The 144,179-nt window shown below is 35.4% G+C and overlaps 1 long non-coding RNA gene and 1 pseudogene across 2 annotated transcripts; both read left to right on the forward strand.

The window, feature by feature from the left end:
- Window positions 1-29,321: 29,321 nt before the first annotated feature.
- On the forward strand, window positions 29,322-78,148 carry LOC143666093 (uncharacterized). 2 transcript variants are annotated; one of them, XR_013167377.1, is made up of 4 exons: window positions 29,322-29,405; window positions 38,798-38,857; window positions 45,268-45,362; window positions 77,975-78,148. It is a non-coding gene; the product is annotated as an uncharacterized LOC143666093 (long non-coding RNA). The 2 variants fall into 2 exon arrangements; XR_013167378.1 differs by lacking the exons at window positions 45,268-45,362; window positions 77,975-78,148 and adding an exon at window positions 61,727-62,126.
- A 12,600-nt stretch (window positions 78,149-90,748) lies between these two features.
- Window positions 90,749-91,341, forward strand: LOC143666131 (transforming protein RhoA pseudogene; annotated as a pseudogene).
- The last annotated feature ends 52,838 nt before the right edge of the window (window positions 91,342-144,179 follow it).

Here is a 144,179-nt window from a genome sequence, read left to right on the forward strand (position 1 = left end):
TAGAGATAACTAAGAATTCAATTAGGAACATACTGAATGTTTTTCGGTTTTTAATGCTGATGCGCTAAATAGGACTTTGTCGTGCTAACAGCACTAATAACAGGGTTAAAACACTCTTGAAAGAGCATAAATTCTAAGATGAGATGATAGAACATTGAGAGGATACAAATCATTTGGAAGCATAAGAATAAGTAGAAAAACAGGTTATGCGATCAAGGTCGAATTCTTCAAAAGTTATTTTCTCATTCAGGTTGTGATATATAAAAGAGTTTTGTTTTTAGTTCCTCTTTCTTTTCCATCCCTTTCAATGTTCCCTGCTCTTTTCCTTACTACTTATTAGTCCTTTTACTTGCTTAGAAGAGGCATAGAACTGTTAACCCAACTGAATTGTTTACTCCAAAAAATAATTTAATAAATGGATAAAAAATGGGGCTTGGAAAAGATTAATTAGGTACCATATAATTCATAATTTAGGATATTCATTAAATAGCTATTTAGTTCAATGTACTGTGCTAGGCTCTAACAGGAAAGAAGAATGCATGATATGTGGGGCTCCTTCAAGGCAGTCTATTAAGCATACGTGAAATTTTGTACCTCTAAATTCATTTAGCTTTGTTGGTATTTCCCTGACCCCCTTTCTGATTATCTTGAGGAAAATGTCCAAAATTATAACCTTGTTAAAATATATAAATGTTCCTTTACTATAACTAAAAGCAATTTTTAAAATAATGATTTTATATTGGATGTAACAAATTAAGTGAATATAAACTGAGCAGGCAATTATTTAAATGTAGCTGTAAATAATTCAAAATGAGGTTTAAAATGTGTAATAAATAAATTAACTAGGCTTTGTTAAATGTTAATTTAATATTTAATATTTTAATTTTGTATTAAATGTTAATTTAATATTTTAATTTTTAATAATTTTTAATTTTAGTATTTCAATAATTAAATAAATATTATTTTAATATTAAATATTTAATAATTTAATATTTTAAATATTAAAATTACCAAAATTAGTGTTCATGAATTTTGAAATCCAGTCTGTGTATGAATAATGAAATAAGATAACTAGATGTATTATTATGTGTAATAAAAAAGTAAAAAATATTATCTCCCATAGTATCTTTGAGCTAGCATATGCACACTCAAGCTTTTTCTGTTTGTTTGTTTAGTTTGGTTTGGTTTGGCTTTGTCTATCAAAATGTTATCTCTTTTTATCTTACTTATAAGGTGAAATAATGCCAACGATAAAAGCAAGCTAATTATACTCTATCAACTCAGTATCTCTGGTGTAAAAAATGTAGAAGAGTAAAATAGTGCTTTAACTTATATTCAAGTGATCTTAGGGCTCCATATTACAAAAACATTCATTTGGAATAAAAACAAGACCTAAGATCATATTATTGGAAAAATAATGATGTAATAAAATTGTTCTAGCTTGTTAGCTGCCAGAATGCAATATACCGGAAATGGAATGGCTTTTAAAAAGGAAAATTTAATTAGTTGCTAGTGTACAGTTCTAAGGCTGAGAAAATGTCCCAACTACAACAAGTCTATAGAAATGTCCAATCAAAGGCCTCCAGGAAAAGATACCTTGGTTCAAGGAAGCCAATGAAGTTCAGGGTTTCTCTCTCATCTGAGAAGGTGCACGGTGAACACAGTCTGGTTTCCTCTCTCATCTGGAAGGGCACGTGGCGAGCACAGTGTCATCTGCTAGCTTCTCCTGGCTTCCTGTTTCATGAAGCTCCCTGGGAGACATTTTCCTTCTTCATCTCCAAAGGTCCCTGACTGGTGGACTCTGCTTCTCGTGGCCGTGTCATTCTACTCTGCTCTCTCTGAATCGCTCTCTTTCTCCAAAATGTTTCCTCTTTTATAGGACTTCAGAAACTGATCAGGACCCACCTGAATGGGTGAACACACGTTGTCACCTAATCCAGTTTAACAACCACTCTTGATTAAATCACATCTCCAGGATCTAATTACAGACTCAAACATACAGTATTGAATAGAGATTATTCTGCCTTTACAAAATGAGATTTTGATTAAAACATGGCTTTTCTAGGGGACATATATTCTTTCAAACCAGCACAAAAATATTTTGGGAAATCTTAATAAACCAATTGAGAAATGGTATGATGGACAATTCTTTTAATCCACTTATAGCTTATCCCCTAATCTTAAAATATGTTTTCTAGAGTAAAATCATGATTGTTAATTAATCTATTTCACTAAAAGGAATCTTCTTTTTCAAATTAAATGTTGAACAGAAACCTAATATATGAACAGAAAATCCCATGACTCTATTCCTACAAAAACAAATCTTCCTTTCCTGTCTGAGTGGATTATCTTTTCAAACCATACAACCATACTATGCCCTTGCTTAAGGCAATGTCCTTGTAAGAAGATAACAATATCCTCGGAACTCACTCTTACTAACTTTGGGACATTTAAATTGACCAGGGAAGCTAACTGCAAGTTTTCCTGGAAGGAGTCACCTTGTGCACAAAAAAAAGTGCAAGATTTTGTCTATTTATTTAAGGAGAAACCTGAGGAACATGGATTCCATGTGCTAAATTAAGGTTTTATTAGATTTAATTTATTGGTATGGTTGCACTGCCTAAATTCTGGATTCAATATGTTGATTCAGACAACTGAGATTGTCTCTGAGAGCTTTTGTGACTAGTTGATAAAAACCCAGAATGAATGGTGTCTACTTTGAAAAAATTGAGATGTCCAAACTTTTTTGGACTACTGCAGAGGAGGCAAATCATGATTTAGAAAGAAATGTATAATGAAGCAGATTTATTAAGAATGAAATGCTTATCCTCCTTCTAATTACGCCCCTATGAGTGTCCTTAGGACATCTCATCACCAAGTGCTAAGAAATACATTGCTGAAGGTAGCGCCATTATCCTTATAAAGCTCTCGGGTATTTCTCTGAAGCGCAGGGTGACATTGGGAGAGATCGCTGTCCTTCTTCATTTCTTTGTAGACAATGAGAATCTCAAAATGGAGGAAGCCAAAGTGCCTGCACATTTAGAGATAAGATATTTTTCCATAATGAATAGCTTGACTAGAACAGTAATCACACTTTGACAACGAGAAAAAACTTAGCAAAATGGCTAAGTAATAGTGGTGTCTCTAAGACTGGATTAGATGGGCAGTCTACAAACTGCAAACAGTTTTATGACAGAAAACCAAACTCTAGAATAGGAAACCAAATTTTGATTTGGTTCACTAAAATAGAGAGTCATGGTCTTTCAATGAATTTCCATAAATCAGCCAGTTAGACAGAATTTCCATAATTCAGCCAGTTAAGGGCCCTTTGAATGAAGATGAAATCTTTGAGGAAGGACTGTGGCATTGATACAAATATGCACAACAGACTATATTGTGGTATATGGACAGCACATCCAATATATAATGTGTGTCTGTACACACCACTTTGTATGTACATTAGTTTTCCTCAAACTGACTTGAGGTGTTCATAAGCACGTGCATCAGCATAACTCTGCAATGGGAATAAGAAATATAAATAGTCATACACTGAGGAAAAAGAATTAAAAATAACTGGGCGCTGGGTAAAAATTGATTATAATTCATGGACACAAAATGCCATCTTAATTCATCAATAAGAGGAGGGACTTTGAAGATCAAGTGAAAAATAAAAATTTAACCTGGGTTTCTTTCACAATGGGCTTGGTGGATTGTCATGCATATTGTATGGTTCATTCCTTATCTACGAATGAATGATTGGGTAAATATGTTCAGTATTTAACAAATGTTAAGATAAGTTCAGTTTGAAATAGTGGTAAATGAAAGCAAGGGGTAAGGAGTATGGTATGTATAGTCTTTTTTTTCTCTATTATCATTTTATTTCCTTTTCTGCTGTCTTTTTATTTCTTTTTCTAAATCGATGCAAATGTACTAAGAAATGATGAATATGCAACTATGTGATGATATTAAGAATTACTGATTGTATATGTAGAATGGAATGATATCTAAATGTTTTGTTTGTTAATTTTTTTTAATTAATAAAATAAAGTTTAAAAAAAATATGATCAGCAGCAGGCAGAAACCTCAACTGGTCACCTGACTTGTGCCGTGAGAATGTCATGGTAGGAGAAGGCAAATGGAGACTCTGAAACTGCTCTTCCTTATCAAACTAATAAACCAAAAGCAAAAATGTCTTGAAAGCACAGAAGAAATCAAGGCCCCTACAGTAAACTTGTGAGATGCACAGTTGATTATTCATGTTGCATCTACATTTAACTTGTCTATTTAAGTGTCAAAAGTAGATCTTGTACATTGTTAGCAGATGACCAAAAATGATTAGCATATGCTAACTAAGGCTACTACTCCACGATATGCAATTATTAAAACAGTGAGTGCCTTTGTCTCTGTCTCTTTTCTGGGACCCATTGTGATGCATCACTCAGATCTCTCTTTTAGAGAACCCCCTGCAAAAATGTAGCTGGCTAACACCCTCCAGCTGCCCCAACTTACTTAGGATGCTCTAAAGCATTCACTTCAAGACCAAGTTACTGCAAGTTGCTACTCCCAACAGATGACCAAACATAGTGGAGGATATTTGAGGACTAGTACTGCCCTATGCAAAATTTCTCTAATGGACAGTTATGTGCTATTGATCTGGATGAGACTTCTCAGAACTGCACTGGAGTCTGGGTCTCTTCCTACTCAATTGTTTTGCTATACAATTTCATGCCTACATGAACATTACTTTGCACATTAATCATATATATTATCATCATCTCTGTTCTATGCATGTATGCATGTGTGTGTGTGTGTGTGTGTGTGTGTGTGTGTGTGCGTGTATCTTATGTCCTGGTGTAACAACAACAAATCATGGCATGAGATCCCAGGATTTTAGAGCCAAGACACTCCTTTTATATAAATATCATCTTGTTGAGAATCAGCTCCAGGTTTGCTATTACAGCATAACATATAAACACTTGAAAATGAAATGAAATTTATCATGTAACCTGAGCTACCCCCACCATGAATTTAATGCTATTTTACCCACTAAATCACAAATATGGGCCTCCACAGCCACGCTACAACCTCAAGTGGAGGTGCTTAACATGGATTCAGGCCTTAGAAGTGTTGAAAGCAAACTAAGTATAATGGGCAAATGCTGCAGACACCTGCTCCTCATACTACACTCTCAACACACAACTATGGCTTCAATTTATACCTATGGGTATTTCCTTCTACTTGTTGATTAAATGAAAGGGATGTGCATAGTTTCTACATGCTTTCATATAATATTCTCTCACTAAACTACAATTGCTGGCCGCAGCATTAAAACCTTCCTTTCCCTAGTTTCTTGTGTTAAATCTACAGATTAGTTGGTGAAGATTGGATATCTTAACAATACAGAGTCTGCTAATCCATAAATGTGCCATATAAAAAATGTTTTGTTTCCATTACAGAATGTATAATTTTTATTGCAGTCCAGCCGCAGGCTTCATCTCAGAGGCCACAGTGACACCCATAAGGTAGGCACTGAAGGGACATTGCTCAGTGTTCAGGAGAGCACAAGAAAGCATGAATGCTTGGTGATGTTTCCAAGGGCCTGGCCTACCGTCTAGAGTCCTAAGATTACATGAGCCACATATAACCTCTCCCTCAAGGCCAGAGAGATGAAAGGTGGCACTGAAACTGCAATGTGTCACAGAGATTAGAAAAATATCACATTTAATACAAATGTGACTGTGATTTGATTATACTTCAAAGCAGATTAGATATTTAGAGTATTTTTGCTTGCTTAGTATTTTAGCTTTTTAAAAACATGTGCATGTTTTCTTCCATTTACTAATCAGATGAAGGGTCAGGAGGAAAGCAAGATTATACTACAGGATACATTCAAAAAGTATCAATAGTTCCAATTTCAATACTGGAGGATTGAATAGCATACACAATTAACAAACCTCTCTACTAAAACTGGAATAAGACAAGTCATGTGGCAGTCATGGCCTCCAACCTGTAGGATGAAACATTTTCAGATGTGAGAAGATTTGATCAGAGAATGTTGTCCTTACTATCCCTTTATAGCCTCTGTGTTTTTAAAATTACTGAATATTTTTACAAAGAGCAGAGAATAATTCCAGCAGTAGCAACTCATGCCACTGGTGAAGTCTTCTAGGATTTATTTGCAACACTTTGCTTTTTAATAAATGATTGTATTTCATAGTCAGATTTTAGAAGACGTATGTAGCCAACAAAGCAGAATCTAAAGTCAATTCAATAAGGATGCCAGAGAGGGAAGTTACATTGATTTTGCAAGAAGTGGCTCAGTTGGCACCTGGTTCTCTCTGAAGACAAAACTAAGGCCAGAGATTAGATTACAGCTTTGGAAAACATGAAGGAAGATTGTGTGCTGGTGCTAGCCCAGGCTTCTCACAACGGAGACTAAATGCTGAACCATTTGCTATTTCACTTAGCTGAATTCCATTTCATTGTGCTGGGGTAGATGGGCCAACACTGAGAAGTTGTTTCCTTGAATACCTGGTAGCTACACCTAATGATTAGAATTATTATTTCTACCTGTCAGGTCAAATTGAAGTAAAACAGCTTGATTTATTTGGTTCAAATTAGATGATTTAAGTGATAGAGAAACATTTTAAAGATACCTAATTTTCATTTTATTGGAAAAGAAGTGAAGATCTGTCTAAATCTGAAAACACCCAGCATAGATTTGTTTGACTTGCCCAGCACTCTTTTGTACTTACTGGGCCTTGTTTCAATTTGTTCCACAATGTGATGTGAAATACATGATGTGAAAATTATTCTAGCCTTAACACAGAAATTTAGGATATTTCATATATTCTTTGCCTTAGGTACACAGTTTAGGAAACCCATCCATGCAATTTTTCATTCAAATAACTCCTTTATCTTCTCCTCGCTCCAGCAGTATTAAGATGCATGAAAGAGGGGTGGAACAGATAAAGGTTTGGGAAGGGCATAAAGTAGAAGTTTGTGTTGAAGACATGGTAAAGGAGCCAAGTAGAAACGCATATGAGGTCATAACAAAATTTGAAATAGGATATCATGGTTGAAAAACTAAGAATCTCTTATCTGTAAAGAGTTGGAGTCAGTACTCTCTCTTATTGGGGATAATGACCTCAAAACATAGAAAAATATATTAAGTGCAATGTTTCATTTTCAGTTGGAAACTATGTTTATGTGAAAGGAAAGATTTTAATCTGACATTTTACATCAGAACAATAAAATAGAAAAAGAATCATAAAAAATATGCCATTACCTGTTCTTACCTCTATCACTGAATATCTATTTAAAATTTACCAATTTAATCCTGCAAATACTGTTTAAAATAAGTTTATAATCTATAAATTGTATTAATTTCAGATTTTGTTATTTTCTGATGAGACAAAAATGTAAATAAAAACATAATGAAAAAAGGTTTATAAAAAAAAAGACAAGAAAAATCTGTGGTACTTTGTCAGCTTGGCATTCAATAATCCTTAGGGAAAACGTGACTTCTGAATTCAACTTAATAGAAAAGCCCTTATGAACCCTGTCATGGGAATAACTAGTACAGAGTATGACACAAGTGTAGACAAGCAAGGATCATTGTAGCAGAAAATCTTATAGCGATGAACCACATTTTTTCTCGACATGAGATATCTAAGCTTAGTGATTCTCAGCTAGGCAGCTAGAGAAAGCTGATGGGAGAGTAGGCTTGAAACATAATTCTACCTAGGGTGGCAGAGATGGAAAATGCTTTCCATTCATGGTGCACAATTTGAATTATATATAAAATCAATTATTATGAGATGATTCAAATCACTATTTCAGCTCACTGGAATAATCATTTGTATGATAAAACAGATAATGATTTGGAAAAGTAACCAGTACAGTTATTTTTAAATATCCAGAAGGCATGAAGTTATCTCTGTATAATGGATCATAAAACAGTAAGCAAAGAGATGATTGTTTTCAATAGTTTTAGGCAGTGTGATAGATAAAATAACAAAGAGAACTCTAAGTTAACTAAAATAAATCTCTTAAATATGAGGAAATTCTTGGTCTAAGTGATGCACTTAGGCAGTGAGCAAGCTATCAATTCCTCTAACACCTAAAACAGTGGAAAACATTATCATGCTGAAATATATATTTGACAAAGTGAATCGATTACATGTATGAAAGAAAGTCTACTGAATTTCTCACAATATGCACAACTAGAAAGTACATTTCTACATTTAGAGTCTTACATTTGTTAAGGATTAAGGGTTTAGGGGTGCAAGGGTAGTTTAGTGGTAGAATTCTCACCTGTCATGAGGGAGACCTGGGTTCGATTCCTGCTCCATATATTATCACCCCCCAAATAAAAGTATTACTGCCCCCCCCAAAAAAAACAACAAAAAACAAACAGAAATTCAGCAGCTGGTGCTGCAATAATGGGATACTCACATGGAAACATAATGAAACATGACCCCGCCATACAGTATACAAAAAAAAAAGAACTAACGGGTTTGAAATTTTCCCTGTGTTCTAGTTTGCTAGCTGCTGGAATGCAATATACCAGAAACAGAATGGCTTTTTAAAAGGGCAGTTCAATAAGTTGCTAGTTTACAGTTCTAAGGCCAAGAAAATATCCCAACTAAAACAAGTCTATAGAAATGTCCAATCTAAGGCATCCAGGGAAAGATACCTTGGTTCAAGAAGGTCGATGAAGTTCAGGGTTTCTCTCTCAAGTGAGAAGGCACATGGCGAACACAGTCAGGGCTTCTCTCTCAGCTGGAAGGGCACATGGTGAACACGGTGTCATCTGCTAGCTTTCTCTCCTGGCTTATGGTTTCATGAAGCTCCCTGAGAGGCATTTTCCTTCTTCATCTCCAAAGGTTGCTGGCTAGTAGACTCTCTGCTTCATGGTGCTGAAGCATTCTCTGCCTTCTCTGAATCTCCCATTCTCCAAAATGTTTCCTCATTTATAGGACTCCAATAAACCAATCAAGATCCACCCAAATGGGTGGAGACATGTTGTCCCCTAATCCAGGGAGATGATCTGATTATAGTTTCAAGCATACAGTATTGAATTGGGATTATTCTACCTTTTTGAAATGGGATTTTGATTAAAACATGCCTTTTCTATGGGGCATACTTCCTTTCAAACAGCACACCCTGGATGCAACCTAGCAAGTTGGTTTACCCTAGATTCATGCATGCTAGCAGAAGATGTAATGCTCCTGGGTCAGAGAAAATGGGACTTTTATTACTTATAGCCAAAGCCAAAGCCAGAAAGACAGCAGTACCTTGTGCCAGATTCCTATGGCTCACTAAAAGTTCCAGGTGACACCTACACATATAGTCAATTGCAGTACAAGAGAGGAGCCCTGAGTTTAAGGAACTGAAAAGTTTTATACTTGACAACAAAAAGTGTGCCCTTTGACATGAAGGGAGATACTGTCTCTGTATTCCAAGTCTGTTGAGCTTTGAAAACATAATCCAGAAAAAAATCAGTCTGACTGCTCACAAGATGTGCAAAACTGTGAGGAACATGTTGAGAACTGTTTACCAATAACACTTACATTTGATATACTATTTAGTGTATTGTTTCTGTCTGTGGCAAACAAATACTAAATGCAGATATTTTGTTTTTCTCTTTACATTTCTAAAAAGGTATTCTTTCTTTACTTTGCCTTGTGTTATATGAGCGGTTTTCAACCTCTTTTCCATTATTAGCCCCTAAAGTGATTTTTTATGCATTTTTTTCTTAATCCACTATCATGAAATTTTAATACAACAGCAAAGTGCATATCTGTTTATGTAGGGTAGGTGTAACTGTGCCTTATATATAAGCAGAGTACAATTTGCTTTGCATCTCAAGAACAAATTTTTCCCTCTTAGGAGGCAATATCATTCCTAATGAGGTGCGTTATATTAATAAAAATTGCCGATGATGTTGTGTTACACTAATAAAAAAAATGATGACCATTTTAGTTAACTCTATTCAAATTTTTGTAAATTCCTATCCTTAACCAAATATTCTTATAATGATGTTCATTAGGCACTTCTATTAAAAACAATAAAGAAATGTGTTATTTTAATGACTTCTGATTTAAGTTAGAGATTATTATTATTATAATTATTGCTGATTTTTAACTGATAAAATAACAGGTTCAAAGAAAATCCATTATGGCCAATTCCATACCTTAATAAGACGTTAAGAGCTGAAAGTTTAATTCAGATAGCATAGTTCCTAAAGTATATAACTGATAGTGACAAACATAATCTTCAAATAGGTTTTCATACTCCCTCAAAGTCTCAAGTTGACATAGCTGCCAAGACATAATTTATTTTTTCCCATAATTTTATACCTCACAACATCTATTTTAGAGAATGTAAAAAGATAAATACAAATTCACAAAGAGTATTAGTGAAAAGTAGGGTAAGAAGCTAAAAGAAAATCAAGAATTAAGCTTTATTAGCTTTAGTTTCCAATTATTTAACATAGTGTATCATATCTGATTTCTCTTTCTCCTTACCAGAAGGACTTTTGACAAAATTTTCTCTAGCTCTCTTTTTGCCATTGGAACATCCTTCCCAAAAGAATTTCTCTCTCTTTGCGAATATTGGCATTATTTCTTAAACAATGTTCAAATACTGTGTGTTTCTTAACTTCAAAATACTGTCAAGACCAAACTTCTGAATAAATCATGCTATAGACCATGGGAAAGAGAAATATCTATTTAAAACTTTCACAATATTTCACAACGCTTTCCTAAGCCCTTCAATACCCCTGTTAAGAGAGAGATATTAAAAAAACTAGACATACCAAGATGAAGATTTATGAATAGGAATAGTTTTCCCTCCATAATTATTTGAACACCAAAAAAAATTGAGATCCATGTTATTGAAACATTATTTTAAGGGGGTGGGGAGTGCCTATAAGCTTTTTGCCTCCCCACTTCCGAGATATGCATAGGTATTTTCCACGTCTCTGATAATGGCTGTTTGCCTTTCCCTCCAGCTTGATTTTGATGAGTTGTTTCCAAAGGAATAAGAGCAGAGGCATAAAAGAAACAGTTTAAACAAAGAATCAGCACAGAAAAAAGATGAAAAAGTCATAGAGAAAAATTTGACAGGAACTACAGTTAAAAAGTGTCTCAGCTGTCAGAGCTGACAGTGTGGAGACTCCCTACCGAGTACTGTATCTCAGGAATGTCTAATAAGGGAACAGTGCCGGGTTTATCAAGATTGTTGGGCTTTTCCCCCAAGGCAATGAGCCATGTTAATGCACCAAAGTGAGCATTATTTTTATTTTATTTAAATTGTGAATAAAATTATTATACTTACACACTTACTGAAGTGGGCACGAAATGCATATGCGTAGTTTAAGAATGTGAATAAAATAAGTACTAAGGTGCTCACCTTACAGCTTAAGAAATAGGAAGCCATCAATATATTCAAAATCCCTGATAGATATTCCATACTCTGTAATATATCAGGAAGACTACTGAAGAAAAGAGTTCTGGTCTTTGTCAATCTAAGTCTGTTTAATTCTATAACTTGCATAAACATACCAAAGTTTAGAAGCTATAGAATTGGTTTAAAATAGAATTGAGCTAGTATGAGATAATTCAAAAGATATATTAGATACCCTCATCTGATGGAAAATAATCTTCTAAAACATGAGATGATGACTATCAGACAAAAGAGACTGATTGATTTACTGGGCCATATTTTGTGTGTTAAATGGAGATCTTGATTAAGCAAAAGGGATACAGATATTATATTCCACAGGCATAGCTTTTATGAGACCAAAATTTAGTAAAAGAGCAGAAAATACCTGCCATTGCCTTCAGAATAAAGAGTACAGATCACAGCCTGAGGTTAACTGTTGAGTTTGCTCTCAAGAAATTTTGATTACAGGAATTCTAAACCTGTTGTCCATTGGATAAAAAGAAATGCTTCAACTCCAGAGATTACTTAGGCGCTAACTTAGAGTTGAACAAAGAATATAAATACCAGAATTATGCCAGTTTTGTCAACTCCATAGGCAGTGATAAATTCTGCTCTATGAAAGGTTGAGAGCATGCCTAATTCATTAAGTGAAATGTAGAAGAGTACAGTATATGATTGAAATTGAGTTTTTCTGGCTCAACATGTAGAAGGATGGCAGAAAACAGTGTTGCCTCCAGCAGATACATTCAGAAAACAAAACACTGCTTGGTGGAGGACCTGGTTAGACACAATTGTTTTCTCTAATAAAATATGTATTATAATGCTCTATGGAAACCAAGAATCAAAAATCTAGCAAGCACTTTGATGGTAACTGAGCATCACATTGATTATGAAAGGCATATCTTATCAGAGATGAGAAGGATTCTGCAGAGACAGTGGTTTTGTGAGTAAAATTTGCCAGATCAAAACCATAGCTTGGTTGCTATGGGAAGTTTCACTGACGAGTGAAAAAGAGACAAGTATTCTTATCATTCTCAATGATACTTCAAATAGGTGAGAGTTAATAAAACATGGGTGAAATTGATGGCAGAGGAGGAATAATTTAGCTGGGAAGCAATTAACATCATCAAGTGAAAAGATTGCTTGTCCTGTGTTTTGTCTGGGTTGAATAATGTGATAATTCCAAACAGACATGCAAATACATGGACTTGAGAGGTAAAGTTTGGAAACAACATGTACTAGAGAACAGGTAAACTCAGAGTAATTTAAGCTGAGTAAATTCTAGAGTAAGAGGAAGGACGATGAGTGGAAAAGGGAAAAGACAGAGATATTTAGGAGAGAACAAATTCTGAGTAGGACTATAAGGTATGCAGAACCAATTGAAAACCCACCCATTAAGAACAATAAATTAGTGTTTGTCCTATCCTGCAGATCTTGGTAATGGACAAGTAAAATTTCATTGTTAAAAAAAAATGTCACTGTAATTTTCAATAGGCTAAGCCTGTTTGCCTTCCAGAAAATTGGGCATAAAGAAGAGCTTACAGGCATATCTGAGGTCAACATATCTTGGTATAGTCTCACATACATCCTTAATTTTCAAGATCACCATATCCATATATTACTTCTTGTTCCAAATTTGTATTTTAATAGTGAGATTTCTATAATTTGTAAAGCAGTGAACTTATTTTAAAAGAGTAGTATACATTAATTAATTGTGTCAGTTATTCATTTAACAGATATTTAATGAATGATGTAGTCAACAAGTCTAGGTGCCGGATATAAAACAGCAAACAAAACAAAGTCCCTATGTTCATGGAGCTAATTTTACCATGTGTTTCAGAAAGAGATGATATATAAAATACAGATCACATACGTATAAATATACCAGGTAAGGATACGTGCTATGGGAAAACAGAGAGTAGATAAGAGATATGATGTGTGCAGGGGAGTGGGGCTGGATTGCTCTCTTAAGTAAGGTGCCAAGAAAAGTTCTCCCAGAAGAGTGTGTTTTAGTTTCCTGTGCTGCTCCAACAAATACAATGAAATGCATTAGTCTAGAAAATGGGAATTTATAAGCTTATGATTTTGGGGATAAAAGAAAGTCCAAATTAAGCATCATCAAGGTGATATTTTCTTCCCAAAGTCTGGCTTCTCTGCCACGTGGCAAGGCGCGTGGCAGCATCTTCCAGTCTCTCCTTTGTCTTCTGGGTTTCACTGACTTCAGCCTCTTGCACCTGTGGATTGTTCTCTACATATATTCATTCTGTTTATAAAAGACTCCAGTAAGAGGAGTAGGGCCCACCCTGAATGAGGTGGGTCACATCTTAACTTAAGCAGTGTCATCAAAACTCCTACTTCAAATGTGTTTATACCTACAGGAACAGATTAACTTTAAGAATATGTTTTTCTGGGGTACATACAGCTGCAAATCATCACAAGCCTCCATGTAAATCCAATCCTGAAGGAAGTGAGTTGGTAACTAAGGCAGCTCCCTGGGGAAGAGCATTCAGGTCAGGAAGGTTCAAAGGGTGCTTGTGGGAAATTGCTGGGCTTGAAGGAACTGCAGGAAGGTAGGGATGGCTGGGATGGAGTAAGTGGGGAGAGGCAGTGTTAAGGACGCAGGAGGGCTCAGGCTCAGAGCACAGGTAACAACTGGTTTTCTTTTATATTGTGATTTGTGCTTATTTTTACTTTATGAGTGAATATGAAATCCATATTTTATTTCAGATGTTGAAACTTCTTATCCCTTCAATATAATGGGACTACGGCAATGTATTTTGACACTATCATTTCAATGTAGAAATAGGATTTTTATACCATCTCACAGTAATTCACTTTTATAGCCGAGTTGAAATTGTCAGTACAATTGTTTGTCATTAGGTGATACCTAAACACTAAATATATTTAAATTTTCTTTGACTTTCAGGCACTACGAACTCAAAATCTTCCTTACAGATTTGCTACTTATATAACAAAATAAAAATAAAGAGGAAAAGGGACTCAATACCTTGTTGATGAATACTCCTCTATCACTCTATCAACTTTTGAGGTAGTATCGTGTGTTGATATAAACAAAGGGCTAGCCAAAGAATTAGATACATAGGAGCCTCTAATTAATATGATTGATGAGGTATCATGTTTTTTTTCAAAAGGAGCAATTATGAGATCAGGCAGTTGCTATTTAAGATTTTTGGTTTTATTTTTCATAGAAATCAACTTGTTTCAAGTTCTGATTCATTCTCATAGTCTATAAGTCAAGTTTTCTATTACAACCAATCTCCAGGCCACAGTAAAACCTGGTTCTCACTTGTCAGGAAAATATCCATTCCTATGAGAAAAAGTGCTGAATTTTCAATGTGCTTGATTGTACTATTTTCAGATCAAACATTGACAAGCATTGTGCCCTGAAGATGGTATGGTCAAGCCTGTTTAAAATTCATAGATATTTTTTTCCTTACCAAGATGAAGAGCTCAGCACTGACGTTTATGCAGGTTAGAACACCCCCCCCCCCAAAACTTTAAATGTTCCTGGCACCTTTCTTATCAGACAGCTTGAACAACTTTGACAACTATTATGCTCCTTACGAGAATTTCATTACTACTGACCAAGCCACACCATTTAATTTAAGGTTTTGCAAGCAGTGCTGTTCTCCTACACATGAATCTTCAATTTCTCTGAAAACTTGTGGAGAAGAATTCATTAATATGAAGTTAATCCTTTATACTTGCCTGTAAATGCTTACAAAATTATAAAATATTGGCTATGGAATTAATCTTTAAATTTTCAAATTGGAAATATTATAAAGCATAAGCCTTTCATAATAGAGTTATTGATACTTTCTAACTTACTAGCGTGCATTCTTATTTTAAAGCTTAAAATGGAAAATCCTGCATAAGTACTATTGTTTGCATCACCCTTTGGAAACAGAAATTTACAGATCATAAAGATTTTAATACTAATTAATATACATCTACTAAAACGGTAATACAATGGATTCATGATTCTGTCTGTAAAGGAATAAGTGAGAATCCCTGGCCACTGTGGTTTAGAGCAGAGATCAAAACTCCAATCTTTACATGTTTAATCTAAATGAATTCAGTGTTCTGGGTGAAAATTAGCAAATTGCAGTGCCTGGATTTCACCTAAAGTAGACAGCCTCTTGTGCTATAGAAATCCAGAATTTGTAGATTTTTGATTCTTCAAGTGAAGCCCAAACTCCTATTTTAAAACCAAATAAAATTATGGTATTGGTTTTCTGTGTAAAAAGTGACTGAAAAACTTAGTTACTTAAAGGAACTCTCATTTATTAGCTCACAATTCTGTAAGTTAGACATTCAGGTGGGCTGACCCTTATCTGGTTTCTTTGCTTAAAATCTCACAAGGCTGAAATCAGGTGGTCAGCCAAATAGGCTCCTGACTGCTTCCAAATGCATTCAAACTGGTTTAAGAATTTAGTTCATTGTGGCCACGGGACTGAGGTCCTGTTTCCTTGCTGGCTGTGAGCTGGAGGCTGCACTCAGGACGTGAGTTCCTTACATTCCTCATTACATGGTTCCTTCTATCTTTAAGCCAGCAAAAACAGGTCAAATCCTTCTCATACTTGGAATTACTCTGGTTTCCTCTTCTGCTCAAATTATAGATACTTTTTAGCTGTTAAAGTGTTCATGCGATTATAATATGCCCATTCAGATAAGCTCCCTATTAATTAACTCAAAGTCAACTTACTAGCAGACTTAATTACATCCAAAAGTTCCATTTTTCCATTTAAGATGACATAAAAAGCATGGTTGTATATCCATGCTCTTTTAGAATGCTGCCTAGAACAATTTCCTGACATATTTTAGACCAAACAAAACAAATTTTTCTAGAATATACAGTTACAATGTAGACCTCTGGGAGCACAATTTGTGTTCTGGTCTAAACTAGATCTCACTCATTCTAGGGATACCCTAATATCTGCGACTATTCTTCTTGGATCTGATAATACTTTTGCACCACTTCATTTTCTTGATAGAACAGTGCTTCTTTGCCTTAATAGTTCATTTATTAGTTTACCATCTTTGAATCTGAAAATGTTCAATGACCACAATATAACACTGGAAAGAAAAACATATATTAAGTATTACCCTGTGACATGCTGTGCTGAGAGTTGACTGTGTGGAGATTTGGAAGTTTGGGGAAGCAATGTAGCCTGTTTCCTTGGTTTCTCAATGTTCTGTTAACAAAAGCAACAATTACTTTAAGTGTTTTTTACCCTATTGGTTCTTCTCCTGAGGCAACAGTTTTTCATTGTACTTGCACATCGCCTAAAGGGTCAGTTCTGATTTAAGACCTAAATGAGGATGGATTCCTTTCTCTCCAAACCTCCCACAGCTTTCACCACTAGCAGTTGTCCTTATCTACTACTTCAAAAAAAAAAAATAAAGAAAAGAAAAGAAAAGTGAGAATATATCAGATGAAAAACTCCTCAACTTGCCATCAGCAAGTCTCCCTCCCTCTCTCCTTATATTCTCCACTTATAATGACTGACTACTGTGTACCAGGTTGCTACCTTCTAGGTCACAGGTTATACAAATATATTCAGATGACATCCTCCACTCATTACTTCAGGGGTTTCAGAAGAGAGCAGACAATCAATACACTCTGTTTGAATAATGTAGTGTTGCTTAAATTTATATCGGAAAAAATAATAAAGCAGGAAGAGGCAGTGAACTTCTTATCACATTAGTGGGATGGATTTGGAAGGAGCTCTTTTATATATGGTGTGCAGAAAAGACCTCCCTTAGATAATGACAATTTAGAAAAACCTCAAAGAGATGAGGGAATGAATGTTCAGACAGGATGCCAGTCAGAGAACAGTGAATCAAAAGATCTGAAGCTGGAGCATGACTAATGTATTTGAGGTACATTAAGGAGTCCTAATAAATTGTGAGGAGGGTAAGATAATCACAGAAGCCGGGATTGTACAGGAACATGTATGCTGCAATAAGGAATTTAGATTTTAATTCTGAATGAGACAGGAAGATACTGGTGGATTCTGGGCTGAAGGTAATAAGATGGCTCCATTTTGAAAGGATTCTCTGGGTTCTCTGTTGAAACAACATTGTAAGATGCTAAATTCAGAAATAGGGAGGCCAGTTGGGCTCTATGGCAATTATCCAGGCAATGTGCGGGTCCATGATGCTGACGTGTTTAAAGGGTGAAGTCTGAAGGAGAACTTATTATAATGGGTTTAAACATTTCACCCAAAAGAGAAGACTGGAAAATGTATACAAATCTGTATTATTTTTGTAGTTTGGTGTTAAATTCTATATTTCTCAGTTGAATGATAAGAAATGGCAGATAGCTGCAACTTAAAAACTTTGAAAAATTTTTGCTGTCTTTAAGTAGAAAGCCACAGATATAGTTAATCCTTATAGAAATAGATAAGTCAATGCAAGTATTATGTAGGATAAGAATCGTTTTCATGGCTGAACATTGATTTGACTCTCCACTTTTATCTAATTGTTCTGACTATATTTCAAATATGAATATTATCTCCATGCCTAATTCCAATTACTTAATGTAGATCAATGACCATTCTTTGCTGGGTTACAACTGAGCATGTATTTTAACTGGTCTTGCTGACATCCATTCTGTCTTCTGAAAAGCAAAGAGAAAGATACTTCTAACCCCCAACTACTGGGGGTTAGAAACTGACAGTTCCTCATCATATAATGTCTGAAATCCTTAAAATGATGTATATAATCTTTCATTATCTGGCCAGTTTACTTCTTCATGTATAACTTCACAATGCTTTATACCTTCCTGGTTGCTCCCATTATAATAAAATAGATCAGTTTATACAACAGCTATTACTTATGTTAAAAATAAAGCCTGTGACTAAATTATATTAGGCATTTAAAATTATTTTGGACAGACCAAATGAAAGTGTATATTTATAATTTCATGTAGATAGTCTAATTCATTAGGTTTAAAATTTTTATTTGTTTTAATGTCACCTAGAATTCCTAGCACAGTTCTTTTATATTATAAAAGTTAGGTGCATACTTGGTTCAAACTGAATACTAAGCATGTTAAAATAAGAGTAGATTGGAATAAGTTGCATTTTCCAGCATGCAGGGTTGAAAAATATGTACACAGGATTCTAATATTATTCACTATAAAATGAACAAAATGCATTGTTCCCTCTTAGATCACATTTAGGAAGGTAGGACACTGAAATGACGAATTGTCATCATTATGGGCTGGCTTCATCTGTGAAGCGGTTCCATGCAGGGTTTTGGAAGACAGCTGTAAAATCAGGGTTGGATGTACTTTCTAATGCACTGAGAACCACTGTGGGATTTATTTTTTCTGTGGCGTCATTCATTTGTACATAGGGCAAGTCCAGCTGAGCTTATTCTAACCCAGAGTCTTGAAATAAATTGTTGTGACCCACATAACTTGCATTCTTTTCAGAAATTATATAATTCCTCAAGGGATCTTGTGAAATGCTGCAAAGGGCCAATAGTATTATATGTTTGGGAGATAAAATCTATAAATTCATACAGAAAAAAATGATAGGAAGAAGAAATAGGACATTCAAAGCCATTTTAGGGTGACAAGCATATGAGTTGAACAGCTATGTAGTTTATGTCTTATGTCTTTATGCATACTTCTTTATCTTCATCTAAAATGAAGAAGTTAGCCTGATTATCTTGGAATAAACAGAGCATCAAAAAGCTAGATACACAGGATTAAACTTTGAAATCAGACACATACTTCTTTGTCACTATTTGATGTTGTATATATGGTGATCAAACATATTTTTTCTCAAACCCATATTTAATATGCCAGTTTAAGAGAAACACATGAAGAGATATTTAATCATTTGGATCCATTATTTTGAGTTGTAGCTTTGTCCTAAATGATATCTTCTCTTTTTCTCTCTCTGAAAGCATCGTTTCCTTTTAATGTGGCACATGGAAAAGCATTCTTTCCTTTTTACCTTTATCATCTGATTTAAGATAAGAACACATATTTTGTACTATATACCATGATAGGATATCGATCAATCATACATATATCATCTTCTATCATGTGTCTATGCACACCTATTCATAATGCATATGTTTTTACAGCTTCAAATTTTATGTTTTTTTTTTAAATTCTGTGTCTTTTACAAGACTTTTTTTTTTATTTAAATGACCTCTATATGGCTATTGTACAATGAAAATCTTTCCTTTCTGAAATTCAGCCCTGAATTATGATTTCATCAAAATGACTAGGAAACAGTAATAAAGACGATGGAAAGATTTGAGTGTGTTGTTTGAAACTGTCAATGGCAGAGACTCCACCCCCGCTCTTGAACCTGACGACCAATACACTGAAAGTGCTTTTGAAGATTACTGATTACCTAAGGCTGATATTGAAATCAGTCAGTCAAATTGTGCACACACACACACACACACACACACACACACACACACACACACTATATGAATTGTTTAAAGGACAACTTCAAATCACAGTAATATACCCATGTCAAACTCTTTCCACAATCCAAGATTATTCGCCACAATATTTACATTCCAGATAGCCAGGAGAAGAAAGCAGAGAATGTGAAGTGAACTCTTCTTCCCTTTAACAACAAGCTCTTCTAGAGTCTGAATTGGTCCCCTTTGTAAAAGAAATGGTTCTATGGTACGGGGATCTGGGAGACTCAGGCCTTACTCTTTATAATAATGTAGCCAGCTAACTCCAGAGTTCTATTGCTAAGGACAAACGTGAGAATGGGTGGATATTTAGGACTAATTTGCAGTCTCCGCCACCGACTATATGCACAGACTGATGAGGCAGGTGTGCCAAATTATAATAATTATGGTAAAATATCAAATATAGAACTGAATTAATTTAAGTTGAACGGTCTGTGACCTGGAATCATTCAAGTATATGGTTTGATAATCAATTCCCTCAATTATTTTTCTTCCATTTTTTGAAAACTTCAGTTAAGATGATACTGAGATTTCTGGATAATTCATCAGTGACTCTTAATAATTCAATCATGGTCTTGTTTTTATTTCTCCTTTTATACTGCATTTTGGGAAAACTCCTGCTAGCTAGCCAAGTGAAATACTTTAATCTTCAGCCAATGATGGTTCTCTTATTTAATTCCTTTCCAAGTGCAGTTTAAAAATTAGTATGATACATTTAAACTACCAATTTTTATAGCATACATTTTGATTTGTTTATTTTAGTGAGCATATTTTCATTCCTTCCCCAAATAGCCATCATATTCATTTTTTAATTTTAATTGTGATTTTTACTTTATTTATTTTAGCTAATATTAAAATTTATTCTTAAGGAGATTAATTTTGTTGACTTCAGCGTCTCTCAAAGTCTTTATTTTCCTCAAATGATTACTTACCAGACTTTGCAAAGGATCTAGTTCGACCAGATTTGGATATTAGAGTTTGAAATCTCAGTTCAATTAAGAAATCCTGTTTGCATAGTTGTCAGTTCTGAGTCTTATGACAGGCACCTTGCCTCCAGGGTGTGTATAAGTTCTAGAAAGATAAGTGAAGTCTGGAAACAAGACTGAAGTATGACATTTTGAGCCCTATCAAACATCTGTGGTGTCAGCCTCCACTCTGCATCTGTGGGAGCTCCCATTCAATAGAGCTCTCTGTGGTGCTTGCCTCAAGTCTGGAGGTTCACACTGGATTCTAGTCCTCCATAATCAAGGAGATGATTCTGATATGTTTTAATCCTATGATTAATGTCCTACTCCAAGACCACGTAATTGATTGAGTTTCTTACTTTGGGGAAGGGTTTCTCAACTTCAGCAGTGTTAACATTTTGGTCCAGATAACTCTTTCCTGTGAAGGGTTGTCCTACGTACTGCAGGATGTTTAGCAGTGTCCCTCACCTCTACTGTACGGATGTCAGTAGCTCCTGCACCTCTACCCCCACACCCAGTTATGACAGTGAAAATTGTGCCCTATTTTCTGTGCCCTATTTTCCCTAGAGAGCAAAATCTCCCCAATGGAAAACTTGGAAAGTTTGTATTATAAAACATACTTTGTGGCAAGATACTTTGGGGTGGTACGTGTTTCTTCTCTAGTTTTGTGTCATTGTTATTTCTACTCAGTTAGTTGTGATACATCTTGCAACTGAGAACCACTGCTGCAGAATTTTCCAAGTATCTGCATGTACTTATCTTCACTTCTCTATTTTACCATATTGCCCACATATTCCTTTTGGAATTCTCTTTTCCATTGGATTCTAGAGCAGCATTATGTAATCTTTTTTTTTTTTTTCCTACCTTGGTTCTTCTTGGTTCCCCAGTGTTTCCCTTTCCCAACAATCCAGGAACTTTCCCTCAATTTTTAGTTCAATTTTGATACTCCTCTGCTATCATAGCACTCTTTGTCTATATATTGGGAATGTAGGTTCTGAAATGAAATTCCTGAGTGCAAAATGTACAGCCTAGAAGCAAGGCAAAACTATCTACAGCATATTTTAAAATTTATACAATGAGTTGGAAAAAACACATTGCCTCAAAAAGATTTTTCTAAAAAGTGATGTATGCAATTCACTTAGCACAATTCCTGGCACATTGTAAATACTTGGTAACAGATTCTCAGTTCTTTGAGGACCAACATCTCAATATTTTAGATGCAGTATTCCAAATTGCTATCATAGTGTTTTGTCCATGATAGATATTAAATAATATTGTTGTAGGTATGATGAGCAAGATTACCTAAACTTGAATTGAAAATAACTGGAATCTGAGAATGGAGGAATTACTTTATATTATTAGTATATTAACTTTTTCAGAACTCTTTTGATAAAATACATTAATATGTGTATAATATGCCAATGTAAATCAATGTTTTTGTCTTTCTTTGGACGATTGTATTTCTCATATTTTGCAAAAAAAAGGCCTAATATTTATTCTTATAGAAAAGTATTTAAATATAAAATAGTAAATCTTGAAATCCTGAAAACATAGTAAGAAAGCTTTTGAATGTGAAGTGACAAAATAATAATACTAATAACCACAAAAGTAAATTATTTCCTTTTCTCTTCTGCAGTAATTAATTGCAAGAGATATCCCTAGCCTATGGGATATATACATATAAATCAGATATGCCTCCTCTTCTAAGTAGCTCAAAATTTAGGGAAAAAGTAAGTTATTGAAAAAATGTCCAATAATCCAAGGAAAAGGGATTGAAAAATATTTCTTTAGAACACAGAGAAAAGAGATATTAGTTTAACCACAGAGAACTGGAGACCTCATGTAAACTCCATAATGTCAACTGAACTTTGTTCAATGCTAAGATATATGCTGAAACTGATCCAGCAAGAATGGATTAAGACCTAAGCAGGAAGGTACTCTGGAACAAGAGAACAATAAGGTAAGTTGGGACATATAACAATTTACATGTTGCATGTACCTGCTGAAAAAGTGGTGGTCATTCTAGATGGCTGCAAGGGTAACATTAAGGAATGAAAGAAAATACCAATGCATTAATAAGAATAATTCTATTAATGTATATATATCAATAATGCATATATATATTAATAATATTAATATATAAATATATATGTTATAGAATATATAATATTCTATAAAAATCCCTTTACATGAATATTTTGAAAGACCTTTCTAATCCAGTAAAGAAAAAGAAAAAGGCATGGTCTCAGGAAGAAATGATTATACTTAGATGAAAAAAATATTTGCAATGGCATCAAAAAGTTTTAATCATGGTATCTTGTGATAGTAAGAACTAAGGCAGAAGAAATATGCTTTAAAATCTCAATGTTTCCTTAATTTTACCCAATTCTGCATGCTTGTTTATTTATTAACAATTTTAAGCAAACTGTATTAGAAAATAATGAAGATATCCCAAATCATTCTAAAAAGCTTAAAATGATTTTCATTGACGATTGTTTTATTCAACACCATATCATGATGCTTGTATTAATATTAGTGATGCCAAATTCTTGCAGAGAGATGAGGTAGCATTATGCAATTAATGATATCTTTACAGCATGTTGATGACTGCATTGCAACATTTACATGGGGAGATAAGTATTTTTAATCTGCTCTCACATTAAAGCAGTTGGGGAAACTGTGCTTGAATGTTGCATGCAGTATTACTTTGTATGTCTTTGACATCAAGCTTTGGAAGCAGACTTTAGAGTGACTGCAACCTGCTATGTTTTAGATATTTAAAAGGAATGTATGACTTAATTAAGTTTTCTAAAGCTTGTTTCTGCAGCCAAAAAAATAATTATTAATTGCTGGATATTGCGTGACAAAAAAAAAAAGAAATCGGATTTAAGTTCAGTACTTATTTATACACAAAATAACTGATTTTTCATATAGCAGTGGTACAAAAATAAGAATGGTAAAATGGATAAAGTGAAGTAAGAAAACTAAGACCACTCTTATGGAAGGGATAGATTATTGTATCTTATTTGACAATTGTAAATTAACTATAATTTATAATCATATATTTATAATTATTTCAATTTTTTATTAAAAGGGAAGTTCTAAAATTATAACTCCATGTGATGATATTTGCTTCAGACAATAAATATAAAAAAATCATGCTTTTACCTTTTTAACAACAGTGCTAAAATTCCAGATATTCTATTTTGTGAGTGAATGAGCAAATTATTTGAAACGTCAGATTGGTTCATTCAATTGCATGTAGTGTTGACATTTATTTTAACATTGGAAATGAATACTTATTTTAATTTGTATTAGAACTAATTTTCTTTTCAGTTTTATTCATCTCTAAACTCATGTATGAAATATAGTTAAAAAAAAAGACCAAGCCAAATAATTTAATGTCATATCATCTGTCTCAAACAGATGCTATTTATTTAAACATATTTTCTTTAACATTGCCATTGGAAAATAAATCTGTCAAAACAGAATTTTCTTTTAAGCACCAAAGTTGATAATAACTGATTTTTATTTTATTCATTTATGCCTCGATGAATTCCATGAAATTTCTCATATAGCTTATCATAGGAACTATAACAAAATATAGAGAATATAATACTATATACAAACAAAAGCATCATAGATAAAATAATTAAATTCAAGAAAAAATAGGGGAAATTTAGCTCAGAGCCCTATAAAATGTAATAACAACATCTTCTATTCTGTTCTTCCAAGATTTTTAAAGTAAAATATGAACCACATCAATTTATGTGATTCAGACTGAGCAAGAATAATGAAAGAGCATACCAAACTCCCAATAGAATCTTCAAAACATATTTTGGTTCCAAACAATTGCATGCATTTTCACTTATTTCACCCTAGCACATGCCACCATCAGCTTTCTAATTGGTGATCTACTTCCGCTTTTAAGTACCCTTCCATGCAAAGATAATCTATTCTCCATACAGAAGAGCAATTTTTTAAAAATAGGCATATAGTTTGTCATTCCTTCTTCAGCAACCTCAAAACACTGCTTAAGTGCTTACCGAAACGCTTAAAACAGAAACTTCTTAGTCTAGCCTGCGTGTCCATAGTACAGGCTATTGAATATAACATTGGCTCATTTGCTTACAGTTTTGCCAAGATTTGTTTCATCCACTCCCACTGGCCCTTCTACCGTTCTAGAAGACATCACAAAAGCTCTCAAATCAAGGATTCAACACTTACTTTTCTGGAAATATGAAACATTCTTCATTCTGGTATATTAGTGTCTAGTTCTTTTGTTTCATTTCTGAGAGGTCAGGAAACTTTTCTGAACAAATCTATTGGTAAAAACACAAGCTCAGTCTCTCTATATTCTATTGTCTTGTTCTCCTTAATTTTTCTACATAGCATTTAGTGCTGTCTGTCGTTGCTTTTACTATCTCCCCACTGGAATTTAAACACTATAAAATAAGGAATATATTTGTCCACCCTGTTATGTGCCCTGGACTTAAAGTCGTATCCAACTTTAAGTTGTAAACTTGTAAGAGGTCAATAAAATTTTACTTCAATAAATAAAAGAATGAATAAGTTAAGTAAAGTTTTTCCTGGTATTAATATTTTAGAGTAATTTCTTGAATAGGTGTGTATTCATATGGAAAAATGCAATGACAGTAATATCTCTAACAATTTGCCTAAATAATACAGCAACATGATTTATAGAACAGTTTAATTTGTGGTCTAAAAAGGTAATCAAAGTGACAAATTTGAAACATGGTTGAAGGAGTATAAAACTTTTGGGTGAAGTTGTGAGAACAGAACCTGCAAAGCACCAAGATCAAAGTGGGATTAGTGAAATTGTAGCTTGATCCCAGCATATTAAATACATTAGGAAAATGCATGACGATGCCATTCACGCAGTGTGCATAAATTTCTCAAAAGGGATTTTGATGAATGTTTGGCAATAAAAAAACTGAGGGTACAATTTGTGCAAGCGCTTGGGTGCTTTAAATATAGTATGAAACCCACACCAAGAAGAAAAAGAATTATAGATTGCATAAAGATATATTATTTAAAATAGTTCTGTTTTGAAGTTTTAAATTCAAACTAAAAATGACTGCTATCATTTTAATTGTCTATAGGGTTGATAGAATTCCCTATAGACCTTAGCTGGCTTTCCAACTGCAAAGACAGCTTTCCTTGAAAGTTTAATATTAGAAATGATGCAGAAGATTGGAGGCATTTTAAGATTCCTTTATTCCATGTTAGAACTATTTTTGAATTTTTAATCTATTCTTAAAAGTCCTCAATGTTTTTCTCTAAAAGTAGAACCCTTAACTATTTTAAGGTGTATATTTTTTCTAAAGCTCAAAATTTGATATTTGAAAATAAATATAAATAAAATATACATATCTTATGAAAAATTATCAAATGCTCTCTGATTTTGCACTTTCATGCTTATCCCTGATATTTTAATATACTGAAATTCTGAAAGTTGGCATCACAATTATTATTTCCTAACTTTAATTTTTTTGCTGTTGGACTAAACAGGAAACGTTATTTTACAAAAATTGTCCCATCTATGGATTGGCCAAAAGTGAGAAGAAAAAGTTTTGGAGTTTATTCTAATAGTTAAAATGGTTATTTGTATTTGGTTTAGGAAGAAAATCCAAGTATTCTTACCAGGAAATTGATACTACCAATTAACATTTATTAGTGAATCCCAATGATGGAAAGAAACATAATGATGATATATGATAAAAATATCATGCACGATTGATAAAAAAATATGCCTGTATACCAACTTACATTTTACAAGTTTGTCAGTTTCAAGTACTCCTATTTTAATAGTTAACAATATTAAAAATGATCATATTGTATGATCAGATTTTGTTATGATCAGATATTGTTATGATCCAATTAACTTTTATGTTTGTTTAGATATTTTAACTACTTGTATTCCATTAGATGAGGAATTTCTTATAAAAATGGCAATAACTGGGTGGGCAGTGGTGGCTCAGTGGCAGAATTTTCACCTGCCATGCCAGAGATCCAGGTTCGAATCCCAGAGCGTGCCCATGTTAAAAAAAAAACAAAAAACACAATGAGTATACTATATTCCTAATTTTGGAGGTTTGTAATACCTGTTACCATGTTTAATGATATCAGAAGTTATGCAGCAATTCATAAACCAATCTTGGACAACTTGCTTACATTTCACAGAAGTAATCTTCACTGGAATGCAATTCTGGAAATGGAAACAAAGAGCCTTCCTCTTATATATATAAATGGATACACGTGTGTGCTATCAGGCTTACTCCCTTAAAAAAATATATTGCATTCTACTTGATACGTATGTTTAAAATGTGTAAATATAGTAAGAATAACTATTGTTTAAATAACCGTTAATATGTATTAGATATTGTGAAAGTCCTTAAAATTTGCATCTCAGTTTAGCATCAAATGTCTCTCAAGTGAAGGAACTGAGCCTTAAATATGTCAACTAACTTGAGCAAGGACACTTAGCTAGTCACTGAAAAAGCCTAGATTAGTTGACACTGAGCCTTTATTCTTGATACAGTACATGGTCATTGACATCCCAGGTAAATTCATTCATTCATCAAATATTCACTGAGTGTGAACTACGTACAAGACACTATTCTAAGTGTTAGAGATGGAGCAAGCACTAGTCTAAGATCTGGTGGAAAATTTATAAATAAAACTAACAAAAAAGTTATACTTTGTGGAATTTACACTATATTGGGGAGTAATACACCATAAAAATAAGAAACTAAGAGTGTTTGAGAAGATGATAATTGAACTAGAAATGAATAGAGGTAGATGAGAATGGATATGAATGGCAGGGAAGGCTAGTGGTGATAGGGAGGTATTTTGGAGATAAGAAACATTTTTTTTTTTTTAATTTAGAGAATGGAAAACTAGCAGTCACTGATTCATTCTGGTTACTCTTTCACTATTTTGATAATAAGACTCTAATTTCTGATGTAAATAAAAAGGTAGAAAAATGCATTATTTTATTTTGATTCATCTTCTAATTCTGACCCAGAAATGGAAATGAAAATTATGTATGGAGAGGAAAACAATTTTGATTCTTATATGAATCCAAAATGTTGGCATTACATACCCTGTTATGAACAGAATAAATCAAGTAGAGCATTTAAGACTATGGAATTGTTTACACAGATGTGTGTTTGTATGGGTACATGTTCCGTGAAACCATCTTTTAAGTGGCAAACATGGAAATAATAGAATTCCAGAAATCTAGGTAGACTATCTTTACTTATAAAAAGCCACTTTTGTAGTGCGAGTGATGCTGAGGGATGGATTTCTAGATCAGAAAATAAATGTTTATATGTAATAATATGTTCATATCTTCTATTCTGCGGTACATATAATCAGATTTTATTATATATTTGAGGTAAAGATACTTAATATATTTGTTTAAATCTAATATCAATTTTAGAGAGAGAACAAGTGGAAATTTTAGATAGGATCCACCTACATGCTTTCAATGTGCATTAATATTGACTTCTCTTTATTATTAAATTTTTAACAGAATGCACATGACTTTTTTATTTTGTGGTATAATGTAAAGCTTTATTCCCTATTTCCAAATCACTGCTACAAAGCAATACACATGGGAATCCATGGGCTTACTTGTCTAAACTTCATTTCATCTAAATATCAGCCCTAGCTGCCACATGAGGATTGGTTTACACTCTTTAGAAATGAAATATGACAAATCTAGAAGTGGGAGCTAGAAAATGACTTAAGGCTAATACAGGTCAGAAGAAACAATTCTTGCAATATTTGACATTCACAACTCAGATTTTCGCTGTGGTAACTAAGTTCCTATTCCAAGAAGTGCCAATGTGCAAGGGAAGTCCTAGCGATGTAAAAAGTATGAAGGTGCAACTTCCCTAATGAAACAATTCTTGACCTGAGTATTGAGTATAATACAAGCCATTAATCAAGAATGCAATTTAAGGAGCTCACAGGTAATTGGAATTAAGGGAAGAGCCCTAGAAACTGGCTGAACAGAATTAATCAGCACATTTATTGTTGTGTGATAATAAGAAGAAAAAAATACAACATTGATATCAAGAAATCCAGGCAGAATACAGATAAACTGGTAGACCGTACTGCTGAAATATAGGATTATTAAAAAGATGAAGGGATTGTTAGACACACAAATTCTTCAACCCTAATCAGTTCACTGTTTCTCAGTTTGCAGACTACTAAGATGAGTACTCAGAAGATACCTCCAATTTCTGGCCAAATTTATAATTTGAGAAGGTGAAGTCCATACATTCATATGGGATGCATTAGGAATCTCTACTTTGCATCACATTCTGTAATATATTGCTGGTTTTGGTGACAGTTAGCCAAGTCACAGTCCAGCCATGCAACTGTCATAGAATGCTAGGAATTTTAACTGCCAAATGCTTGGATTAACAGATGCCCAACTACTTCTCTAGATTTGGAGGAGACCCAGGAGCCCTGAATCAGGCATGTACAGATGTGTGCAAGGGACATATATTGTCTGGGGGGCCCTAAAGACAAAAAATTAAGGTAGAAGATGTAAACAGAGAGGTCAAGGTAGAACCACCAGGCCCCCACCTGAAAGGTTAGGGTTTGGGTTCAGCAGGAGGCTGTGATTGACAGCCCCCCTCTCCCTCCTTCAGAACCTCAAGCCCTGTGAAATTATAGATTCAAGAATGGTGTCATGATGGTCCCAACCATTCTGTGGTGGGCTTATGACATACAAAAAGGCTTATGACATATAAGAAAAGTATCTCCTCTTAGTGGTTGTGCTGGTTTGAAAGGAAGTATGCCCCCTAAGAAAAGCCATGCTTTAATATAAATCCCATTTCATAAAGGTAGAATCATCCCTATTCAATACTGTATATTTGAAACTGTAATGAGATCATCTCCCTGGTTGATGTGATTTAGTTAAGAATGGTTGTTAAACTGGATTAGGGGATGAAATGTCTCCACCCATTTGAGTGGGTCTTGATTGGTTTATTGGAGTCCTATAAAGAGGAAACATTTTGGAGAATGAGAGATTTGGAGAGAGCAGAGAATGCTGCAGCACCACAAAGCAGAGAGTCCACCAGCCAGCGACCTTTGGAGATGAAGAAGGGAAATACCTCCCAGGGAGCTTCATGAAACCAGAAGCCAGGAGAGTAAGCTAGCAGATGACGCCGTGTCTGCCATGTGTCCTTCCAGCTGAGAGAGAAGCCCTGACTGCGTTCGCCATGTGCCTTTCTCACTTGAAAGAGAAACCCTGAACTTCATCGGCCTTCTTGAACCAAGGTATCTTTCCCTAGATGCCTTTGATTGGACATTTCTTTAGACATGTTTTAATTGGGACACTTTCTTGGCCTTTGAACTGTAAACTTGCAACTCATTAAATTCTCCCTTTTAAAAGCCATTCCGTTTCTGGTACATTGCCTTCCAGCAGGTAGCAAACTAAAACAGATTTTGGTACCGGAGAGTGGGGTGCTGCTGCTGCAGTTTGCAAATACCAAACATGTTGGAATGGCTTTTTAAATGGATATGGGAAAGATTCTGGAAGAGTTGTGAGAAGCTTGATAGAGAAGGCCTAGATTACTTTGGAGAGACTGTTGGTAGAAATGTGGACTCTAAAGATACCTCTGATGAGGCCTTAGAAAGAAATGAGGCACATGTTATTGAAAACTGGAAGGAAGGTGATCCTTGTTTTGAAATGGCAGATAATCTGGCAAAGTTGACTAATGGTATTGGCTGGAAGGCAGATTTTAAAAGCCATGAACTTGTATATTTAGCAGAAGAGATCTCCAAATTAAATGTTGAAAGTGCAGCCTGGTTTCTCCTCACAGCCTATAGTGAAATGCGAAAGGAAAGAGATAAGCTGAGAACTGAACTCTTGAGTAAAAAGAAACCAGAAATTGAGGTCCCAGAAAATTCTGGGCCTACAGAAAGGGAGACTACAGAGTATAGTGTGGATTTAACCAAATGTGGAACTAGCCAGCCATTTCAGAGAAAGTCAGGATCGGACATGGAGTTATCCAGGAAAGATTTGTGGAAACTCCTTATGTCTGATGGGCATGATCCAAGGCTACTGCATAGAAAGCCGACGAGAGTGCTGTGGGACCTGTATAAACTGAGCCGCTGCCAGTCTGGACTGAGAGGTTCAGAGAAGGGACACATTGGAGGAAAAATAACTTCAGAGGCAAAACCGTGGAAGCTGAGGTCTGAAGTCAAGAAGCCTCGGGCAAGGAGAGCGGACCCACCCAAACCCATGGAGAGGGTGAGTTTGCCCCAAAGGCAGAGAATGGGCCTTCCACCTCGTTGCAGTGGAAGAGTCATGCCGCCTCAGGCCTTGGAGAAGGTGAAGCACATTCCTTGGGGTTTGGGGAGAGCCTGGCTGCCACCACATGGAGGGGTTGAGCATGTGCCCCGGAGATGGCAGAGAGCCCGGGTGCAGCCCCAATGCTTGGAGAGGGTGGAGCCGAGAGAAAGGTGGTCTCCCCAATATCCCCCAAGGTTGCATTCAGAGACAGGCAGGCGTAGGCATTTGGAAAGGGTGGGACTGCCACTTTCTGAAGCCCTGAGGATAAATGACTCTCAGACTTTGAAAACTAATGGACTTTGCCCTGCAGGTTTTCAAAACTGTACGGGTCCGGTGACCCCTGTGTTCCTTCCTCCCTATGGAAATGTGTATATGTATCCTATGAATGTTCCTCCTTTGTATGTTGACAGCAAATAACTTGTTGTGAGTTTTCAAAGGTCCAGAGCAAATGGAGAGAATTTTGCCTTAGGACGGACCATGCCTGTAACTGACTTGATGAGATTTTATACTGTCTTCAATTTTGTACTTCATTTGTATTGCTATTGAAAGGTTTAAGGTTTCTGATATTGTTATGAAATTAATGTATTTTGTATATGGGATAAACATGTCTTTTTTAGGGGCCAGAGGGTGGAATGTGCTGGTTTGAAAGGAAGTATGCCCCCTAAGAAAAGCCATGCTTTAATATAAATCCCATTTCATAAAGGTAGAATCATCCCTATTCAATACTGTATATTTGAAACTGTAATGAGATCATCTCCCTGGTTGATGTGATTTAGTTAAGAATGGTTGTTAAACTGGATTAGGGGATGAAATGTCTCCAACCCATTTGAGTGGGTCTTGATTGGTTTATTGGAGTCCTATAAAGAGGAAACATTTTGGAGAATGAGAGATTCGGAGAGAGCAGAGAATGCTGCAGCACCACGAAGCAGAGAGTCCACCAGCCAGCGACCTTTGGAGATGAAGAAGGGAAATGCCTCCCGGGGAGCTTCATGAAACCAGAAGCCAGGAGAGTAAGCTAGCAGATGACGCCGTGTCTGCCATGTGCCCTTCCAGCCGAGAGAGAAGCCCTGACTGCGTTCGCCATGTGCCTTTCTCACTTGAAAGAGAAACCCTGAACTTCATCGGCCTTCTTGAACCAAGGTATCTTTCCCTAGATGCCTTTGATTGGACATTTCTTTAGACATGTTTTAATTGGGACACTTTCTTGGCCTTCGAACTGTAAACTTGCAACTCATTAAATTCTCCCTTTTAAAAGCCATTCCGTTTCTGGTACATTGCCTTCCAGCAAGTAGCAAACTAAAACAGTGGTGGAAGGGAAAAGTGTACTTTTGATGGGAAATCAAGACAAGGTTGGTAGAGACTCATACTTATAGCAGGTCAGTTGGCAACTGTGGGCTATAAAGCCATGATGTCAGATGGGGCGATGAGAAGAGTGGTCCCTAGACCTGGATTGAAGATCAGTCGGGAGTTACTATGATAATTTCTGAGAATCCCCCACGCCCTGCAGCAATCACCCAGAGATTCCTGGAGTGGAAATTCAAGTGGTGGGAGGCTCCAAGCATTCATATCTGGACAATTCAATTAAATATGAATAATATGTAAGCAAATGGCTTTGGGAAGTGAATGGACTTAAAGCATTTGTATTTATAAAGAAAATCATCCTGAAGTAGCAAGTACACAAACCTTTTACAACAACTAGTTCCCTGAAGCTCCAAATCTGAACTAGAGCCTAAGTGGACAACATGATTACTTTTACACAGCAAATATCAAATGCATGGACAATCTCAGGAGGTGTGGTCATGCTGACTATAGATCAAGAGGTGATAGAAAATTCATACTAAAAATTTGTAAAGGGTAAGCAGACTGTGAAATGTGGGCTTTTGCTGCCACGGGAGGCTAACAAGGGCACTTGTGCCAATATAAAAGGCAGTACCGCTCATGTAATGAAGCCAGGGAAAAAGCAATTTCATGCATTAAGCAGGATTATCAAAGTGGCATAGTGATTTGCAGATTTGATACAGCTGGAAACTGAAAAAGAAAGTCTATCAGATACACAGCAGATAAATTTTCACATATAAATAAAAATGAGATTAAAAGGATAAATAATGAGAAGTAGACGGCATGTATAAAATATCCAATACTTATGTAATATGAGCTCCGAATAGAAAGCATGTTGAAGACAGAGAAACACAATTATCAATACAAAATAAGCAAATTCATCATCTGAAAAACACAAAACCAATGATAAATCGATGAAAAGAAAGAACATGTTCTCTAGTACAACCCCTTCCAACCCACCCAAACACACAATCCTGCTATATGCTGGTATTTTTTTTTTTATTTTAATGTTAAAATTAAAATGATATTAAATCATTGGCCATTTGAATATCGTCTTTTCTGTAGGATATGCAAGACTTCTGTCCAACTTTCTATTTATTGTTTTTCCTCTCTTACAGATCAGCAGATGTTATTCATATCATCTCTAATATATTCTGGTTACGAGTTCTTTTATAGTTATTTGCATGTTAAAATACCTTCCTGAAAATTTAGTTTGCAATAATATGCTCAATGATCTTTTAAAAAATAGCCACACTAAGATATAATTCACATACTATACAATCAACCCATTTAAAGAGTGCAAAGCAATTCAATATACTAATACTAAAGTAGCATCTTCACAATTATGCATCCACACCATAATATACTATCAGAAAATTTATACCACCACCACCCCCAAAAGAAATAGCTTATCCATTTTAAGTTACTTCCCATCCATGCCCCCCACCCCCCACCAGGCCTCCCTCAGACACCATTAATCTATGTTCTGTCTCTGCAGATTTACCTATTTGGGCATTTCATATAAATTGATCATAAACTATGGTTTAGGGCAATTTATTTTTTTCATTTAGCATATTATTTTCAGGTTTTGTCCATGTTGCGGTATGTATCAGGAATTCATTCTTTTTTATTCTTAAATAATTTTCCATTGTATGAATTCGCCACTTTAAATTTATTCACTCATCAGTTGATAGACAAGTGGGTTGCTTCCAGTTTTGGGGGATTAAGTATAATGCTGCTATGAAAATTTTGTGTACAACTTTTTGAGTGGAAGCCTATTTCCATCTCTCTTGGAGTGAAATTCATGAATCACATGGTAATTCTATGTTTAACTTTTGTCAGAGCCGCTGCAGTGTTTTGAAAGTGGGTGCACAATTTTGCAGCCCCAGACCTGTGTATTAGTTTCTAATATCTCCACATCCATGCCAGCACTGCCATTGTGACTACAGCTATTCTAGTGGGTAAGAAGTGGTACCTTGTGGCTTTGATTTGCATTTCCCTCATGACCATCTGTAATCTATCCTTTTGTGTTTAGTCAATTGGCGTTTAAAGCTCACCCTCCAGAGGAAAGCCTTGTGCCAAGGTTTCCTTTGTAGACTCAGTGAGAGATTGAAAACATCCAAACTCCTGAAATACATGAGAAAATACATGCTCCTGGCCACAATAAAAACTCAGATCAGTCTCTTTTCTTGAACTCTCTCAAGCCATTTTGAACTTAACTTGAGATGTCTGCCTGATTGTCTTCGGAGATTTCAATTATGTAAGAAATCAAAATTTTATACCCTTTTTACTTTGTATATGGCCTCATCACCCTCAATATCCAAACCAAACTTTGGGTGGAGGTCTCTCCTGCTTTTACATGGTGAACATAACACTAATGGTGATAAACAGCTATTTATACACGTATCTTACATTCTTTTCAGATAAATATCTGCTTTGATCTTTTGCCCATTATTTATCTTCTTATTACTAAGTTTGTAAGAGATATTTATATTCTCTGGAAACTGGTAACTTATCAGATAATATGATGTACAAAATTTGACATTAATGATATCACTGGCAAAACAAGTTTTTTATTTTGACAGATTCAATTTATTTTTTTCTCTCATCACTTATGCTTTATCATTTCTAAGAAGACTTTGCTTAAACTAATGTCATAAAAATATACTCCTATGCTTTGTTCTAAAAGTTTCATAGATTCAGCTCTGATGTTTAGATATTTAATCCACTTTGAGTTAAACTTTGTAAATGGTGACTGTCAAGGGTCCAAATCTTTTCTTTTGCATGTTTTAGGTTGTTATCCAGTTGTTCCAGGATTATTTTTTAAATGAAAAGACTCTTATTTTCCCATTGAAATGTCTTGGTACCTGTTTGAAACTCTATTTGCTGTAATATAAGTGCCTTTTTTTTCTTCCTGTATCCTCAAGTGTATGCCATTAATTCATGTCCACACTTATGCTAGTTCCATACTACTTTGATTCCTGTAGCTATGCAATAAGTCATGGAATCTAAAAGTGGGAGTCCAACTTACTTATGCTAACAAATTGTTTTGGCTGTTTTAGTTTCCTTGAATTTCCAAATGAATTTCATGGTCAGATAATCATTTTCTCCAGACTATCTGATATTTTGATAGGGATTTATTTTAGTCTGCAGATAATCTGGGGTGTATTGTCAGCTAACAACAGTAAGTCTTCTGAACCATAAACATGGGATGTCATGCCATTTATTTGTCTTAAATTTGTTTCAATGATATTTCGTAGTTTTTCATGTACAAGTTTTCACTTCTTTTGTTAAATTTATTCCTAAATATTGTATTCTTTGTAATGCTTTTGGAAATAAAATTGTTTTGTTAATTTCTTTTGATGTGTTCACTGCAAGTGTATATATTTATACAACTGGTTTTTGTATTGTAATCAGGTACCCTTCAATCTTGTTCAATTCATTCATTAGTTCTAGTAGTGTCTTAATATTATTATTAGAATTTTCTATGTACAATCTCGTGCTTTCTCCAAATAGAAATATCTTCACTTCTTTCTTTCCAATTAGACGACTTTTATTTCATTTGCTTGCCTAATGGTCCTGGTTATAACTTCCAGTAATATGTTCAGTAAAAGTGTCAAGAGTATATATTATTGCCTTTTTTCATATTTTAGGGGGAAAACATTCAGTCTTTGACCGTTAAGTACGATCTTAGTTTTGAGGGTTTTTTTGTGGATGACCTTTGATCAGGTTGAGGAAGGTCTCTTACATTTCTAAAATTTGTCAAGGGATTTTCTCATGAAAAGAAGTTGGATTTTATCAGATGTTTTTGTCACATAACATGGAGATGATCATCTTATTTTTTGTTCTTTATTCTATGAATATGGTGCATTTCATTCACTAGTTTGTTGATTTACAGTTGTTCAAAGTATGCTATTGCTATCATTTTAATTTCTTAAAGTTGGTAGTGATGTTCACTCGTTAATCCCTGATTCTAGTAATTTGTCTTATACTTTTTACTTGCCAGTTATCCAAAAGTTTGTCAATATTGTTAATCTTTTCAAGAACAAAGTTTCATTGCTTTTTCTATTCCCTATTTAATTTCTATTCTAATCTTTATTATTTCCTGGATTAAAGTTTAGTTTGCTGTTCTTTATTCAGTTAATTTAGGTAAAAGTTTAGGTTATTTATTTGAGAGTTTTCTTCCTTTTAAATATAGGCATTCGCTGTTTTCAATATCCCTCTAAGTACTCCCTTCCCAGTTTCCCATCTGTTTTGGTGTTCTATGCTTTCATTTTCATCTATTCAAAGTGTTTTTTTCTAGATTTCTTTTCCGAACTTTTGGTTATCCAGTATATTGTTTACTTTCCACTTATTTGTGAATTTCTCCAACTTTCTTTTGTTATCGATTTCTGATTTCACTGTATAATGGTCTCAAGCTTTGTAGAATTATCAAGGCAGGGCATCATTCCTGTAAGAAATTTAGGCCAGAATTTAGCATAAAGATGATGATCTATAAGTTCAGTTGTTTCTGTGAATTTATGATCAAACAAAGTATATGTGTTGATAGCCTCTGTCATATACCCTGGCAATATACTCAATCTCAGCCCACAATAACACTGATTAATAAGTTGATGGGAGAAAAAGCTACATTTTTTATTAATGATATTAATGTAAAATGTATTAATTTTAAATTAGTGAGTGATAAATGAATCAATAAAATTGTTTTCATAAAATTGTATTAAAATATTGCTTGGAGAATTTGGAAAGTCAGCATTTTCCAAAACATAACAACTAAAAATAAATGGTTTCTTGTTCTACCATATGCTTAACTATATACCTACCTGACTAAAACCAGTGTTAAATGAATATTAGTAATGGCTAAGAGGGCTTGTCATATGTCAGGTACTGTTCAAATAGTGTTTTACATATAAGTTTCACTTTAATCTGATTAGGTAGTTGTTTTAAAGATCCTTATTTTATATAAATAAGATTGAAGCAGAATGAGGGTAAATTCCATCCCTGTTCTCACTCATGTAGAGAAGTAATAGCTGGGGTTTGAACCTAGGGAGGTACAGCCTTGAGTTTTGAGTTTTAACCACTACACAATACCACTTCCTTCTACAATCTTTATGCATTTGTTACCTCAGTAATAGCATTCAGCTTGTGCATGCATTGCCATTTCCCGAATACATATTGTTCATAGCAATACCTGTTTCTAAACTATTGGCCACAAGTCACCTCTCTTGAGTCCTCTTTTCCTAAATTTGTTCTGATCCATCAAAATGAGTTGGAGTAAAGTGTTGATCAAATAAACTGATCTTTAGAAGAAGTTTAATCATCTAGTAATAATGCACCATTTTCAAATAAACCCCGCAGTTACTAATGCAGGCATTTTAATCAATATGATATCTTGAGTCAAGTGATATATCTTTAAAAACATGTCATGTAAATCTTCAAAGACTATTGTCAAGAGTAATAAATGCTATATGTATATTCTATTGGCATGGCTTTCGAGTTTATTAGCTAAGTTTATTCATTGACCATTGAAGAAAATTTAAATGCTCTTAATATCATTCTAGAAAAACTTAATTCATGAGACCTACATAGGAACTATATAGATTGTTTACTCTTAACTAAACTGAAAAATGTAATAACAGACATGTCCTAATCTAGAAATATTATACATTGCATGTTGTTATTTTGAAAATAAATGAAAGCAGTATAAAGTGCAGAGAACTAGCACATAATAAACATCCAGTATATGTTAGCTGTAATGATAAGCTTCAAGCACACATCAAATTTGGTTCTTTTTCTCCAATGCATACGTTTAGGTGTGTTGAGTAGTTTTGGAAAGAAGCATGAAGTTCTTGCTGAGTGATACTGCTTCCTTTCCTGTCAAAGTCACATATTGTCTTGCCATAAAATATTTGCAAAAAGTGGGTCCTTGTAGCTGGGATTCACAATGGAATAAATATAATGCTTCCTTATTCTTATATGCTTGGCATCTGCAATTAGCTGAAAATAAGTCATTCATATGACAGGCTGCAAGACAAAAAATCAAATCCTTGCATTTTTCTATATGCATGCCTTTGCTTTAAATGCAGGAAGCTCAATTTTCAACTCTAATATCTTTAATATTACAGAAGCCATGTACAACCTGAAGGGGAACAGGGAAAATGTATGACGTTTCTTTGATGTTGGTCTTTGCTAAATGTCTTTCCTTTTTTTATTTATTCTATTACAACAGTTTTTCATTAGGATTATTTCTATTTTTGATCGGAGAAAACTGAGAACTTAGCAACACTGAGTGAGTTAACTTTATTTTATTACTTATAATTGTTTATTAAAAATAGATGTCACTTGTAGAATTATGAGAAAGCGCATGAAATCTATTTTGTATTTTACTGTATTCCTAGAAACTCTTATAGTACTTGCCACATGTTGGAGGTAAATATACATATAATGAATGAATGGATGATAACCATATAGGGAAAGGAAAATGCAAACCCACGATAGTTTAGGTTTCCAGGAAAACAAAAAACAACAAACCAAACAAAAACTCCTCTAAGTTTGAGTTTTTGCTCAGAAGCTAAATTGGGGCATGTTCTAATTAAAAAACTCTGCGGGTTGAACGAAGTGAGATTTGACAGAGGAGACAACAACCGTTGATGCAGTTACAACAGAGCACTTACCTAAAAGAACTTCCAGAGTTAGGACGCCCCTGCACAGTGTTCCACTTGTTGAAAACTTTTTTGGGCCTTTCCATACCACCATCAGCTCACCATTGGCTATGATGTGCTTCCAGGAATGTGCAAGGCATTCTGGAGAGGTGACTGGCTCAACATGAGGACAATTCCAGCAAAAGGACTTAGCTGAAAATAAGATCTGGATGCCAAACTAAAGCTTCCCACTACCCATGTGCACTAATCAGTGTTCTCTAAAGAAACAGAAATGACAGGGGATATATGTAAATATTGCGATATTTTTATAAGAATTATCTCACGTGACTGTGGGGATGGGCAAGTCCAAATTCCTTAGGGCAGGCTGCTAGCTGGAAACTCCAATGATTCTTTTTGATGAATTCACCAGGAGAAGTTGGCTATCTGAAGTAGAGATGGAAATTCTGCTTTCAAACTGCTGAAATCATCACTTCTCCTTTTAAAGATTTTAACTGATTGGATTAAACTTTTCTCCATTTGAAGGCAATTTCCTCAGTTGATTATAGATATCATTGGTCCTAGATGAATCAACTTACTGATTAAGTCCACAAAACATCCTCACAAGGCTGATGCTTGGTAGACAATTTGATACCATAACCTAGTCAGAGTTAGGACGTCCCTAGTCAAGTTGTCATGTTAACTTAACCCAGGTTGTCACATTGACTTAACCCAAGTTGTCACATTAACTTAACCATCATAGTCCACCACTTGCCAATTTGACACCAATGTAAATCTCCTGAAACCAAAATTATTCTATAAACAAAAACAATAACGTGGCAATACTCAACTGTTCTGGGGACAAATGGAAAGGCACTAACTTTCCCCAGAAAAAGGTATCAATTTTGCGGTGATATTCACTCTTAAATATGATATCTTAAAACTTAAACACTAAAGTTAATCCAATTTATGTGATAGAAGGTGATAATAAAAGGGAGATAACAAAGATATATGCTTTATGTGTGTATATATGTATATGTAGAGAGATATGTATGCACACACACACAACATACTCATAACAAATCAAGGAGCAAATATTCATAATCATTACAGTCCTCATTTTCATAACTGATTGCATTTATAACTACATTTCCCCACTACCTGTTCTATATTCCCTTTATCTTCATCAAGCAATTCATCTGGCCATGTTTCTTTACCTAGTGGGTGACCCAAACCCTCATTCCGAAAGTTTCTTGGCTATTTATAGTCCTGCGAGAATTGGGTTGTTGCAGATATCCAATGACTTTAATCACAGGGCATGGGATTACTAAGAAATTGCATAGCTGATCTCCTATATTCCAGGCAAACTCGTCTTTGCCTCCATTATGTAATTGCAGTTCTCTTTCTCCTTGGAGGTCAGAATCAAACACAACAGCCAGAAGAGTAATTTTCTTCTCTGCCTGGCTATTCAGATGCAAAAGGAACCCAGAGAGGTCAGATGGCAGTTTTAACTTCCAGTTCAGTGGAATCATTGCTGTGTCTCTTAATGGAAGAACTACTCATTTTATAACAAAGACCTGTAAACCAGCAGAGCTTAAGGGTGCAATGAGAGCAAGCAAAAATTTTTCTAGTGGATCAACAGGGGTAATAGTGGGTGTTGCCACTCTAATTTCTACCTCTTGATACCCGGACCCAAGAATTTTGGCTATGGGAGAAATAGGACTGTAGAGTTGACACTGATTTAAGAGTATACACAGCCTCCTGGAGAACTTTGTTCTGTCTCTCCAAAGTATCAGCACCTAGTTGGCATTGTAGTTGAGACTTCAAAAGGCCATTCCACCTTTTTATCAAACTAGCTGCTTTACAACAATGGGGGACATGGTAAAACCAATAAATTCTACGAGCACGTGCTCATTCTCTCATGTCATTAGGTGTGAAATGGGTTCTTTGATCAGAAGCAATGCTGTGTGGGTTTAACATGGTGGTAGATACAGTATTCTATAAGTTCATGGATGGAAATTTTAGCAGAAGCATTGCTTGCACAGAGGGTAAACCCATATCCAGAGAATGTACATGTTTAAGTTAGAACAAAATTCTGCCCCTTCCATGATGGAAGTGGTCAAATGCAATCAATATTTTACCCGGTAATAGTCTGATCACTCTGGGGACTGGTGCCATATCAGGGACTGAATATTGTTCTCTACTGTTGGCCATTTGGGTACACAGTAGGACTAAAGCCAGGTCAGCCTTGCTGAGTTGAAATCGATGTTGCTGGGCCGATGCATAACCTCCATCCCTACCACCATCACCACTTTCTTCATTATCCCATTGGACAATGTCAGGAGTGACTTGAGAAAGAGTCCAACTGGTATCCACAGAAAAAGTCATACTATCCACTCAACTATTAAATTCTCTGCTTATGTCAGCCTCTGGTGAGCATTCACATGGGACACAAATATCTTCATGTTTTTTGCCCACTCAGAAAAGTCTATCTAACCACTTCTTCCCCAGACTTCTGGCACCAATTTTCCAATCATTTCCAAGTCCCTGACCATCTAGCCAAACAACTGGGAACAGATCATGAATCATATACAAATGTACCTCTGGCCATTTCAACTTCCAAGCACAGTGAACAACCGGGTGCACTGCTCAAAGTTCTGTCTATTGGACAATTTCCCTTCAACACTGTCCTACAGGGATATCCAAGAAAAGGTCTGCAGTGCTGCAGTTGTCCACTTTCTGGTGGTACCTGTATATTGTATGGAACCATTTGTTAACCAGGCCTGAGTGTTCCATTCCCCAGTCAATTTAATGTAAGGAATCCCCAAGATGCCAGAGCTGTGGTCTTGGAAAGAGATGTTAGTGTGGCAGTAGTGGGGGCCATGGTTATTTGGGCCACTTCCTCATTTAAATTATTGGACCTTCAGGAACTTCTGGAGTCCTATATTTTATCTACCACTTCCATTTTATGGAGTGTTGCTGTGCACAGCCTACCTTATGGCTCAGACAATACCCAGCTCATGATAAGTGATTCGTGTTTCTCACTAGGTCCTATGAACATGGTATAATGGACCAATGTGATGTCTTGCAGGAGGAGGAAGGAATTAAGGTCCCTATGGACTAGATTATGACAAAGGATTGGAGACTTGATATGTCCCTGAGTTAGGACAGTGAAAATGTATTGTTGGCCTTACCAGAGGAAGCCACTGTCATTGCCCAAGGTCCATTTGTTTACTGCACAGGCCTCATACCGGGAAGAGTTGAATGCGGATACAGTAGAAGCCATCACCCATCCTTTCTTCAAGTCCTTGAGGGTGTCACTAATTATTTCAGTATTCCAGGAATACAGTACTGATCTTGATGTACTATTTTGCTAGGTAGAGGAAGTTCTACTGGCTTTACCATGGCCTTCTCACTATAGTAGCCTTTACTCCACAAGTTAGGGAACCAGGGTGGGGATTCTGCCAGTTTCTGAGAATATCTATTCCAGTTTGCATTCTGGAACTGGGGAAAGAGCCTAAGAATGAGTCTGGGGATCTACTGGACTCATTGTGAGATGGATGGGGGTAAAACTACATTGATCAATTGACCTTCATAGTCACTTACTCTAACTGGTGGACCACAGTGACATTTTGGGTGTCTTGAAATTCATGTCACTTCCAAGCCAGTGTCTAATGATCCCTGAAATATATGATTATTTCCTTTGATCCAATGCACAGTTACCTTGGGAAAAGGCCATAGATCTCTTTGAGTAAGGCTGGGAGGAAGATTAATAATGTAAATTTTTGACAGTGTAACATGGTCCTTCCCCAAGGGAAAATGGCTGTTCTAGTTTGCTAGCTCTGGACTGCAATATGCCAGAAACACAATGGCTTTTTAAAAAGTGGAATTTAATGTTACAAGTTGACAGTTCTAAAGCCATGGAAATCTCCAAATTAAAGTAAGTTATAAAAATGTTCAAACCAAGGCACCATCAAGAGATTATCTTTACTCAAGAAAAGCCAGTGAGTTCAGCATTTCTGTCTCAACTGGGAAGGCACATGGCGAACGCAGCTACAGTCTGCTAGCTTTCTCTCTTGGCTTCTTGTTTCATGAAGCTCCCCTGGGGGCATTCTCTTTCATCCCAAAGGTCACTGGCTGGTGGACCCTGTGGTTTTCTTGTCATTTCATCATGGTTCTGCAGTTCTCTTCTCATTCTCAAAAGGGACTTTCTCTAAAATGTCTCTTCTTTTCTAGGATTCCATTAAACTAATCAAGACCCATGTAGAATGGATGGAGACATGTCTCCATCTAATCAAGTTTAATACCCACAATTGATTGAGTCACTCCATGGAGATAACCTAATCAAATTTCCAACCTATAGTGCTGAATAGGGATTAGAAGATACTGTTGCTCCCACAAGACTGATTGGGATTAAAACATCGTTTTCCTAGGGTACATAGATCCTTTCAAACCGGCACACTGGCCTTCCATTCTTCAAGGAACTCTGGGTCTGTAAACTGTCTTATGTCAGGGAATTAATTAAGGGGTCATTACTCTCTTTTTTTCTGTAATTAAGTTAGATTTTTGTTCATTTGACCCAGAAATCTTCTGCCTATAAAAATTAAGTAAGAATTTGGTAGACTGCCCATCTATCTTACTTGTAGGTACTGCATGATATACCAGCTATTTCCATAGTTCTTTGCATGTCAGAATATTTGATTATTGCTCTGACTCTGCTGTCCATTATTGTAGCCAGGACCAACTTGCCTTTGCTAATTAAGTGCTGCCATCTGGCTTCCGCTAACCTGGGATCTCATAACCCCATTGTGTTTAAGGGTCCAATTTTAGTGACCGTAGTTCCCACAGTAATATTTGACCTACAGAGAAAAGTGACCACAGAAATTTTCAAGGATGTTAGAGTTGGTCTCAAAAATTTATCCATCATAGTCTGAGTGAAGTGTGTGTCCTCTGGGCATTCCTGAGGTGGGTAAGCAGGTCTTACCTGATAAATCCACTCTAACATTCCAATATGCCTAAGGCTTCACATCCTTCATCTACATTATACCAGTGCAGTTCTGGTCTTTTGATGACAGTAATAGAGTCCACTTTTAGTCCATGCTTCAGCCAACCATATGAACAAACTGTTACAGTCCTTTCTCACCCCTTGAACTGAAACATCTAAGTCAGAATCTCTCCTTAGTGGGCCCAAATCAATAAACCTGATCCAGCTTTATATTTCTTCCACCTTTATCCCACACCCTTAATATCCATTCCACACATTTTCCCCACATTTCTATGTATATAAATTGGAAAAATCATGCAGTTCTTTTAAAGTGTAGCATACCTCCTCATGGGTCCCATGTTGGACCTCACCTTTTTAGGTCTTTGGCATTTAGTTATACATCTGAAAGAAAAGAGTTGGGTGAGAGGTCATGAGAAGAATTAGAAGTGTCCTGCAAGCCACTACCTCAAGGTATTCTGTACTAGAAATAAGATTAATCTCTTCAGGCAGAGGACTGAGGGCTGGTGCTCCAGAGAAGGTGGTTACAGGTTTAGCAGGAAATAGGATAATCTCTTCAAATGGTGGTTGTATGGCAGATTCTTCAGTGCCCACTGCAGGTCAGGAAACCCAGTCATTAAGGCATACTGGAAATCAGGTGGCTGATTCCTCAGGAAGACCATTACAAGTTTATCCTACAAAGACTCAACAAGATCTAGGCTTTCAATGTCCTCACTGCTGTCATTATCAACCCAATGTCCCCATTCCAATTTTCAGGATCTCATTCCTTTCCAATAAATATCATCAATTTAATAACCGACACCCTTTAAGGCTTAGAATTTAGTTATGTTATAATTCAACCACTTGCGTAAAAAGACTGGTTTTCAGAAATCTCAAGTTTGTGACCACACAAAATAGCATTTTATTTCAGGACACATTAGAAACTTTCACATTCTTTATGTGGCACTTAAGTTGAGAATTTGAAGGTTTGAGTTCATTCCTTTCTTTTACAACTATATCTAGCATATTTATGAACAATGAGCAAACATCTTTATATCTTTTTTTTTCTTCCATGGGCAGGCACCAGGAATTGAACCCAGTATGGCAGGCGAGAATTCTGCCACTGAGCCACCATCACGCCATCTTATATCTTTTAATTCCAAGAAACTGCTAAGGTATCAAAAGCACTATTACCCAGAGCCTTCCTCTCATAAGCTTTTGAGTATACATACCCAGTGATACTGTTTTGTGTATCTCTTTTGTCAACTCGCACCATGGATTATCAGTGATCCTGAGTGTTGGAAATTGAGTCATCATGCCTTTAAATCTAATCAGAATGGGAAACAATTCCAAAAAAATAACAAGAACCAATTTAGAAATCTCAACCTTAGGATTCTGTTTCTCAAGAACTACTCTTGGTATCAAAGCTATACTAGTTAGGGTTCCCTAGGAAAACAGAATCTAAAGCAGACATATGTAAAACTTGAGATTTTATAAAAAAAAATATCTTTCAACTGTGTCTCATGCAACTGTGAGGATGGGCAAGTCCAAATTCCATAGGACAGGTTGCAATCTGGAAGCTTCGGTGAAGTTTTCTGATAAATTCCCCAGGACAAGTCGGCTCTCTGATGTAAAGATGGAAGTTTTGCAAACAGCTAAAATCATCACTTCTCCTTTTAAGGCTTTCAACTAATTGGATAAGACTCTCATTTTGAAGGCAGTCTCCTCAGTTGACTGTATGTATGATCAGACATAGATGTAATCAACTCACTGATGATTTAAGTCCATGAAATATCTTTACAGAAATAATCAGGCCAATGCTCACCCAAACAAGCACTAGACACCATAACCTGACCCAGTTGTCACATGAACTTAACCATTATACCATGGGATTTTTGCTCCCTGAAAAATAGTGAAAGTAGTTATTCTCACAAGTAAGTCCAGAGCAGTCGCATAAATTCTTAGAGGCTAGACAAAAATACTACTACTAGACAGTTATTGTAAGAATCACTGGGTGTTATAATATAGAATTATTTTTCATCCTCTCGGGAAATAAGAGATGTGACAACTGCCAGGAGGTAGGTTATACATGATAATCTTTCAAGATGGTGCTTGGAGGTGTGCAGGAGATCCTTCTCAGAGGCCACCACAGGAAATATCCTCACTGCAGGTGTGCTGGCTTGAAAGGATTATGTGCCCTAGAAAAGCCATGTTTTAATCCTGATCTATTTTTTGGACATAGCTGCTTCTTTTAATTCCTTCAGCCATTTCTTTTAAATCCTATTCGGTACTATAGGCTGGAAATTTGATTAGAGTATCTCCACAGAGATGTGACATGCTCAATTGTGGGTATTAATCTTTGATTAGATGAAGACGTTAACGCCATCCATTCCATGTGGGTGTTGATTAGTTTACTGGAATCCTTTAAAAGAGGAAACATTTTGGAGAGAGGGACAGATCCAAGAGAACCATGAGAGCCCACACAGCCACAGAACTTTGAGATGAAGAACGAAAATACCTCTGGGAGAGCTTCACAAAACAAGCAGCCTGGAGGGAAAGCTAGCAGACATTGCCATATTCACCGCATGGCTTTCCAGTTGAGAGAGAAAAACCCTGAACTATATTGGAATTTCTTGAGTGAAGGTAACTTCTTGTTGGTGCCTTGATTTGGGCATTTCTATAGTCTTGCTTTAATTTGGACATTTTCACTGGGCTAGAACTATTAACTTATAACTTAATAAATTCCCTTTTTTAAAAGTTGCTCCATTTCTGATATATCACATTCCAGCAGCTAGCAAACTACAGCAGCAGGTGAAGCTGTATAGCCTGTTGATGATGATTCACTTACATTTATTCCCAGAAGTCTTCCTGCTGTGGTTTGACCTTTCCCACAAAGTCCCTAAAACCTACCTCTGTGTTAGAGTTCCTAATTCTTATACTAGAAATAAATAAAAATTGGGCATTTAATATGTGACCAGCATTTTTGTAAGCTTTCCACCTGTCAGCATTTATTAATTTGAGCAAAGCTAAGCTGTAATAGCAAGTACACAAAGGCAAGCAAGGGAGAAATATTTAAGAGTCAAAAATTAGACTTATTTGTCTTATGCTCTATACCAAGGCATTTTGTTCTGAATCAGTAGCCCAGGCATTTGAATGAAGAGGACAATGGAAGGAAGAGATAAGTCTAAAGAGACAAAAGATGAAAAAAGTCAGTGCTTCAATGTTGTCCTGCTATAGAAGTCCACACATTTCAAAGATTGAAAATATTGTCAAATTAACAAATGCTTTTAATGAACAGTAGAGAGATAGAGGAAAGGAAGTAGTCACCCATAATTCTCAAACTGTTTCCCTGCAAACAAAGCGAGGTGAATGTATCACATTATCACTCCTGCTTCTTGACCTTTTTGAAACTTATCTTCAGCATAATTATAGCTGTATTGGGGAATCCTATTTAATATAGCATCACCTTTATAACTCATAAAATGAATTAACTTTACATAGGTCTGTGTTTCATGACTAGAAATACATTAAGTTAGATGTTCTTTCACATTCCTATGAGCCTGTTCAGTGATTTTTAAAAAAAAGTGTTAAATTTAAGTACTAAGAGGGACCTAATGCCAGCCATCATGCTTTTCTTTAAGACATTTGATTAAAAAAAAGGTAAATTTTCTCTACTGAAGGAAATGCAAATACAAAGTCAATAAAATTTCAAAGCATAATGCATTCATTTATTACTAGGTTATTGTCTGGTAAAAAGATGGGGTCCTGCAGTCTTCCCCAAAATAAGGTAAAAATGTCAGCTGAGAAGTTACAATCCATTTCAATTTCTCTTAAACCTCAACTGCAAGAAATTCTTCTAGGATCACATTGAAGATATTAGCTTAGCCAAATGGAGATGTGATTGCAATGAAATATCTCAGTATCAAAAGAGCAAGTTGAGTAGAGGAGTAGAACTTGGACAACTGTTTTCCTCCACCGCTGTTAAGCCTAGTCATATTTACTTTATCACCTGCCTTGGGTTGGGTTTCTTGGGCAACAGAGTTTAAGACTGAAATCTACATGCAGGCTATTTCTTGGGGAGTGTTTTGGGGAACAGAATCTGTGTGGGAGCATGGAAAACACCATTTTGGGGTGGGAGGAGTAAAGTTGAAATGAAGCTGGGAGGGACCTTCAGAGATGTCCAAAATCAAAAGATTCTTGGCCTTTGAACCCTTGAGTGGAGCAACCATTCGATTCAGACCACACCTAGAGAGGGGGTATAATCTCGAATAAAGTGGCTTTCATAGAGGGTTATTCTTAGGGACCATCTCAGCTGTGAGTCATCAGAAGACAACACTCCAAAAGATGGACAGCTGAAGAAATGAGATCTGAAAGAGGATCTGCATGGGCTCCAAAGCATCCCCTACACTGAGGAAACACCTGAGGGGTGTGTGTGTGTGTGTGTGTGTCTGTGTGTGCATGTATGTGTGTGTGTATTTGTGAGGAAATCATCTATGGATCTAATTATCTATCGAATCCTGTCAATACATAAAACATATTTTTGATACCATATTCTAGTTGAGTTAGGCTCAGAAGATGAAAAACAAAACAAAATCATTTACAATGCATGTGACCACAGAAGAAAAACTGAAACATCAAACCTCTAAGTTGGCACCAATACAGACCAATTTTGCCAAATAATGGTGGTTTGTGGATTATTATAATCATGTCCCTTGACTGGATCTGCAGTTTTAATTTCCCCCATGGTGAATTCTACAAATCCTGCTAAAGTTCAAGTTGTGCAAAGCATACTAGCTGCCCTGAGGCAAAGGGTGAAAGAGGTGAACTGAATATTAAAATGTTAATAGTAGTCAGTTTCACTGCTTATCAATTCTCTTGTAAAAGAGAGGTAGAAAACAATTGCTGAGGCTCAGCAGTTAAACTGGGGAATCAGACATATTCTGTTGTAGATTGAATTACATTCTGGGATTTGGATATCTAAACTAATTAATGAATGTCTTAGAGCACCTACATTTCTTTCCTGTCCTAAGGCTTTTCACAACTTCAATTTACCTTTTTAGTAATGCCTCTGAAATCAATTGTATTCCAAATGAAAAACATTGCATCTATCATTGACTCCAGACTAAAGGAAATAATTTTTTTAGTGTCTTATCCCTATTGTACAAATGGCTAACAGAAGTCAGAAAAACATACATACATGATTTTTTTCAGGAATATTTACATTTATTTTCTCATAGCAGAATTACACAGATTCTCCCAAAGTTTAAAAATATATCTAGGGGTCAATGAAGCCACAATGGCCAAAAGAGTTTATTTTGATTCCCATTTCTTATGTTGGAATATGTCATCCATGAATGAATTATACATGTATGAGCCATATTCCTCGAGAGTCACATACAGCGCTCTGTCCTCATGTGGATGTGTGAACATTCATATCAGCAGAGATAAGCAGAATAACTTTCACAGAAGAGATACATAACAAATGTTAAAGAAATAACAATGAATTAAAAATATTAAGATAAAAATTGAATGGATCATCCCATTAGTTTGGTGTACAAAACTTTCCTTTTCAATAATGAATGGAGATACTTAACTCTATCTAGCCATTAAAGAAGAATAGCTAAGTATTTAAAAATGCTAACCGCTTTCATTCTTTACATGGGCTCATAAAAAAGAACATTTTTCACTCTATACATTCCTACACTTTAAAACTATGAAAAGTAGAGAGGTCTTATTGAAGCCTGCGTCTAAGGATTTATTAGGCCCCACAACAGCACTGATTTTTACTTGTGCTTAATTCTCTTGAAAGAAGTATTTGTGACAGCTTAGAGGCTTCCTAGCCAGTAAATCAATTCCAAAAGGTTGGCATTGCAATGACATGGAAACAGCAATCTCTTCATAGAAATGTGGCCGTAGACAGTGGTATCCCAAAACGGTAAACCATTTAAACGTATCTGCAGGAAAACAAGGAACACACAAGGGAAGCCTAAAGAAAGCATTATACTAAGAAAAAGACTACCAGGGCTAATTGTGGTGGCCAAATAAAATCAATCTTAGGCAGCACAAAAACAGATGAATGTGTGAGCATATATATTTACCTTTTCAGAATCTTTGAGTTAAAGTATTTTATTATTCTTTTATAAACATTTTCAAATCAAAATTGAAAAAGTATTTTATTATTCTTTTATAAATATTTTCAAATTAAAATTGAAAGCATAAATACCTTGAACCGGATACTAATGTATTATTTAATAAAACAGGACCAATATAGGTCAGCTAAAATGAAAAGTTCAATTTGGCAATAGAGCAGTACATTTAAAATCAAATAAAATAAAAATGAAGGTTTCACATATAATGATAACATCACAGTATAATTTGGGATATAGTCAATTTAACTATTTAATGGCTTTAAGAACAAAAATATTATTGATTACCAAAAAAGAAATACTTCTTCCAGAATGGGTTAAAAAATGTTTTAAAATTTACCATTTCTCTTTTTCAGATGATAGTCTTTTGCAATAATTTTTTCTTAAGAAAAGACCTAAAATATCTTGAACATACCCTTGTATTAAGATATTGGCTGCTATAGCAGTATTTGTGTGTTATACATTAGATAAAAATTGCATTAGATTCTTTATGTAGTGCCAAATACCCAAAGAAATAAAGAGATAATCTGATTTATGAATATTTAAAAATATTTAGTTATCTAGTATTTTCCAGATTAACTCACCTGGATACTTTCTGAATTTTCCAATGTTCATTTACATATTTTTAAATGTAGAGACTATCTTAATATGTTCATATTATTATCTTAAAGAGGCAATAGTTTAAAGGGGAAATATATAATCATATGTATATACATATGTACACTCTAGGGATTTGGCTTCCCAAACTAGTGTTTTTTCACCAAAAAATATAATAGGATTTTACAATCCCTTAAGTGTTTATCTAGAATGTGAATTAATGATTGTATTAGTAAGGATTCTCTAGAGATACAGAATCAACAGGGAACACTCGCAAATATAAAATTTATAAAAGTGTCTCACATGACCGCGGGAATGCAGAGTCCAATATCCGCACAGCAGGCTGTGAAGCTGACGACTCAGATGGAGAGTCTGGATGAACTCCACAGGAGAGATTCACCAGCCGAAGCAGGAAGAGAACCTGTCTCTTCTGAATCCTTCTTAAAAGGCTTCCTGTGATTACATTAAGCATCACTCATTGCAGAAGACACTCCCCTTGGCTGATTACAAATGGAATCAGCTGTGGATGCAGTTGACGTGATCATGATATAATTCTATGAAATGTCCTCATTGCGACAGACAGACCAGCACTTGCCCAAACAGACAAACAGATACCACAGCTTGGCCAAGTTGACACATGAACCTGACCATGACAATGAGCATAAAATTCTAAGAACAAGAAAGGATTTGAATATATACCTATATTAAACTAATAATGTAATTTAAAAGTTTATCATGCTGGTCTTCTTATTATATTGTAGACAAAAGTAATATTTGCCATGTGTTGGAGAGGCTATTGACAAAGTCTTCAATTATTTAAAAAGCTCTTTTCAAATTTCTTCTTAAAAAAAGTCACCATATACATGAAAATTACTCTTAGACAAGAATCTTAGCTGACTAACCAAATGCTTGATTTTGTTATCACTGATTTGCCCTTCAGTTTTCAGCAGAATGAAAATGAAGGATTTACAACTAATTGTGTCATGGAAATAGAGCTAATTTTATAGAACTGCCCCACCCCCGAGGAAAAAAAATGTTTCAACCCTTAAACTTGAGAGTCAATAATATCTCATGCATTAACAAAGTTTTATTAACATCTTTTATCATCCAACTAAGTGCCTTGATTTCTACTCTTAAATTAGCTTTTGTGAAGTTCTATGCATTTTCCTAAAGAACAATGAAAAAGATAGTTTTCAGTTAATAAGAAAGCTTAAAACTTTCTAGAGGAACTTTGAAAAAGTTTTTATTTTAATTTGGAAATCAGAAGCCTTCCTAAGTAGGAAAAATTAATAATGTTTTTCGTAGCTGCAAATGTTAATCCTTCACTTAAAGACTGTATTTACACTTTTAACTAAGAATCACTTTCCAATTTTTTCAATCTGATCAGTAACCAGAAAGAGGAAAATTAAAACCATAGTTTGTGTATTTTAAATCCACCAGACCAGGGGAGAATGTTAGGAAATACAATGTGTTAGGAGTGATGGGACACACTGGAAATATATGTTCATTACTAGTAGGAGTTAAATTCTGGCAACCATTTTGGAAAACACGTTTGCAATTATCTAGTGAAGTTGAACTGGGTCTATAGCTGTAAGCATCCTTCTAGGAAAATACCCTAAAGAGTCCCTTAAGCATGTGCAAGCAGCCCTTTCAAAGATAATGGCAAAGATCTATTTAAACTGGGCTCAGGCTACAGGATTTTTTGCTTGTTTACTTTATACTAAACAAATAATTTTCATATAAATCAATACATGTATAAACATTTGACATCCAGTCCTTTTGTTTTCCTTTCTATTTATACCATCTCCCTTTTAAGTAAGAAGTTGGGCTACTAAAATTTTACTCAGTAAGAACAAATGTAATTGGCCTCTGGAATTCTCTCCACTACAGCAGTGGCCTTGTTTAGAAGGGCAACATAAGAGATACTGCATCCATATTTTAATATAATATTGTTAAGAGTAACCAGTATTATTTATAAAACACTCTATGCTTTAGATATTGAGTATATTTGAACCACTTATTCCTTATAAAGGCTTATGTGTTTACAAATGGTTATAGGACAATCCCACTTGCTGTTTGTGTTAATTTCATTAACACACAAGAAAATGTATTTGTCTTTTGGGGATTTCTCTATTTCAGGTTTATCTATAATGTCTATTACACCCACCACAACCTAACTTCATGATTGCTAGTCTTCACAGAGCCCCTGATGTGCATATTGGGGGAAAAATAAAAAGCAATTTCATTCTAGCACCTATTTAGCAAGATTGATGAGTGTAAAGGAATTTCCTTTCTACAAGGAGACAGATTCAATTGTGTTCCTATCTTCAACTTCCTTCAGAATTGTCTATTACAAATTAAACATGCAACCTACCCAGCACTGTCCATTTCAATGGTAAAAAGACTTGAATTCCATTCTTCTTCTACATAGGTAGGCAACTTCAAATTAATTATATTTCTATAGTATCCATTTATCGTCTGTTTAGGCTGTAACATAATACTCACTAACTGTGAGTAAATAATGCAGTTCCTGAAAAGTCTGGGGATTGCCAAATCTCATCTCATCACATTAAACTGGAGGCATTGGGGGATTCCCTAGAATATTGTTCCCCAGTTTCTAAGACACCTGCAATGCACAGTAATACACTGACTGGGCATTAAGATATATCTGATAAGAAAAACATTTCTTAGCATTTTCATTTTCATGATGATTACTGAATGCTTCATTTTTTGAATAATAACTTTTTAGAAGGTTTGCTTTCCTGTATGCATCTTCCCCATTTTTCTTTATTTTTTATTTTGCCTGTTTTTCTAGTAGATTCTTTGTACTTTTTCATACTTTTTTCCTAATTCCTTTTATATTTCTCATATTAACATTTGGAACATATGAGATAAATATATACATATTTTTTCTCTTTTTTAAGCTTTTGACTATATTTTCATTGCTTATTTTTTAACCCAAAAATAATTTTTCGGTCTAATTAAATATTTCAAATTACTGCTTTAGGACTTCTTGGATTGCTCCCCTTGTTTAAAAATGACATTTAACCATGAGTTTAGATTTGATCTCCATATTCTATGAGTCTAGTTAGCATATTTACTAATAGGGAATTGTCATTTGGAATTCATCAAACCACATATGCAATTTACTTTTATTCCTTAATCCCTTTTTTAATTTTCTTCCAATAGTCTTGCAAAACTGAACATTGATAGTATACTTTCCTTTGAGCAGCAGTTGAAGCTAAACTGTGATTTAGATAAGTATACTGAGTATTCAAAGAAGAAAACACTTAAAAGTAAAATGCATATATGAACTGTCGTCATATTTTTTATGTGAAAGAACTGTGTTGAATGAGTGTTTCCTAACAGATGATTTACGAAGACCCTAGGGCTTGTAATTATTTTAAAATATGCCATAGGACAATAAATACATCCTCTCATGCACTCATTGAGCTACAGTAAACACAGGTTACTATAATTTCTTTTGAACAAATGAAGTCAATAAATTCTAATAATATTCTCTTCCCCAAATAACCTCTATTATTATTAAATACATATTTATAATTAAAGTAAGATATTTTATAATAAATTCAGAATAAAAGCTACAATCACACTAGATACATAAATATTTCAATATTTTAATAGGTATTGGGGTCTGTAAAACAGCAGATATTTGTTATAAACTATATGTGGTGAAAATCTTTATTGCTTGACCATCAAAAAACAAAGTAAATTATATACTCATGTTAGCTTTCCTGGCTAAAAAATTAAGCTCGTCTTGTCCATTGTTTTGCCCAATTCCTCACCCTCAACAGAAAGGGGAATAAGCATGATAAAGAAATAAAAAATAGGTGCTTTGAGATGCTACGCTATGGTGTACAATTTCCTATTTTACCGGAATGGAACTAGGCATGTAATTATAGGTTAATTTTCCTGAAGCACAACTAAGATGATTTCGCTTTCCATGATTTTCCCCAAAAGCTCCATCCCATTGTCTACTGAACTAAGAAACAATTCAGCTTTAGACCCTACATATTAATGCCCCCCCATAATCTTCTCTTAGTTTCAAACAAACTGTGGTAACTCCAAGCAAAACTAAATAGATATATGACTCTATCGATTGTTTCTTTGTCCTGAATAATTTTATTTCTTTTACCAAAATGACATTCACATTTTGTATCCAATTTATATGAATCATTTTGGCTCAATTTAAATGGTATTTCCTGTATGGAATTATTTTGTAATGCATATTTCTCAAACACCATTCCTCACAATGATCATATACCCAAAAATTATTTTTAATTAAAATGTATTTCTTCAATGTGTATTGAATAAATACTACATGTTATCATGTTAAGAAATTTCAATTTGTATACCTAATTCCTTAAAAATATATTTCCAACATATCCAATCTTAGATTTTAGTTATTTCAATATCCAGATAAACTTATTTTACCAATATCTTATATTAATCTTTTGGCCTTGTCTCTTCCAATAATCATCTGTCATTCCTGAAAAAAATGCATACAAATGGGCAATCAGACTAACCAAACTAGGAAATATACTGCAAAATAAATGACATATCATCTTTAAAAAAGGAAAGGCTATGATAGGCAAGACAAGATAGGAATTTTTCTAGACTGAAAGAGATTAAAAATACATAGCAAATGCATGTTACCCTTGACCTTAGATTGTATCTTTTGTTATGTGCACTTGAGATATGCTAACTTCCTAAATGATTTTTTTTTCATTTTTAAAAATTAAGGACCAATGCATATGTCCTGGTTTGAAACGATGTATGTACCCTAGAAAAGCCATGTTTTAATCCTAATTCCATTTTATAAATCCAGACATTTCTAATTCCTCCTCAGTACTGTATATTTGAAACTGTGACTAGGTCACCTCCCTGGAGATATGATTCAATCAAGAGTGGTTGTTAAACTGGATTAGGTGGAGATGTGTCTCCACCCATTCGGGTGGGTCTTGATTAGTTTATTAGAATCCTATAAAAGTGGAAACATTTTGGTAAAGAAAGTAGGAGAGTCAGAAAGAGCAGAGAAGGCTGCAACACCATGAAGCAGAGAGTTCACCAGCCAGTGCTTTGGAGATGAAGAAGGAAAATGCCTCCTGGGGAGCTTCATGAACCAAGAAGCCAGGAGAGAAAGCTAGCAGATAATGCTGTGCTCACCATGTGCCCTTCCGGCCGAGAGAGAAACTCTGACTGTGTTCTCCATGTACCTCTCACTTGAGAGAGAAACCCTGAACTTCATCAGCTTTCTTGAATAGAGGTATCTTTCCCTTTATGCCCTTGATTTGACATTTCTATAGACTTGCTTTAATTGGGACATTTTCTTGGCCCTAGAACTATAAACTAGCAACTTATTAAATTCCCATTTTAAAAAGTCATTCCATTCCTGGTATATTGCATTCCAGCAGCTAGAAAACTAGAACAGATTTTGGTACCAGAGAGTGAGGTGCTGCTGGTGCTTTTTGCAAGTCCCGAACACGTTGGAACGACTTTTTAAATGGATAAGGGGAAGATTCTGGAGGAGTTGTGAGAAGCTTGATAAAGCCTAAAGTGCTTTGAAGAGACCATTGATAGAAATGTGGATTCTAAAGACACTTCTAATAAAGCCTTAGACAGATATGACGTATGTGTTATTATAGACTGGAAGAGAGATGAGCTTTGTTTTAAAATGGCAGATAATCTGGCAAAATTGATGAGGGGCTTTGGCTGGAAGGATGATTTTAAAAGCCATGAACTTGGATATTTAGCAGAAGAGATCTCCAAATTAACTGTGGAGAGTGCAGCCTGGTTTCTCCTTGCAGTTTATAGTGAAATGTGACAGGAAAGAGATTCTTGGGTAAAAAGAAACCAGAAATAGATGTTCTGGAAAATTCTGGGCTTCCAGAAAGGAAGACCCCAGAGAATAATGCCCCACATGAAGATTTGGCCAAATGTGGATCCAGTCAGCCATTTCAGAGAAAGCCAGGATCGGACATGGAGTTATCCAGGAAGGATTTGCAGAAATTCCTTATGACTGACTGGCATGATCTAAGGCTACTGCATAGAAAGCCAATGAGAGTGCTGTGGGACCTGTGTAAACAGAGCCATGCCAGTCGGTACTGGGGACTCAGAGAAGGGAGACACTGGGGGGAAAATTACTTCAGACCAGAGCCATGGAGGCTGAAGTCTGAAGCCAAGAAGCCTGGGGCCAGGAGAGCGGACCCACCCAAGCACATGGAGAGGGTGAGGATGGGCCTTCTACCTCATTGCAGTGGAAGAGTCATGCCTCAGGCCTTGGAGAGGGTGAAGCATACTCCTTGGGGTTTGGGGAGAGCCTGGCTGCCACCACATGGAGGGGTTGAGCGTGTGCCCCAGAGATGGCAGAGAGCCAGGTGACAGCTCCGATGCTTGGAGAGGGCGGAACCGAGAAAAAGGTGGTCTCCCCAATGTTCCCTAAGGTTGCTTTCAGAGAGAGGCAGGACTCTGCATAGGCCTTTGGAAAGGGTGGGACTGCCACTTTCTAAAGCCCCGATGATAAATGACTCTCAGACTTTGAAATCTGATGGACTGTGCCCTGCAGGTTTCAAAACTGTGCTTTTTTCATTTCATTATTTTTTTCTATTCTCACTTCAGTTTGGGAAGTTCTAATGATATTTCTTCACATTCAATGCTTCTTTTCACAGTCATGCTGAGCCTACTTATCAGGTTTTGAATATATTTGTCATTTCTGTTACTGTTTTCTAGTAGTCTTTTCTAGTATATATTATTTTATTTTTTCTTGGGCTTTTCATTTCTCTGCTTTTACATCATCTAGCCCTACTTTTTCCATTAGAGACCTTCAATGGTTACATTAAATTTTCTGCCTACAACTTCCAACATCTGTGTCATATCTGAGTCTGGTTCTTAAGTTTGCGTTGCCTCTTCAGAGTGTGCTTTTTCTTTTTTTCTTTTTGGGTATGTGTCTTTTGTTGTTGAAAATTGAATATATTACAACTTGTAATAAGAACTGAGGAAATTAGGTCTTTAGAGTAAGGATGCATGTGTATCTGGCTTGCAGTTAAACTATTTTATGTTTGCTGTAGCTATAGGCACCAGAAGCTTCTACTTCCTATAGTGTCCTTGTTTTATTTCTCTCCTCATGGTTTTGCAGCTCTTTTTATGAATATTGGTAAGCTGAATTTTCTCCTGCATTGGTTTTATGGCAAATACTGTGTGGAACTTTTAATTCTTTATGTTCCCAAGAATAAAATGCAACATATCATTAATAACTTTTCAAAAATAATAATAATATATGTGGAGATAATATAATGTTGAGTTACGACTTAAAATGCAAAAATTAACATTTTCTAAATTTATGGTCTCTCTTTTGACTTTACACTAGATGTTAAACTTGGGATCTGAGAGATTATTGCTGATGACTAGTTTGCAAGATGAGTTTTCCAGAACCTGGCATATCTAAGTAATAAACAAAGTCACATTAAATGAAGAGGTTGTAACTAATTAGCTTTTTTTAGTGTTAGTCCCTTTTCTCAGATAAATATATGATGATATAAGCACTGATTTACTATATGTAGATAGAACTTGCTACAAAACATTTCCTATTAGAAACCACCTATAAAAATGCGTGGCACTCTTATCACCCATCTGCACATGCATGCTCCTATATGCTTTTCTCCACTTCTGAGTCAAGGTATTTGATTCTTGGTATTTGGATCTTTGGGAATCTGTAAATCATTTTAACCCCAGTGATATAGTATAAATTATAGCTGTATGACTATTTGAAGAACCTGTCCATGGAAGGGAAATCAAGTTTTGAAGTAAATTACAAGGTATATTAGCTTTTTTGTTTGTGTTCATGTTTGTATGTTATTCCATTGAAGAGAATTGTTTTCAAAGTCTTTAGACATGAAGGTAGAAAAATCAACTTTCTTTGAATAATGAAATAATGACAATTACCTGTCGGGTCCTGGATGAATGAGGACTGATGGACGAAAAATTTACCAGATACAGTCCAAACCCAGATAGGACCCCTGGAATCATAGAATGCTAGAGAAATGTAAAACACATCAAAAGATGATTTAGCTTAATTTCCTCAAGTTAAAATGAAAGACAACCATTTTGTAAAGTCAATCATGTAAGTAACAGTGAGAAAGAAGTAAAAAATTTGCATTCAAATTTATAAGCAATCTTGGCTTAGGACAAAATTCACTAAAGCCTCTGTTCATATAGTGGTATTCTCAAGTACATCTGCATAAGACAGGTAATTATAAATACTGCAATGTTTAATCTCAGAACCTACACTAGGAAGAACAGTTTCAGAGAGAGTAGATCTGGGTAATTTTGAAAGGAGTACAAAAAATAACAGAAGGAAAGTAAAGGAATCAAGATAAAAAGAATAAGAAGGAAAGTTTCCAACTTATTAATCATCAGTGATGACAGTTTCTGTGATGCAACCACATACATAAAAGAAATCTTCCTAGCACATCATTAGAATTTTTTTTTTCTATTTTTTTTTTTTCTTTTGGCAGTTGTGATGGTTAGACTCATGTGGAAACTTGGCCAAGTGCTGGTTCCCAGTTGTCTGGTGAAGCAAGCATTGGCCTAGCCATTACCACAAGGACATTTAGTGGCTGGTTAATAAACCAGAAGAATATTTTATTAAATCATCAATTAGTTTATTGCTTCTATGGCTGATTGTATATACGATCACCTTATGGCAGTGCCCTCCGCAATGAAAGCATCCAATCAGCTGTGTTTAATACAATCAACTGAAGACTTTAAGGGAGAGGTGATAACTTCCATAGTCAAAAGAGAGAACTTTCATCTTTATTTCAGCCAGAGAACTTCTTCTTCAGAATTAATCAAATTCCTTCAGTGTTGTTGCCAGCTCACAGCCTACCATATGGAATTTGGACTCTTGTATTCCCAAGTTACATGGATGGTGCCTGACTTGTGGAGTGAGGGCTATTATTGTAGGAAAGGCCAATTAGAAACCACCAGAATTTCTCCTACCTGGCAAAAAGTAAATCAGAAGTAATGCCGGTTTTCAGAAGGTTTTGTAGAGATTAGTGTCATTCCTAAGGACTTGAAGGATCAGAAGTAGTGATTCACGGCACATCCCCTTCTACTCTACTATTTGGCCTCAGCAGAAAACAGATGGGTCTTGGAGAAAGACAGTGCCTTATCACAAACTTAACCAGGTGATAACTCCAATTGTAGCTTCTGTTTCAAATGTGATGTCATTGCTTGAGCAAATCAACACACCCTCTGGTACCTGGTATAAAATTATTGATTGTACAAATGATAAAAGGTTTGCTTTCTGCTGGGAAGGTCAGCAGTATACCTTCACTTCATTCTCTTAGGGAAATATCAACTCTTCCGCCCTATGTTATAATCTTGTCTTCTAGGAACTTAATCATTTTTCCCTCCCATAAGACATCACACTGATACATATGATGTTGATTGAACCTAGTGAGTAGGAGTAGCAACTTCTCTAGTCTTATTGGTGAGGCATTTGTGTTTCACAGGATGAGAGAAAAATCCACAAAAATATAGGGGCCCTCCACATCAAATAAATTTCTAGGTGTCCAGTGGTGTGGAGAAAGGGAGAACTTTCATCTCTATTTCAACAAGTGAGCATCTCCCGTGGAATTTCTTAAACACTTTCATCATCATTTCTGGCTTGTGGCCTGCCCTGCAGAATTTGGACTCACACATCCTCACAGTTGCATGGAGACACTTTTGTAAAATTTCATATTTACAGATATTACCTATTGCTTCTATTTCCCTAGAAAATCTTGACTAATGAAGCAGTGTTTGGTTAACAGTGTTTTCCTTTTGAAAAATATTATTTATTCTGTATTTAAAAACATAAAAGCCAAATCAAAAATCACTTAAATTACCAGAAAAATCAAAATTCAATGATGGTATTCACATTTAAAGATGTTTATATAAAAATCGTACATATGAGAAAAACAACATTTTTAGAATAAATTTTTGAGATAGGAATAAAATAAACACTCAGGTTTAGGGGTACTGACATGTTAATGAGTAAAACAATAGTGATAAACTAGGAGAGAAAACAGAGACTGTAGGATAGAATCATGGTGACATTAAAACTATTTTTGACTAAGATTTTTGCCAAACATTACAGTAACTATGAGGCAAAATAAGGGCCTCATTATAATTAGGGCTGTACATTTCTCTAATCAATTTTACTACTGATGGCTTACGATGTTGTTTCCTGTTCATCTCCATGGTATGTTCATTTTTTAGTCACTCAAAAGAGATCTGCCAACCACCTATTGCAAGAGAGTCATTATTCTATGTGGTATACATCATTAAAAAAATTAAATTACATAATCTCAGATGTATATATTCTGAGAGTATAATCAGGAAGTCAACAACAGACATGATAAATAAATCGTTTTTTTGGAGGAAACAATTATATAATAAGGAGACCATGATATAAAATAAAAAGTAGGATAAAGATGAGGTGGAATACCTGGAAAGCATGGTGGGGTAGTTCGCAGTTTTCATTCCTTACTGGGAAGGTAAAAGATGAGCAAAGATTTGAGGTAGGAGTGAAATTTAACTGATAGGTATATGGAAGGAGAGCATTCCAGGAAAGGAAACAGCCAATATGGAGCTGTAAGGTTGGAGCATGCTTGGCATGTTTAAGGAGCAGCATGTTGCTGGAATGGAGTGAGCAATGAGGAGAATAACAGACAAGTTCCTAAAAGTAGGGGTGACTTCAGTTCTTGATTCCAAAATTCTTAACTCCTTTTCAGTGCTTTTCAGCAAGAAGCAACTTAAATCCTGATCAGAGAAGGATTCTAGGACTGACATTTCTCCACATTAAATGTGACATATGGAAGATTTTCTACTATCCACTTCAGCAGTTTCTCATGCGCTATGATGATTCAACAACTGCTTGCCCTCACTCAGGAATGTCTGCGCAATTTATGAATTTTTTTTCCTGAATACTTAAATTTAAGGTATGAGAAAAGGACTAACTTATGGAGGTAAACACCCTTCTCGGTTCAAATTAAAACAGTACATTCAATCTAAAGAACTTTATTTGACATATGAACTTTAACACTTTTGGACTGAGATTACCCTAAATCCTGTACTATGATATTCAAATTGTTTTGATGTCATGATGTTTCTGAGATCTCATATTTCAAAACTATGTAGACTTTGTTCTTGCTATTCGCATTTGTGTTATCAATAATCTTGTAAATCAGATGAGGTTTTTCTCTCTAAATTCACTACTTTTTAAAAATATATTTTTAAATCTCCAAGTACTACAATTTAAATTTATTTTCCTCACCAGTGTCTTAATCTTCCTCCTATGGGAACCTGCTAAACAAACTACATTTTTACTGAATGCAAAAATCAACCCAAATAGGAAAACCTTAATTTTTTTTAAACCTTAATCCTTATTTCCCTCACTCTCATAATTTTTTCCTGTTAACTATCAGCAAACACACAAGAAAGTACAAAGAACACATTCTGAGTTTTATCTTTCAACCATTACCTTATGGTTTCCTCAGCACTATTGGCTGTTAACTGCCAGCAGTGGGAAATATTTTGGCAACATCAAGCATGATTTACTACTTTCTCTAAAATATGAGCCAAATGGGCGAACAGCTGGGAGCTCCTAGCCTTGGAGAAGTCTATTCACAAGAGATCAAATAACTGGCATAGTCACCGCATAATAGATCCTTGAATATTGCTCTGTGGATGGTGAAAACAAATACACACAAACACATAATCATATACACAAAAAACACATAGAAATAAGGAAAATTAAAAAAATAAATTTCTTTATGACTTCATAAAACAGTATTTAATATATCTCATTACAAATCTTAAGATCTACAATGAAAAAGGAAAATACATGAAAATGAATTTATCTGTGACATACATTTTTAGCCTAAGTATTTGATTATACTTTGTTCCATGAAAATTTACATTAGTTCATGAAGGTGAGAAAAAAATTAAAATTTGATGATATCTTTTGTCGTAAGTGTATAACAATTATAATCAAGCACCCACTAGGTACTTATTTTCTGCCTATTGCATGTATTTAGACAGATTATTGAAGTCACCTATGTATTAAAAAAATTCTACTTTATTTCCAAATAGCTTTAATTTCAAAGTTTCATATTCCATGGTAGACACAAAAACAGTATAACAGATCATTTTATTATATATTATAGTTTGACTCATAATTTTATATTGCATAATGGTTGTTATTTAGCTTCAATATTATTGCTATTAATTATTTTTATATTGGCTCTATGGTTTTCCATTGACATATCACTTTTAGATGTATTGAAATGTTTCTTATCTTAATCAATTTCATATGCTGATGATAGCTGAAAATTTGTATCAAGTAGAAATATATAATATTTTCATTGTAACTTCTTGGCTGTTAGCTAACATAGCATACCTCACTTTTACCCCCAAATTTCCAACAAATGAGCCTATGCCAGCAATGTTTGGTGAGAAAATGAACAGAAATTAGATATATCCTATATTTCTTTTCACTACACAGAGCTAAGAGAATGTAGGAATGACATCAAGCATTTAGTGGCAACATGGTATGGAAGCAAAATGGATAAAATTTAAGATGAATAAAATTCCAAGGCATATCATATAAATTTTGGAGAAGAAACTCAATTGGAAGACTAGAAACCTTATGGCCAAAGGTGTGAGACAACCCCTGACCAATCATAGTCTGACCACAAAGTTAGACACACTCAAGGTCAATCCTGAGAAACCTAGGCACAGGTGATACATTTAGGATATGAACACTTCAAAGGAGTTATTTTTAAAATATTTCCAAAGTACTAAAGGAAATGTTATTTAAAAAATAATGGAAAGCATGATTAGAACAACTCATCAAATAAAGAACATAAAGGAATAAAATATTAAAAATAATAATAAAATGAAAATTCTAGATCTGACAACTACAATATCAGAGATGAAAAAAATATTATGAGAGCTTAGTATTAGATTTAAGGGGCAGAATAAAGGAATGGAAGACTTGAAGGTAAAGCAATAGAGATTAGCCAATCTGATGAAGAGAAATAAATAAGAACAAAGACAGAGACTCAGAGATTTATAAAACAAAATGAAGTAACATATGTGTAAAAGTCGAACCAGAATACACGTTTAAAAGTCATACCAGAAGGAGAAAGGAAAAAAAAGCTCAGAAAACTGAAGAAATAATGACCAAAAACTTCCCAAATTTTATTTTAAACATAAATCTTTATATCTAAGAAGCTCAACAAATTCCAAGTACATAAAAACAAAAGATATTCATATATAGACATATCATATTCAACAAATTGAAATACAGAGTCAAAAAATTTTTCAAGATAGCAATAAAAACATGATTCCTCGTGTACACAGAATTCACATGAAGATTAACAGCTGACTTCTCATTAAAAAAATGATGAAGGCCAGGAGACAGTGGAATAACATAGACCAAGGTACAGTAAGGAAAAGGAAAACAGGTTAAAAACCTGTGAGCTAAGAGTCTTATTTCTAGGAAAGCTGCACTTTAAATTGAAGGTGAAATAAAAATATTCACAAATAACAAGTACTGAGATAATCTGTCCTGAAAGAGATGGCTTATAAGGATCACAAAAGGATGTTATGAAAGTTGAAAGGAAGTAACCACAGACAGTTACTTATTTATTCAAATACATGTGAAGAAACAAAGGGTAATGGGAGAAGTAATTAGATAGGTTTTCTCATGCAGATTGTGGTGGCAAAGTATGACTATGTGATTACGACAGGAACCACTGAGTTTTTACTTAAGTTGTCTTGTATTTTATGTGCAAATAAAACTGATTAGAAATTAGCAAAGTGATACAAGTGCCGGAGAAAATGTGGAGAAAGAGATGCACTTGTTCACAGTTGGTAGGGAATTGGTGGTTCAGCCACTCTGGAGGGCAGTGGGGTTGTCATATGATCCTACAACCCTACTGCAAGGAATATACTTGGAGGAACTGAGAGTGGGAACACAAATGGACATTTGCACACTGGTGTTTATGGTTGCAGTGTTCACAATTTGTAATGGATGGAGGTTGCCTAAAGGTACTTTAACTGAGGAATAGAAGGGGGAACTCTGGTGTATATATACAATGGACTATTGAGTAGCTTCAAGAAGAAATGACATTGTGAGGCATGCAACTAGGTGAATGAACTTTGAGGACAGTATGTTGAATGAAATACAAACAAACAAACAAAATATTATCATGCCTCACTCATATGGACTAACTATAATATGCAAACAGAGAATTGAAGCTGAAAGCATGGATTTTTCAAGTTGGGGCCTATTGTAAAGGTTCCTTGATTATAAGCTCTTCTAGCAGTCAAATCTGTTCCCAAATTGTAACTATTATTTAGAAATTTTGAGATGCTGAGTTATTTGTGCATAATCTGATCATTCCCTGGAACCTGAGGTATTTTTGTAAAAGCTGAGACTCAAGGTTAGAGTGCTCAATCTATTAAAGTCAGTATTACTGTATACAGCAACTGTTTAAAAAGTTGAAAAGGTGATCAGACTTCAAGTAGAGATATGAATGAAGCTGATGTGGATAGGGCTAAGATAAATCAGAATACAGGGTAAAGGATGATACATGGTGGATATCTTAAAACTTCGACTTCTGTGTGAGATCAAAGGAATAAATGCTTATTAGGTACAAAACTTTTATCTTTGGTAACACGCTATATAGTTTGGCTTGTATGCCAGTTTATTTGAACACCATGATTGCATGGTATTGTGAATAAGGAGTGAGATTGTGTTAGTTGGTACAGGTTAGTATGATGCTCTGACACATCCCAGAGTAATTTGAGCAGAGAATAAAAACTGTATTTGTATAGTCCCCTTGGGAGACTGGGGAGAAAGTAAGAAATATTAAACTTACCCATTTGAGAAATTCCTGATCTTCTCACAGGCAATGGGGACAACAAATTTAATAGGTTAAGTCCTTAATCTTGGGACTCCACACTTTGAAACTTATTCATGCAGAGGAGAAGCTAAGCCTTCCTATAAGTATGCCTAAGAGTCACCACAGAGAATTTCTTTTGTTGCTCAGATGTGGCCTTTCTCTCCAAGCCAATTTGGCAGGTGAACTCACTGCCCTCCCTCCTACATGGAATTCCCAAGGGTGTAAATCTCCCTAGCTATGTGGGACATGATTCCCGGAGATGAACCGGGACCCAGCATCATGGGATTGAGAAAGCATTATTGACCACAAGGGGGAAGAGAGAAATATGACAAAATAAAGTTTCAGTGGCTGAGAGATTTCACACAGAGTCAAGAGTTTATCCTGGACTTATTCCATATATATACATATATATATACATACATATATATGTATATATATATATCCCTTTTAGTGTATGCTGTATTGGAGTGGTTAGAGAAAAGTACCTGAAACTGTTGAACTGCATTCCAGTAACTTTGATTCTTGAAGATAATTTTATAACTACATGCCTTTTCAATGTGGCCTGTGATTATGAAAACCTTATGTCTAATGTTCTTTTTATCCATGGTATGGACAGATAAGTAAAAAAAAAGACAAAAATAATTAAATAATTGGGGGGGATCAGTGGTAAAAAAAAATGGGTTGATTTAAACACTAGAGGTCAATGAGAGAGAAGGGTAATTTTTCTTTTTGTTTATTTTTCTGGAGTGATGCAAATGTCCCAAAAATGATCCTGATGATGAATATACAATGATGTGATGATAAAAAAATATTGACTGTGCTGATCAATCATGTGATAACACTTTGAGGCTTCAATTGTATACTCTGTATAGATCATACGCTGAGTGAATATATCTCAATAAAGTTGCATTTTAAAAAGTAATTAGGTGGGTAACTTTAAAAGTGGGTATAATTATATATTTTTCAAGATACTTCTGTCAGTTGACTTTACAATTAAGTGCATTAAGCAATAATTATAACATTGTATTCTTGAACTTATATAAAGATGCATGCATATTGCAATATTGGGACAGAGAAAGAGGAAATATTAAATGACATAATATTTTGGAGTATGATAAAATGGCAGATTATAAATCAAATCCACAAGAAGAAAGTAATACAGGAAATGAGAAATAAGCAGGTTAATATATAAGACTCTATAAATACGTCTTTAAAAAACATGATTATTATAACACTCTCTTTTTGAGTGCATGAAATATTTAGATGTTATATATATATGATTTACCCAAAGGAGGGAGAAGGAAATGTGGTGAAATTAGTGCAACATTTCTGTGTTGTACTGGATGTGTTAGCATAAATCTGGGTTAGATTCTGATAAATTAAGATTTAAATGTAATCTCTAATGCAATTACTAAGAAGGCCATGCAAAATAAAGCTGAAAATTCATTAAAATAATTGATGGTAAGTTGAATTATGTCTCCAGTAAAGACATGGTCAAGTATAATCCCTGATCTTGTGAATGTGTACTCATTTGTGAATAGAATCTTTGAAAATCCAATTAAGATGATGTTCTAGTTTGCTAGCTGCCAGAATGTATCACACCAAAAACGGATTGGCTTTTAATAAAACGGGATTTGTTTTGTTAGCTCTTCAGAGGAAAGGCAGCTAACTTTCCACTGAGGTTCTTTCTTACATGGAAGACACAGGATGGTCTCTGCTGGTCTTCTCTCCAGGCCCCTGGGTTCCAACAACTTTCCCCGGGGTGACCTCTTTCTGCATCTCCAAAGGCCTGGGCTGAGCTGCAAGTGCTGAGATGAGGAATGCCGAGCTGCTCGGCTGTGCTATGTTGCGCTCTCTCATTTAAGCACCAGCCAATTAAGTCAAACGTCACTCATTGCAGCAGACACGCCTCCTAGCCGACTGCAGATGTAATTAGCAACAGATGAGGTTCACGTACCAGTGGCTTATGTCTGCAGCAACAAAACGAGGTATGCTCACCTGGCCAAGTTGACAACTGAATCTAACTAACACAGATGACCACCAAACTAAATGAGGGTGAATTTTAACTCAGTTTGCTGGAGTCCTTACAAACAAAAAGTACAAGTGTGGTTATAAAATATTCTTTAAAATACATTAATTCCTTTAAGGAAGGAGGAAGAGGAGGAGGAGAGAGAGAGAGAAAGAAGAAAACCTAACCTGTGATTCCTAAACTAATTTACCTTGAATACCAATGATAAGGGAACAAGAATTCAGGGATCAATTAAGCACAGGAAACTGAAGAATTAATCACTGTTTTAGAATTCACAGTACTCTAGAACTTTAAAATCTCTATGAATTCCTGTGGCAAAGTGGAAGAAGGAAAGGAACAAGAAGGAAAGGACAGAAGAAAAGAAAGCAGAAACATTAAATTAAATAAATTATTTATTTAATTTTATAATAACAATAATTAGTATAATATTAGTAGAAATAATGGTAAATATTTGTCAGGAAATTTTGATTTCTCTAGGAAATGTTAACATTATTTGAACAGTTTCAATTTATGAAATGATTTGTATTCTGTATTTGATTTTTGGTTTGTTAATTGATTTTTCCCATGAGGACGGAAACAACTGGCCCTGACATATGGCAACAGACCTTGGTATTCCTATTTAACATGAATCACAGATTGGGAACATCTGATAAAAAATACGATGGATGAACCTAAACATATGATCATTTAGTAATATCTGAAATTAAAAAATAAGTCAAAACCACAGAAATGACTAACCATCACCCAACTTGGATAATGAGAACTAGTGCTTCATTACCAATGATGGCTTTAGTCTCATTTCATTCCTCCTGCTTTCTACATAAATTTTATGGGACTATCCCATACTAGTCCTACCCCATTTCCTAACATAATCCTGTCCAGAACAAATCCCCATTCCTTAAACCTCTTTAAAGAATCACAAGTTAATACCCAAACCTTATAATACATTCCTTCTAACACTCTCCATTATAAACGTTCTCTCTTTTTGTAAGGGGTCAATAAACTCAATTTTGATTAACTACAGCTGTGTTCCTGGTGGTCTTTGGCTGGAAGATATTGATAGAACATACTGGTTTCATAAAGCCTCACCTGAAGTCTTAGCTGTTTTGATTCAGTAATACTCTATAACTGCTGCCTATTTAAGGTGCCACCTTTCCCATGACTGGATGGTAAGTTTATAATGAATCAAATTCTATTAGTCTATCAGAATTCTTCAGCTGTGCATTTATTTTGTTTACATAAGAATATGATTCTCCTGGACTTTTGGTTATTTGATCACATATACATTCCCCTTGATAAAATTGTTTTCTGGCTCTCTAACACCTCCTGGTGGTATTTGTCATTTTATGTAACAGCTTGATAGCTGTTTGTCTATAAAAGGAAGCATCTACATGGGGAGTTGGCCAATTACTGCCATGAGTCAAATTTGGCCTGCCATCGGTTTATTTATGGTTGTATTCATGCCACAAAAGCAGAGTTGATTAGCTGCAGGAGAGACTAAGGAACCCACAATGCCCAGAATATTTATTATCTGGCCTTTTATAGAAAAAATCTTCCAACTCTTGATCCATAGGAAGAGGAGAGGTGTAGCTCTGATAATTCCATCCTCTCCCTGTCCTGAGGGTTTTGTATTTCAGAAGGTCTTCAAATCAGAGCACTTTGGACAAACTCTGCCTGTTGCAACTATTTCTAAGCCTTTAAGGATGTCTTGCTATCATTACCATTTTGTCCTGTAAAAATGCTTTGTTTAGTTTTGCTTGTCTGGAATCACTAAATTTTGTCCTGCCCCTATTCGATGATAATCTGCCTTGTCCATATCCTACAAGAAAGAGATTACATACACCATACCTACAAACTTCTGCGGCCTTTAATCTAAGCTATCTCTTTCCAGTCAACCTTCTGCTTCATTTATGTCTCCTGACTTTATAGTTGGTACAATTGCACAAAATACAATTTGGGGATCTTTATCATAAACTATATTATAGTTGGTACAATTTCACAAAATGCAATTTGGAGATCTTTATCATAAACTAGATTGGTCCTCTGATAGATAGCTTGGAAAAGACAGTTCTCATGAGCAGGGTTGTTTTTCTATAAATCTTTTTTTTTTTTTTAAGAGACTGTATTAGTTAGGGTTCTCTAGAGAAAGAGAACCAACAGGGAACACTTGCAAATATAAAATTATGAAAGTGTCTCACGTGACCATAGGAACGCAAGTCCCAAATCCACAGGGCAGGCTGCGAAGCCGATGACTCCAATGGATGGCCTAGACGAACTCCACAGGAGAGGCTCACCAGCCAAAGCAGGAATGCAACCTGTCTCCTCTGAGTCCTCCTTAAAAGGCTTCCCATGATTGGATTTAGCATCACTAATTGCAGAAGACACTCCCCTTTGGCTGATTACAAATGGAATCAGCTGTGGATGTAGCTGACGTGATCATGACCTAATCCTATGAAATGTCCTCATTGCAACAGACAGGCCAGCGCTTGCCCAATCAGATGAACAGGTACCACAACTTGGCCAAGTTGACACCTGTCCCTAACCATGACAGTCCACCCCTTGTCAACTTGGCACATATATAAATATATATATATATATCACCTTAGACCATACTTAATTTCCAAATGAAAACAAATAAGCACACTTTTTTTTTTTTTTTTTTTTTTTACCTGACAATACTCAACTGTCCTGCATATAACTGGAAACACATTAAATCTCTCCAGAATAGCGTGCAAATCCTTGGGCAACATTCATTCTTAAACTTGATATCTTACAACTTAAATAGTATAACACAAACAAAACAGCATTACAGTCCTCGTTTCTGTAACTGATCACGTGGTCGAAGTTCATATTTATCACTACCTTCTTCCACTACCCATTCCATGTTCCCTTTCCCCTCAGCAAGCACTTCAGCTGGCCGTGGTTCTTTGCCTGGTGGGGTGACCCAAACCTTCATTCCTGAAGTCTCAGAGCCATTAGTGGTCCTGCCTGGATTGTGTTGTTGCAGTTTTCCATTGATTTTAATCACAGGGCATGGTAGTACTAATAGACGCCCCAGGGGATCTCCTATATTCCAAGAAAACTCTTCTTTACCTCCATTATGTAGTTGCAGTCCTACTTCCTTCTGATAGTCAGGGTCAATTACCCCAGACAATAATGTAATCCCCTTCTTGGTGTGTTGATCCAGAGGCATAAGTAGCCCAAAGTGGCCAGGTGGCAATCTTAATTTCCAGTTCAGTGGTATCACTGTTGTTTCTCCTGGAGAAAGCACACCCCGTTTTGGAACTAAAACCTGTAGACCAGCAGAACTCAGGGTAGCAGGGACAGGAAGCAAAAATTTTCCTAGTGGATCACTAGGAGTAATAGTGAGTGGCACCACACCCATTTCCACCCCTTGGTTCCTGGACCCATGGATCCTGGCTATGGGAGAAACAGCACCATACAGTGGACGCTGATTCAGAGCATACACAGCTTCCTGGAGAACATTACCCCAGCCTTTCAAGTTTTTGCCACCTAGTTGGCACCGTAATTGAGTTTTCAAAAGGCCATTCCACCGTTCTATCAATCCAGCAGCTTCTGGATGATGGGGAACATGGTAAGACCAGAGAATTCCATGAGCATGTGCCCATTCTCGCACTTCATTTGCTGTGAAGTGTGTTCCTTGATCCGAAGCAATGCTATGTGGAATACCATGACGATGGATAAGGCATTCTGTAAGCCCATGGATAGTAGTTTTGGCAGAAGCATTGCGTGCAGGGAAAGCAAACCCATATCCAGAGTATGTGTCTATTCCAGTTAGAACAAATTGCTGCCCCTTCCATGAAGGGAGTGGTCCAATGTAATCAACCTGCCACCATGTAGCTGGCTGGTCACCTCGGGGAATGGTGCCATATCGGGGGCTGAGTGTGGGTCTCTGCTGCTGGCAGATTGGGCACTCAGCAGTGGCTGTAGCCAGGTCAGCCTTGGTGAGTGGAAGTCCATGTTGCTGAGCCCATGCATAACCTCCATCCCTACCACCATGACCACTTTGTTCATGAGCCCATTGGGCAATAACAGGAGTTGCTGGGGAAAGAGGCTGACTGGTATCCATAGAACGGGTCATCTTATCCACTTGATTATTAAAATCTTCCTCTGCTGAAGTCACCCTCTGGTGTGTATTCACATGGGACACAAATATCTTCATGTTTTTAGCCCACTCAGAAAGGTCTATCCACATACTTCTTCCCCAGACCTCTTTGTCACCAATTTTCCAATTATGGTCTTTCCAAGTCCCTGACCATCCAGCCAAACCATTAGCAACAGCCCATGAGTCAGTATACAAACGCACCTCTGGCCAGTTTTCCTTCCAAGCAAAATGAACAACCAGGTGCACTGCTCGAAGTTCTGCCCACTGGGAGGATTTCCCCTCACCACTGTCCTTCAAGGACACCCCAGAAAGGGGTTGTAATGCTGCAGCTGTCCACTTTCCGGTGGTACCTGCATATCGTGCTGAACCATCAGTAAACCAGGCCCGAGTTTTCTCTTCCTCAGTCAATTCACTGTAAGGAACTCCCCAAGAGGCCATAGCTCTGGTCTGGGAAAGAGAAGGTAATGTGGCAGCAGGAGTGGAAACCATGGGCATTTGTGCCACTTCTTCATGTAACTTACTTGTGCCTTCAGGACCTGCTCTGGCTCTATCTCGTATATACCATTTCCACTTTACAATAGAGTGCTGCTGTGCACGCCCAACTTTATGGCTTGGTGGGTCAGACAACACCCAACTCATGATAGGCAACTCAGGTCTCATGGTAACTTGGTGACCCATGGTTAAGCGTTCAGTCTCTACTAAGGCCCAGTAGCAGGCCAAAAGCTGTTTCTCAAAATGAGAGTAGTTATCTGCAGCAGATGGTAAGGCTTTGCTCCAAAATCCTAAAGGTCTGCGTTGTGATTCTCCTATAGGGGCCTGCCAAAGGCTCCAGACAGCATCTCTATTTGCCACTGACACTTCCAGCACCATTGGATCTGCTGGATCATATGGCCCAAGTGGCAGAGCAGCTTGCACAGCAGCCTGGACCTGTCACAGAGCCTCCTCTTGTTCAGGTCCCCACTCAAAATTAGCAGCTTTTCTGGTCACTCGATAAATGGGCCAGAGTAGCACACCCAAATGAGGAATATGTTGTCGCCAAAATCCAAAAAGACCCACTAGGCGTTGTGCCTCTTTTTTGGTTGTGGGAGGGGCCAGATGCAGCAATTTATCCTTCACCTTAGAAGGGATATCTCGACATGCCCCACACCACTGGACACCTAGAGATTTTACTGAGGTGGAAGGCCCCTGTATTTTTGTTGGATTTATCTCCCATCCTCTGACACGCAAATGCCTTACCAGTAAATCTAGAGTAGTTGCTACTTCTTGCTCACTAGGTCCAATCAACATGATATCATCAATATAATGGACCAGTGTGATGTCTTGTGGGAGGCAGAAACTATCAAGATTATGACATAATCTGCGAACAAGATTATGACATAGGGCTGGAGAGTTGATATACCCCTGAGGTAGAACAGTGAAAGTATATTGCTGACCTTGCCAGCTGAAAGCAAACTGTTTCTGGTGGTCCTTACTAATAGCTATTGAGAAAAAAGCATTTGCCAGATCAATAGCTGCATACCAGGTACCAGGGGATGTATTGATTTGCTCAAGCAATGATACTACATCTGGAACAGCAGCTGCAATTGGAGTTACCACCTGGTTGAGTTTACGATAATCCACTGTCATTCTCCAAGACCCATCTGTTTTCTGCACAGGCCAAATAGGAGAGTTGAATGGGGATGTGGTGGGAATCACCACCCCTGCATCTTTCAAGTCCTTAAGAGTGGCAGTAATCTCTGCAATCCTTCCAGGAATACGGTATTGCTTTTGATTTACTATTTTGCTTGGTAGGGGCAGTTCTAGTGGCTTCCACTTGGCCTTTCCCACCATAATAGCCCTCACTGCACGAGTTAGAGAACCAACGTGGGGATTCTGCCAGTTGCTCAGTATGTCTATGCCAATTATATATTCTGGAACTGGGGAAATAACTACAGGATGGGTCCGGGGGCCCACTGGACCCACTGTGAGACGGACCTGAGCTAAAACTCCATTGATCACCTGGCCTCCATAAGCCCCCACTCTGACTGGTGGTCCAGAGTGACGTTTTGGGTCCCCTGGAATTAATGTCACTTCTGAACCAGTGTCTAATAATCCCCAAAATATCTGATCATTTCCTTTTCCCCAATGCACAGTTACCCTGGTAAAAGGCCGTCGGTCTCCTTGGGGAAGACTTAGAGGAAGGTTAACAGTATAAATTTGTGGCAGTGTAACAGGTTTCTTCCCCATAGGGACCTGGCCTCCCCTTCATTCAAGGGGCTCAGGGTCTGTAAACTCTTTCAAGTCTGGAAATTGGTTAAGGGGCCGTGACTCTGTGTTTTTGTAATTCAGGTTAGACTTCTGTTCCCTTGACCTAGAACTCTTTTGTTTATACAGCTCCAACAAGAATTTAGTAGACTGCCCTTCTATTGTATTTCTAGGCACCCCATGATTTACTAGCCAATGCCACAAATCTCTGCGTGTCATATAATTTTGATGCCTCCTTTGAGTTTGTTGTCTATTATAATAGCCACGTCTACCCTGTCTTTGGTGATTAAGTGCTGCCACCTGGCTTCTGCCAACTCGGGATCCTGTCATCCCCATTGTGTTTAAGCATTCCAGCTCAGTGACAGCAGTTCCTACAGTAATATCTGACCTACAGAGAAGTGCAACCACAGAGCTCTTGAGGGATGATGGTGCTAGTCTCACAAATTTATTTCTCACTGTTCTGGTAAAAGGTGCATCCTCTGGACATTCCTGGGGTGTAAGAGCAGGCTTTGCATGATAAATCCACTCTAACATCCCAATCTCTCTAAGCCTCTGGATACCCTCATCTACATTATACCAGGGCAGTTCTGGCATTTCAACCTCAGGTAATGTTGGCCACCTTTTGATCCATGTTTCAACCAACCACCCAAACAAGCTATTAACACCTTTGCTAACTGCTCTAGCTATAACATTGAATGCAGAATCTCTGCTTAGTGGGCCCATATCAATAAATTCAGCCTGATCCAGCCTTATATTCCTCCCACCATTATCCCACACTCTTAAAATCCATTGCCACACATATTCCCCTGATTTCTGTCTATATAAATTGGAAAACTCACACAGTTCTTTTGGAGTATAACGTACCTCCTCATGTGTGATACTTTGTACCTCACCTTTAGTGGCCTGTTGGGACTTTAGTCTAGTTATAGGTCTAGAAGAAATGAGGGGTGGTGGGGGTGGGTCATGAAAAGAATTAGAAATATCTTCCAAGCCATTTGCTTCAGGGCTTTCATTTGCAGTTTCATCTGGTGAAACAGGATTAATAACTCTAGGGCTAATCCCTTCAGGAGGAGGGATTCTCTTCTGGCTGTGGACCTGTGAATCTCAAAATAAGTCCGGTGCCAATATGCAAAGGAGGATAGTCAAAGGATACAGATTTTCATTTCTATAGGGAGAAATTGGAAGGAAGATCTGCAGGCAAACACCGTTGGATTTCCAAGTCTGAAAGTCATTTATCCTTCGGCTGTAGAAAGCGGCAGTCCCACACCTTCCAAGGGCCTATGCAGTGGCCGGTCTCTTTCCAAATCAACCTCGGGGAACATCGAGGAGACCACCTCTGGGCTCCACTCTCTCCAGGCATCAGGGCCTCCCCTGGGCTCTCTGCCATTTCTGGGGCGCACGCTCAACCCCTCCACATGGTGGCAGCCAGGCTCTCCCAGTCCCCCAAGGAGTGTGCTACGCCTTTTCCAAGGCCCGAGGCTGCACAACTACTCCACTGCAATGAGAGGGGAGACTCATCCTCGCCCTTCAGGGTAAACTCACCCTCTCCACACATACAGGTGCGTCCACTCTCCTGGCCGAGGTTTCTTGGCTTCAGACCCGAACTTCCATGGTTCTCACTCTGCAAACTCCAATCTCTCCCTTTTTGTCCTCCTTTGTCAAGATTGGCGGTGGTTTCATTTACACCAACAGTCTCTTCAAGCCCTCCAGGACTTCTCCATCAATCTCTTCACAGTTCCTCCAAAGTCTTCCCCTTAGCCATCCAAAACACAGTTCCAACAGATCTGGCATTTGCAAACCGCAGCAGCACCCCACTCTCCGGTACCAACTCTGTTCTGGTTTGCTAGCTGCTGGGATGCAACACATCAGAGACAGATTGGCTTTTAATAAAAGGGGATTTATTTTGTTGGTTCTTCAGAGGAAAGGCAGCTAACTTTCCACTGAGGCTCTTTTCTTACGTGGAAGGCACAGGATGGTCTCTGCTGGTCTTCTCTCCAGGCCCCTGGGTTCCAACAACTTTCCCCGGGGTGACTTCTCCAAAGGCCTGGGCTGAGCTGCAAGTGCTGTGATGAGGAATGCTGAGCTGCTAGACTGTGCTACATTGCGTTCTCTCATTTAAGCACAAGCCAATTAAGTTAAACATCACTCATTGCAGCAGACACGCCTCCTAGCCAACTGCGGATGTAATTAGCAACAGATGAGATTCACCTACCATTGGCTCATGTCCACAGCAACAGAACTAGGTGCTTTCACCTGGCCAAGTTGACAACTGAATCTAACTACCACATAGAGGGGAGGGCAATGATTTCACTTGCAGAGTTGGGCTTAAAGAGAGTGAGGCCATATCTGAGCAACAAATGAGGTCCTCCAGAAGTAACTCTTAGGCATAGCTATAAGTAGGCTACGCTTCTCCGCTACCTACATAAACTTCACAAGAGTCAGCCACAAGATCAAGGGCTTGGCCTATGGATTTGGGTGTCCCTAAAGTTTGACTCAGTATCTGGAGATTCTGTGATGGTAAAGTTTAATAGTTCCATATTTTTTCTCCCATCTCTGAAGGGACTTTGACAATACTTTTTGATTATCTGCTTAATATGTTCCAGGATGTATCCAGGCGTTACATTAAGCTACACAAGATTGAAGGACTTGTTTCTTATTCTGGGCTCCCTGTGTTTCAATTATTCATATGAGCTATACAGATAGGTCAAGTTAGATTATAGTACTATATTTTGATTGTGGTTAAATTTCTTGTGATTAAAACTTCCTGAATTTCCTACATTGGTTCATGAGTTGAATAATTGCCACTGTCTTAGTTTCTAAAACTTGCTTAAAATTAAAAATTATAGAAATAGATATATATGTTTTATATCAAAAGAATGAAATAATAATCTCTTTTAAAAAGTTTGCTTTTATAAAATCCTTCAATACTGTAAGCTACAGGTATTAAATATGCTAGATAAATTGTAATTTCTGAGTTCTTAATTAATTTTAAACCTATATAAGTGATTAAGTTAAGTAATTAAGTTTTTTTGGATGCTTGGGCAGTTTCTAAATAAGAAGCACATGGAAAACACTGGTCACTAAATATACTTTTAATTTACTTATTTCTCAGAATGGCAGTAAATGAAATGTGCAAATACTTTATGTGAAAATTATATATATAAATATATGCATGTTTAATTTGCTTCCTTGCAATAGGTAAAATGATGTGAAATAAGGGCTTAGGAAGAAAAAAATAGTCTTCATGCTTTTTGTCTTCCAGTTCTCTCTTTAACTTTCATTAAAGATAATTAATATTAATGGTTAATTATATTAGGTACAATATTTACATTGAAATACAAATATGTATATAAGAGAATGGATATGATTGTCTATTCATTAAAAAAGTTATTCATTCAGATAATAAATTCAATATAGTATATACATTATTGATACAGTATGTTAATTATATTTTATAGCTATATAAAAATATTTAAAGTATTGTATATTTGTATGTGTTTAAATATATATAAAGATATAGTTAATATTTTATTGTAAACAGTTACATGAAAAATATATAAGCAAAGTAAAATTAAAATGTTTTTTTATGCAAATGAACTAAATTAGTTTTACGTATAGCTTAGTAGCTTAGTAGTGATTCTTTTTTTTTTTTTTTTTTTTGCATGGGCAGGCACTGGTCGCACCCAGGACTCTGGAATTGTAGGCGAGAATTCTGCCACTGAGCTACTGACGCACCACCTGTGATTCCTTATTATCATCCAAATATTCCCTTAACTGTTTTGTGATGTACTTTTAAATCATTCTTGAGAGAAAGTCTTTCTTTTAAAAAAAAAAAATATCTGATAACCACTATTGCTTATTGCTGAATGCTTTCTTAATTTTACCTATAAGTATTTCCTGTATATAGATATACTTAAGACTGAAATCTTGTCTTCTCTCACAACCCTTTTTTTTCATTTTCAGCAGTACTTTTATTTTACATGGGTTTTTTTTCGATTTTTAATTTTGCTTGATTTCCGCACAATCTCTCCATTCCCAACAGCACAGTCTATATCTGTCATGATTTCCTTACCTTTCAACTCCTAGGAATTATTGATTTTTAGTAATTCAATTTTTATTCAATATTTAATATTTAGAGCTTGTTTCCTCCTAGCAATCTGACCATTATCAACAATGGAACAAAGATCAACAGGAAAGAAAATATCAAAGTATCTCTACTAGCTTTGCCTCACCCTAGGATTTCTAGATGGTCTTGCTTGTTCCCAACCACTTACATTCTTTGATGCCCCTCTAAATGGAAGAATATATCACAGTAAGATAATGAATAACAATGGAACTTGTTTGACTATAGTTTTATCTTTCATAGCTGGCTTTTGATGTTTCCATAGGACAGAAAACCTCTCCCAAGCTTGAGTGTGATTCTTTTGAGAGCTCAGCATGCACCCATGATGGGTGTCAAGTCACTGGCCACACTGACACCATCTGACTTGTAGTAGAAGACTATGGAAAGAAAGCTGGTGATCAGAAAGTAGAGACTAGCATGAGATTCCCTAGCCTTCAAATTCAACCGTAAAGGTAATCATATCTCTGGTTCTTGGTATAGCTTTCCCTTGTTGCTTTGTATATTGGTTTATAGCTCCTTCTCCCATGGCCTTTTACTTTCTTATTCTCTCCAGGAGATGATAGTATCTCTATCTTGTCCTTCCATTGTTTCAAATGCATTTGGCACTTGGCCTGTGCCACACACCACCAACTCCATCTGCTGTTTGCATTCTGAATTCTGCTTTGTTCCTGCAGCTTAATTTTGCTGATCCCTCTCACAATACCTAACAAGAAAAGGAAAGCCCCATTATAATAATCACCAGATAAGCATCTTGTAAGCCCTGAAATCCTTATTAATTTCCCTGAAATCACATACTTCTTCGCCTTCTCTTTCCTGCTCCCCAACTTCATTGCCTAGTTATCCTGGGAGCATTGTCTCAATAAATCACTTGCATATAAATACTCCTATTTGATCTGTTTTAGAGAAACTTGATCAAGGACAAAACTTAACCATCAACTGTACTTGTGAAGCAGAAGTGTGAAAACTGAAGAGGAAGGTCCCCCTTTGCAAAAACTAATTTAGAACTTGTATCTCAGCCAGGAGTTCTAGTATTGGCCTGGAGTCAGGTTTCTCTTCAGTCCCAGAGTTGTGGACTTATACTACATAAGCAATCTAACACCTCTGTTTATATTGGCTAAATATGAGTTGACCTTAACAGGAGGACTTTTCATGTCAGGTTAAATGTACATTGGTCCACAAGTAGATGAAGAGGCCAGAATTTCTAAAGTGAAGAGAGCATGAGTTTGCTTAGAGCTTTGACTTATTTCCTTTATCCTCACATTACCACTTGTACACACACATGCAGGAAAGTGTCCAGAACAATGCAAATTAGTTGAATCTTGAGCTCAAAGAATGTAAGAGAACCTGGTAGTGAACTGATGCATTGAAAAGGAGTCCAAGAGCCAGTTTTATGAAGACCCAGGGAGATAAAACAGGGATATTAGGATTACCTGTGTCTTAGACAAACACTACTGAGAAGGAGAATTTACCTGACATTGTCAGAAGAAAAACTAAAATCTTTATGGTCAGTTGAGAAAAAGCTCATGATAGAAGAGATGGGGGAAATGAAAGAGAAATAAGGCAGGTCTATACAGTAGCTCTAAATCATGAGATCATGTAAAAAGCATCTGATAAATGCCTTGAACCTACCCCATGATGTTAAGATTTTAATTTTCTGAGATGGGACTTGGGCATCAGGGTCTTTAGGAAATGTCTTAGGTAGTTATAACAGGTGACTAGAGATGAAAAGAGACATTGGACGACTAGTATCTCAGGTAACCAACATAGAGTTATTCCAGGCTAGTGGCTGCCTCATAGACAAGGCAAAGTATCAGCCATAGATGAATTTTCACTCTTCTGTTAAGAAAAAGTTTGTAAACCTGAATTCTAAAGAAAGTTCGCTGTCATCAGGGATACCTCTGTCACACTGAAGGCACATGGACAGCATCTGCTGGTCCTTCTCTCTCGGCTCTGGTTTCCTTGCTTTCAGGTTCTGGCTTCAGTGGTTCTTTCAGCTTTGATGGGTCCTTGCTTGCTTTTCTCTCTAAGCTTTCTAAGCCTTTTCCATTCTTTGAACTCTTACACAGGACTCCATTTTAGAAGCTATACATAAAAAGAAATTGTTCTTCTGCGCTGTCACAGAACTTTTAGAAACAATCCCAGTTGCAGCTGTGAACGGCGTGCCCACTCTGGTCCAACTCAGATCTGCCTCAAGTCTTGTAAGGGACTTGGTTTCTTGGGTCTCGTATGGTCTCAGTGGCCCAATTCCAATCAAGTCAAAGTGCAGTAACCAAGATGCTTTGGTTTTTGTACACAACCTCTCACCACAGTCTCCTATTCTACAGGGGCTCAGATTTCTCTTGGCCTCTTTTCTCCTCAAAAGCAACTCTCCTCACACAGTATCACACCTGGACCAAAGAGCTTGGGCCCCCTGACCAGCCCAGGCCACAGGGTGGGGGAATTGGGGGTCTCTCACAACCATTCTTTATTTTGCATTAACAAAATGCAGGCTCCAAATGCATAATAATAATTTAAATCTATTAACGAAAACTATAGTTGGCTTTATCAAAATGACCATTTGGTAACATAGAATTTGTTCTTTCACCCTGCGAAAACTATGGCAAGAAAAACAGATTTATCTAAAAATGCTCCACATTTTAATTAAGTGAAAACTTATATGAAAATAGTATGACAAAACTTATAAATAAAAAGAATTTATTCTGCTAGATTTATTACTACATTAGTATAGTATGCTTATATAAATGCCTTTTAATAATTGTATACATTTTAAGTTAAAAGGATCACACGCCTGCTTAAGCACAAGGACTTCTATCAAATAAAAGATTTTTCCGGGATTTAGATTCACAATATGTGTCCTTTCTTTGTCATGAAAAACTTGAACAAGTACAAGAAATGTTCTCTTAATTCCATGGGAATCATCAGGAATCTACTGCTTCCTTGTTCTTTCATTAGATCTAATACTTAGGCATATCACCTTTCTCTAAAGCCTCTTGTACCAGTAACACATCACATGAAAACTTTAATTTCTTCGTTAGATCTAAAATCTTCACATTTAATGATTTCTATGCTCTACAGACTCTTCTAATGATAGAGAACTTCTAGTATTCTTCAGCTAACATGTCACATAACACATCACTGTCCATTACAACAACACTCACCTGAAGAAGGAAAACTTCCTGACTGTCTTTGTTAATGAACTATTTATACTCTGAGCAGACCTTCTAGAAATTTCCTTCCTCACATTGATGCACTGTAGCCTGCTTTTACTGGCTAAGAAGAATCCACTGTTAAATTCCAAGAATTTTGTGAGCCTAGTGACTTTACACTGGTAGCTTGAAATTTGTCACATAGAGTATTTGCACAGCAGAAAAGTAGCAAGTGCTACTCCTTCTTATGTGTATATCAGAATCATAACCATCCACCACACACCAACATGACCTACGTGTTTAGCATAATTATTAGAAACTTTCATATGTTTAAAACCAATACCCACTCCCACCCCCTGTCTGGTGAATCATGTTTCCCAGAAACAAATATTCAGAAACTTCTGAAAAGCTGGAAGCCCAAACCACTTGGGAAAACTTCCAGGACAGATGACTGACTCACTTTACATTTATACTATGCAATCTACAATTTCTATGTAAGGATAACTCAATAACTAAACACAGTCCAAAACAAGTCTCTGACCTGAGCAGACATCTTGAATGATGCAACTTCTGTTCTGGAAACCAAATAAACCAGTTAAATTTAAATTCATAGGCCAGAGTTGTCAGGGAAACAATGGCCTTTATTTTTTTTTAGCTAGCCAAATGGGGAAAAATTATACTATAGTTAACATTTCTTGTTGCACTTATATAAATACAACAAGTTGGGAATAGTCCATGATTAGATTAAAAGATAAGAGCCACTTAGGCTTCTATAAAATGATTAACTCATGTTTGAAACATGTTTTCATTGTTTTCCTTGATATCTAGGCCCTGTCTTTGAGGGTTATAAAAGTACAAAATCTACTTTTCTTTCTGGTAATTACCTGTGTGGAAGTTGTTATATCAGGCCCAAAGAATGAAATGCGATTAATATATCCTGCCCAAAATATTAAATGTGGTTGAAAATCCATTGTCAGGTCAGAGAACTCACCGACTCACTCAGCTCCAAAAGAAACAGAAGACACTATTTACACTGCAACATGGCTACATATATGAGTAGCCCCCTGCTCTGCAAAATTTCAACAATGATTAAGATCTTTGGATTAATAATTTCCAAAGTATATATTAAGATGATTTTCCCAGGCTCTACATTTTAAGCTGCCGTTTCACCAAAACTGGCTAAATTTGGAGCACTCATGTTTCTCTTTTTAAATATATGGGATGCACATTTTCAAGGACACAGCAAAAAGAGTTGGTGGAAAAGTAGTTTTGTTAAAAGATGTGACAGATTATGAATAGTGATTGCAGAGTGCTAGGAAAATAAAAGCGATGTGTAGATTACTAGGAAAATTGACCCTTTGGATGATGTATTTTACTACATATTCAAGCATTCCTTCTCTGCCTCAGTGTCTGTTAGTTTTCCCATAGTAAATAATATGATCTGATCTATTATTTGTTTATTGTCTTTCTCTTCTACACTGTAGTGCGTGACTTCTGAAACGTAGGGCTTTGTTTTGTTCACTACTGAATTTCCAGTGTCTAGAAATAGTATGTGCTTAACAAAATGATAAGAATGGTAGACAGTGTTCTATTATATGTAGAACTACTACTACATATGTATATATGTGTGTGTATATACATTTATACACTCTACATATAACTAGTGCGGCATGCATACTACTTGGCTGGTTTGCAAGGAAGTATGCCCCCTAGAAAAACCATATTTTAATCAAACTATCATTTTGTAAAGGTAGAATAATCTCTATTCACTACTGTATGTTTGAAACTGCAATTAGATCATCTCCTTGGATGATGTGATTTAGTCAAGAATGGTTGTTAAACTGAATTAGGGGATGACATGTCTCCACCCATTTGGGTGGGTCTTGATTGGTTTATTGGAGTCCTATAAAAGAGGAAATATTTTGGAGAATAAGAGATTCAGAGAGAGCAACACTATGAAGCAGAGAGTCTACCAGCCAGCGACCTTTGGAGATGAAGAAGGAAAACGCCTCCCGGGGAGCTTCATGAAACCGGAAGCCGGGAGAGAAAGCTAGCAGATGACGCCACGCTCGCCACGTGCCCTTCCAGCTGAGAGAGAAGCCCTGGCTACATTCACCATGTGCCTTCTCACTTGAGAGAGAAACCCTGAACTTCATCAGCCTTCTTGAACCAAGGTATCTTTCCCTGGATGCCTTTGAATTGACATGTCTATAGACTTGTTTTAATTGGGACATTTTCTTGACCTTGGAACTGTAAACTAGCAACTTATTAAATTCCCCTTTTAAAAAGCCATTCCGTTTCTGGTACATTGCATTCTGGCAGCTAGCAAACTAGAACACTGCTAGTATATATTCTACTACATGTATCCACTCTCTTTTCTCCATATTTTCTGTGGGAAGATTATAAATCCTTACACCTTAATATCGGGCTTAATCATAAGATTTTCTTCGGCTGAAAGAATAAGTTGACCCATTCTAACAGATGTTTTAGGTTATCCACAGATCAGTGAGCAAATTATAAATGTTTGCTTTTGTAAGCCATTGAGATTTGAGGTTGTTTGTTACAGAGCATTATCACAGCAAAAACTGCATGAGATGTTCCCCACTTGTATAGTGCTTCTTCTGACTCAGACACTGTTCAGAGCATATATATATACATAAACACACATGCTGACATTATTAATCTATCAGTACTAGAGACACTATTATCAGCCACATTTTACCTATGAAATTTCTGAGGCATACTTGAAGTAAGATGCTCAAGTTCATGTAAGCTATCAGTTGCAGAGCTAAAATTAAAACCAAGCTTTCCAGCACAAGAAATGCAGTTATCAGATTTGGCAATTAAAAATACAGGGTAGTAGTTAAGTTGAATTTCACATAAACAAAGAATAATTTGTTCTTAGTATAAGTACGTCCCAAACACTGCAAAGATGACCTGTATTTCATCTGCAACACTATCCAAAGTCCCTTCTATTGGCCACAGGATTGTGTTGTCTCTTTCCAAATATTTATGGAATGAATGAATGAATAGCCAAAAATGATAAGAGTATAATTCATGCTATGATTAATTGTTCTTAAAACTTTATAGTATATACTTCATTATTTCCATATGAGTAAGCCCTTTAGTGCTGGCAAACTTTTGATGATGCTTGTAATCAATATTTCAGTTGATATTTATATTTATATTCTGAATAAAATATTGACACACTCTCATAATGAGTTTTCATTAAATTCTTTCTATATAAGTGACAAAATTAATTATTTAAAAATTTTGCCTTTGCCACTTCAAGACATTTAGAAATTCAATAACAAGTGTAATAAAAAAATAAAATTAAAAATTAAAAAAAACAGCATACCCAACCATTTTAGAGGCAAACATTGCTCAAGAAAAAAACTGGGGTCATGATAAAGTGACATTGTGCTAGTTTTCTCTTTCTCTTTTCTTTATTTTTGGTACAGAAACCTGGGAACAAACCAGTGCTAGCCTTTTTCTGATGGGAGGTAAACTCTGACTATAACTATTATAGCTTAGTTTCAAGAAGCAGTAACATGGACACTTTTATGTGCAATGTATATAGAAATAAATATCATTAGTAAGTCATGACTTGAATTATCCATTCTAAAATTATTTTCTCAGTAAGCATCTGATATTAGCCAAAATCTGTGGTAATAAGTAAACTTTACTCATGTGTTTTTCATCTAATGATTTTTAAAGTGATTGCCATGGGCAAGACACAATTCTAGATCCTGGAATAGAGCAATTAACAAACAAGCTTTTTGTTCTCAAGATTAGAAAATAATACCTTCATAGATGTGACTTGAAAAGATATATGCAAACACACTAATTATAATAAATGTAATAGAGGGTAAAATATATTTTCAAAGAAATTTGGAAAATGGGGGACAAAACTTACTTGATAAATTGATATTTGGGTTATATCGTTAAGGAGTAGCAGGAGTTACCAGCAGAGATACCAGGTTTAGAAAGTTATAGAGAACCAATAATAAAGCATGTTGTGTTGAAAACCTATAACGTGTAGCTTGGAGAAGTAAGTTTTATTGAGTATGGAGCCATGGAAAATTATGGGGAAAAGACTGAGAAGCAATACATTGTTTACAAAGGGCTTTATGTATTGTGCTAAGCAATTAACATTGAGTTTGGCTAGAGTGAATAAGAGACCACAGTTCATAAGCAGAAATATTCTTATATTTTTCTTTGCAAAGAGCATGCCAGTTTTCCTCTGGGAAACATTTGAATTCTACAATGCAAGGCATCAAGATTCTGTCCTTAGTTATATATCATTTTAGCAGCTCTAAATAAAAAGATGTTCCTCTGATTGTTAACAGCCTTTAACACAGGAAGAATGCAATGTTCTGTATCTATGTCACTGAGGGGAATACAGGCTTTTCATATAGGGATAGGGCTAACTGTTCCTGGGGTAACTTTCTGCATGAAGTCTGTAATCTCAGTTGCACTCTGCTTCTGAGGATTCTAGAATGTTCTTCATTTGAGCCTTGGTGTGTTGATAGGAGATGAGAGAAAAGGAGGAAAAATCAACTTACGCAAATTTGAAAAACTCTCTTTTGAATATATAGTTGTATGTATTCAGTTAAAGAAAGAGAGGACTAAAAAATATTTACCTACTGCACACATTTTATGGAAACTTTAAAAGAATAATGAAAAAAAGTATATATATATACATATGTCCTTAGAGTACTCCTACCTAGAAGAAGCATTACAATTTATTTGTATTAATAAATAGGTAAATTGGTTAAATCCTCCTCAAATACATTTTAATGAAAAAGTTATTTTTAAAATACAAATATAGAATTTTGGTTGAAATTGTAGTAATAAAGCCATCTTTTATCTACTTTCTTCTCTGAAACCAAATGAAAACTGGGATACCATGGAAAATAAAACCAGTTTCAGTGAATCTAGAAAGCACATAAAATCCCAAACTTTAACAAGAGTACCTTAAATACAAGAAGCATGAATTGTTTTTCTTTTTACTCCTAACATTTGAGATTCAAAAGTAGGAACATTAAAAAAAATAACAACAACAACAGGCTAAGGGGTGGGCAATGGTGGCTGGAGAACTGGGTTTGATTCCAGAACCTGCCCATGCCAAAAAAAAAAAAATCAAACAAACAAACAACAACAACAAAAAAACAGGTTAAGATTTCAAATCTTGTGGAACTTGCATTTTCATGGATGCTTGTTGAACAATGAGCAAAAATACATATAAGTAAATTATATAATATGTGAGATGATTAATGTTGTGAAAGAGGATAAGAATAGCAATGTAAAACTGGATGGAGAGTTTCTAGTGAGTCAAGGAGATGGATAATATGAATTTGGTGTAGAATTAATGAAGGAAGTATCATTTGAACAAAAGACAAAGAAAACCAAAGGAGAAGATCAGTCCTGGTAGAGGGAATAGCAATAGTAGAGATTCTAAGATGGGAGTTTGCTTGTCATGTTAGAGTAAATCAAAGAGGTCCTTGTGGCTGGAGTGAGGCAGTAAAGACGAAATTAGGTGGTGAATTTACGAAGACAAAGGGGTCTGAATAATACATTTAGGGTATTATAAGCCATTTAAGTATTCAAATTTTACCTTTAGTTAAGTAGCTGGATATGGTTACAATACCAACTGCTTTGGGTATAAGAAAACTACAAGAACATTACTTTTAGTATCTTTTAATCAAATGGAGAGCATTTCAGGAGATGGTTGAAGGAGGAACGTCAAGTACACGCATAAGGGAAGCAACTGGTGGGAAGAAGAAAAAGTAAGTAACAATCAGTTTATAGTTGCTGACCAGAGTCCACTAAAGAGTGATCTGTCAACACTAAATTACACACTGGAAGCCATTCAAACCCCTGCTCTTCATGAAGAGGATAAACATTCACAACAGCACTTACCAGGCACCTGGAAAGCATGTCTCAGCACTTGGGGTGGGGAAAGCTGCAATGTATCTATATTAAAGATGCTTGTAAGCCTACTCATTCTCCCTGTCCCAAACATAATCTAAAGGTGAGCAAACCAGAGGTCTGGGGATATTTGGCCCCAGTCAAAAATGATAAAGAAGGTACAGGAATGAGCACATGCATAGATAATACAAAAAGAAAAAAATAAAGTTAGAGAAAGATACAGTGAACTGTGAGCAAAGGAAACACAAAAAGAGGACTTAAAAATGCAGAACATTATGCAGATAAAATTTCGTGATATACTCAAAGACAATATTGTGGATTTATTAGCTCATAAACAAGATATGGTCAGAAAATAAATGACAAAACAACCAATTAAGTTCGTCATTATCCTCTTTCTACAAATAATGGAACAGGCAGTTTAAATTAGATGTCCAATGTCACAAAAAATTTGGACTTTACCTTATGCAGTTGCACTCCAAGGCCAGTGTTCTGAGGCATCCTTCTCTGCAGGTTTACCTACTCTTTTTGATCAAACATCTGGATAAAATCCATCCTGTAAACTGTCAAATTAAAAGATAGAGATGAAGATTAGAAAATATGTGGTAAATGAAATGACTAATAGAACTAAATTTGTTTATATGGAAACTTAAAGTGAAAGAAAAGGAAACTGGGTATATAGAAAATAACTAAAATTGCATGTCTGAGACTACTCTCCTTAGAAAGGCTCCTTAGAAATTTGCCCCTTGGCTGGCATAGAGAATTTGGATTTTGTTAGGGTTCTTACCATTCCCAGAGCTGATAACATTGGCTCACAGTGGCCAAGGGATGCACACAGACAATATGGTTTCTGCTGAACATCGGCTTTCATTCTCAGTGTCCGGAATGTGGTATGTGCTAAGCAGCCAGTGTCCATATGACTGGCCCTCAATAAAAACTCTGAACTCCTAAGCTCAGGCAAACTTCCTATGTCAACATATTGCACATTATTGCAACTTGTTGCTGGAGCAATCAAACACATGTCTTGTGCAACACAGTTGGGAGAAGACTTTGGAATCTTGAACATAGCTTCCTCTGGACTTTTATATCATACACTTTCACTATTTGCTGATATGACTTTTCACCCTTTTACTATAACAAATCTTAGCTGTATGACTATATGCTGATACCTTGGAATCCTATTAGCTAATTACAGAAATTGGAGTTAGTCTTAGGGACCTCAGGCATATTTTGGGTTACAAAATAGAGTACTAATATTTTAAATCTTGAAATGTAGTGTGTGTGTATATATATATATATATATATAAATATATATATATATATATAAAATGATATATATATATGATGCTATATATGTATATTGCATATATATATTGCTGAAAACAATGAGCATGCACAACATTTGAAACAAACACATCTTTTTGTGCAACCAACAGGACCCTCTTACATTTGTAGTCCATATAAGTTTATCAATGACTACATCCTTTAACATCATTTTCGTTAAATGAATGGGAAAGTTGGCCAATAATAGTCCAGTCAAAAAACTATATGACACAAGATTTCAGCAATTCTCCAAAACTTAGTTTCACTGGCTTGGGAATGTTGCATAGACTACAAAAATAACTTAACAAGAGAAAGATACAATAAATCCACAATGAGGAAAAATGGAATTCAACCAGCTACTGTAGAGACAGCAAGAGGAGTGAAGAGAGATACTGAGTGAATTTTTAGCTATTAAAATAAAGCTGACAAAACATAAGGAGAAGAGAAGTGAGAGGAAATGTAGCCATGCCCTTTGTCAAATCTTTCATTATCGGGCATTCCTATATTCTAGAGTAAGTAAAATTGACATATTATTATCTCTCCACTGGGGTCCCAGAAATGAGCAGCTAGTTAGAAATCCACTAGTTAGGACATGCTGGCATATAGCAACCTCCAATAAAACAGTCACGATTGAAAAGCCAGATTGAAATCATCCAGTCATTATATCCCTTCCATGCGTGTAAATAATTTTTAATATTCTCAACTTGAAATACATACAGGTGAATAATTCAAAAAACCAATAAATCTTTAACATGGATTTATAGAGATTAAAAAGCAAGATGCATAAAAAAATTTCAGAGCAATTATTTTTAGTATTCTCAGAGTTAATAGAAGATATAGCAACCATGAACAAAATGTAGCATTTATAAAGGGGGAGATTCATAAGGTAAATAATTCTGGAAAATAACACATGATATTTAAAATCACGTATAATTGACAGCTGCACTTAAAGAAAAAATGAAGTTAATTAAGGATGAAAGTGATCTGAAAATTAGGATACCAATTCAGGATGTTTAAAAGCTGATTTTATAGAAGTTTCAGAAAGAATTTACAGTTTAGAGGTAAAAATGAACAAAGAATCAAAACTAAAAGTATTTCATAGTAAACACTTGATTTGTCAATTTGAAAGGTTCATAAAATGAACAGCATACTGAATCAAATTAGACCCACGCCTAATTATATTATTGTGAAATTTTATAACAAATACGTTTAAAATTATGTATCAAGAGCTTACCAAAGGAAAAAACAAAGCAGATTGCATGCAAAGTAAAGAGAATAAGAATGACATCCTATTTATCATGAGCAATAATGGATACTGGAAATAGTAAAGCAATTCTTGCCAAATACTGAGTGCAAATTATTTACAATGTAAGTTATCCACCGAACTGATACATCTCACAAATGTACAGGTAGGACGAAGATATTTTCAATCTTAGAAGTTCCTTTATAGCCCTGTTCCTGGGAAACTATTAGAGGATGTGTTTTATTGAAACAAACCAAGAAAGAGGAAGTCACATGATCCAAAGAAAAAGGAATTCAGAATAGAAAAGGGTTACGTGTATTTCCTAGAAGAAAATGAAGTGCACAATAATCTGAATATCTGCAGAATTGCGGGTATGTCGTCAAGACTAGTTTAAGAATTATGCTGTGTCCTTTGAGAGGTTTAAAGGAGTGGATGTGGTCATGTGTGCGCGTGGGTGCCTGTATGTGTGTTTGAGGTGAGGGTAAGTGTTAAAAAAAACTTATATTCTCACCTTCCATATTGGAAAGTAAATGATGATAACTGAAACTGAGAATTACGTATGTGTATTACTTTCCACAAGCATTAGAGACGCCGCCCCAGTGCCCTTCATCTGAGAAGTCCCAGGTACGTTGCAGAACTTCTGCTACCCAGGCTGTGCATTTTGCAGTGCTTGTGTCGGCGATGGCTGCCATCCGGAAGAAGCTGGAGGTTGTCAGTGATGGAGCCGGTGGCGAGACCTGCTGGCACATCATCTTCCGCAAGGACTGGTTCCCAGAGGGGTATGTGCCCACGGAGTTGAGAACTATGAGGCAGCTAGTGAAGAGGATGGAAACAGGGGGATTGGCTTTGTGGAGCACTGCCAGGCGTGAAGTTCATGATCGCCTGAGGCCCCTCTCCTACCGGACACTGATGGTAGATCAGTTTCTCCATCCACAGCCCTGGGAGTTCAGGAAGCATCCCACAGAAGTGAACCCCGGAAGCCAGTCGTTTTTGTCCCACCGCACCCATCTTCCTGGTTAGGAGCAAGAAAGATCTTCGCAGCAATGAGCACACAGGGCGGGAGTTACCCAAGATGAATCAGGAACTTGTAAAACCTGAAGAAGGCCAAGGTATGGCAAACAGGATTGGTGCATTTGGGTACATGGAGTGTAGATAGAGTGAAGGAGGTTTTTGAAATGGCCACAAGAGCGGCTCTTCAAGCCTGACGTGGAAGAAAAAATCTGGGTGCCTTGTCTTGTGGAACCATGCTGCAAGCACAAGCTTCCTGTGGTTAATTTTTGAAGTGCTGTTTCTTAGTCTTAGTGTTTGGTTGCTGGCCTTTTTCATGCATCTACAATTTACCTATGAGTACAAATCCGAAGTCATCTTGCTACCAGTATTTCAGAAGCAACCATAATTAACACGTGATCTGTCAGGCCCATCATTGTCCGTTTGCCCTCCTCTACAATCTGACACACCAGGGGCTATTCAAGGAATTTTTTAACTTCTTGCTTTTTTAACAGAAAGAGAAAGAGTTGTTAACTTTTGTGAATTAGTCTGTAACTTCTTTATAACTAATATGACCTGCCTGTCATCTGTCAGCTGCTAGGTACTTTGGAGAGCCACCACTTCAGAGCTTTCCTCCTAAACATGTTTCTTTGGCGTAGCTCTGTCTGGGTCAACATCCAGTTTTTTCAAAGCGTGCTCAGCCAGAAAGGCCAAAATCCACGCAGCTGTGGCAAGTGCAGTTCTGTGGTTTCATGTTAGTTACTTTATCATTACTGTGTAATTAGTGCTACTTAATGTATACTACCAAAAATAAATATAGCTACGCCAGACTAGATGTACTATGTTTTGCATAATTGCATTTCCTAATACTGGTATTTGTTAAATCTGCAGAAAATGTATTTTTTTTTTTTTTTTAAGAAAGGGTATTTGAAAATAGAGTCAGGTGGAAAGTTCATTTTAAAATTTCCTGTGTTGTCAACTATTCCGATAAAAGATGGCCACGTGGCTCCCTTTTAGGCCCCACATACCCCAGTATCCTCTCCCGGGAGTGGATCTAAAGGAATGGGAATGCAGCTTCATGCCTGAGGCAAATAGACAGCTTGGAAGGTGGCTTAAGCTCTCTCATCTGGGCTGCAGAGTCTGGTCCTAAATTGCAGTGCTCCTCTCGCCTTGCTGTACCCAGGTTTCCTCCCTGAGGACCTACCAGTTCTCTTCTCTCCAGCTAAACTTCTTTTCTGAACCAGTTAAATTTTCCAATTGCTAATATAATAAAAGCAATTTTCTAAAAAAAAAAGAAAAGGCCAGTTATTGTTTTTAGTGGTCTGGCTCCAAAATTAACCAAGTTTTGAGTGTCAGTCCTATCTCTATTTTTCCCACAAGTTCTGTTATTCTTAGTGTGTGGTTGTGTGGGACACAAGATTGTTCAAGGACTTGAATATTATGTTACATCTGAAACACCCTTATATAACTAAGCAGAAAACATTATAAAACAACATGTGAACATGAGGTGCAAAAATAAATCCTCAAATGTATTTACCCTATTCTTTAAAATAAAAAAGTGAGAAATTAAGAGTTAAAATATTAGAAATAAATTACCTTGCTTTTTTTGTATGAAAAAAGAAAAAAAGGACAAGAAATGGTTCAAGTTAAATTTTGATTCTTGTGTCCATCTTATTTGTTTTAAATATATTGTAGCAAATGATGCCCAAGATTCTTGAACACCCAATCCAAAGTTCTAATTTTATTTGATGACCTCATTATTGCCTCTACATTCGCTCCACTTTCAATATCTCTCAATAATTAAATAAAATTGCATGGAATACTTGTGCCTAACTTTCCGAAGAATTAAACAAACTAGAATAAGAGTAATTTCCAAGGACACTCCTTATTTACTCTGACAAAAAAAAAAATCAGAGGGCATACTGTTAAGCTCAATATAAACAGTACTGACTTAGAGTTTTTTCAGAGTCATTTAAAATTGTTTAAAAATGATTGGTATTCTAGTGCCATGAAATACAAGCTCATCGACTTATAAACAGTTTATTGTCAGTGGAGCTTCTCATTTCTAGTTAACTTTAAGACAGAAAAAGCCATACGGCACATTTATAGGTTGAAAATGGCTGGCAAATTGATAACCTCGCATTGTAAAAATAATTTCCAATGGTTATGAAGCTAGCAGATTGACATGTCACCATATAGAATTTTTACAGAAATTGTATTGCCTCAGTGGCTTCATATATGCTTCCTGAAGACAGAGCATGAGATGATCTAATATACATATGTCTATATTTCTCTCAATTAGCATAGATTTTTAATTCCCTCATAAACAGTAAGATTGCTACTATGGCTGAAGGGCTCACTGAGCAGAACAGTCAAAGCTGGGAGAAGGCCTGCTCTCGAGAATGATGCACTTTTAAATGTTATACTCAGCAAAACCGCAAGGATTCTCAAACAAGAAGGAAATAATAGAATTTAAGATAAAGTTCAGTTTTTTCAGAAGATTCACACATGCATAAATCTGAATTCACTGGGCAAGTATATGACTCCATTCTCTCACCTTCATCTCAAACACATAGACATTTGTCATTCTTCTATTGTTTTCCAAGAATATTTAAAAATTTAGCAACCCGATTCTTTATTGAAGTAAAGCCTGTGATCCACTTTCATGTAACTTGTTAGTATCCAACAATTTATCAATTTAACTTTTCAGGAATAGGCCTTCCCAGGAGTCATAAAAATATATCACATAGGTCAATTACAACTATTTATTAAGCCAGTTCTTTGTGCAACATAAGGGAAAGCAACACTAACAATTAAAAGAAGCATTTTTATTGACGCATAGGTGAAATCTGGAAACTATATAATAAAAATTACTTAAACTGTCTCACAGATTTAGTCTTTGAGTCTTGATTCATAGCAGTCCTACAATGGAAGCAATTGTAGATTGGTCCATGCAGTTTTTTCCTTCAGATCACTTTAGAAAGATGATACTCCAGTGACCCGAAAGAGCTGCATGCATATGTGTTCTTTCATTACATGGTTTAATAGTTAGCACACAGTAGGTATTCCATAATTTCTTGTTTAATGAAATGGTGACAATTCCTAATGAGGAATAATAAGCTCTGGGAAAGTTCTGCATAATTAAAAGTACTGTTAAGGGTCCTTCTACTTTTTCCAAGTTAATCATTAGTGCCTAATAGCAAAGAAGGCATTCAGGCTGAGCCTGACCTCAACTAAAACTCTCACTAGTCCCCTGAGGCACATATAAATCTGTAACTTTAGAATGGAAAAATATAAGGGATAGTTTTTTGTTTTTAATGCAACTTGAATACTGGAAGTAAAAAATGACAATGTGGCTTTTTAAAGTATAGACAAAAGAATTTCATGTACCATGTCTGCAGTGTCTTCAAATTAAAATAAAACCTTGCATACACCTAGTAAAAGTAAATTTTTTTCACCATTTGCAAACTGAAACATAATTTAAGGGAAAAGATCAGCTTACATCTAAATCGGCTCTCTGGCGCTTGAACTGTACAAAACAAAAAATGAACTTTTCAATCTGAAACCTTCTTCTTTTCACTTAAATTCTAAATTTGTACTTATTTGGTATATACTAAATTAATAATGTTTTGAGTTCCAGATTGCCATATCCAGCTTTGTATTGTGTGTTACTCCATCCTAGTCCTATTACTACATTTTAAAAATTGACTGCGTTTGGGGCATCTCTCAATTGCTATTTTTGCCGCATTATGTTGTCCAAACAAGGACCCAGACCCTTTTGCGGCATCTCTTACTTTATCATCACTGCCCATGCATATAACATTCTGAAAACTTCCTTTCCCACAACATCCATGAAAAGGTTCTAATCCAGCCCATCCTAGCAGAGACCTCTCTGCTACACTCATTTGAAAACCTCCCCTTTCCTCCAACATGATAGAATATCATAGAGCATGCTAACACTTCAAGACCATTTTTAATCATTCCTTATAGGCATCTCAATTGAAAATATTTGGCAGTGTAATGAAATGCGTATGATTTTGAGGCAATTCCACTGCCATCAGTCATTTATAGCAGCATGCACTGAATTTACCATTCTAGCTTATCTCTGCTTTTCACCAGGAAGATCGTCATTGTTGCTAATGAAGCCACGCTACTATGCTCCAGTGTTCATCCTTATGCCAGAAAAGTTGAATATCTTTCATGTCAACTTGGAAGTTAGAAGAACTAAGATTGCTCATGAATAAAGCAAGAGGTTTCAAATTTTCTTATGTGATAATTCACCTTGTGATATTTGGGTCTTTTTTTATGAAATTTAGAGGAAAAAAAAGACACGTTGGGACCAGTAGGCCCAAAACAATAAAGACACTGTATTTTCCCTCTTAAAATTATGTAACAGTGATGGGGCTCTCACAAATCTTTTTCGTTGGCCAATTAAAATAAAACTAACCTTCAAATGTGTGAAATATTACAAACACTCTGGATATGTATCATACAAAGGAATTAATAAGGCAAATTTCATAGCAGAATGTGTCTGGCTAGATTATAATTACTTTTAATCACTAGACCTTCCTCAATATGCACTTCTTAAGTCTATTAAAATAGCATGATATTTACTATGTCCATTAAATAGATAAAAGTAAGTAACTCTTGGAGAAGTCAAAATCTGTGACATATTTCGCTAAACATACGTTAAGTTTAGTTTAAATGCAGATGTTTCTCATTGTATCTTACCTTTGATATTAGCATGTAAAGTACAAACACATACTATGCTTTTGTTCTGACTGTTTATATCGTTTTTATTAAAAGCAGACTTCTAGATACCCTGTTCTCTTTCCTTGCTAGGTTTTCATTTAGACTCTATAGACCACCTATAAAATGAGGGAAAAAAATATGACAAGTTGACAAAACTAGTGGGAATCTCATTATTCTTCTGGCCATCACACATTTTGAACACTTGGCCCAGGTCTGAGAAGATCTTTACCGCCCTTTGACAAAAGAATCTCACTTTTCTATCTTCCCTAAGCTGGCGTACACCAGCATTATCCTAAGTGTTCAGGTAGATGCTGTCATTTGCCTGTGAGATTGGGCTTACACCTGCTTTTAACAGCATCCTATTTCTTCCCCCAGATGCCCTTGTATGTAGGATCCAGCTAAGCATATTCGAGGTGCCGGAAGTTGCACCAATCTGACACAAATACAATGGACTTCAGACTGGAACTTGGTGACTCTGACAAGCAAGGGCCATGCTTAATCTCTTTGAATGAGGTTGGCAGTAGGTAGCTCAGGTTTCAAGGAGATGAAGAGGCTTTAACAGTGTCTACAATTAGGTAGCGTCGGAGAAATAGTTTCCAGTGGCTCATGGCAAGACAAGGGTGAATTCGTAGCCGTATGTTGTACATTAGGTGTGGCTACATACCCCTTATGGATTCTGAGGACTCCCTATGATAAGTTAGTACATTTCTTTTTTCTGCTCAAACTAGATCCAGTTGTTTTCCCTTAGTGCTGGGCATTTACTATTTTTTGCAGCTAAATATCCATGAGCACATTTTTTATTTCCTATTTCCACAAATTGTAAAGCCCACCTTTTCAAGGAAAACACTGGGTAGTAAAATGGACATGCCCAGACTCATACCTAGGCAAGTAGTCTCAGTTCTGACAATCAGAGTTGGATTCAGAAGTGAAGAACGAGCGTTGATCACATGTAGGAGAATCAGTCTCCTGGGGATTGTTTGGGAGTAGCAGTGATAGCACTTCTAGTGCCACAGGTGCTGAGAATTCAGATCTTTGGTGTTTTCACTAGAACATACTCAGATTTGTGATTGGAAACTTTCTTGTCTAGATAGATTTGGAATCTGGCTTTCTTGACTGCCCAGGGATCTGTGATCTTTCAAATAATCAACAAATTCATCTTCTTTTAAATTATCCAGAGTTGATTCTATTATTTTCAATGCAAGAGACATGACATTGACTAATGAAGATTCTGGTCATTTTATCAGACATGTAGTTCCCCTATTTTATGGTTTCTGAGATTAAGATCTGCCCTAAAATACCAAAAGAAAGTTGATGGCTGTGTGGCCAACAAGTGGTAATATCGATTTTGATAATGAATGTACAGACCTAATGAAGGTAGAAAGTATCTGTTCATTTGATTGGAACTTGAGGGGGGCAGTGGTATAAACTGAATTATGCTTAAAATAGAAACCACACATGTTCACTTATATTATTATTTTAAAAAATTACTTTGGGATTGCCCTGCGTTGGAGCACTGAGAAAACTGCACTGGCTCCAATAAGTGATGCAAAACAGTAGAAACTGCCAAATTTCTTGAGATTAATCACAGATTTCTCAAAGCTGGAAGAGTGTGGTGCATCATTGAAAATAATCAAGAGGATGAGTGAACATCTTCCAGATACTCTTTGGTCAATTTTTAAGAAGTGCTGTTCAAAATCCATTGTTATTACTAACTTAAATGACAAACATTGTATTGATTCAACTGAATAAGAAATGTAGGGGACATTTTTTATTTCTCATAATTATATAATCAACTTATTTATATAAATCACATGAAACTACACAGAAATTGAAACATGAAACTCCATAGAAATTGGTATATGTTTGATGGTTTGTTAAAAATTAAAGAAACAGAAGCAAACAAATAACGATTTTGAGAACAATTCTTTATTTCCTGAAAATCTTACCATTAAACCAATGATACAACTAGAGATTAATAAATGCATAGAGTCAATTATTTAAAGAGGCACCCGAGAACTCATTAATCAAAATAAATATGTTTTATTCTAATTAAAGAATGAGGATACTTGTCATTGTTTATTTTGCACATGCTTAAATGTTTTATTTAAAGTTTAAGCTTCTATTATTATTTATTGACTTCTAGCATTATTTATTGATGATATTTTGAGACATTAAAAACATATATTGCTGTATTGCCCTTGAGTAAGTTCCGTATCTCATTTCTGGAAGAAGGGGACTAATCATCCTCTCATTATCTTGCTAACTAAGAGGATAGCTATACGAAATCTTTAATACATAATGCTGCATCTGTTTTCAATAATTTTACATTCTAGCATCTACTCCTTTTACAATACAAGGCAGAAAATACCATAGGAGCCCATATTAAATTATATAAAGACTGTTTATTAAAAGTCCACTGAGGTAAAATACAAAACAGAACGAAAAAAATACAGAAAGCAAACTCTGGTCAATTCAAATTAAACAGTAAAATGGTGTCATCCCTAGTATAGGGATTAAATGCAAGCTCTCTGGAGTCAAGTTACCAGAGTTCACCATCCTAAATTCAATGCTTACTAGCTGTGTAACCATGAAAAATTGCTTAATTCTTCAGCATCGCTTTTTCTTAAATGTAAACTACAGATAAAAATTTAAGTACACCTTTGTTAGTAGCACTGTACTGAGCCATATTGGAGCCTGTGCATACAAGAAAAAAATCAGTAACTCCACCCAATACTTGACTTTATTTAAAACATTGGTATTTTGCTCGTATTGGATTTTCTTGCACTAATATTTAACTTTTTAAATATTATAAACTAACATAAATGTTAATTATGTATTAACACAAATACATAAAGTGCAGATAAGTATTTATGTACACTTTGTTGGCAAGTTTTAAGTTAATATTTGATATTTTTCCTTCAGAATTATTTCAAGAATATGTCCATTGGTATTAGACATCGTTTCAAAACTTTGAAATCATGATGTTTTGGCACCTCTTTGAACTAAAATTTATATAACTGGGTGGGCCACGGTGGCTCAGCAGGCAAGGACGCTTGCCTGCCATGCCAGAGGACCCGGGTTTGCTTCCCGGTGCCAGCCCATGTTAAAAAAAAAAAAAAAAAAAAAAAAAAAAATTATATAACCATTCTCATTTTTATTTCTGAAGCATTATAATTTCCAATGATATTTACATAAACTATAGAAATACATATATATATATATATATATGCATAATTTCTGATTATTTCCTTAGGGTTCATACCTAGCAGTAGAATTATTGTGATAAAGTGTCTAGAAGAGAACCTTAATTCATATTGGTTAATTGTTCAGCAGAAATATTTATGCAAAATGTATATTAGTGTATGCTCTCTTGAGTCTTGCTAAAGAAGGTAGAATATATTGTTTTCAATCTGTTGGAAAAATTGATACCTGTTTCAATGTAATTTCAACAAAACCTATCTGAACTTCTTTATATAGTCTTAGACATGCTAGAGTTTATTTTTATCAATTTCTCCTTCTGCTCTTTCATATTTAAGCAATTAAAGAGTTGAAGGCCTACCTAGAATATGCCTTAATTGAAAAAAAACAAACAAACTATATTTCCTAAGTGCAAAAGTAACAATATACCAGCAACACCAATAAACCTTTCTGACTCCTTAGGGACTACCTATACATATGAAGGTACGAGTGTGAATTATGAAGGTAGGAAAGCAGGGGGAAGGTGAAAATTATGAATATATTAATGTTATAATCAAAGTGATAAAATTTCTGACTATATAATTAAATATTTCTCATCTCGTGACCCCCCCCCCCCCACTACTAGCATCAAAATCTTCAAATGGATCTGGAGTGCACGTTCAACATCAAAATCCAGGGAACCGTCCCAAGCTGTCTGAATCATGTATCTCTAAACACGCATATTCATTTTTAAAAAAATTATGGGAGAAGTAGGCATATGTTAAATTTTGAAGACCATTTTAATAGTGGATACAATAGTTACCTGTCTGAAATGGGTCACTAAATAAATAACTAATGGTAACAAGTGACTGGGATTTTGGTATTTATTTAAATAGATTCAAAACATTGTCACAATCAAAATATAAGGTTGTTCCATTTGAATGCATCTGTAAAAACAGCCTTTTCAGAAATGCAATTCACAACCTGCACAATGGGGACAGGAATTTTAATTGTGCAATCAAATGAGCACACATAAAATGTGCCCATATTAAAATGCATATGGAGATTATTTACGTGGAAGTATCTTGGTAAAATTATAATATTTTTCTAGGCAAAATTGTGTGCTGCAGTTGGGAGTCACAGACTTCTTTTGATATGGAAAAGAGGATATTAAAAAATTAAAAACAGAGGCATTTAAAGCAGGAGGAGATACAGCTTTAGAGTATTTTCCTTCAGCAGGATACTATGTGAACATTGATATCAACATTTCCCTCTATAATTTCAGAAATTTAGAGATTTCTATTGACAGTAACCATATTTATGTTACCCTAAATGCCAGAGTATTCATCATAATGCTGAGGTACAATGATCATGGCCAAGTTAATTTCTTATTGGTATTATATATTGGCATATTATTTCGTCATCTAGTGGATATCATCTAGTACCCTTTCACACATCACATAGATTGGCTGAACATGAGCAAGAATGAACTAAAACGCTAAAACGATCATTTTAGAATAAATGATACTATATACTGGGGTATTTTATTTTTTAAGATTTTATTTTATCTTCATTGTTTTGAAAGACTTAACAACCTAATACTTCAACAAGATCACATTATTTTAGTAAAGGGTTGTGATGCCTTTCATTCTTACTTAACATAGTATCATGCTCAAGGTCCAATTCTCTAACATTTTTCAATTTATCATTGTATCACCCTATAAACCTCAATTCCCCATGATAAACATCATCCCACTGGTCCAATGAATTTCAAGAACAGGTTTAGGGTGACAAAGAGAAGAATTTTCCAGTCCTATCCAATTATAAACTTCCTCTTTTACTGTAATTTCAAGAAAACAAAGAAATTCTTGGTGACCCCATTAGAAGGATGGGGTTAGTAGTTTGTTAAGCTGCTGGAATGCAATATATCAGAAACAGAATGGTTTAAAAAGGGAATTTAATAAATTACAAGTTTACAGTTCTAAGGCCATAAATACCTCCTAATTAAGGCATCCAAAGACAGATACCTCAGCTCAAGGAAGGCTGATAAGGGAAGGTGCATGGCTGGGTCTGCTTCTCCTTGTCCTGGTTCCATTGCTTCCAGCTTCTGAGGCCAGTGGTTTCCTTTCCAAGCATCTGTGGGTCTTACTTAGCTGCTTTGGAACCCAACTCTGGGTTTCATCACTAAGCTTAGCATCTGCTGTGCTGGAGATTCCTTCTCATCATTTCTGGCTATGTCTCTCAATCTCCAAACATCTCTACAGTCTCTCATATCTGTCGGGTCTGTTCTCCAAGTATCAGCTCTGAAGTTTCTCAAAAATGTTTCCCCTTTTAGAGGCCCCTAGTAAATGAATAATGACCCACCTTGAATGGTCCGACTCTGTCCAATGAAAAGTTCACACCCACAATTGGGCATGCCCCAACTCTGTGGAGATAATCTAATTAGAAGTTTCTGCCCTACGGTATTGAATCAGGAATAAAAGAGATAGCTGTCCCCATAAGATTGGATCAGGATTAAAACATGGCTTTTCTGGGGTACATATTAGCTTTAAACCAGCACAATGGTGATATCCTGAGTTATATGCTTATAAAATGTAATTTTGTTCTATATTTGTATGTGGCTTTTATGTTGCAACACTGTGGTACATCAATATCAGGTTCTACCTCTGCACAATGTTTAGCATCTATACCATATGCACCGTACCAAAGTACCATGCCCATCAGTGCTTTTCTTATCTTGTTATGAAATCATTTTTTTCATGTTTCTGTTTCCATATGCACTGTGAGATGTTTCAAGGTAAAGCACATTCCCCCTCTCTTTCTCAATTCAAAGTTCAGTACAAGATGTGGCCCAAATTATGGTTGTTCATCCCGCAAATATTTATTTGCTGCTAACAACTGTTCTGAATATTAGAAATATATTGGTAGATAGACCAAAAAAAATAACCTTCCTAAAGTTAATTCTAAAAGGAAGACAGAATAAGAAAAGCTATCTAAGGGACATTTACTTTATGTTCTACGATTCTTAGATATGTTCTAAGAAGAAAGGGAGCAAGGAGATGTTGGAGAGAGGAGTTTCAACTTTAAACAAGGATGATCAGGGAAGGTCTCATTAACAGGGTGACATAAAAATAGAGACAAGGTTGCTGCTTCACTCAATTCTAGAGAGTGTCATTGACATTCTAATCTATGTGAATGATTCCCCCTGAGTTGTGCAGGTCACGACATGTGTAGCTATTATGAATGCCCTGGTGAAGACCTGAAGAAATTGAGAGAAAGCTATACTTGCCTGTGGAAAAGAATTTTAGGCAGAGGACATAAATGCAAAGTGTTTGAGACAGAAGAATGCCTGAATATTTGTATGTCATTAAAGAGGGCAGCTTGTTAGAAAGGTCTTCAATACGTATTTGGATACAATTTAAATATCTTCCACAATCAATTATGTTGACTACAAATTGATCCAAGATGACATTGCTAATGTCCTTTATAAAACACTAAAAACAAAATCTCAGTTCATCATTCCCTGTATAATCATAACTCAAATAATGTCACAGAGGAACATGTATTATCATCAAGATTTTCATTTTAAAACTAAACACAGGTAGATTAAATCAATATTTATAACAAAAAAACATAATGTATTTACTGACATTGGCTTATTATAATTTCTTTTAGTATTTGAGAGAGTGTTTTCTGCAGATTGATAATATCCAGCTTGTGCTCCACACAATGAAGTTGGTGACACATAGAAGTGATATAGTTAAGCATGCCAAAATATGTAAGAATACACAATTTTTAAATATCAGGAGCTTTGGAGTTTTCTTAGTTACTTACATTGTGAAGCATCTTATTAAATATAATTTTACCTTTTGCAGACTACCCATACTCAAAAGAAATCCAAATGGGTCTATGTTGTTATTGAAAAATAAATAAAGCTGTGGTTTCTTTTGTACTCGTGCCATACTTCTTTCCATCTGGAACTTTTCGCTCAATTGAAAAAAAAGAGAGATTTTGGAGAGAAAATAAAGAATTTTGAGCTTTTTCAGATACACTGTTTGCTTTAACCTTCTTCAAGTTTCAAGTTTTAGGTATCTCTTCTCCTCATTCCAAAAATGCTCCAGGGGAGTTGCTTTTCTTTGTTCTGCTCCCAGAATTTTCTTTTTTTTTCCTAAAGAGTGCTTGAAATACCAAAGACCACAAATTAAGCCACAAATTTGAAAGAAAAATGATAGTCCCCTCCAGCCCATACTTTGGGATATTAAATTTTAAGTATATTGTGAGTAACTCATTTCAACAACCAATTACTACTTCAAAGAGACAAAGAAGACTAAGTAGGAAAACATCATCCACCTCACATTTCTGAAGTAGATGTGCCCTGTGCGAGCCAAGCCCCATGAAGCGTTGAACCAAACAACCACAGCAGGTTCCTATCCTCTTGGTTATTCAGCATTAATTTCTCAGTGCCTGGTTGGGCTTACTGATGAGAGGCCTCTATCTCTCAGGTATCCTGCAACATTGATTTCTAGCCTTGAAGTGAATTATTTGTTCGTTGTCTCTTTGCATGATTTAACACAGTTGGATTGCAATGAGGAGGGGGGAGGGAAAGAAATCTCTTAAATAGATTTACCCTACTTGTGAGTTTCTGTTTAGTAATACTGATGTGGATGTACATGAATTTATAAAGATTAAATCTCTTCCGGCTACAGAGCGCTAACACTTTACATTGACTACCAAATCCTTATAATTAAGAATTTTCATTCCTACCATATGTAGTTTACATTTAAGATCATTGAAATATAATGTTTTCAGTGGAAATAAAATTCCAAATCAACTACTTCATTTTGGGGGAAAAAATACCACCAGGAAAGTTTTAATAATGTAAAGAAAGTGTTCAAAGCCTCTTTTGAATATTTGCTATCTTACAATTTAGTGCAATAGCTGTGAGCAAAAGTGTCACCCTTTTGCATTCTTCGAATTTAATGTAACCCTGAAAGAGTGTTCTAAATTTTCTAAATATTTGCAAACAGCTGTCTGATTTAAAAATTGTTGAGATGTAAAAACAAGCCATTATATTTCATATACACAGACACTAAGTCCCTATTCCTGAGTCACAATCCCTTTTATAATGAATGTTCATAATTTTACCTGACTGTTACCAGTATTTATCAATATTGCAAAATATTGCACTGATGAGATAAATTTATTTACCTATTGCTTTCACAATTATCATCTGTGATTAAAATTTTTTATTTAATTAGATATCAGTGCTCTACCAATATACACAGCCATGTAAAATTCTTTTAAAAAACATTTTGAAGAGATTTATTTTCAAAAATTCCTTAATTACCTAAGAAACTGTTTACTACTGTTTATTACTAAACATAATAATTTTGTAGCTAATTATCAGTAAAATTCATAAATTTTCTCTAAATATTATTCTAATTTCAGACATGGCAGGTAAGTACTTGAATGTGCCCAGATATTTCTGACTGTTGAGAATGCTACTAGAAAAATGTATCTAATTTTCATATTCATAGGATGCAGACTCTAAAGTTGATAATGAAATGTATTTTCCCATATTATCAACATATTGTTTTGATAAAATGAAACTTCTAGCTGAAAAAATATATAAATGATTTTACTGGTTTTAGGTATTTGTCCTCATATCTGACTGTTCCTCAAAAAATTTCTAATATTAAGTTTTCTATAGTCATTGTCAAAGTATTTTCGGATGAATGATGTTTCAAAACTTTTCTGATTCTTCAATCCAAGAAATTCATATTTGTCAGAAATAATTAGATGTTGGATATAATGCGCATTTTATGCTGAACATATCAGACTCACACTAAACTGGTCGGTAAATTCTTTTGTATTTCATAAAGTACAGTAGTAGCCAAAAGATGACAGGGATAACCAGCCATGTGGTGAATATTCAAAACACAAACAGTATAATTCTGACCTGATACATTATTTAGCTACCAGATAAGTTTAAAAAATGATATAAGATTTCAAAAATCTCTCCATATTTGATTTTGCCTATCCTTTGTATTATTTAAATGCATCTTATGCAAAGATGTTAAGTGAATCCTAATTTTAAATGACCTATTAAGATTTTTTAGGAAGTTTCATTTGTTTCAAAAAATGTTGGTCAATGTGTTTGCTGATTCAGATTACCTTCTTACTTTTCTCATAAGTATAATAATTATAATAATTATAATAACAGCCACAACATCTTCAAGAAAAGCAAATCAACAAAAATAGCAGCACCTGTGAGTCTTTCTGACTGTGAAAGGACGTGGAGGTGGAGAATGAAGCTCATAAACAAATCCATCATAGCAGCAAGACCATAATTATACTGTTATTAAAACGAATTCAGTTTTTAATGGTCAGTCAATATGCCAAAGTGTATTTCTAATTATCTAGTAAATTGTTTGCATCTGTGACTAATCCTGCTGCAATCCATCTTTGCCAGTCAACTCACACACTCCTGAATATTGCTTACGTCTTTGTCAAGGGTTCATTGTTATTTTATAATGTACACCCACATTTCTCTCCTTTGTAATTATACCCATCCTACCTACATAGCTATTGTTTCCTTACTGAAAAATAATGCAAAATCTGTTAGCGTATAATAAAAATTAAATTCATGTACAGTTACTTTTGGTTTTAGCTTTAGAGTCATAAGTAGAGGTCTCTAAATCATAGAAATAAGATCCAAAAATATAATTAAAACACCCATTATATTGGAAAATGTTTGAACGTTGCCAGGTGAAGTCAGCATTTTAGGCAACTGAATAATCAAAAGTGCTGAAATTTATCATCCACTACAAGACCAAGCAAATACTGCTTTGGGAGAGGAAAAAAGAAATTATTTTAGATCAAGTCCTTAAGGCCCCTTGAAAATTCAAAATTCAAGACAAGGAAAAGAAACTTTCATTATTAATAAGTAAACAAAATCTTCCCGTGGGCACTTCTGCTGTCAAAAATAAAATAAAAAGATAGCTTTGTACAAGGCAAAATAAACCTATAAAGCATTCTCTTCTACTTAAGGGAAATGAAGCTAAAGGAGCCACATTACAAATCTGAAGATTCTTTCTAAAAGACAGTCAATTACCTCAATGCTTCTGCCAATTTTTATGTTACTGATATTTAATACTTTATGGCCATGAGCACATAGGTAAAGTTTAGCAAAGGATCATTAATGATGTTTGAAATATGTAAAGGAAGCCTCAGAACTGTGTTTGGCATAAGGGAGACATCAGAGTAAATTAATAAAATCAGGGAGAACTTGCAATTGCTGGAGACAGTCCCAGCAAAACAGGTTGAAAAAAAAAAAAATACTGTAAAGAAATGCCTGGTCAATGCATGAATGGATCCTTATGAAACAATAATCTAGTCTCCCTTAACACAGAAGAGGATTTAGGCATTACTTATTTCACAATATATGGTCTCTGCATTCTATTGGTATGTTTTATTTTGTATCTTCCTGAAGGCTGACCTTTCAAGAGGAAATCTTTATACCAGTGGCTTATTTAATATGAAGATCCTTCTGCCAGAACAGGGACTTTTATTTACTTTTAGGGAGGCGCATTTTGCCCAATTCTAGTTATGCTAACAATGTAAAATACACCTGATCAATTGTAAATTTTAAAGTCAGGATACTTACTATCTATCTCTCTATATCGTTAATATGATTTTATTTTCATTTTTCCTAAAATAAATATTCTCTAAAATTTTTTTTCTAAGAAAACTTCCGCTCATGAGCTAATACCTACATTCATTTTACTGATTTCCTCAAGTTCAGGTAGTCACAATTAGAGCTATAAAAAAATCCCTGGTTCAAACTAAAATATATCAATTTTATCTGTACCATTAAAACATATTATTATTACAAAAAGAAATTTAGACCTGCTCCTGGTTAAGATACAGTAAATACCTTTATCTGGCTTTACTTGTGCTCTCAATTATTAGCTTTTGACCTTATGCGAAGTAAGTATATTCTCCACAGTTAGTTGTGTTGATTTATAAAAATATGGCTAAAAGAACTATTTTATATGCATTTTTCAGGAAAAGAAATATATTAAGCCCTTAGCATAGTGCCTGACACAGCTGAAAATGATACTGAACATCTGGATGTTCATGGCTATTACTTTTATAAAAAGTAGCACTTATTTATCCCTTAATCTACTTGGGAAATCTGCCAAGCAATTTATTAGTTTGTGTTATATTTATTCTGCATTCTCGGTCCACCCTACCCCACTCCACAAAATACTGAAAATTCTTAGATATGTACTAATATTCCTTCTGCATTACAAATGAAGAAACGGGAATAAACAAGTTAATGACCACAGCTAGTTAGTGGCATGGTTGGATTTCCCAAAGGCTCTTATATTTTTAAAGGTAGTTTTATGGATAAATATTGTATGTTTGCATACCATATAATCATCCAAATCATACAATCAGTGTTCACAGTATCATATAGCTGTGCACTCATCATCAAAATAGATTTTTGAACATTTTCATTACACCAAAAAAATAAAAATGAGAATAAATATAAAAATAAAAGTGAAAAAGAACATCCCCAAATTCCATACCCTTCTACTACCCAATTAATCATTTGTCTTTTGTCTTTTTTTTTTCTTACTTTTCTGTCCATACACTGGATAAAGTAATGTCAGTCATACGGTTTTCACAGCTCTCATTTTAAAAGCAGACCCTTTTGTGCTCTGCATCATATACCTTTGCCCTCCTGGAATTTCATCTCTAGTATGGTAGGCAATTCACTGAGAAATCAGATTCACTACCTGCTGAAGGCATCGTACTTCTATCATCATTGTGGTGGGGGGAGCTTTCCATTCTCTTACTCAGGAATATCTCTGGCCAAGAGGGAGCCCCCATGGTACATATATGAAAACTGAATTAAAGACATGAAAGGCAGTTACAACACAGATGATCAAGGTGGCAAGAAATACCCATCAATGGTCCCAGGGGAAATAAGCCATTTGATCTACCGCATTAACTTTGGTAACTGCACCCTTATCTGGAATGTCCCTTCTTTTTCTCTCACTCTCTTCCCTTTCTACCTCTTGGGATCATTTTTCCAAATAAATTACCTACAACCACATTCTTATCTCAAATTGTATTCTAGGAGAACCTAAACGAAATCACAGTCTTTCATATTCACTTGGATAACCACTGGATCCTTTTTGGCCTAAGAACAAAACTGAAAACAGCTATACCTTAATAGCACCTTTTTTTGTTTGGTTGGTTGTTTTCTAGCTTTATTTCTCATATTTGTTTACCAGTAAGTACAAGTGAATTTTTTCTATGATACTGGTCCATTTCAATAGTTTAAGTTACAAAAAATAGAATATATGAGTAAATCTTTATATCATCTCTTATTCCCTCACCCGTATACTCCCTTCCATACCCTTAGCTGTACTGTTGAAACATATATGATTGCTTGTTTTTTCATGAGCTTTCTTCTGTGCCCCTAATGCACAGATGAAGAATTTCATGTTCAGCAAATGAGTCTGTGATGTTTTGCAGATGCCCACATCAACTGGCCATCATAGTAACTTGTCAAAGTAAACTTATATTTTAAATACTTATATTCTATGCATTATAAATGAGAATGGCTAGCATCTGGTCAATTCATAGGTCTGGTTATGTGCAAATCTTAGGAACACTTGCATAGCACACAGCTAATAAATAATTCTATACCAACGTTGGCATACTTTAGCCAATGGACCAAAACCAGCCCACCACCTACTTTTGTAAAAGGTTTTATTGGAAGACCTCCAGTGCAGTTCATTTATTTCACACAACTATGTTTAAGTTGAGTAGGTTTGACAGAGACTATGTGACACACAATGCCAAAAATACTTACTACCTGGCCCATTACAGAAAAAATTGTTTATCCTTGTCCATTCCTTTTGGAAAATAAGGATAAATAACTTTGGTATTTTCTCTTTCCTTTCCTTTGTTTCTCCCTGTGCACTTTTGAATTCTATCACAAGGAACTGTTGCTTTACTTCTTATTTACCCATTACAAAACATAAGACCACTTACCTTTAATCATGTCTTTCCACCATGGACACTTCTTAAATATTTGTGAAGCAAAGGACATTTTAAAACAGAAGTAAACAAGGCCATACCTGCTACATCTACAGGCTCAAATACAGAACATAAATTAATCCTACACTCTGCCTGGATTGCTGTCAATCAATGACTAAGCTCAGCTTGGGTTCTAGTGGGAGACTATGCTATCAGATAAATTTTGCTCTGGGGCTCTCCACTGGCCTTGATAAGAATTCCTTAGAGTTTCACCGATGTCTGAGACTCGCCACAGAGTCTTCCTTGTTTTCCTCTGTCCGCTACTGGGTGTGAGACCTGCGTGATTTTCTGAAAGCTCTCTCCGGCTATCTTGCTTCATTTTCTCTTTATTTATTGAAGGAATTTCTCCCAACAATTCTCTTACATGTTTAATTCTGCCTTGACATCTATTTTTTTGAATACCTAAGTCTACACACCTGCCCTTTTCCAGTTTCCATTTGATATATATATATATATATATATATTATTTCACTCAAAATAATAGAGAAAGAAAGAGAAAGCCACAAATAATATAAAAATAAAGCATACCTGGAGTGTAAAGGTTTTTGAAAAGCATTTATCTGTTTATAGCTTGGACAATTTTGGGAACCCCAAAATGTGCTGGAAACATTTTTCCATTTGTTGCTTGCATTTTTGCACATCTCTGAGCACAGACGTTACCCTGCTACATTATTCAAACTAAATTTTTCTCTGCAAACATCCTGGGAAGACAAGAATGGAATCTCTATGGGGAGAAGATAGAATATTTGTTTGCTGTTCAGGATGTTAAAGATGTCTCTCTCAGGGACAATCTTTGACAGGTTTTTCTAGCAGCCCTTTAAAATACTGGGGTTTCCTAAGCTCAGAATCCCTTGGCTGTGACAGAAACCCACTGTGCAGGCCGCCTCCATCTGGGTTTTGCACCTCACCCCAATGGTCTTAAATGAAAAGGAGAATCAGCATGCGCACACAGCTCAGGCGACCTGCTGCATCATGAATACTAAAGTATCTTGTCTTTGACGCCCTGGAGCTTTGTGTTATCTGCCTACATGCATGAAACCATGGCAGACTACCTTGTTAACCGGCAAAGGAAGGTAAAATTTCAGATCCCTCATATTTCATGAAGAAGTCTAATCATGAAATTTAATTTAAAGGGAAATAAAACTACTTTGCAAAATAATTGAACATGGAATAAATAGCCACTAAGCCTCCTTTTTCCCCAAAGACAAGTTTTACTATCATACCTCTGTGATAAATAAAATATTTTTTCATTGTAAATTATGATTTAACATTCGGTAGACATCTGAATGCCATTTTTGGTTGCTTCTTGAGAATTCAAGAGGGAAAGAAATAAGCATTCACCAGCAAACCTATAGAGACATTACTGAGTTATGTTTTCAAAACATTTTTATCGAGCAGTGAGCCCATTGATTTCTGCAAATAAATTGCTTAAGTATTCCTATTTCTTCAAATTCAACACCATTCCCTTAGGTGGGAGCAAACTGTGGTTTAAATTATGGCTCTATCAGGCACTGGAGAAATGAATGACGTGAGTCGGCACCTCATGCAAGAGTCTCCTTGATTACCCTTCAGCATTTTAACTGTCTGTATGTTCAGTTCGTGTTCAGCTATGATGATAACTTTATGCTAATAAAGTAATATTATGTAGCTTTTACTGAGACAGGAAAAAGCAAAATGAAGCTGAAGAGGACTCTGCAGCTGTGTGGATTGACTGTATATGGTCCTTGGGGGATGTGATTATCAGACGACTGAATCATCATTAGGATAATTAGTGTACTTGGAAACCACATTAGTTGGAATTATTGTCATTGCTCACAGCTTGTCAGTGCAGCATTTTTTGATTGGTAAGATTCTTTTTTTATAAACACAACTGACCATAGAAATGAAATCAAAAGAAGTAAATACGTCCACTGCGTATCTAGTCGGACAATTAAAAAACTGACACATGAAAGTGAACAATGTTAAACTTGAAGGGGTATTACCTGAAATTTAATGGTTAATTTGAAACTGTCCTGGGAGTAGATGTAGAGAATTCAGAACAAATACATTATTGTTGATGCACTAATTCTCTGTTTATATTATTTATTTCTTTACCATTTGAGTGTCAATTCTTGGAAGGAAGATGCTGAGGGCATTTCTAATTTATCCCTTAGTTACTGCTTTGTTTCACACTCTGACAGCCTGCACTGATTGTTCATAAGCAACTTCCAGCCTCTTGAAAGAAATCATACTTTGTAAAAGTGTTAAAGAAATACTCATATGTATTCAGTGTAGTTAATATTCAGTAATGCTCTTTTGTTTGTTTTAACGAGCTGAGTTTCTGTAAGGAAAATTGACCTCAAATAATTCCAATGACCAAACAACATTGAAGTCCCAGTTTTACAGGTTTAACAAAATTCAACAATTCTATCCTAGAAAATCACAATCTTGACCCCCATAATGCTTATGATGGTTTTCATTAGATTAAACTTCGATGCACAAGACTCTTCTGTTTATCTCGTTTCACTTCTTTTGTGAGCTTGACTGAATAAGTTCACACTGTATGGAAACTCAGGCTTTCCAGCCTCTCTTCTCAGCAAGTTCAACCACCTCTGACTACTAACAAGAGAATGTGGCCATCTCTTTTCTTTCCCTTTATTCTAAATCCTGGTTGATCTATATTGAGTGTCCTGACTAAAGCCATTTGCAACATTGCTGGCATTCATTATTTTTCATCATTTACATTTGAGTCTTGCATTCTCCCTCTCCCTGAAAAGCAGTCCATCTTGGGAAAAGTTGTACAGCCAACTTCAGTTCAAGATTCTGGTAATACAGCAATGGGATCCAAGAATATCAGCATACACGCCTCAAATTTGTTATCTTTATATGGAAGATTAAAAAACAGACCCTAAATGTGATCCATTGCTTTTATTCTTTGAAATAGCATTCAGCATGTGTACTATGAAAAATATTTTTAAATTTTTAGTCAACAGATGAAGATCACAACAATCCTAAGAAGTTAAATCTTAATGATCAAGGTCTAGACATGTACAAAAGCTTGCTATGGGAAAATAGATGTTATTTTTGATGAAACAAAACAATAGAAGAATAAATAGCAGAAATCTGTTCAAACTAAAAACCCTAAGATGATGCATATTACAACCCATGACAGGAATGGATTTGAAAGCAGGCACCTCACATAATTCTGTGCCTAAAACAAGTCAAGGAGTAAAATTTTCTTCAAGCTTTATCGGAAATGCAGAACATTTTTCACCTCCTGTTTTTAACATCTCCTCAACTCTTCCAATCTTCACAAAATCTCTGTGTCAGCAGCACTTGTAATTATCAACTTATTGCATACAACAAGAGCTTACTAAAGTTAGGGGAAATTAAAGGGCATTTAATAAACAACTGGATGAATGTAATTAACTGATTCAGTTCCATATAATTAAATTAATAATAGCTTTGAAAATCCAACATGTAGCTAAAGCTTAGGCATTTTCCCAGCACCAATAGTTTTACTAAGAGTATAAATATTAAAAGATAAATTATTTTAAAATTATACTGACCAAGTTACTGCAGGCAACTAAACATTCTACTCAGAATGCTTACATGTTTCATTTAAAAACATCCACACTTGTTACCATTAAGAGATTGCCATTCATGAAAAGTGTTTTTCATTAGAGAAAATTAATCCTCTTGATAAATTCTTCTTATGCTTCAGGTACTTGGACAATGCAATACTTATTTCACCTAATCTTTTCTTCTTATTATGTGAAATAATTGTGGCCAATCTCTTTTCTTTCCCTTTACTCTAAATCTAGTTGATTTACATCTGTTGGTCCCACAGGCAAATGTGGAAGACATATTTCCCTCTTTTATTTTATATACTGAATTATAATTCATGGCACCAGTTATTTGAGAAATTCATGGTTAAATGGAAAATAAAATCTGAAGAGGAATAAAATAACAAATATCTATGCACTGTATTAGAGCTTATCTTAATTCAGACCTCCTTGATAATTATGCTTGGTCTTTGTCACATATAAGGATTTTTCTTTTAAGTTTTTGCTTAATTTTGTTCTTTTAAGAACACTTTTAAGAACCACTTTGATCTCTGAGTAGGCTAAAATGTGCCTTGACACTTTGCTAGTTAGTGATTCTCTCATCTTTCTCCTGAGTCATTTGGCTCTTCATCATAGATTTCTCCCTATAGCCAAAATTCTTTCTCATCATCGAATTTTTCCTGTGCATAGACAAAGACAATACCAGGCATCTCTATCTGAGAGCTGATAGCAAATTGTAGCAATTGAAGCCCTTTCACTTTTTAAATTTATACAAATGGTTTCTGAGGTGTCACTTTACTAAATAATCGGGCCACCTTCAGATTCAAAATTGATTACAATTCTTATCCTTATTTTACACTATATGGAAATTTTGAAGATAATAGAGTATAACATTTAACTTGTGTGCTTACTCCAAATCAGGTATAATATATACATTATTTATTTATTCTTCATATAGTAGGGACTTATTATATAAATTTATTCAGCTAAGGATTTGTCTCAGAGATATAAATTATCTAATTTATGGCCATGCTGCTAAAATAAGTGGAAGTAGGATTTAATCTCATATTTATCTAACTTCATAGAACATGGTATACACATTTTGCTATCAAACGCATGCTTGTTAATACTAGAAAATATGTTGTGATGTCCATAAAAATGGATTGTAAAGACCTAAAACTACAGGGACTGTAACTGATTAAGAATTCCAACTGCTGTATTCTTAAACCCACTGAAATATTTGCACAGAGGCAATGTTTTTCAGTAAAAGAGTGATTATTGCAGAGATGTCAAATAAACCCCTTACTAGAAGCACAGCTCTCTTGTGATGGTAGATACTGGCTTGAACACTCTGCAATGCCTTTTCTGAACTTTTTTTAGACTGCACATGCCTTAGGATACATCTACTCAGCTTCTCTCCCTCTTCTTTCCTCGAGACAAACTTGTTTTGCAGTCTTTTTTATGGATGTTGCAAAGACTTTTGCCCTAATAATTTTTTAAAAAGCTACAAAAATGACTATACAGTTCAGAGAATTTTTACGGGTTCCAATTATCAGCTGTATGTTGGGATATCCCCTCCAAAATGAAAACCAAATACTGCACCTTGCATCATCCACAACAAAGAAAGATGCACATAAAGTAATGAGTTGTAAGTTATTTTAGGTTCTGGATGCAACACACTCCACATCTAGGAATATAATTCTGGCCCATACTTCTGTGACATGGAATGCTACCAAGTTTGAATGGGATCTGAAAGCAAGAAAAGGCCCTAAAGTAGGTCTAGGCCATCATGTCATCAGACTGGTTGCTTGAAACATATAATCCAACATATCTTATATTACTGTTGCATCAGCACTGGGAAAATATACAGGATACATCTTATAGCAAGCTCCAGTGGATGAAGCACAATGCAGACTTCTTGAAATATGAAGAAAGGCCATGTTGCATACAGGGGAGCATTATAAGCCACTTAAGAAACAAATTCTTGCTACTGTAGACTTTAGTAGGCTTGGAACACTAGATTACGGGGCACCAAATGAGTATGTGTCTAGACATTTTCATTTTATGGTGGGTTATATCAGACAAATCAAGTCATAAAGTCAGATAGATAGAAGTGGTACATCCTGGATTTCATCCAAGAAGGATTGGAAAGCACAATTAAAGTGGTTAAGCAGGTATAGAACCCCATGTCACCCTCCACAGTTGTACTAGTGCCTCACTCTTAGGATCTATGCAGAGGAGTTCATTTATCACCAACTGAATGAGGACAGAAAACCTAAACTTGGTTTATAGATGGGTAAACATAGAAAACACATGAAAGTTGAAAATGATCAGTGGCTGCATTACAGGTATAAAAGGGTGGCTCTGAAAGAAAGTGGAAAGAAAAGATCTTCTCAGTGGGTAAAGCTGTGAGTGATGCATTTGGCCATGCACTTTGTGGAAAGAATGGTGGCCTCAGGTAAAAGTATATGCAGAATATTTGGCAGAGGCCAATGGCCTAGCTTTCATGTCAGAGATCAATGAGAGAAAAGACTAGAATAGTGTCAAGAAAGTCTGGCATAGAAGCATGTTAGTGGACAAAACCAGTGGGGCTGAAGTGTGAAAATGTTAGAATTTCACATTAATACACAACAACAAGCATCCATCAAGGAAGCGTCACTGAAAATCCCAATTGGAAAAAATATGACTTAGCCAATTCATATTTGTTAGACTTTGTCAGCAGCCACCCCATAACTGGCATAACGGGCAAATGAATGGAGTGCCCATGATGGCAGACACAGAAGCTGTATATATGGCTCTAACTGCATGGAATCTTATTTATCAAAGCTGATCAAGCTGCTATTGTCCCTGCATGTCCAATTTGTCAGATCAGAGATGAACACTTCAACTTCTTATAGCATTATTCCTCCAGGAGACCAACAGACTACTTGATGGCAAATCGACTATGGCAAGCTTCTTTCAATCTGAAAGAGTTAACAGTTTATTTTCATAGAACTAGATATTCTGGGTATGGGTTTGCCTTTCCTGTCTGGAAAGCCTCAACTAGTGCTATTATCCAGTGTTTTGTAATGTTTGATAGGCGTTGTGATAGTTTGAAGCTGTATGTACCTCAGAAAAGCATGTTTTTAAAGGTTACTCCATTCCTGTTGGTATAGACTTACTGTGAGTGGGATGTTTTGATTAGGTATTTCATTGAGATGTCTTCATAAAGGCCTTATAAAGAGGATCAAAGGTAGAGAGAAGGTACAGAATAAAACCCTAGAGAATCTAAGAGGCAGCCAAAAGCTGAAAGCAAAGAAACCTGGGAATGGGACCAGCAGATGTCAGCTATGTGCATCGCCATGTGAGAGGAGCCCAGATATATCATCTAGTGATTCCTTGATTTGGACATTCCCATGGCTTCAGAACTGTAAACTTGTAAATTAATAAAGCCCCATTGTAAAAGCCAACCCATTTCTGATATATTGCATTTTATAAGCTTTAGCAAACTAAAGCAGGCACAGAGTCACTCAAAGCATAGCATCTAGTCATAGCAGCTTCACAGAGTGGGCTCATGACCAAGGGTCCCACAGGTTCTCTCATGTACCATACCACCCAGGGGTATCTAATTTGTTCGAATGCTCAAATGACCTTCTAAAAGTACAGCTGAAGTGCCACCTCAGAGGAAATACTGAGAATATGTGTCATTTTTCATGTGGCACTGTATTTATTAAATTGGAGGCCTCTAGATTAAGCTTTATTCCCAAAAGGAATCATCATGGGTCTTGGAATCAAAGGGTGAAAGAAAGTGTGGTCCCACATATCATCACTGGCATCAGTGGGGAATACCTGTGAACTACAGTCAATCCGTTTGCTGATCTCTGGGTACTCCCATGCCCACTTGTAACTGAAATGTAATATGTGCAGCAACACCAGACTGAGAAGGGCATGATTGTCACAACTACAGACTCAGGAATATAGGCTGGATTGCACCATAATGTGAGACATTATGACAGTCTGAGATTATAGCTTAGAGTGAGAGAATCTAGAATTTAGAGTGGAGGAGAAAGAGCAGTAGTAGCATACTTGAGGATGGGAGACAGGGATGAGGGACATGCTAAGGAGATATTATCATAGAGTGTCCTCACAGGCACGCTGGCCTGTGAGACCATTAAAATTCAAATAAGCCAAATTGTCCACATCATTAAGTCAAGGCAACTTTCTCAGCTCAATTTTATAACTGAATTCCAGCACCATGGGCACAGATTACTATGCTATTGACTTCATTTCTTCTAGTGATCTCCCAGAACTCATAACCCAACTCACATTATACATGCATGTATATATATGAATATAAAAATATACACAGAAAGAAGGGCAGGGCTTTCTTTCTCCACAGAATTTTAGAATAGAAGAGAACTCATTTGAAAATCACAGATTATCACCAAAACTGAAGAAAATTGTGAAAAGACAACATATTTGCGGAGTATTTCTGCAAGCATACTACAGTAATATTAATGTGAAATGCTGAATTTTAATAGTCAGTTGAGATGGTTATTAAGTTATCACATTGTACATTATCATCCCTGCTATATTGACGGCAGCTGATGACAGCTTCTGCAATGAAGCTGTCTTCATGCTTGGTTTAAGAGCGCATTTTGTTTTCCTCAATGGTCCCTCTGATAACCTGTAAGTGTAGTTAGATGAGCTATTGAATTAATATATATCAAAATATACCATTCCTCTGTATTGCATATCTACCCCTGAAAAATACCCCTAATGAGAAGCAAAACCAACTTTGTAAAATTACTGATGTAGCACAAGAACTTCATATATGCCTAAAATATTTATTTATTTTTAGCTCGAGAGACAAGAATTATTTATATAACTTCAAAATAAGTTTCAATTAGGAGTTAAATAATTAATAAAATAGCCATTTATGGGCTGCTTTTTATCTTTTCATACAAAAGAAAACTGAAAGGATAGGGAGAGACCATGCCAAAGTCATGGTGAAAGCAAATGGAGGTCTAGAAATTTCATTAAACTAGGCTCTCTCTTAAATACAAGCAACTATTTTGGTAGATGCTGTCAGGCAAAATAAATAGAAAATTAACAGTAATATAAAATCGAGAAAGATCTCCTTGAAAGCAGAATCTGAAAGTTGAAATCAGATCAGATTTGACAGTTTATTATAAATTAAATACAGTTACATATCAACCCAGCTAGGTATTTAGCCTAGAGGAACAAAAATTTAGGTTCACATAAAAGCTGGGCATGGTTGTTTACAGCAGTTCTCTTCACATACAACTCACCACTGTAAACTGGAGACAACACAAGTGTCCTTTAACAGGTGAACAGATAAACAAATTATGATACATCCATATAGTGCCCAGGAAAAAAGGGGAACAAACCATTAATAAGCCCAATATCATAGGTGAATTTCAAAGACATTTTGCTGAGTGAAATAATGCAGTCTTGAACTGTTATGTGCTGATATATTGTATGATCCCATTTATATGATAGTCCAGAAAAAGGAAAACTATAATGATAGAGACCAGTGCATGCCAGAAGTTAGGAGTGGAGTGTTTGTCTACGAAGAATCAGACAAACACTCTCTTGTATTTGTATCTGAACTGTTTCCATCCTGACTATGGTAATCCATAGATGAATCTATGCAGGTGTCAAAACTCAAAGGACATAGATGAAAAGGAAGAGAGAGAGATGGAAGAGTAAAAAGGAAAGGAGAATGGAAGGAAGTAGCATCATTGCATTGTAAGTTGGTAAAATTGTGAAAATCTTCCTTTAATTTTATCTATGAAAATTTTCTTTATTTATCAATAAGTAGTTGATAAAATAATCCATTCTCCTAGATAAGGTGGCAACAAATTTGTTTTACTGTTTCTATTTGATTTGGCCTAAAAAATGTACGTCAGCTACTAATTCTAATTGTATTAGTTAGGGTTCTCTAGAGAAACAGAATCAACAGGGGACACTAGTAAATATAAAATTTATAAAATTGTCTCATGTGATGGCGGGAACGCAGAGTCCAAAATCCGCAGGGCAGGCTGTGAAGCCTATGATTCCAATGGAGGGTCTGGACGAACTCCACAGGAGAGGCTCATGGGCCAAAGCAGGAAGAGAGCCTGTCTCTTCTGAATCCTCCCTAAAAGGCTTGCAGGGATTAAATTAAGCATCACTCATTGCAGAAGACACACCCCTTGGCTGATTACAAATGGTATCAGCTGTGGATTCAGCTGACATGATCACGCTTTAATTCTATGAAATGTCCTCATAGCAACAGACAGGCCAGCACTTGCCCAACCAGACAAACAGTTACCACCACTTGGCCAAGTTGACACTTGAACTTGACTATGACACTAATATAAAAATTTTTGAAAATAAAACCATACTTTATGAAAGTTGTTTGAAATTGAGACTTTGGTATAAGCACAATAACATATATTTAAGAATTAAAATCTTTCAAAATATTGCATGTACTTTGTTATCAAATCTATGCTGTTGTAATAGTTAACTTTCATTTATTTGTTTTCATAAAATAGTATCATGTATTTTTTTTTCCTTTTGGATGCATGGTTTGGTAATTGAATGCGATCTCCCGCATGAAAGGCGGGCATTCTAACCACTGAACTAAGTATCATGGTTTTAGACCAATGTTTTTATTAATGTCTTACAAATTACCTCAACTCAGTTGTATAACAACAAAAATTTATTTTCTCACAGTTCAGCATGCCAGAGGTCTGAAATCAAGACATCATCTGTGTTGGTTCTCCTGGAGGTTCTGAGGTAGAAACTGTCCCATGTTTCTCTCCTAGTTTCTGATAATTCTCAACATTCCTTGGCTTACAGACCCATCACTCCAAAATCTGCCTCCATTTTCACATTGCCTTCTTCTCCGGGTCTCAGTGGGTTCTTTTCTCTCTCTCCTCTAATGCCACTCATATTGAATATGGGATCTTATCTTAATTACATCTGTAAGACTCTATTTCCAAACAGGTTACATTCTAAAATTCTGTACTTTGGAAGAACATTATTTAACTCCTGCAATGAGTTACTTATTTATATTCCTTTTTTAAAAGTAATGTCATTTCTTTGGGTGTAGTAATTAGAGTAGTAATTAAGGGGTTAGGTTCAGAAGACAGAAAACCTGAGTGTGAAACTTGCCTTGGCTCATATGGTCAGGGACTTTTAGCCAAATATAAACCTTTTCAATGACTCAGTTCCCTTTGGTATAAAATATGAATTGCAATAATTTGAATTAATCCTATTGTTGTATGGTTAAAAATACCAAATGTAAAATCGCACAGTACTTGGCACATTCTGAATTCTCAAAGATAATGTTATTATTACCATAAATATTATTACTATTACCATTGGATTATAGCCCTCAATAAATTTTTTAAATGTGAATAAATCTCATAGTCATAAATTTACATTCCTTCATCAATAATTCAATTCAATAACATAATGTACACTTCTATATGCATATGCATGTATTATATATAATTGTTCACATACATAAACAATTAAAGTGCATTTTATTCTGTTGATATTTGTAAATACCTTGAAAATAATTATTTTAAACATTTTCTTTGTATTTGAAATATGTGTTTTTACTGTTTCAGCTTTGTAAATGCAGGCATTGACTTTTTTTTCCCCGCACCACTAGAGGCCATCATATCCTTTTTTAAATAACTACATATACAAATTAACAACTTAATTTGAGAGATGTTTATAATAGTCTTGAAGAGTTCATGTAATATATAATAGAGAGTCACGTTATGGATTCAGAGTGAATTGCTTTCCTCTCTTGGAATAGTTAGGATGGTTCTGTGAATTACCAAAGACAACGAGGTCACCAGTGACAGGGGGAAAAGATCCTTAAAATCTAGGAACATCACTTAGTTCCCCAGTTGGGTAGGAGGCCACAGGGAACCCCACAGGTTGGAGGTGGTAGTGAACCTGGGAAGTATCTCTCTCTCCAGCTGTCCCACAACCTCTCTTTGTTACATTGCAATATATATCCCCTCAACAACCCCTCCAATAGTGATATCCTCCTGCAGACATTTCAAGCATGTAATTTTGAAATCTAATTTGGAGGTTATCCTGCATACTGGACCAGATTGGAAGCCATAACTGAAGGTAATTTAAGCCTCAAGTGGAAAGAATAACTCTTGTTATAATGAACATAAATAAATAAATAGATAAACAAAAAAAGTAAAAATAAGAGTGTTTCTGAGTCAACTGATGATTTTGTTATGCAAATAAATTTTGCTCCTTTCTTTGTAAAATATTGATGAATAAGAGGCCAATCTATTGAATGAAAAACATTAGAATTCTTGAATTATATCAGACATTTAAAATATGAAGTGATGATTTCTCTTAGGAACAACAGTGTGAGATATTTTTAAAGAAATACATAAAAATGTCATGCATATGTGAGGGGGTGGGGTATGAAGATACAGAAATACTCCAAAAGTTAGCATTTGGCTTTATCGTACAATTTCCATCTTATTTTCAGTTTTTAGTGAGCTTAGTTTTTTATGGTTTAGATAGTAGTCCCCAAAACTGTTCTTTGACAGTAAGAGCAAAAATCAAAAAGTTTAATTGTCTTATGTGTTGAACTTCAGGAGCTAAATCTCAGAAGGATTTACTTAAATAAATGATTGCGATCACTTAAATTATTTATTTGCATTATGGTGGTAAATCTTTCCATAATTACTCAAAGGAAAATAAGATCATGAATATACTGGAATATGTTTTGAAGGTCAAATACAAGAATTAAAACAGAAAAAACAACACTTGTTACGATGTTGACTGCCTTTTGAACCTGATCTAAAATATTGCCACGGTATGGAACGTCATTTGAAATCATAATATTATTTTTAGAAATTAATGAGCAGTGGTATATGATAATGACTCTTTAAGTGATACAGAAAAAGTAATCTTCACCATCTAATTTTATATGTAATTGTATGTATAGAATCACTGATGTGAAATATTATTGCAGCCCTCCTAGATAATTACAGAAGTAGGAGATTTTCAGAAACCCGAATCTTGCTCTTTAAGAAAAATAGAACCAAACCATTTAAATGTACACACTGAATCTCATGTTCTTGGGCTACACCAAATGTTCAGGAAGCTGTGGCTGTGCTAATGGGGAAGAGTCTCATATTATTTACAGCCCAAAGAAACAAATAAAATGTGTGCAATTTTATTAACTTGGGTATATGACCTTACTAAATGTAGTCATGAATGTTTATGATTGTATTTGCAATTGTTCATTAAAACTGGACAATTATAATGTTTTTGAATTCATTGAGTTTGGCAATATTCATAAATCCTAGAAAATAGCTAAGCCACATTGAAATGAAACTTAAAAAATTAAATTAAGTAAGAGAAGTTTTGTCTCTATGAAAAGTAAAGTCCAAATTAAATAATATGGCCAAATTAGGTTCCTTGATTTTTAGCTAAAATAGTTTTGAATTACCCTTTTAAATCCATGAAGCCTATAAATAATAAATTTTAGTCAAATATGTGGCAGAATTTAAGTAGCTTAATTAAATGTTCTACTCTAATGCAATCTATTTTCTGGTATGGTCTTTATTTTATATAAACAATTAAATAATATATGCAAATCTATAGAAGTGACACATTTTAATCTGAAATTATTTATATTTAACATTGCTTAAAATATATTGCTTTAGCACTGTGTCTATCAATAGTAAATATCCTATACCAATTGAATGCACACAAAAAATATACTGGAAATGAAGGTTTAAACAAGCAACATATTCGGACATTTCTTGAAAAATTATTTTTAAAAAAATAATTAAACAATATTATATTTTAGCACAAAAAATTGTCCTTGTACTCATTAAAGAGCATGCTTTATACCACTAATAATTAGCTCTCGATGCAAGTTATAAGTAGGTGAACCGTTTCCTTAAACTTAAAAAAAAGATACGTTTTCATTTACGTGTGCATGTTTCCGGTTTGCCAGATTTCTTCTAAAGGGGCCAAAGTAGTGGTTTAAAATTATTTTATCAGATATATCAGATTCATTAAATTTACAAAGCCTGAAGAAATAAATTTAAGGTTAATGCATTTCATTGTTTCTGTTTCATTACATATGAAAACAATCTTGTACAATTCAATAAATAGTTATAAAAGGGGAATGATGCCTAAATTAGTACATATATAATTTATATATCTGAGTAAGAACTCTTTACAGTTTTTTCACATGACTGATGAATAGATTTCTACAAACTTGAACATTTGTCTAGTTATAATATTGGCATACTTTTAAGAAATTTTAATCATAAGAATTACTCAAGTTTGTGATTCCTAAATGAATTTGAGAGAACGAAATGAACAGACATAGATTGAGAGAAGAGAAAAACATATAAATTTGCTTATTTAGTTTTTCTGTTAAAGTATTTTTTCATGTTCTCCCATATTTTTTCATTACAATAATTTTTGTTAGTTATAGTAGACAAGTGAAAACTCTATTCATGGCAATAATATTCATTGATATGATGAATTGATGCTTATGTAATTACTATTTGCCCTATAAAAGTAATTCTGAATTTTAGTTGCAAAAATCTTTTTCCTTTTATTATACTTCTAAATTGTATAACACAAAGTAGACTTCTTGATTATTCAGAAAATCTGATGATTAACTTATGATTAGATTAAAATATTAATCTTGAGTATTAATTAAAATCTTAATTTAGTATTATGTAGTATGGTTTATAAAATAAGTGCTGTCACTTATAACACTTTAAGCATATAATTTCTTTATAGATTCATATATCTAGGTTTTTTTTTTAATGCATCAGTAGGGCACTTTTGGGGATTTAAAAATGATGACATATGTTGGAATTTTAAGAAAAATATAATTCTTAGAAAATGAGTTGTTCCATTCTACAGGTCAGTGTTATCTTCTCCATTTACGTTTCCTACCTTGGAATGCACTCGTCTTACATGCGTTTCTTGCATCACTGAGCTAGGTGATCAGTGCGCATACGGGACTCTTCATATTTATTTAGTGAGTCACGTTGCATGCTACTTGTTAATAATTTCTGGAACCCTCTGCCCACCCAATAAGAAAAGTGTTGTCTCTCTGCAGAGAACTGGAGAAATTATTCATGTGTGACCTAACTTCTGATAAGGCTTCAGATGATTTTTCTCCACAGTATTAGGAAGCCTGATTTTATCAGCTGAATATCAAACATACGATGCAGAAGTCACAGGTAGCATCCGTTAAAGTAATTAAACACATTCAACAATAAATGCACCAATCTCCACAGCTATTTTTAGCCAAATATTTAGCTTTGTTTAGACAATAAGTCACAACAAATATTGCTGTGATTTAGGCTGCTCTTGACATACAGATAGAAGATGTTGTTCCTGATACTTCGATGTTCTCTAATCTAGTCAGGTATGATTCCAGATGGAAAAAGAAAGGACCTAGTAACCATCTGCTGCCAGAGCCTTGTCACTCATCACCTAGGGAGTGAATTGGTCTATGCTCTTTTATGGATGTGGCTACATGACAGCAAACTAGCACTTTGGAAATTAATTAACATGAACATACGGAAGTGGGTGTTAGTTTCATAACATACAAACTGGTTCAATTTTACAAAATGTTTCATCCAAATGCTTCCTGCGGTGACGATAGACTAGGACTCTAGAATCATTTGGAAACTTAAAAGGGAGTTTGCTGCAGAGATTCAGGCGCCCTAATTATGATAAAGGATAATATATTCACGTGGAAATTGTGTTTATTCTAGAAATTGAATAAGAAATTATAAACGACAAAAACTGAGTTCATCCTGAGTTACTCAGATTTCTTTTATAGATGAACTCCCAATTTTTATAAGGGTAAATTTTAGTCATATGAAACATAGTTTAAACTCTTCTTTCGTTTCTTTCTAATAAGGCAAAACCATTACATGAAGCAAAGAAAAATGGTTTAAGACGGTGAACTAGTTTCTGGGTTATTTTTATATCTACATGTTTTCAAATAACTCATGTGATTATATTTTTCATTTTTGCTGGGGGTATACTGCTATAATTGGCAAATCTGGGCATTATTTCTTTAATTAAAGTTATAAAACCATTGATGGATGTAATTTATTTGGTCACCAACTCTACCAGTACTATCACTGGATCCAAAGCAGCCCACCAGCCTTCCTTTGAACATATTTATGGGGACCTCCCATCAATCCACCTCTGTGTAAAACGATCTATGGTTTGTCCAAACCAAGTTTAATGACAATGATAGCACCAAAATGATATTATTTCCAGAGATTTCAATCTTTGAGGCAAAAAAAAGAGTGTTTTAAAATGAGAGATAGATTGATAGAATATTAGGTTTTTTAAAAAATATTTTATCCTGCTTATTTCACAAGTATTGCAATGTCTGTAAATGATAGAAGTACAACAAAATGTATGGCAGCTAAAAATAACTTGTGTAACAGATAAAGAATAAACGATTTTGTGCCAAAGCTGCACACATATCCTCTCTGGTCAATAGCGAATTTCCCCAATACTGATTGAAATCATACATTTTTTACCATCATTTTTCATGAAATAATTAATGTTTAAAATATAGTGCTTATTTTCCATTCCTCTTACTTATTTTATAAGCTATAAGAACCTCAAATTATTTCATTACTGCACTGTTAGATTAACAGAATCTTTCTTAGGTTTTTTCAAAATTCCCCAGAGTCCCTGGGGGTGGTGGTGGTGTGGAAACAGTTATGGCATCTTGTTCTACTCAAGCTGCTAGGGCTATTTTGATGCAAAATTATGCATCTTTTGAGAAAAGGGAAATATTCCCAGAGAAATTGATTTTAAATACAGTGTTTGTAGAAATTCCCGTATATATGAAGTCTATTTTTTTATGACTACCATTGTTTTTATTTATTTATTTTTAAATTGCTTCATCTATGCCTAAAAAAAAAAGATAGCTTTGAAAGCAAAGACAAAGTACTCTCTCATACATGTAGTGAGTTCGAATGCAAGGATTAGTTGACCCAGGAAAAGATTTGACCACTAGATGGCAGGACCACGCAGGCTATTTGTTGGGGCTGATGACATTGTGGTCTGGCACAGCCGGGGAAACCTGCCAGAGGCCAGGGGACAAGGCAGACACCAAAAGGGGTAGCAGTGCAAGGGAAAACACCCAAACTCCTGGGGAAGAGGAGAGAAGAAGGAGAGAAGGAAGGGTTCTTACATGTCTAGGTGTTGCAGAGTTCACATGGCAGGGAATCTCTGGGCTAGAGAGCTCTGATGTGCTCAAGAGGCTTAGAGTCTTTATAAATGTAGGACCTTATCAAAGGAAAGCATGCTGGATGAAGCTGAAGGAAGTTTCTTGGGGTTGCAAAGCAAATTAATTCCAAATGGTCAAAAGTTTCGTATTTGTACTCTTCAAAAACCATTTAAATGAGTAAGAATTGGGATTTGATGGGGGAACGTGGGTGCCATCACTTGCGGACGCAGGCTGCTGTGCTGACACGGGGCCTCTACCCAGAGATCACCTTGGGCTCATTTATATGACAGAGTAAAGACATTTTTATTGGAAATAGATACCACTTCCTTGCCAGAAACTACCAAAAAGAACAAATAAATAAAAGAATTATTTCAAATTATTTAATCTGATTTGTATGGTAGGTCATGCTAAATTGTATGTGTAACAATCCAGTGACTTCGTTAACATAATACATTTACTTCTTGCTTCATAACAACAAGATCTTGTCTTGCTTTCACATCAGCATAAAATATAGGAAACTAGAAGCCATTAAAAACATCCCAAAAGAAATCATCTCCAAAAACAGATTAAATCTTGGTTCACTGAGTGAACTAGCGAGTACTTTGCCATAAGGCTGGTGTCACAACATTTCCTGGGAACAAAAGATATACGTATGTAACAAAATGGAAATGCAGGTTTCAGCATTAAGAGAAAAAGGCACTGAGGACATTCTGCAAGGAAAGAGTAATAAAATATGCTGGGACAATTCTAACTGCATGTAGAAGCCCTTGAAAATTCTAAAGCTGTAACCAGAAGGACGGCAGAGCATCAAACTCTGGGCATACATTTTTCACAGGCAGAAATGATCTGCAGAGAAAAAGAGCGCTTGTGATTGCGGTCTGCAGTCAGACAACACTGGCGTTACCTTATGTTGTAGGTGCCTGTTTACATCCTTCCCCGTCTCTCACCGCAAACCTAAAGCTTGCCTGTTTATGTGCAGAGATCATGGTACTCTCATAAGAAACCATAAAAACTGCTTTCAAATCGTTTGGAAGAACCGTACTATCTAAAAGAATACATAAAACATAAGATAATAAATTGGTGCAAAATTCTTGCACTACTGTGCTGCTGCAAATTTATTTTTTAATTGCAAATGTATTTTATTTTTAAAATCTTCTGCGTATTTTAAAAGCCATTTTGTTTTAATAAGCTTTATTGTGTAGAGCAGTTTTAGATTTAGGAAGATAGCACAGAGTTCCTATATACCTAGCACTCACTTTCCCGTTATTATCATCTTATATGTTTCATCTGTGCGATTAATAAAACAATAGTGATACATTATTGTTAACTAAAGTCCATACTTTATTAAGATTACTTTAGTTTTTAATTTATATCCTTTATTTAATCTAGAGTTAATCTAGGATATCATTTTCATTTGGTCATCATGTCTCCTCAAGCTACTCTTGACTGTGACAGTTTCTCAGACTTTCCAAGTTTTGTTGATCTTGGGAGTTTTGAGAAATGCTGATCAGTTATTTTGTAGGATCACCCTCTATTAGGATTTTTCTGGTGTTTTTCTCATGTTTGGACTGGGTTATGGGTTTGAGGAAGGAAGACTACAAAGTAAAGTCCAGTTTTCCTTACCTCATAGCAAAGGTAAACAATAACAAATGTGATTTTCACTGTCTAGGTTAAAACCTGGTTAAGGTAGAATTTGACAGACTTCTCCACTATAAAGTCACCCTTAATTTCCCACTTCACATACTATATTTTAAAAGGAAGTTACTTTGTGCAGTCCATACCTAAAGAGTGTGAAGTCATGCTCCGCCTCCTTGAGAGGGCAATATCTACCTTATTTGGAATTCTTCTGCATAGGAGATGTGTCTCTTCTCTTTATTCAATTATTTATTTACATTAGTATGCATTCATGGATCTTCATTTTATATTTTACATTATAAAACAATACTAATTTATTTATTTGGTCTTTCCAATTTTTCCAGTTTCAGCCATTAGGAACTCTTTCAGTTGGCTATTCTATGAGCACTTGACATAACCCCATCAATGTAGGATTGATTTTTATTTTGTCTTCTGCTGTTTTGGGCACTTCCTTGTTTTTCTCATATTACAAGGTGCTGCAGGTTCAATTTGTGTCTAACCTGTCCCTGTCCTAGATTTAGCCATTCCTCTCAGATATCCTGGTTTCTTTTATTGAAACACCAAGATCCAGGCAATAGGATTGATCTTTGCTAATTGGGTGTGCTGGTTTGAAAGTATTATGTACACTGGAAAAGTCACATTTTAATCCTGATCCAATCTTGTGGGAGCAACTGTTTATTTGAATTCTGATTGAATACTGTCATTTGGGAACTTTTGATTAGATTATCTCCATGGGCATGTGATGCGCTCAATTGTGGGTATTAATTTTTGATTAGATACAGTGATAGCTCCATCCATTCCAGGTGGGTCTTGATTAGTTTACTGGAATCTTTTCAATGAGGAAACAGGGGCCTAAAGAAATAACAGAAGCCTCAGAGCTGAGAGAAGGAGCATATGTAGAGACTTGGAGAACAGCTGTTTCAGAAAACAGAGACACGGGATGTTTGGAGATGCTTGGAGTTTGGCAGACATCACCATGAGATGTTAAGCAAGCCAGAAACTGGAGAGAACCAAAGGAAGCCAACAGATGAAAGCTAACCCCAGAGAAGCAAAGTGAGAAACCCCTACACGGACAGAGACTGAAAGCAATGGAGCCCAGGAGCAGGAGACCAGCAGACGCCAGCCAGGTGACCGCCCAGCTGACATAAGTGTTCCAGACGAATCGGCCTTTCTTGAATGAAATTAACCTCTTGTTGGTGCCTTAAATTGGACACTTGTGCTTCCTGAGAACTATAAACTTTTAACTTACTAAATTCCCCTTTATAAAACTGTTCCAGTTCTGGTATATCACATTCTGGCAGCTTTCATACTAACACATTGGGTCTCTTAGATTTTTGGGTGTCTCAGCTGTCAGCACAAAGAACTATACTCATATATACCAATCCTTGAGTATGCCCATATCTATAATATTTCTATGTACCCATGTGTCAAATATGAGTTTAGACTGAATTCTCTAATTTTAATCCATTACCATATGGATCATTACAGCCTCCTCCTCTTGCTTATTTTTAAATTATCACTCCAAGAGTGAGAAAACTGATGACCACCACCTGCTATTCCTTTACATAATTGTTCATTTCCAGTATCCATATATGGACATATCAGAATTGTTATACCCATGCAGGAACACTTTATCACCTAGACTACAGTGCTTATATGCATCCTTTTATTTCAGTCTTGTAGATTCTGCTTTTTTCAAAAATCGCTTATGTCAACACCGTTTCCCCTCCACTTCCTTCAGTGAGCTTATTTCATACGTTTGTAACAAAGCTAGAGTCCCTTCTTATGGTAAGCATTTTTTCCTGGAATCTCCCAGCCACTTAAATGGATGGTTTCCTTTTAAAATTTGCATACACAGGTTCATTCTTTGTGCTATTAAGTTCCATAATTTTGACAAATGCATAATGTTGTATTATACTGAATAGTATTATGCGGTATTGTAGAGAATACTTTTGGCATTGCCCTAAAAAGAGAAACCTGAACTTCAGCTATACAACCCTTCCCAACCCTCCCTCAAACTCCTGGCAACCACTTAATTTGTACTGCTGTTATAGATTTTCCTTTTATGGAATGACATATAGCTGGAATCATTCAGTATGTAGTTTGTTTTTTTTTTCAGGCTGTATTTTCTCAGTTAGCAGTAAAGGTTCATTCATATTTTTTCATTGCTTGGTATTCACTTCTTTTTATCACAGAATAATATTCCATTTTATGGCTAAATTATAAATAGTTTATCCATTTACCTATTGAATGAAATACTGGCTGCTTCCAATTTTTGGCAGTTATGATAGAGCTGCTATAATAAGCATCCCTGTGGAGGTTTTCATAAGTACATGTTTTCAAATAAGAATGGAAAATATTTATAAAGGCAATTTTTGGATCACATGATACAATTAAGTTTAGCTTTGTAAGAAACTGACAAACTGCCTTCAAAGGGGCTGTAACCATTCTGAATTTCAACTAACAATGAATGAGTTGCTCTTTATCTTTATCAAAATTTGGTCTCATCAGTTTTTAAATTTTAATTTGCAAACATTAATAACAACAATTTAATAACAACCACCATTAATTAAATTAAATTAAACACCATTTAATAACAACAATGGTGAACATGTTTTCATATACACAATTTTCATCTGTACATCTCATTTGTTGAGGTTTCTGATTAGGACTTTGATTCATTTTTTAAATTAAGTTGTTAGTTTTTGGTGTATCTTAAAAACACTGCTTAACCAAAGGTCACCTAGATTTTCTCCTAGAAGTTTTATGGTCTTGCATTTTTCATTAAAGTCTATGATCCTATTTTTAGTTAATTTTGTTGAATGTGCAAGGTCTGTGTCTAGATTCATTTTTTGATTTATGGATGTCCAATTGCTCTGGCACCATTTCTTGGAAAGACTATCCTTTTTCCATTAAATTACTTTTATCTTTTTTCAAAAATTGGTAGACATTATTTGTGTGTTACATTTATGTATGTGTCTATACTTTCTCTAGCACTATGCCATCTGGTTTAATGTAGCAAATGTAAATCATTGTTCTAGCCACTCTGAAAAATCTGAATGGACTGCCATCCAAAATTCAGTTTATGTTGAGACTGATGACATCACACATACACCGAGACAGTATGAAAAGCATAGATTTATATTATTGAGAGGCTTTCTGTGAAGAATAGAGTGGTCACCCAAGCAAGTTCAAAATGGCTTGGAGGATGCAAGGAAAGGAGACTGGCCTGGGTTTTTATTGTGCTTAGACCATAAGGCAAGGGTGAGGGTTCCATGCATAGGAAGGGGATTGAGTCTGTTATCTCCCACTTGTGCCAAAAAAGGAAGAACTCAGTCCCTCTCATCATTTTATCTGGGTTGTAGAGTACAAGTGGGAAAAGGAGGCATGCAGCTTAAAAGATGTCAGCAGTCAAATATCAAAAATGGAATAATAATCTTTATTTTAATCATCTCTTACATTTGATGAAGAAAATGAATTGAATTGAATTTGAACTATATAAGCCATTTGATACTCTATGAAGCCTAAAGCTTGTAAAGAAGGTGATAGTTCTATTTAATGCCTTATTCGAGAGCCCAGGATTGTGTATCCGGATATATGAAATGAATATCTTGGTCAGTATCAGCAATGCCTGGAATTTTACAGTAGATAAACAATATCCTAATCGGCTTAGTACATGTAGAGATGTGTGAAATTGATCATTATCTTGGTTATTGTAAAGCAAGAGATTACCAAGGTTCTTTTCCCCAAAGGGGGCAATTCTTAGACAATGGCCCAAGAGTCTATAAATCCTGTGCAGATGAAGTCAATTCTTAGGCAGGGCATCCAGTGCTTAAATGACCACTTAAAGTTCATCCAACTGTGCTGATTCTTGGATCTACTCCTTTTCAGGGATGCCCATTTTATGGGATGAAAAGCGGCAACATTTTACAGAGCTCCGTCTCATGTGACGGTTGTAATAACATCCATAAAGTACATGAACTCCAACTTGCTGTTCACTTATTTCATCCCAAGGAGTACCAGTAGCAAAGGGCTCTCGGAGAGAGTTAACCTCCTCTAGCCTGGTGGCACTTGACAAAGGACTGGGGAGAGTGAGGGCTACCCCAGCTACAGGTGGGATATACCAGAGAACCAAGGTTTAGCTCTGCCTTATAGCAACGATGACTTTATAGCCATGCTGAGCTTGTGGAACGCTGCTTCTATGAACAAGGTATAATGGGAAGCCAGGCCTGAAGACACAGAGTTAGACTTGTATTTCAAGAGAAGCTCAGTATGTGCAGAAAATACCACTTTAATGGTGATGTATAAGACCAAGGGACAACTTCTTGTATCAGAAGCCCGTGGGCAACTTATCGCAACTCATGGTCATCAAGAGGCATGAGAGGAGGTTGCTAAAGCTTCTGCAGTGAAGGAGTCTTGTGGGGGGAAGTGGATAGTAGGGAGAATGCCTGTTATATTGCAAGTTGGACAGAATCTAGAATCTTTGTTGGAGAGCACCTTATTTCAGGTGGTGAGATTTGCATGTAATAGCATAAATAAGTTTAAGTAAAATTGTTAAATGGAGACTATGTTGTCTCCAGAACCCAAGAAGACCTTAAAGATGTTGAACATTTTTAAATTTTGTGATATTAAGAGGGTCAATCTCTCTCTCTCACTCTTTTTTTTTTTCCACAGGCTTAGGGACAGAAGAGCTCTAAGTTTACCGAATAATTGTTGGAAATTTAACTGAGTTGAGTGGTCTTGTGCTACATTTGGTGAAATGAACCATCCCTTTTTGTAGATCTTTTTGAGAATTTTTATGTCCTGAATGCATGTATTAAATATCTTCAGAGGAAGAATTGATCAATGACATGTTCTTATCTGTGTTCCTGTAGAAAATTGGATACAGATAAAATCTTGCCTATACAGACTGTGCATGGTGGCAAGGCTTTTGAGGCACCCTGTGTGTTGCCAGGTAAAGTACCCCTTCAGAGTTGAAGGCAAAATGCACTTGAGAAGCAGTTGAAATAGGCTCTCAATAGAATGAGACGGAGCTCTGTAGAATGTTGCCGCTTTTCATAATAGCAAAATATCTACTAGTTGCTTAATAGATGAAGTCACTAATATAAATAATAATGTCTATGGATGCCTTAATGGGTGGAACCATAGCACTTAAGATTATAGTAATCCATCATGAAGCACCGTTCACTCTTTACTGGTTTAATACCAGGTCAAGCTGGGCTGTTAAACGGAGAAGCTATGGAGTTTCTCTAAATAGGTCTGTATAATAAGTTTCAATCATTGAAGTCCCCTTTTTATTTTACATTGATCCATAGTAACTATTTTAACTAGGGAGGATTGTCAACGGGGTCCCATTTTTGAAGCCAATTTGTAAGTGCCAAAGGCTTACTTTAATTTTAATTTATTACTCTTTGGGTCAGAACATCTGTGCCCACCATGGAATATTTTAGAGCAATGAGTGCTACGACGGTGGGGAATACTTTTTTTGTCTCTTGTTTAATATTCATAATTCCCTAATACTATAGGGGTTCCCTCATTTAAATTTAGTGGAGTCCCCAGGTATAATTGTAATTAGAGCTTCAGTATTAAGTCGACTAATTTTTCCAACTAATACATTTCAGCAGATGTTGAAGCTAATTTAGAACCTATATTCTAGAAGTATAAAAGCCTTTCTACTGTTTTATCTTCTTGTTTAACATTTTAAAAGTAAGTTTTGGATTTCCAGTTGTATTGAATTGTGAATCTCTGTGTTAATTTTTGTTTCCTCCACCTGTATCCTTGCTTTTCTCCCATTCTTCCTTTCTTCCTTTTCTCCTTTCCTCCCTTCTTTCATTGCTCTTTTGCCAGATACACTTGGGGGGAAGTTTCTGAACTCTGGCAAACTTATAAATTTATAAATTTTTAGACTCAAGTTAATAACCTAGATAATTAACCATAATTTTTTGTAGGAAAAGGTAAGCTTTTCTCTAAATTTATATGGAAATTCAAAAGAAGGATAATCACTGACATAATTTTGGAAAATAAAGAATTCGGTTAGTGCTTATAGCCTGATTTCCAGACTGTCTATCAAGCATCTGTGATAAGACAGTGTGTTCCTGGGGGAAGGATAGACAGATAGGTCAGTGGAATTAAAAGAAGCTCTGATAATAGAATCCCTAGACATGGTAAGTTGATTTTCATCAAAGGCACAAAGGCAATTCAACAGAAAACGGCACTCTTTTCAACAAATTGATGCTGGAATTATGGGCCATTAATATAAAAGAAAATTCCCTTGCATCTTATTCCAAAATTAACCCAGAACTGAAAATGGACCTAAATGTAAAATACAAAACTCTACTTATTCTAAAAGAAAACCACTGTGGAAATTCTTGTGGCTTTGGATTAGGGTACAATTTCTTAAATGTGACATAAATAAAAGCATGATTCATAAAAAAAGTATATATTTGACCTTATCAAAATTAAAAGCACCTTCAAAATACACTGTTAAGAAAATGAAAAGATAAGCTGCAAACTGAATGAAATTATTTGCAAAATACATATGTCACAATGAGATTGTGTTCCTATTACATAAAGAACTCTCAAAATTCAATGGTAGGAAAACAAGGAACTCAATAAAATAATAGGCAAAAGCTTTGGACAGAAATTTCACCTAAGAGAACCCTAGCATGTCAAATAAATACATGAAAAGGTGCCCAACATGAGCAGTCATTGGTAAAATTAAAATAAAATTTAAAAATACTTGTCTAACCTATTAAATATATGTGTATTTGTTTATATATTACCTTTTTTCAAATGTACATATCAATTTCATACTATGGCATCTTCATAAAATGAATTGGCATTTAGCAATATAAAGGAACGGACTGTTGATTCACACAGCAATATGGATAAATCTCAAATGTATTAAACTAAGTTAGGGCTCAAAGTCTGCATAGTTTATGATTCCTTTTACATGACATACTGAAAAATCAAAATTATAGAGAAAGAAAAAGGTCAGTGACTACCACTGGCAGGGCCTATAAAAGAAGGGTGACTGCAAAGGGGCACAGAGAAATTTGGGGGTGGGGTTGATGGGTCTTTCCATATTTTCATTTTGTTGGTAGTAATATCATATATTGCTGCATGTGTTTGTTGAAACTCAAAGGTCTGAATATTTCTGTGTATTTCTTTTATAATCATTTATGCCATGAAAATGCTGAACATTATAATTAAAAGCCTTAATTAAAAATTTACTGTAAAGTACATATTGCTGAGGAAAAATAACTTTCCTTGGAATTTAGTGCCCAAATTTGTAGGTTTAGAGACCTATAGTTCACATGCATTGTAACTGGAAATGTTGGTTGTTATTTCTCTTACTAATAATCCAGTTATTACCTTTTAAATGGTTAACAATAGAAATATAAGGAAGGAGAGGTTTTTATTATTTTACCTTGGTGAACTTCATCTTGTAATAGCTGTTTATACATTGCTTATATATATTTGTATTTATATATTATATATAATTCTCTATCTTACGTATGCAGTCAATTCTTATTATTCATTGTGCTAATGTTCTATAAAGTCACATGGACACCAAATTCGTGAATACTAGTTACTGGAAATTAGTGGACATTAAGGATTAGGTTCCTGTGAGTCTCTGGTCACATTTTCATCGACTAATTAGTACATAACATTATTTCATGGGTGTTTCTAATTAAAGACACCCATATGTATATATATTTCTGATTCACTAACATTGATCTCACAGTTGAAAGGACTGTAACTGATGCCTGGATAATGCTTATTTAACATGTATTTTTTCTGTAAGGCACATCACAGCCTTCCATTGCTTACGAAAACCAGACAACACATCAGATTGTGCTTGGAGGACATTTTAAACAGCAAAATCACCCACAAAAAGTGCAAACACTTTTTGCAAAAAACATAGCACTAAAAATGCAGTAAAGAGGAAACATTTACAGTTGGAAAACTGAAGCAAGAAGGCAGAACATCACCTAGTTCATCCTCAGCTGTGAACATGGGTGACAAGTAACTCAAATTTTCACCATTCTGTCCGTGTTTGCAAAAAACTGTAAAAGTGGTGCAAATATTGATCTTGGTGTTACAAAAAAAATTTAGTAAGTAGGTGACTTTGCAAATATAGAATCCACAAAGGGTTAGGATCAAATAGGAACATGAGAGATGGTATATAGATACAGATATAGATGTAGATAAAGACAGAGATAGAGATTTAGATAGAGATATATCGATAGGAATATTCCCATGTCAACCACAACCCTTTTGCCAACAAATCAACCTTAAGAAATTGGTCCAGTTGATGCTTTTGTTTTACTTACAATAGCATGATTCCAACTGTGAGTTGAATCACTTGGAATAAACCAAAAAAGACAATCTAATAAAAAACCCATAGACTCTCCTCTGAAATTGTTCTAATGTCTTTAAGGAAATAAAGATGGTTAATTTTGAAATATTTTAGCTAATAAGATATTTCTCAGGTTAGACCATCATAATTTGATCATTTTTCTTTTCTTTATTTAGACTGATCCCTTAAGTTTAAGCTTGTCCTTTAAAATTCATGATGATAAAAATAGAAATTAATTTTAAAGAAATATAATGCCATTTTTAGCCAAAATAATAATTTTCTTGATTTTAATAAAGGCGTCTAAAATGCTCAAAATATTATTAGGCATAACATTTAAAGAATTCAAATTAATATTTAAAGTGCTAAGCTTATGAGATTTGCAGAATTAACTTTGTAATTACTGTGTGTCACAAAACACAGGGCTGATAGGCATTTTCCAACTAAATGAAAGTCAGTTTAAGCAATAAACACCAGGACAGCCAAATATCAGTAGATAAGTTTGGCATCACTCAATCTTGGCTTTAGGAGATATATCAGTGAATAAATACTCATTTTTAAAGTAAAGTCCATACAATCTATGTCATTATATGATTTGGGTATTCCACTTAAATATCTATAGTAATTGAAGCAAGTTATTAATGTGAGCTTTGAACAGCCTAAAAAGGGTCACATTCCTCTTTCTATTTAGATTATGATACTAAATACGTCTTTAAACATATTTTTGTCTGTAGTGATTAATACATTGCTGTTTATTTAAGTGGATGATACAGCTAAAAAAATCATGGTTCCACAAGACTTTGCATTATTACTCTTTCTCTAATCCAGTAAGGAACTTAAGCAAACAAATTTTATATAATTTTAAATGTTTATATTTCATTTTGAAATTTTAATACATTTTTATTTTTATTATAAATATTCACTTTTTCTAAGTCATTGTGTAATGATAGTTAACTTCAGAAGGTCATAATAAAAAAATGTTCTCCTGTCTATAATGTTGAGTTCTTATATTTAACTTTGCATATTAATACAGGGCATTTAACACTACAACATGAAAATAATATAAATTCTAAAAATTAGTCATGAAATGCAGTTCAAATTGGATTACTGAAGTAAAATAATGTCCTTCAAAATTATTCTGAAGAATCTTTATTTCTCCTTATTTTATTTTCACCGTTTTGAATCAAACAGTAAAGATATTTTATTTACATATTTTTATTACTCATCCCACATCTAATCCATAAATTGCAATGGATCTACATTTTAGTAATGGTTATCCACATAGATAATATCTTTAAAATAACCTTCAATTAATGTTTTTTAAATGAGCTCTATAGGTACTTTGTGTGATCCTGAAAATGTAGTTAGATTTCACAAGGATTCTAAATGAGATAATAATGGATAGTTACCATGAAAACACCACAAATAATGCTATAATGATCAATACCATCATGATAGGTAATGTTGTAATTTTTATCTTTGTGATCATGTGTATATCCTCGCAGTATGTGTTCCTCCTCCACTTCATAAAATGAAATTCATTTGACCCATACTGGACAAATGCTAGGACACAATATCTTCCATTAAAGTCTTAAGTAATTTCTGGAACAGAACACTATTCTTGACTTTTTCAAGAAGACTTACCAAATCCTGAATCAAACTTTAATTCCTTGGATCTTCTGATCAGTCTTTTGAATTTTCAGGCCTAAACTTTCTTTCTTAATTCTTAAGTGGTGTAGTGATGATTAATGGTGTTTAGTTCAAACTTGAGAAGGCAAAGGGATAGAGTATGTGCTTAATATGATTTTTAACTAACTAAAAGGTTTTCTTATGTAAAAATGGCTGCTGAAACATCATGTTATTCTCAAATCCAGGACCTACAAATGTGGAAAAGAATAAGAAAAAGAAAGGTTATTTAAATAAGGAGGGGGGATGATGGAAATATTGTTAATTTTACCTTGTGATCATGTGTATATCCTTTCAGTAGGTGCTCTTCTCCACTTCAGAAAATGAAATTCCATTGGCATTGAAGCAAGATGCCTTCTACTAGACAATACGAACCTTTAGATACTTTGCCTTTAATTTTTAATTTTTTTAACTTTCAAAAAAGTTTTATATTGTCTGTAAAAAGCACTGTTAGTACCATAAATAAAACAAACTTTAGTATTAACTAATTAGAAAATGTTCTTATCTTTTCTAAATCCCTTCTATTTCTCAAACAAGACCTAACAGATGCTCTTCAAACATGCAAAATTCTGTGACTGAAACAATAATTCATCTATTTAGAAGGATTCCTTGATTAGTTATGACTTAAAATGTCATTCTAGATGAGTCCCTTCAGAACAGTCAATAATTGTAGCAGGAGTGAGGAAAACTTCAACAACATCACAAAACATGGGTTAAGGAAGAGCATGAATTGGGAAAGGAAAGAGTTTCCAAGGGCAGAATCAACTCTAGAAAGAATCATGAAATGCCCCATTCTCCCTATCATCCTATGGAGTGGTGTTCCAGTATCAGGGTTTCAGGTAAAGAGAGTTTGGTTTTATTCCATTTGGCAGACTCCAATTTGCTCTATATAACTTTCTTCTCATTGTGTAAAAAAAAAGAGGGCATATAAAGCTGCTTAATTCCAGTTACTCCCAAGTGGTGTACTTGGAGTTACTCCTTTAGCATCCCTGCCTGGGAGTAGCTTGTGTCCAGATCAACCAGAGACATTCTTGGGCAATTTTGTTCCTGGCATAATGAATGCTTTTCCTTATTTGAGTAATTAAAGCAAGGTACAGAATAGCACAATGCAATTCACAAAGCCTTATCCTGTGATTAACTGCTTAAATTTTAGTTTGAAAAGCAGAACAGAGTTCCAGTTTTATCCACACTACCATTAACATGTACACATAAATAAGTAACTATTTTCTTGGTAATGGATTCGAACTACCTGATCATACTTTGTAGAGGAAGAAACGCAAACAAATTCAGACTTAATTTGGGTTTAAAAATTATTTTGGTATAATTATTTATTCTATTTACGTTTAAATCACTACATTTGCATAGTGTATATAACACAGTTTTCAATAACCCTCTTTTCCTCCAAAATGGCATCTAGATACATAGGAAAGTGGTTTATAAGAGCTCTTGACTTTGGAAGAAAGGGAAAAGTCGGTTTTATGCTGTTCCTTGGATGTGCATTTCCTGGCAAACTGAGCCACTGCTGATGTCATAACGTCCCCAGAATGCCTGGCTGTGTGTGTGTGTGTGTGTGTGTGTGTGTGTGTGTGTGTGTTTGTGTGCGCATGTGGCATGTGTCTAGATTTTCCTGTTTCAGTCAGAGTTGAATCTGACTCTCACGGCATCCTTGTGTGCCTCATGCTTTTCTTAGAAGGCATTTCCTCAATCTTCTGCCTTTGCTCAGACTTTCATTCTGCTTCCTTGCCTTTTTGAGACAAAAGCCTCATTGGTTCTCCATGTACTATCTGTACAACGTAAGACTTTAGCCAGACCAAAGAGAATGACCAGATTCTTTTCCTTTCTGAACACACTATACCATAGCTGCCAGGGGCCCACCTGACTAGTAGTTTGCTAGCAGAAACCCAAGTAAAGGCAAAGACAAAGAAGCCCTGAGTTCTACCTGTTACCTGTGGAAAAACAACTTTGCTTCTTCAGAGTCATATCTCCAGACTAGAGACGCCGTGTTCTTACTGCTTTATTCACTCTCCACCCAAATCAGAATGCAAGGGCTGTAATCTCATCTTCTTCTCTTTTGCTGAGAAATAACTCTATATTGTATCTTCTTGTTTTCTCAGGTTTTCTTCCACTCTTTTCATATACGCATAAAATTTCAAGCATTTATTTTCCAGACTCTTCATGAATCTCTAAGCTTTTCACATGTACTTCAAATATAAAGGAAAAAAGTGTTAGCAAGATGATTACACTTCCTCTGATGGAAGAGCTCAACTCAAATAAGTTTTGTATATTATCCTAGAAAGAAAACTCTGAGAAAAATCCAGGCTTCCATAATAATTTTACTCTATGAAAAAAATGAAGACCTAACAAGTTAACTTCTTTAGAGAAATAAGAGTTGATAACTGAAATCCATGCCTTCTTTACTACAGCTACAATAATCTTTCTTGACTCTCAAAAAACTGTAGAACCCTGTATGTTTATATAGAAGCCATAAAGTTCTACATGATCAAGTTCATGAGGTAAACTATGAGAGAAAACTTTAGGAAACTTTTATACATGAATTTTCAACTAAATACATTTGCTACAGAGGTAAATACACTTGATATATGCTGCAGCAAAATCTGCGGACCATAATCCAGAAAACAGCAACAAAAGATTGCCTACAGTACTAAATCACCAAGACAATGGAAAATGAAATATTCACAGACTTCTAAGGAAACCCATTTTCCCTTGCTGGGAAATCAACTCTAAGTGCCTACTCTAGTGTGATGGGCGTGAATGTTTACCACTACACTAATAAAGTAAATAATGAAAATGATGTTCTTATCACAGAGGCACAAACTTTAGCATTAAGTGCAATATACTAAAATCGTGAAAAGAATATAAGTTAATCAACAATATATATTTTTAAACTATATTTAGAGTCTGCGATGCATTCATATTTCAGTATTTGAGAAATGGCTATACTTTTAAGTCCTGATAATATAACAGTATAGTGTAAAAATATAATATTTACAATAATATGTATTCCACATTTTCACTAGTTGAAATGTTTTTGTTTCACTATTCAGCATATTCATCATTCTCTTATTACTATTAAGATCTGCTTAAATCCATAATTGTCTCATTTGAGCTCAGCATGGTTACCAATTGAAAGCTTTTTAAAGGTGTCCATACTGCTTTAATGCATAATAAGCTGTTTGCAAGCTTTTGATAACATGATGAGACCCTTACTTGAGCCTAGAATGATTGCATCTTCGCTCAGTTAGGAGGCTAATATCGATGCTTTATATTTCATACTTTGAAAAGAAGAAAAAAAATAAGTTAAAACAAGAATTGAAACTCAATATATCCTTTCAGATTCCAAACCACAGGTGTTCTATGTGCCTTAAATACAAATTGCTAACTGAAAGTTTATTTCCTGTGGATAAAGAATGATGCAATTAGAAAATGTCTTTCATTAGGAAATCATAGTTATTTAGGATGCTATACAATCAGATTGTTTATTCTGTTTTATCTTAAGCAATTTACTGGTTATTCACTAAGTATGTTTTAAATGTTAACTGTAAGTCCAGTATATTTTAAATGAACTCTTTTCATGGAATTTCAAAGTAAATAAATTATAAAAACAGATACTTGTGATCAAACTTAACTGAGATACTAAATAAAATAAAACAATTATATTTTATTAATATATATCACTACAGATACTTATTGGGGCCATTTCGTTAATCTAGATCTGAAAGACTTTCTAATTTAACTTAGATCTTTTAAAGGTATTATACTTTAATCAGGGAAAGAAAACTTTGTTTTGCGTAAAATTAGTTTTCAGAGGATAGAAAAGATGAGCTATGTGAAAAAGACTGTATTTCATTTCCATTTGGTTGACACTTACCTCTAATTTTGTAATTGGCATATGTATCTTGCCTAGGGACTTTTCCAGAATAGCAGTATCTAAGAGAATTCGATAGCATTACTTTAGTTCAGGACTATGTAAAGAAGTCATATAAAGGAAAATTCAGAGCTCATAACTCAATATGATCTTTCTAGATTATTAAAAGTTAAAGTACATGGAATATTGTTTAGGGAAATTTCTCTTTATTTGGGCTTTATTGATGACATGACAGTGCATAAATAAGGAAGATAAAAATCATCTGAGAAGACTCATTTAACACAAAGGACTATATTTGTGCAACATATAATGTAAGTCTCATACAAACATGCAAACTATAAAGACCTTTCCTAAGGTATGTCATAGGTGGTAAACTGGTAAAATGCTTCAACCATTGACTTATTAAATCAAAAATATTTGATCTTGTTTTTTTTATTTGATCTTGTTTTAAAATGCACCCTCATTTGTGTAACGTAGTCAGTATGTCCATCTTCAACTATATACTGCATAATACATTTCCTTTTATTATTTAATTGCCTTCTATTTACATTTTCATAATTCATAATTCATCCCTGCTCCTCTCCATCCCTTGCTATATTTAGGATTTGCTATATATAACTGAAATTTATGTGTTTACAAGAGCTATAAAGTGCTGAAATTAGTTATCATGAGAATCTTTTATATTAGAAATTTAATAGTTAGGGTTTTAAACTGCAAATAACCAACTAATATTTTATGAAACATGTACAAATAGCAAAGGGATATATCTCAAAACTAATTTATATTTTAGAATTCCTGAAGGCTCAGGATCTTCAAATGTAAGACATAGTCTCATACTTTTAATAGGAAAATTTTAAGTTTATGTGGTGGGTTAACCATTTGTAGTTTTTCTTCCCCCTTCAAAAATGTTGTAGTTTAAATGCAACTTCGTATTATCTTTGAAACTATGTGAACCAGATAACGTACATAGTCTTTTCAAAATATATTTATATTGATTTAAATTTCCTTTGTGATTTCAGAAATGCTTACATTGGCCTACATTATAAATGAAATTTTCATTAAGTAGTAGTTTGACATTAATACCACAAGTATACACAATTTGTTCTTTCAAATACATAACTTGTACCATAACATAAAACTCAAGGAAAATAAAGCATTTAGTTAACATTATAATTGTCAGTATAGGTTAGTAGTAAAAAAATAGAAAACTTTTGCTAGGAAATGGATGGCTATATTTTAACAGAACATTTTGCAAATTTTGCTCCCATTGAAATCTGTTAACAATATAAAACAAACATGCCTATCATCTATTCTGAAAACAAGGCTACCCCTGATAGCTCATCAATATACACCGAGCACAAAGAGTCTATCTACAGATACAGCCTAAAGATTTCCAGCAGAGAGATTAAAAACCAAACAATGCGAGGGGCCAAGATGGCGGCTTAGTGGTGTGCGCGCATTTTAGCTCGTCCTCCAGAGCAACTACTGGATAACCAGAAACAGTGCAGAACAGCTCCTGGAGCCACGACAGTCACCAGACACACAGCGTACCCCAGTCTGGACCAGCTGGACCTGCTGTGAGTCTCCGGAACAGTGAGTTCCCCAAGCCGTGCACAATTTTCCAAGTTGCTGCAGCCGGCACCCTGCGCCCCTCCCCCACAGGTGGCTTCCTGGAGGAAAAAGAAAGAAACTCTAATAGTAGCAGAGACTGAGTCCAACCCAACAACAATAGTGGCATTAATAAACAAATTCTGACTACTAAAAATAGGCCTCCAGCTCAGGTGAAACTGGTCAAGGCAGAGGTCGCCTATTGGGCTAACCGAAGGAGAGGAAAGGGGATGAAATGGAGCCTTCTGTGGCTGTTTCTACGGAGGCTTGGCTGCCTTTGGATTCAGCGGTGGGATTACACAGGCTGCAGCAGCCCCAAGGATACGCAGAAACAGGCTGCTTTCAGGGCTGTCTCCTGCCCGAACCTTCCTCACAGGAGGGGTTAAACGCAACTCAGGTGGAATCCCTCTCTCAAGAAATTCTGTCCCCAGGGCTTCGCAATTTGAAGCCATTAAAACCAGCCTACAACCTTTCCTCTGTCTCCACCACACGCCCAGCAGAGAGAGCTTTCCAAAGTTAAAGGAGCCACAACATCTTTTGCTGGTGGGACCCGCAGGCAGACAAGCGCCACATACTGGGCAGGATAAGAAAAACAGAGCCCAGAGACTTCACAGGAAAGTCTTTCAACCTGCTGGGTCTCACCCTCAGGGAAAACTGATGCAGGTGATTCCTTCCCCCAGAAAGGAGGCCAGCTTAGTCCGGGAAAAACCGGCTGGAGTCTGTAATAGCTATGTAGACCCTCCTAAGGGTGGGGAGGGAAAAGGCACCTTACAAGCAGGACAAGAAACAAGAAAACAAGAACCGAAAAATTACCCTCTGTTAAACAAAACTTAAGCTAGAGGCCCAGAAAAAGCTGAACTGAAGGTCAATGAACAGATAGACAACAAACACATCTAGCAAGAAAACCCTAGGTAAGATAAGTGAAAGCAATCTCCAGAAAACTAATTAAGGTAATTAAATGTCCAGACACTAGCAAAAAATAACAAATCACACCAGGAAAATTGAAGATATGGCCCAGTCAAAGGAACAAACCAATAGTTCAAATGAGATACAGGAGCTGAGACAACAAATTCTGAATACACAAA

This window comes from Tamandua tetradactyla, chromosome 22 (genome assembly GCF_023851605.1).
Source record: "Tamandua tetradactyla isolate mTamTet1 chromosome 22, mTamTet1.pri, whole genome shotgun sequence".
Lineage (NCBI taxonomy): Eukaryota > Metazoa > Chordata > Mammalia > Pilosa > Myrmecophagidae > Tamandua > Tamandua tetradactyla.